Source organism: Gallinula chloropus, assembly GCF_964237585.1.
Source record: "Gallinula chloropus genome assembly, chromosome: 1".
Taxonomy (NCBI): Eukaryota; Metazoa; Chordata; class Aves; order Gruiformes; family Rallidae; genus Gallinula; species Gallinula chloropus.
The window spans coordinates 7,083,400-7,215,021 of NC_140085.1; the positions used below are offsets into that span (position 1 = coordinate 7,083,400).

Sequence of the window (131,622 nt, forward strand, 5' to 3'; positions counted from 1 at the left end):
TGGCGCTTCCTTGCTGGCCTCGGCGCGTGAGTTGCCGTGTCGCCGCGCGTGACGTCACCGCCGTGACGTATCGCTGGCCGTGTAGCGTCACGTCACGCTGGTCGTCATGTCAAGGGTGGCCTGTCAGAGGGTGGGCACCCGGCACCCGGCACGGCTTCGTCAGCCCGTGATAATGTCCGGGGAGTAACAGTGGGACAATAAGCTATTACATAACTGATGAGGTCATCCGTTGTCTTCCGCAGTCTGAATCCCGTCTCCACGCTTCATCCTCCCGTCCCGTCGCCATTCGTGCCTGGACATCCCAAAGCACTGTACAACGGTGTGTTGATTCCCAGGAAGCTCCCCGGTTCGCTTGAAGAGCTCCCGAGGTGCGTGCCTGGGCACGGCGTCAGTGCCTGGGCAGCTCTGATGTCGCCCCAGCTGGAAAAACCTGGCACAAACCAGAATTTCAGAGTGCCAGCCTGGTATTTATTACATGTTTAGCCTCCAGATTCTGACAGCGGCTTTTTCTTAGGGATGGGAAAGTGTTTACACCCTTCTAGACTTAGGATGAGCTCACAAACATTTGACCGTGGCAGCAGGCGCAGGCCTGGGTGCACATAATGAGACTATTCAGCTGTTAAAGCCGCCTTTTATTCAGAGGCAAGAGTCAGCCCAAATATAAGACCGTGTTTACTGATGCAGAGTTTGAGGTAACCTCTGCCAGCTGGTACAGGACTAGACAGGTTGGGTTTTTGTTTTTTTTTTCAGGGAAGAGCTCTCCTCCCTGTTAACTTCATGGCTCATTTCGCAGGCACATCTCAAAATCTCTTTCTGGAAAAGCTTGAAAGGACAAAGTCATGCTCGTTATTTACACAGATCACTCCAGTGTTTCTTCTGCACAAAGATTTTTGTTTGCTTGCTGAAATAAGATGCCTTAAGTCACCAGGTTGATTAAAGATGCACTAACCTGGAAAAGATCCATGTGCTAAACAGAGAACAACAGAAGGTCAAACAGGGAGGGTAACTGTGTGTTAGTGTTGGCGCTTTATTTTCCAAAGGCACCAATCCTGTTTCCTGTCAGTGGACGCCTCTGAATTATTCTTTTTTCAGTTTGAAAAGGTGGACTCAGCCTTGTATTAGGTTTAAGTGTTAGTTTCCGTGGCATTATGTCAGGAACTGTTGGCTTATTTTCTCCTGAAGCATATCACTACCTTTTCTAACATGAATAAAATGCACTACCACTACAATTTTGAAAGGAAACAAAAGCTCCTTTGATCTTTATACAGTGTTTCCACACAGCTATGACTATGCTGGAACTGGTTTTTTTGTAAAGACTCTGAAAGTAAATCTTGTTTCACCTTTGATAATTTGGAAAGCTTTTCCCTGTAAAGTTCCTGTTTAATTTGTGGCTCCTTACGTACCAATCAAGTTTTCCTACTAACTTAACAAAAAGAAAACCTGGTACATCTCCTTTCCTGAGTCTTAGCTATAAAATGTGTATATAAAGCATTTATTTTTTAATTCATGAAGCTCTCCTCCCAACTTTTTCAATATGTTTCCTCAATTACTGGCACCAAACACGCACACAGTATTCAGAGAGGAATCACAGTTGTGCCAAGTACTGGCCTAATGTAGAACCTGGAGGTGTACTCAGTGTTTCCTTGTAGCCACATACGGAAAATGGAGGGGGAGGGGACATGTTTGCCAAGTGAGATGATATTCACATAACGTTTTCAGACCCATCTGTTTTATTCCCATGATTTTTAGATAGTTACTGTTTCCTGGAAAGGAGATATGTTTTAGCTCATATACTTTTTCAAGGTGTACAAGCCTGTGTGTCTCATCATCCTGTTCAAATAAATCACATTTGCTTATGTCCAGTCCATCTTGACACTCAGATCCAAGATAACCTCTCTGCACATTTAGATGTGAACCAAAGTCAACACAACCTTTTATAGAAAAAGATATAATTACAGCAAGGCTTTTGCCACGTGTCATTATATCCTATGCAAGATGATTATGCTGGCAAAAGTCTGCAAAGTACTTTAAATCATTATTAGTTGAATTTTAAATCACAGAAAAAAGCCAACAAGTTGACTTGGCAAGATGTATATTCCATAAACCCATGCTTAGATTTATTAAACCAGTAAGTAAACCCATTCAGACAAATATTCTATTACTTCTCTGACATCCACATCATTTGACTGAACCATCTCATTTAGGCCTTTTTAACTTTGGAAAATATTTCACGTTCAAGCCTATTCTTATCAGTGCTAATCAGGAAATTCAACTAACCATCTGCTTTAAAGCGAAACTACATCGATATCTGCTGTTTGACTGATATTTGCTTAAGAACTGTGGAAAAGTATTTCATCATCATGCAAACTGTGTGCAACATTTGTCTTTTTCCCCAAGCACAGAAGTATTTGACTGTATCAACCTTTTCTGCCTTTTTACCGTCAACTCCACAAAGTCATGTCAAGTTGCAACATTATTTTCAAGGTTCCTTTGTTCTAATATACATTGAGAAAAACAAACAACACCACCCCCCGCCCCTTCATTCTAGAGCTGTATCCTTTTGCCTTCTTTGCAGCTTTTTTCTCCCAAATTGACTGTTACAAATCTGCTTAAAACCAACCAGGCAGGGCCTCAAGGAACACAAGTAACCCCTCTCCAAGAACTCTAAGTATCATAAAATCCCTGGCCAACTGTGAGGTCAGAATTGATTCAGTTGCATAATCTAGTTCCACTGGTTCCAAAAGCATGTCACCACAGTTTGATTTGAAGGGAAGAACACTCTTTGATTTCTGGGTTGTGAAGGCAGTCTAAAAAGTAGGTTCCTGGGCATAACCAAACCCGTGGAAAGGTAAGAAAGGTAACTTGTCAGTACTCCTCCTGCCTGCTAGGCCTCCATTCACACAAAGTTTACAGCATCATAGAAGGCTTGAGGTTGGAAGGTACCTCCAAAGGTCATATGGTCAAACCTCTCCCTGCTAAACCAGGTCTACCTAGTCAGTTGTCTAGATATCTTTTGAACATCTACAAGGAGAGAGATTCCATGGCTTGGTTTTGTTTGGGATAGAGTTAATTTTCTTCCTAGTAGCAGCTATAGTGCTGTGTTTTGGATTTAGGATGAGAATCATGTTGAGAACACACTGATGTTTTGGTTGTTGCTGGGCAACGTTTGCACTAAGTGGAGCACTTTTCAGCTTCTCATCCCATGTGCAAGTAGGCTGGAGGTGCACAAGAAGCTATGAGTGGACACAGCCAGGACAGTTGACCTAAACTGGCCAAGGGAATATTCCATACCACATGATGTCCACCAAGTATATAACTTGGGGGAAGCTGGCCACGAGTTTAGGCTGCATCTCAGGAACCAGCTGAGCATTGGTGGTCTGCCAATGCCGAGCAATTGTGCTGTGCATCACTTGTTTTTCTATATTATTATTATCTTCCTTTTCTGTCATATTAAACTTCCTTTATCTCAACCCACGAGTTTTACCTTTTTTCCCCCAATTCTCTTCCCCATCCTACAGAGGGGGACAGTGAACGAATGGCTGTGTGGTTGTTTTAGCTGCTGGCTGGGTTAAACACTCCATGATCTCCCCGGGTAACCTGACTGCTTGGTTACTCTCACAGTAAAAAGATGTTTCCTGATGTTCAGTTTTGGCTTCACTGCTGCTGAGTAGAGGGGACTCGATGGCAATACTTTAATACAGCCCTGGATAGCACCCTGCCTTTGTGGCTCCAAGGGTACAGTTGCTGTCTCATGTTCAACTTGGTGTCCATCAGCACCCCCAGGTCCTTTTCTGCTGAAGAGCTTTCCAGCTGTGTTGTCTCCAGCATGTACTGGTGCCTGGGGCTGTTCCTCCCCAGGTGCAGGACTTTGCACTTCTCCTTGCTGAACTCCATGGGGTTCTCATCAGCCTATTCTCCAGTCTTCTGGGTGGCAACATGACCCTCTGGGGTATCAGCCACCCTCCCAGCTCAGTGTCATCAGCAGACTTCCTGAGGCTGCACTCTGCCCCATCATCTAGATCGTTAATGAAGATGTTAAACAGGACTGGACCCAGTACAGATCCATGGGATACACTGCTAGTTACTGTCTGCTGACTAGACTTGTACCACGGATGCCACCACCCCTGGACCCAGCCATTCAGCTGGTTTTCAGGTCCCCCAACTCTCTGCTCATCCAGTCCGCACATCGCCAGCTTCTGAGGATCTTACAGGAGATGGCATCCAAGGCTCTACAAAGGTAGATAATATCCATGGCTCTCTCCTCATCTACCAGGCCTGTCACTTCGTTGTAGAAGCTGATGAAGTTGGTGGAGCATGGTGAGCCCATCTGGCTACTCCTGATGCCTTTCTCGTCCTTCCCGTGTTTGGAAATGGTTCGCAGGCACCTGAAGACTTCAGATGAAGCTTTTAGACTTTGTTATAACTTTGCTTCTCTGTTGGTTCTGGTAGGTTTTCCAGAGCTGATGAGGTTACTGTCTTTTCCCAGTCCAGCAATACCCTAAGCAAGAGATGAAGCTTTGATACGTTCCAGAGGAGACTGATGGGTGGGAAACTGAGGCAGCCTTGTACTGGAAACCACCACAGTCCTGGGCTATACCTGGGAAGCCGCGGGAAGGATCACAGAAGCAGCCCGGACGTTACGGTTTGAAGGCTGTACACCCGAGCAGGCCCCTTGCAGACCCCCCCGCAGCGATCGCCTCCCCCCCTCCAGGAGCGGGGCGGGAAGCGGCGCCCCACCCCGCTCGGGGGCGGTGGCGGTGGCGGGGTCGGGGGTTGGCTGGCGGTCGGCAACGCGGCGGCCATGGCGGCGGCGAGGGCCGTGCGCTGCGCTCTGTGGCGGGGTGGCCTGCGGCGCTGGTATCGGACAGAGCGGGGGGTCTATGGCTACAAGCCGCGGAAGGCGGCGAGCGAGCGATCGGCAGAGCTGCGCGGCGCCGGGGCGAGCGGCAAAGCAGGTCCGACACCACTCCACTCCCCCCTCCCTGCGCTCCCCGGGGCTTCGCTGGGCCGTGGGGAGGGCGGCGGCGGCTGCCCCGGAGGCGCGGGACTGCGCGTCCCGCCGCGGCGGCTCGGGCTGTGCTGGGCTGCTCTGCGCTCGCCTCAGGGAGCTGGCGGCCCCGCGAGCGCTGAGGGGCCCAAAGTCCGAGCGCGTTGAAGCGTCGATCCGAGGCGCTTCGTGTTTTGTTCTTGCCTCGCTGAGCGTCGTCGGGAGCTGCCGCGTCTCCTCGGGGCTCCAGGCGGGTTTTCCCTGAGGCCGAGCTTGCCCTCTCTAAGGGCTGAGAGCGGGGCAGAGCCCCTCAGGTGCAGCCTGCACACACCTTGCCCAGCCCGGCGGGCAGAAGCGACTGTGTGTGGCCGAAGTTACTTAGAGACTCACAGAACCCTAGAATCTCCGGAGTTGGAAGGGACCTGTAAGGATCATCGAGTCCAACTCCCGGCTCCACACGGGGTCTGCGCAGTCAGAGCATGGGACTGAGGGCATTGTCCAGATGCTTCTTGACCTCAGTCAAGCTCGGGGCTGTGATCACTTCCCTGGGGAGCCTGTGCCAGTGCCCGACCACCCTCTCAGTACAAAACCTTTTCCTGACAATCCAGCATAAACCTCCCCTGTTGCAGCTTCATGCCTTTCCCTCGGGTTCTGTCACTGGTCACCAAAGAGAGGAGATTGGCACCTGCCCCTTTGCTCCCCTCATCAGGAAGCCATAGAATGCTTTGGGTTTGAAGGGACCTCAAAGATCATCCAGCTCCAACCCTCCAACTCTCCACTAGCCCAGGTGCCCAAAGCCCCATCCAACCAGGCCTTGACCACTGCCAGGGATGCGGCTTCCACAACCTCTCTGGGCAACCTGTTTCACTTTACTTTGCCAAAGTGCTCTTGTGGTGTTTCACAGAGCACAAAAGCACCTGTGCCACATGCCTATGTTTTTTTTTTTTTTTTCTTTTTTGATATGCTTGAACTAGCTAAGTACAGATAACTGGTGTAGCAATAACTGTGATGCTTTTATTATAGCACAGAAAATTAATTTCAAACTGACAACTCTCTGGTGTAGGAGTGTCAGCTGTGCATGAACACCTCAGGAGACTCGTTAGGAATTTAAGTCCCTTGCTCAGAAGCAAGAGTGAAAATGTTTTGTTAGTGCCTGGACACCAAGTCCCACCATGAAGTAGCTTCCTTGTTAAGTGGGGAGAGGGGTTTTTTACAGTGCGTTCTAAAAAATGTTTTAAAATGTCTTTCTTGCTGAGGGTGTTGTGGGAGATGTGTGTTCTTCTGTTGTGGAACCACTTACAGAAAAGGACCTGTTTGATGTAATAGCTGGAGCAGAGTGCTGGCAATGGAAATACGAATGTCAGAGAAATAACCAGGATGAACACCCTCCCCCCCACCCCTCCATGTTATAAATGCACTATAAACTGGTTCATAGCATTAATTTGTAGCAGATTCTGCTTGTAATGCATTTAATTGGCTTATAATTTATTGACCTGGTCTGTGGCATGGTCTCAATGACAGTAATGTTCTGTGCATGATATTTCAGCTGGTCAAGTTTTGTCTGTATTGATCTTTTTTTGACCTCCATACAAAATGCCTACACCAGTGTGTTGCTGGTGTTGAGAAACATATTCACATATTTGAATTTTTAGCGTGTCTGGCTCAGCATTTGCACATGCTGCTGGCTAGCAGCTCCTGCAGACATGGACTTCTTTTTTTAAGTCACCAGGGCCTGAGTTATTGCAGAAGTGATAGGACTGAGACGGCTGAGGAAGTAAGACTTTGCACACTGGTAGTGTGCTGTTCTTGAGTTGGATGTACCTCTTGCAACGAGATTCAAAGCAAAATGAAGTAACTTTATGTTTACAGGAGCCAAACTATGAGTGGAGCAGTGGGGGAACTCTAGAATGTACTTGCTTGCAAACTGGATGCGTGAGCCGGTTTGGAAGTTTGATGACAGGAGTTGTTGTGGGGTGATGAGGTGAAAACTGCTTTCCAGCCAGGACCTTGGTAGTTATCAGTGGACAGAATACTCCAGTGTTGGTGTTCTGAATAGATTAAATGTGAGCACGTGTAATACTGTTCTGCTTTCTTTTTGGTTTTAGTTGACCATGCTCTTGCTCGTTTAATAACTGCCTATGCTGAACATGGCCACAAAGCAGCCAAAATAAACCCGCTGTTTGCTGGCCAAGCAGTTATGAACACAGTACCTGAAATCCAAGAGTTGGCTGAAGTTCTTCAAGGGCCTCTCATTACTACAGGTAAGTGCAACCTTATCACAGCAAATTCTCTTCACGAGTGATTTATTGAGAAGCTGTGGCCTCTGCAGTAGAGCCAAATATTGAGTGGTGGTTCAATCAGTAATGAACTGTTGGATGGAAAAAACTGTTAACTTCAGTCTACTTATAAGCTTGTTGCGTGTAATGACTGGCTACCTTCTAGCACCTTTGGAAACCATGAAAATTTTTACTTGTTCCTACAACTACTGTGGTTATACATTAATTTATTGTGTTGATGTAACGTTCTATGAGCTAGCATAATACTTAGACTGTAAGGAAGCTGCCAGAGCACTCGGACAGAAGTCAAGACTTCTTGTTTCTTGGATTTTGTAGACTAGCTGTGGCCTTGAGCAAAAGAGGATCTTTCTCTCTCTCCCTTTCTCTCTCTCTCTCTGCTTTATTTCCTCCATCAGCCAAACAGGTTCTTATTTACTTGTGATGCATCTGGGGTTGGAGCTCTGAGCCACGAGGTACTGAGTGCTGTAGAGTCACAAAACCAGTGACTTTGTGTCGTTCCTGGTAGACTCTTTCAGAAGGGCATTTTGAGCACCTTACAAATAATCCTGAGACCCTCATACTGGTAACACCGAAGTGTGCTTATAAAACATTCTTGGGCTCTGCCTTTAAATGTAGGAAAGGAAGACAAGACATTAATTTGTGTGCTCAAAATGTTAATGTAACAGGTTTTAGTGCTTCCCCTTCCTCCCCCAAAGTGGCTAATAACATTTATTTCCCACCAGGGCTTCTAAACATGGGAAAAGAAGAGGCTTCCCTAGATGATGTGTTGGCTTACCTTGACCATATATACTGTGGGCATATTTCCATAGAAACAAGCCAGCTTCCAACTTTGGAGGAGAGAGAATGGTTTGCTAAAAGGTTTGAAGAGCTAAAACAAGAAGCATTTACACCTGAAGAGAAAAAGCACTTGTGCAAACTGATGTTGGAATCCCAGGTACCTTGTTCATGGTATACTCACTAATAGTCATGGAATCTGTCTTGAACCTTGTACTGCTCAAGACATTATTCATGCAGAAAAAGAAGAATCACTATCCTGAAAAGCTTTGACAGTGTGGAAGAGGAGGAAGCACAAAGGTTTTCCTGAAAAAGTGCAGTACATAAGTGCAGGAATCTCAGTGAAGGTTGCAGCTGAATTTACTTAGCAGCCATTATTGAAACAAAGAGTGGTGGGGTTTGGATTGCATTGATTGCTTTGGAAATAATTTCTAGGAAAATATTTCAATCTGGTTGCAAACTCAAAAGGAGTTTTGAACTAATTAGAACGTATATTGGGTGTAATATATATTTGTCTGACATAATATTCTTTATTATCCAGAGACACAAATAATGATCCTACAGATCTATGAATAATCAGTCTTCAAAAGTGAGATCTTTATAGGCTGATGACAGCTTATATTAGATGTTACTTTAGGAAAGGCAAGGTTGGGCAGAAGCCTGTGACATTTTGTGTTCTGGTGTAGCTGTTCTGTGTTTTTATCTTCATACTGGTCTGTTTTACTAAATTTAAAGTATGTCTCTCAAGGTTTTGGGAGAACAAAACAGTTGAACCAAGGTGTTAGCCTTACAGCACTGGTGAAACTGCCTCTTCTCAGCAAAGAAACCTTTGTTGAATGTGTTCTATAAGGAGGTGAAAGATGTATGTACTTGCAAAACATATAGAGAAAGTTTATTCCAATACTTCTGTACTGTGAAAATTTTTCTTTTTTTCCCCTTTTCTTCCTGTGCAGTCTAGAAGGATGGAAAGGTAGAAGAGCAGGATCTTTGAAGTTGTCTCTGTTTCCAGTTTTCCAAGTGGAAGGAGTACTAAATGTAATATTTACCAATGACTAAACAGAAGTGTATGGCACATTTCATATTTTTCTTGCCTCTTTGGCAGTTAAAGGAATTTGACAGTGACACAGCAGGGTGAAATGAGGACCCTGATTATCCTCTCTTCACTTCAGGATGACCAGAACTGTACTTAGAATGTAGAATTTGACAGGAAAAAAAAGACTGTCCCTATGTGTGATTAATTTTGTATGCATTATTCCTTGGAATTAAATGTTCCTTAAGTAGAAGATGTTCAGCACTTGACTCAGATCTTTGGCTGTGGCTCAGACTTCCCTTTTCAGTTACAGAATTTGTTTATTTTCAGTCTTCTTGGTGCAAAACACTACAGACACTTCAGTGCTTCCAAAACTTTGTCACTTGTGAGAACTGTCTAGGAGTAGATGAATGAAGTGGGAGGTGTGAGAGGAAAATGAAGTAAATAGAGATTTGTTTATTTTCCTTCTCTCTAGCATTTTTCTGCCTACGGACTAAGGGTTGAGTCTAATAATAATCTAAATGAAACACTCTGCTTTTCTAGCACTTTGCATCTCAGGATAGTTAAGGTGTATACAGTAAAAGAATCCCATTGCTTAATTTCCACCTAAAGTAGGTAAATTATCAAGAAATTTGTTATTTGCTGTGGTGTTACATTTTCATACATCTCCTTCCATGTTAGACTGAGAGAGTTTGGTCCTCAATCCAACACTTCTCTGCTTAAGAGGAGATCAGAGCTGATTTCTTGTAGTCATCATAGCTTCTGGTCTTAGAGTGTGTAGGTGGGGAAACGAGCTGAGACTTCCAGGGTTGTGCTTAGGTTTGTCTGCCTGAAGGTCCACCTGTAAATTGTGTTTCAATTCTATAAACAGAAGACCGCTGCTTAATACTGAAGTTCTCCTGTTTTCAATAGGAGTTTGATCACTTCCTAGCCACAAAGTTTGCCACAGTGAAGCGGTATGGTGGTGAAGGAGCAGAGAGCATGATGGGTTTCTTCCATGAGCTCTTCAAAATGTGTGCGTACAGCGGAGTGACGGATATCATTCTCGGGATGCCTCATCGCGGGAGACTTAATCTTCTCACAGGTTTACTTCAGCTTCCACCTGAGGTAATAATCTCATTGGAAGTTGCTCTGTGTCTGATTTATTTGCAATAAAAATAAAACTCCAAAAGTCGGTCATGTTGCAAATACAGGAGCAGTAAAAGTTACCTATGAGAGAGTGTTTTCCCCTCCTGTCAGCGCTTCAGCCAAATGTCTGTGGGATATTGTTCAGATAACTCTAATGAAGGGGTTTATGTGCTGTTATCAGAAGCATCCTTATAATTTCAGGAGTAGGAGAGCATACTGCTCTGTAAATGTTCTTCTTCCTATGTGCTGGTGAATCAGAAAGGGAATTTAACCCAATTTGTTTCCCTGCAGCTCATGTTCCGTAAGATGCGTGGTTTGAGTGAGTTTCCAGAGAATTCAGCAGCCATTGGGGATGTTCTCTCCCACTTGACATCTTCTGTAGATCTTGACTTCGGTTCCCACAGGCCTGTGCATGTCACCTTGTTACCTAACCCCTCACACTTAGAAGCAATCAATCCAGTGGCCGTGGGCAAGACACGAGGAAGGCAACAGACTCTGGTCGATGGAGATTACTCCCCAGACAGCTCTGCACAGCCTGGAGACAAAGTTATTTGCCTGCAGGTATTTTTGCTCACAATTTGTAACTGACTTTTGTAAGACTTGCTGGACTAGTGTGTGAACAGAAGTGGTGTATCTAGAAATGTCAAACAAAACTGAATCAATGTAGAATATTAAGAACTGGGATCCTTTTTATAAAGAGGACAATCACAGAACATTAGGAGTTGGAAGGGACCTTGAAAGATCACCTAGTCCAACCCCCATGCAGAGCAGGATCACCCAGACTAAATCACACAGAAATGCATCCAGGCAGGATTTGAATGTCTCCAGAGAAGACACACCTCTCCACAGCCTCTCTGGGCAGCCTGTCCCAGTTCTCCATCTGAAGATTTCCAGGTGACATGTGTGATGATGCTGGCATTTAAACAATTCCCCTTTTAAGATTTCTGAAAAAAAAATGATTGTAATACCTTCCCTTATTTAAATAATACTCTGCATTGGAAGCTGTGTGTGCCTTTCCTCACAGACCACTTTTGCACCACCATTAGCATTGTTTAAAAATAAATGGGTTTGGAGAAAAGCTGCCAACAAGGTTGCAAAACATAACAGAAGGATTTAGGATTTAGAATTTTGTCATTTTATTATGGTACTGTCAAAGAGTCAGCTGGTTTTTACTTCTTGTCTTTTATAGCTGTGGAGGCAGTCCTAAATAGTTCCTTAATAAATTCTCTTTTCATGCACTGTATTCAGCTTGGAAATACAAGTGAGTCAATCTCTTAAGCATTTTTAAAACTGGGCATAAAAACGAGTTGGGGCAGAACTGTTCTCCTGTGAAGTATAATAAACATGGAGGAAGTTACAGATAGAAGTAAAAATAAATTACACTTAATAAATGTTTTACTTTCTTCTGGAAGGATGTGGACACTAAGAAAAAGCAGAAAGTAGAATAAGTGATACTGAGAAAACTGGAGGCAAGGTGGTGTTCTTATTGTTCTTATTTTTTATTAAAAAAAAAAGGCTGTGGAGCATGAAGTGCAGGAAGAAATGTTTGTTGCCTGTTGTGTCTTCTCATCTTTCAGTGCAGTTTTATGTCAGTTAGTTTGATGAGATATTACTGTTCCTTGGATTCTGTCCATCTCACAATGTTACATCTTTGTCATGTAGTGATGAAACTACTACAGCTCCTTAAATAAAGATCATTCAGGATAAATGGACCCTCCACATGTAGGAAAAAATGAACTTTGGGGGATTTTTGAAGGGATAAGTGGTAGGGAGGGTTGCACAGTAGCTAAGAACATTTACCTCTGAACTAGGCATCTTCATATTAGTAAACTGACTCTAAGTATTCCCAAAGGAAAGAAAATGTTTCTTGTAACATGAACAGCAGTGCTTCTGATTGTGTCTTTAAGAGGTCCAAGGGTTAGATTTTAAAAAAAGGCAAATTTTTGCTGTTGTGATCACTAACTGCTCTCATTCAGTTAGTCAAGAAGGAAGAGGTGAAATCAGACACCTCACCTTTCAGAATCTTGTTCTTCTTGGGCTTTTTGTTTTCTTAGTGTTTTCTCTACTGAAATGCAAGTGTGGAAACTTGGAAGAGAGGTTTACTCTGGCATTTGTTCTGTTGTTCCACTAGCCTGACTGTCAGAGCTTGAGGGTAAAAAGAGTAAAGATCAGCTAAGGTGCCAGTGTCAGTGGTGAGACTAGTTGTCCAAGATCTGAAGATCTTTTCTAAAACTTCAGTGTGCTTAGAATATATGAAGACTATACAATTCTTCCTTGGATAACTACTGTGAATGGTTCTCCAATATTTAATTGCATATCTCTGCTGAAGAGTGACTCGCTTTTCATCTTCTCACATACCTTAACTTCTCTTCCTGGACATCAGGCAACTACTGATGTTTATGATTTAAACTTAAATCTGAGAAAAAGGTCTCCATGAAGTAAGTTTCACATTTGACATTTCACTGTCAGGGTCACTGATGAATTCAACTTGATGTTGACCTTGCTTTTATGTTCTTTGCTAAATGCTGCCCAGAAAACATGTGCTAGATGAAACTGTTTCCACTTCCTGCTAGAATGAGTAAAATCCTGCCTGCCCCACAGGAATTCAGTCCTCTGGGGTTGAGATAGATATGAAGAGTCTTGTGCAGTTGGATAATCACACTGTAGGCTTTAATGCTTTTGGATGTACTAAAGGCTATGAAGTTCTTTCAGATGTTCTAGGGTCTTCACTCAAATAATGTCACACATCAAGATAAATAGCCAGAAGGGAAAAGTGAAACCCAAACACTTCAGGAACAAGTGTAGCATGGTAAGGGGTAGAGTGGGGATGCTGCACTATCTCTCTCTTGTGGTAGTTCAGTTTTCTGTGATACCTTCTAAAAAAATCTCTGTGTTCAAATTATCTAAAACCCAACGCTGCCATTTCATGGGTTGATTACACCTCTATTCCAGGTGTACTTGCACCTTCAAAAGTCTCTTAAGGCTTGAAACCCCGATCGTGTAACTAGAAAATAGAACTGTGATCGGGTTTTAATAAGAAACCACATCAGTCTGCATAGTGACTTTGATCTGCAAGGCATTGAATCTGCATTCTGAGGAAGCTGTGATCATACTCCTCAATGGAGAACTCTCTTTAGTTTCAAAACATTGTAATGCTAGATCTCCCAGTAGTCTTCATTCCCCTTCCAAGCCCTTTTCTTTATTTGCAGTTTTGAAATGTAACTAAGAACTTAGGTTTTCTTTCCTTCTGCAAGCTTCTATTTGTTTCAGTTCCTTTTCCTCTTTCTTTTCCCTGTTGTGTCTGTTCTTTTGCCTTGGCAAGGTGGGAGTAGGCATAAATCTCAGCTGACCAGCGTTTACCTTTCAGAAAACCACGTAGCAAATGCTATGGTGCCTGGCTTCCTTTTAGTCTGTGGTCAGTGACTTGCTACTGACTGCTATTGCTTTGCTGTAGCCATGCTTGCAGTCACCTATATGCTGTGGGTCAGTTTTAAGAGATAGGTCAGTTCAGGTTGTCATGTACACATACTGGCTGATGTCACCTTGTGTTAGTGATAAGACTATATAAACTCAGATCATGAAAACGGTAGTCTGAAAGGGGTTAGGAAATGGATCTGGCTGAAACTGTATCCATTCTGCCTACTCAGTTTAGAAGGTCTTGCATAATGAGTTACAGTGGTGATTTTGCTCTCCCTCCACTGTTTTCTAATGAGATTTTTCCATCTTCTTCCCTAATGTAGGTTCATGGCGATGCTGCTTTCTCTGGGCAAGGGATTGTTCCTGAAACACTGACCCTCTCTAATCTACCACATTTCAGAGTTGGTGGGAGCATCCATTTGATTGTTAATAACCAGCTGGGCTATACCACTCCTCCAGAGCGAGGAAGATCGTCTCTGTACTGTAGTGATGTTGGTACGTACAGTTGAATCAGAAGGAGAGGCTGAGGGAGCTGGGCTTGTTCAGCCTAGAGAAGAGAAGGCTGTGGGGGGATCTCATTGCAGCCTTCCAGTCCCTGAAGGGAGCAGAGAAAAAGGAGGGGAATCAACTTTTTAAAAGGGCAGACAATGGCAGGACAAGGGGGAATGGATTGAAGCTGAAGGAGGGAGGGGTTAGATGACATCTTAGGGGGAAGTTTTTTACAGAGAGAGTGGTGAGGTGCTGGAATAGGCTGCCCTATTGGTGGTGGATGCCCCATCCCTGGGGGTGCTCAAGGCCAGATTGGGTGGGGTCCTGGGCAGCCTTGTGTAGCTCCAGGCCTGGAGGTTGGTGTCCCTGCCTGTGTCAGGGGAGCTGGAACTCTGTGATCCTTGGGGTCCCTTCCAACCCAGACCCTTCTATGATTCTATGATAAGGAAGGTTGCCTGTTATACCATAAAAGATCCAGTGTGAATATACGCTGTGCTGTGGACTTTTTATAGCAAGTGCCTATCAACTCTAGGGAGTTACATCAATATATCTGTTTTCATGATAGAGTAGAAATTAAAATTATTGATTATTGCCTCCTACTAGCAAAAATTCAGATGCTAAAAATATACATTCCCCCATCTGCTTTATGGCAGAGACTAAATATCAAGGGAAAATCTTGACACATCTTTATGGGTTGTTATAAAATATTTGCAAGATTACTGTGAAGTCTTTATAACTCATCTTAATTCTGCCATGTCATTGACAGCTTTTAAAAATGAATTGTGATGGAATGTATAATAGATGTATTTTAAATATAGCTTGTTAAATTTAATCAAAACCATTTCAGCATGTTTCTGAGCAAGACTTTAAAGTCAGATACTCCCTTGTTTTTCTGTTTTGTTTGTAGCCAGGTGAGTTTGTTGAACTTCCAGTTAAAAGATGAGGCTCATGTCATTTCTAAGCTTAGACTAGAAGTCTTTTGGTTTGGATTGGTATTTCATAGTGATAGACAGATGTAGTATCATCAAGATCAGAACCATATTAGTTCCCTTGTGTATGTCTCCTACAATTAAAATATGAGATCTTAAGACTTAACATCAAGTATTTGTGTTTCCCTTATGGTTTCAACAAACTGAACAAGTAGATTCATTGAATTTAATAATGTAGATGTATGTTATTTTCTTTTTCTCTGGAGGGGGGTGTGGTGGTTTTGGGTTTTTTGGTTTTGGTTTTTTTTTTCCTCTTACATCCTTAGTTTTCCTTTTTTCTTACCTGATCACTGAGGAAAGGGGGGATTTACCTGTTTGAGATTTAGGATTTTGCTAGGGAGGAAAACCTCATGTGAGTCAGGAATGGCTGAAGTATCTTAATTTCCCAGAATTTGGGCACATAAAGTACAAGAGGAGCGCTCTGCTGCTGGGAGAATTTTCAGCCAAATTGTCATACAGGAGAGGCAGTAAAGACATTTGAATTTTGTAGTGTTGTCCTTAATGAACAGACCTTTCTGCCTGGAGGAGCAGTGGATAGAGTGACTACTAACAGGGGGGGTGATTGTTTCTGGCCTGTGTGAGCCCATAGTAGTGATAGCTTGGGATGAGAAGGAAACAATACTCCAATTTTATTTGAAAGAGAAGCGATCAAATAGTTCTTTCCCATTCCCCATAGACTTCCATCCAGATTAATAAGATGCAGGAACTCTGTACAGAAAGTCCTCTGGGACTTTGGTGCTGGTTAAGAAGTTGTGCTCAAACTGTGACAAATACAACATGTTGGGCTAATTGCACGTTCTCTGAGGGAAGACTCCTACTCCTTATCCCAGCTCCCATCACAAAGAGCATCTTTCGTAGGTTTGTTTTTGTTAAATACACTTCACACGAGTTGTCTAGTTTTCAGCAGAGTAGATGTGTGTCTTCTTTCTTTGGAAGGTGATGAGTGTGATTACTCTTATGTTTTGAATCCCTGTGCAGGTAAAATTGTTGGAAGTGCAGTTATACATGTGAATGGAGATGATCCTGAGGAAGTTGTCCGTGCCACGCGACTGGCTGTCGAGTACCAACGCCAGTTCCGCCGGGATGTAATAGTAGACCTGCTGTGCTACAGACAGTGGGGCCACAATGAACTTGATGAGCCCTTCTTCACCAACCCCAGCATGTACAAAATCATCAGGTAAGGGTAACACCACCTGATGGGGGCACCCAAAATGTTCTCCCGTCTATGCCAACCCAGTTTTGCCTGCCACTGTATTCAGGTTTCTGCATAATGAAGAGACCTTTGCCATGCCAAACACTGTCAGCAGCCCTTGACTAAGGTGTGAGTCTGATAATGTGTTAATAAAAGTAAACACTGGTGTTGTTTTTGGAATATACCCCTCTTGGAGAACACTCTTGAAGATCACCCTTGCATTTCAAATTCATGATGGAGTTCGGAAAGCAATGCTGTCTTCTGTGTGCCAGAGGGAAGCCAGAAGCAGATGATACATGAGAATGGGCAGGAAGCTAGTATGACATTTGTCTCATCTTTGCCTGGACCTGCTGGTTCCAATGGCAACTCATCTTTCAGAGCACTTAAAGGTATTTGGAGTCCATCCTTGTCCTCAGAGAAAAGTACACATAAAAAGTTATGGCTCAATGAATTCTGGTACTTTAGGTGAAGTAAGGCTTGAATCTCAGGTAATACTGAAATCCTACTGTCAGTTTGTCTGAAGGCAATCTGCATGATGGCATGGAGTCAGTCTAACTGGGAGAGACTTTTTGACACTTCTACTTGTAACTGCTAACTATAGGTGCTTCTTTATCTTTTTTTAAGAGCTGTAAAGCATATATCCAAGAGAATTGTTATCTCTCTGCAAATGCCTGGAAAGCAAATGAGTATAATGCATCAGGACATGATTTAGTTTAGTGTTCCTTGGTACCTGACAATAATAAGGTTGTATTTTTCTGCAGTGACACTGTTTTCAGGCTTAATTTCTAAGGGGTTTGATTCCCTCCCTGACAGGTCCCGTAAGAGTATCCCTGACACATATGCAGAACACCTCATAGCTGCTGGGCTCATGACTGAGGTTGAAGTATCTGAGATAAAGACATCGTACTATTCTAAGCTGAATGATCATCTTGCCAACATGACTTTGTATAGTCCGCCTCCCACCAACCTGCAGGCTCACTGGAAAGGCTTCGTTGAGCCTTCTGCTAAAATCACCACTTGGGACACAGGTATGCCTGTACCACTTCTGCAGTTCATTGGAGTCAAGTCTGTGGAGGTGCCTGAAGAGCTCCAGATGCACAGCCATCTTCTGAAGACCTATGCACAGGTCAGTAGAGCATAATGATGCTTCTAGTGCCATTGCTCAAAGATAGGATGTGTTAAAGTTAAGACAGATGCAGCAAGGCTGCCAGTCAAAGAATAGCACAGTATTCTCAAGGGAAAAGAGCTTGCAGTCTTTTGAGGCTGAGATTATACCATTCATCTTCCAGTTTTGAAGACAGACATATCCTCTCCCACAAATCTGATGATATACTTAATTTCATTATTTCAACTATATTTTGTTGCAGTGAAGGAAAAAGCTTGTAGAAAACATAGTTTAATATTCTTAGGAAAAACAGATACTATTATGATAAATTACTGTTGTTATAATGAATACTTTGTGAGAGGATGAATCAGGAACTTGGTAAGTACACAGCCAGTAGTGGGTGGTTATGTTTTATAGCTATAAACATAAGCATACACATGTGGCCAAATTTGACAGTAAGTTTTTGGTAGCTCCTAAGTTTGTGTGCAATAATTGGATTGGTTTGGGTTTGTGAACCTTTCCCTTTGATGAATGATGGCCATGTGCAGGTGCCTGGGTGGCAGCCATAGAGAGGCCATGAGTTGAATATTTCACACCACCAATACTCTTGTCTTCCCAGCCCAAGGCAAGAACACCACAGCTGGGAATGATCATTTGTCTGCAGTTCTGCAGGCCAGAACTGGGCAGAATTCCCAAGACTGAAGTACCTAACTCCTGGCATCTTTGATTGCTGCTAACCAGACAGAGCAAAAATCTGTCAAGAGTATGCTCTGTGCTGTGCTAAGATTGTTAATATTTTCACACTCAGATCTATGTTGTTGGTCCACAATTTGTTGAAAATGTGGGTCATCCATGGTTCTGTGGTCCTCAGGGCAACCCTCTTCTGAATGTGCTGGACTAAGACTGAATTCCAAGCCAACTGAAGCTGTCTGCAGTAATACATAATTTCTCTCTATGATGTTTTATCTTTTTCTTAGCTTCTAATATTGATCTACAGCAGGAAAAAGGCAAAATACTAACTTTCTCTTCTTGTTTGTTTAGTCAAGAGTACAAAAAATGGAGGAAGGAAAAAAGCTGGACTGGGCTACTGCTGAAACTTTAGCATTTGGTTCCCTCCTGAGCCAAGGTAAGAGGGTAAGAGGCAACTAGACAGCAGACAACAAAATATATTAGATTTAATGACAATAAATTATAGCATTATAGCATTAGACTTCTTAGGTGTTTCTAAGTCTAATGATTGATCTGATGTTTAAATTTGGCAATATATATAGTACTAAGAGAAGGTAAGTATGTGTCCTCTGTGTTACTACTATTTGTAGATTGAGTGCTTAAAACATCATTGCTCATTTCCACTCCACAAAAACACTCCTGCCTAGAGCTAAACATGTGAGCAACGCAGCTGGCATCTGTGGAGCCTCCCAAATACTCCTAGATTGTGTTTCATGCTGCTATTTCTTTTCCCTCCTCTCTAGCCTGAATTCATATTTACATATACTGCATATTCTTGCTGTGCATTGAACTATTTACCACAAAATAATTCTTGGCTGTAGAGAGGAGAAAAGAGAAATGTCTGAGCATCTCTGTGCTTGTGAGTCAGAGCTGCTGATAGTTAAAAATTCCATCTCAGATCTGATGTTGCTAATGAGAGGAGATCCAAGAAGAGACTGAACAAGAGAAGTAGTATTTCAGAAGTGGAGAGTTGTTGTCCTGCATGGTTTCTTTTTACGTGTCTTGCTCATCCAGTGTTTTGTTTCTTGCTTGGCAAGGATTTAATATCAGACTAAGTGGACAAGATGTTGGCAGAGGAACCTTTAGCCAACGACACGCAATGTTGGTTTGCCAAGAGACAGATGATACCTACATTCCTCTGAATCACATGTCTCCAGACCAGAAAGGTTTCCTAGAGGTGGGTTCTGTGGTCACAAGACAACCTTCTTCGAGTTGTGCTGAAACAGAGTGTGTATTTTAAAGCTGCTGAGACATACGTAGATAACCTGTATATTCTGACAAACCCCTGGATACAGAGACTCGGAAACTCAAAGACTTCAGGGCACTCCCATGCCTGCTGTTCCTCCTTTCCAAATTTAACAAGGGATTTTGGTTTTCTTTAAGAGATCAGCTGCTATTCTTTTCTCCTCAGTGTCTTCATTCAAAAACAAAAGGAGAAGTGGCCATCAGTTGCCTTTAGGAGTGCATGTCCTCAGCATGCCTAGCACTGATGTGCCTTGTTCCAAAGGTTCTTAACCCTGGGCTGTCTTCTTCCTCACCCACCCCTCCCAACAATTTCCTTTTGTTAGGTGAGTAACAGTCCCTTGTCTGAAGAAGCTGTGCTTGGTTTTGAATATGGAATGAGTATCGAGAGCCCTAAGTTACTGCCAATTTGGGAAGCTCAGTTTGGAGACTTCTTTAATGGAGCCCAGATAATATTTGACACTTTCATCTCTGGAGGTGAGTGTACCAGGAGCTAATGTATTTTAAAAGGGATGATTTGTACTAAGCACATCTTTAGAAAACCTTCATCTTTAAAGGGCAACATGTTGAGAAAAGAATTTTGTTTTCTCAAGAAGTCTTGTGAGCTTGCCTCTGTGGTCCTGACTTTTCTGCAACTTTTCTCTGAAGACAATCCATCTAGAATGGAAGACACTCCCGTCCACTGCAGCAATTCCAAAAGGACAGTTGATTATATTAATGGCCTTTGTTCCTCACCCCTCCTTATATATTTATGTCACTCTGTATATATATATTTGATAGGCTTTTTAGCCTGCCACATTTCCTTCTTGAGGTGTCTGAAAAACCCTGAAGCAGTACAGAAGGAAAATAGTGATTATTTAAAATAAAAAAACAAAATTCCTCCAACACCACCTTAAAACCAACCTCTCAGTTGGACTCCAGCATGACTTCTGAGTGCTCAGATTCTGCAGAAAGACCTCTCTGAGCTGAAACGTGCTGAGGAAACACTAAGGTGGATTTCTAAAGTGCAGTTCCTTGCATGTAAGTGTCCGGAGTTTTGGCATCTAGTTAGACATGTCCACTCCCTCTGTAATCATAGATGGAAATTCAGAGGCCCTCTTATCCCACCCATCCTCAACATCTATAAATTCAGAGCCCCTCTTATCCCACCCATCCTCAACATCTGTTTGAGGCAGTTAAACCTTCTGGGTGTAACTAATCCCTGAGATAGCGCAAGAGGTTTTAATGGAGCCCAGGGGAGCCAGCCTAAGGCCAGCATTGCTGTGTTAGGACTCACTCACAGGATGCTGCCTGAGTCCCACCTGCAGAGGACCAAATGACCAAGTTACACAGAAAATACACACTGAATGATATGCTTTGGGGTTTTCTTACTGAAGAGAGCTGCCTTTGACAACCAGTGTTAAGTCAGGAGAAGAATTCCTTTCAGAGGACTCTTGCATACTGTGGTGAAGTTCTAGACTTAGATGTTCATTGTGTCACATGCTTCAGGTTGGAGGTGTGATTCTTCTGGCAGCTCCAAGTTACACCTAATTTCAGAAACTTCATCTTGGTGTGCTCTTTCACTGTTAGGAATCTCACAGCAAAATGCCAGCAGCATGTTTCATGCATTTAAGCGATGTGGAGTCATTAACTGTTGTTTTTTTCCTAGTAGTTTGTGCAAAGTAATACATGTTTGCAGCTTGCTGTTCTGTGGAAATCAGTCTTTCCTCCTCATTGTGTGTTTGTAGGTGAGGCCAAATGGCTTCTGCAGAGTGGGATAGTAATTCTTCTTCCCCATGGCTATGATGGTGCAGGCCCTGAGCACTCGTCATGCCGGATGGAACGGTTCTTACAGGTACCCTGCCACATCTCTGATTCACAGTACCTCCATCACAGCACTGGCACTCAGCTCTGAGGGTCTTGCCACAAATATCCCATTCCTGGTGTACCTGCTAGTGACATCAGAAGCTGGGCAGTTACAAAAATCATGCCATCATGATATAGGAGGGTGGGCTGAGCTGAAAATGAAGGAATGAAAATGAAGGGCACTGTGATGAGAAAGTGCAGGTCTAGAAGTGGTGAGGAAGCAATTTTGGTTTAAATGCTGCCTAACAGCTCTGGTGCAGGATTCTGAACCTAGTATTAAATGCTTGCTGTTCCTGTTGCATCTCTGTCACCTGCTAGGGAGGGTGTATGATAGCCTGAAATTTCCTAAGGTGAGATTTGCCGTGCCTTCTGCAAACAGCCCTAGTGGGACAAGCTTCAGTACTGCCTTCCTGCTGTCTTGATTTGTTACTGCTGCTCTTCAGCTCTGTCACTGTACCACAGAATGAATCTAGCAGCAGGACAGAATTGCTGAACTGCAAATAGCAGCCCTCTGATGAGTACTTTTTACAGAAAAAATGTTGGAGGTTGGCACCAGCAACAGCCAGCCACCCTCTTGAGCAAACCACTCACAGCTCTGCCCACTAGGCACACATCATACAAACAGAATGCTGGGCACTATTAAATACCAGTTAGTAAATCTGTGGCATATTAAAAATCCACTGTTGTGCCCTTGTGACTGTAGTAAGCAAATGAAAACCTTTTTATCTGAGTAATGGCTCAAGGAGGGCTCTGCAGTATGTTTAGTGGGATGCTGCCACTCTGATGGGGGGGTCATGACCTCTCTGCTGTTGGAAAAACTGTCATGCCCTGTGCACAGTGTGCTAGAAGAAGGCAGTTCAGATACAATCCTACCAGCTAAATACTAAAGCCATTTATTTGATGCTGTTCTTCCTTGTAATCAATCATAGAATCATAGAATGACATGGGTTGGAAGGGACCCCAAGGATCATAGAGCTCCAACCCCCCTGCCACAGGCTGGGACACCAACCTCAGGCCTGTATCTGCACAAGGTTGCTCAGGGCCCCATCCAACCTGGCCTTGAACACTTCCAGGGAAGGGGCATCCACTACTTCTCTATCAATGTCTGAATTGGGATTAGCAGTCTTCTGTTCTTACAGTAGTCAATGTACTTTATGTGCCTGGATTCTCTCTTACATGTTTGGCTCATTATTTGGCTTCTTGATAAGTTATTGCTGTCTTCCTCTTATACAGATGTGTGACAGCTCAGAGGAGGGAGTCGATGGGGACCAGGTGAACATGTCAATTGTGCATCCCACCACCCCAGCACAGTATTTCCATTTACTCCGGCGGCAAATGGTCCGAAACTTCAGGAAGCCTCTCATTGTTGCTTCTCCTAAAGTGTTACTCAGGCTCCCTGTAAGATGAAAATCTTATTTTTCCTTTTCTCTTTTTTTTGATTCTCTTCTTCTCTGTCCTCTTCCCCCTTGGGTTTTTTTTTTTGTTTTGTTCTTCCTCTGTGTTCTCATCCCTCTTTTGGGGCCAAATCATTGGGGTTTTGTCTGTTTGGGGCTGGATAGGTTGAGGATTAAAGCTGTGTGGAGGTGAGATAGAAGTAGGGTTGATTTTAGGTCTGGTGGTCTTCTTGGGAATCTTACTATTCCACCTGTCATCAGTGAGAATGGGAATGGGAATAAAAGAGAGAGGGAAAACTGTATTTTTTGAACTTACCAAAGCCCTGTCTTGGTATCCTCTCCACAACTCTGGCCTGAAGTAAAAGGCAGCAAGATTTGGTAACTTCCACCTCTCCCCCATATAGGCTGCTGTATCAAGTTTTGAAGAAATGGCTCCAAGGACAACATTCAAGCCTGTCATTGGTGACTCCTCTGTAGATCCTAAAAGGTAGCTCTACTTTCTAAGAGGGAAATCATAGACTCACAGACTGGTTTGGGTTGGGAGGGACCTCAAAGCCCATCTGGCTCCAACCCCCTCCTGTGGGCAGGGATGCCATTTACTACCCCAGGTTGCCCAAAGCCCCATCCAACCTGGCCTTGAACTCTGCCAGGGATCCAGGGACAGACACAGCTTCTCTGGGCAACCTGTGCCAGGGCCTCACCACCCTCACAGGGAAGAATTTCTTCCTAATGTCTAATCTAAATGTCCCCTCCTTCAGTTTCAGGCCATTCCCCATTGTCCTGTCACTCCCTGCCATTGTTACCAGCCCCTCTCCAGATTTCTAGTAGCTCCCCCTTAGGTACTAAAAGGCTGGCCTGTTTTGTTGGGTTTTTTTCTGTTGGGTGGGTTTTGTTGGTTATTTTTTCTGTTGACTCAGAAAGGAAGCCCTGTCCCTGTCTTCTGCCTAACAGCTCAAGTCTGAGGTGATAGAACAGAGGTGACTTTGGGGGGAAAAATGTGGTTTTATGGTGGGTGACTTAGTTTTACTTGTCTATCTTACTTGTTGGTAGTTAATCATGCCTGTCTGCATAACTGCAAAGTGCTCAGGCATTCTCACCTTGCCCCCCTGTGGTTACTGATCTGATGGGTGCTATTCTGCATCATGCCCATTAGCAACCAGTCCCTGGGAGCAGCTCTTATTTGAAGAGATGCAGAATTTTTGTTCTGCTGAGCTGATGAAGTGCAGTTAGGGTGATAATAACTGTGTGTGTCTGTATCTCCCTCCCTTCAGATATGATTGTTGAGAATCCCTGTTCAGAATGGCTAATTCTGGACTTTTTTTTTTCCCCTCCTAAATTTCTCCTCTGGTCCTTGTCGCAGTAGTCCCCAAGTATGACAGCATCCCTGATGTTCACATCCTCACCCACAGCTGAAAGGCTGGATGTATCTTAGTGCCTTGATGTTTTTAGGTGGGTTGGTGAGGCAGAAGGGGTGAGGTTTCTCTCCTTACCTTTGTCCCATAAGGTTAGGCAGCCACGACCTCTGACTGCTGGAGGGTATTCTGTACTTCCAGCAGACAGTTCCTCCCTGGCATGGGAGAGGATTGTCCTTTGGTGTTACTTGTCTCCTTCTCTGGTTTATTCTCTATGGAGAGTCCATAGATGACTAGCTTTGACTAGGTCTTTGATTTATAGATAGTTAAAGCTAAGAGAGGTGAATCCCATTGTAAGGGAGCTTCCCCAGGATTGCTGAAGCAGCAGGACCTCGGGGCTCTGGCATTCTGTACACAAGGGTTAATTGGCCAATTGTTGGAGGGGAGTAGGAGGGAAGGGAAGGCAAAGAAGAGTAAAGATGGTCCAGGGTAGCAATTTAAGTTCATAAAGTTGTCTTTAAAGTTTGGCTGGTTGTTTTTTGCTGCAAGTGTGAAACTGTTCTGCGTAGAGTTTCTGTAAAACACTAAACTCGAAAACATTCCTGTTTTTCTTTAGTGTCACCCAAGTGGTGCTCTGTTCTGGTAAGCATTACTATGCTTTGCTGAAGCAAAGAGAGACACTAGGAGAGAAACAGCACAACACAGCTATTCTGAGACTTGAAGAACTGTGTCCTTTTCCCCTGGAAGCTCTACAGCAAGAGCTGAGCAAATACAGCCGCGCAAAAGGTCAGCCAGACTTTTACCTTTTTGTTTCTAGACTCTCTGGAGTACTGAAATAAATCTCTTGCCTGCCTTTTAGGTTGAAGACTTGTAGAGGTTTTTTCCTCTTTGCTCCTCTCCCCATACATCTGGTGTTTCTGGAGTGGGATAATACAAATGTTTACCACTTGTGTTAAAAGAACTTGTGTTTCTGCTGTTGTTAGCTTCTGTGAAGCACTTCTAAAAGTCAGAGTGAACCATTTGGGGCATTTTTTTCATTGCTCTTTGCAGTCCAGTCCTTAAATAGCCTTTAAAAACATTAGTAGAAAACCAGAATGTACTTGTAGTATACCCTAATGTTGGACATTCAGTTTGTCTTCAGTAAGCTGTGTGACCTGCAAAGGAATTCAATCTGACAAGCCTTCACTGCAAAGATAGTGCTAAGACAACAGTCAGAGCAGCTACAACAGTTAAAACTGGTTCTCATGAGCTGCTGAAAAGATAAGCATGTGCATTTTTAACAGACCCTTATCCTTCCTTTAGTCTTCATCTGGAGTCAGGAAGAACCACAAAACATGGGCCCATGGTCTTTTGTGTCACCACGGTTTGAAAAGCAGCTGGGTGTCAAGGTAAGATGTCCCCATGGTGTTTGAGTCTTTAAAATTTAAGTTTGAGGTTCTCCTTGAACACAAAATTCTGTGATGCTTACACAGAAAGCTAATTTGATGCCTCAACCAAATCTGTGTTCTAATTTAAGCTACTTAGCTGTTTATAGTGGGGAAGTGAAGGTCTGGAGCTTTCTTTCACCAGGTGCTTAGTCTAAATGGACAGGATGATTAAAGATCCCAGGTAGGAAATAACATGGTAGAAGCAAGCAGGAGGAGAATCCAAAGTTGCTATTTGCTGTGGCAGATCATGCACTGTAATGTTCTTGGAGCCATAGTCTTTGGGAGATAGAGGATAAATTCTGCATTACTTCCAGCTGGGACTGCCCAGTATCTGACAGCAGATACCACCATGGCATCAGAGGACCTCAAATGCGATCCTGTGCTTGTGCTTCATTAATCATTTCCTCCTGACTCAAATTTCAGCTCCGTCTTGTGAGTAGACCTCCTTTACCAGCCCCAGCAGTTGGCATTGGAACCCTACACCAGCAGCAGCAGGAAGACATTCTTGCCAACACATTTATCTAAGTTTTCAACAGATGGACTGCTGCTGCCATCAGTCTTGTGCGGTGCCTCCTCCTAGGAAGACGAACAAAAGCCAGACCCTTGGGACTCTGAGTTCTCCAAAGTGCAAAAAAAGAACAGAACAAGTTCTGTAACGATGAAGCCATTTTTTCATACAGGGGGATACTTAAAGATGAGGAGCAGTGCCTGTTACTCTACATACTTCTTCTCTTGTAGCATTTTCTACAAACCATCTTTTTAAAGTTGAAAAAAAAAAAAAACAACCCAGGGACCTGATCTGTGAGGTGATTATGGAAGGTATTTTATCATGTTGCTTGTCTGCACTTGACAGTTCCCTGGGATGGCATCTGTGTGGGAACAGTTTCTGTTTCCACAGAAATGTTAGAGCTGTTTGGTTGAATAAATATTTCCCTGTGCCTGGGAATGAGCCATTTCTATAGCAGAGTGTTGTGGATCATCTCATTTCTTTTTGTGTGGGCCAGGAGTGAAATTTGTTGCAGGTGGTGGTGCTCTTCTCAACACATGAGTTGTTAAAGCAGGATTCCTGGGGGACCTTGTAGGATGGGTGTTGAGGGCTTTAGGCACTGCTTTTTCTCTGGCCCAGCAAAATGGTGCTTTCACATCAAGCCTGCAGGGTGGAAGGCATACTGCAGGCATCATGCCAGAACTTAAGAACCATATTTTTAAAGGTCAAACCAGTTTCTAGAGGCTAGCCTGAACAATGACACTACTTGGGAAATTCTTCTCAGTGTTACTCTGGTTTGTTACTTGGTTTTGGGGTTTTATTAATTGGGGGGTTTTTTTGTACTGTTAAATGACTCCATTGATTTAGTCTTCTGTGTGTTACAAGGAACGTGTAACTTCTCACTAGCAAAGCCAAAGGGGAGTCCATCCCATCTAAGAAACTTTCTCTTTTCCAGCCCCAGGCTGCTGGGCTGTTTCACCAGTTTGTGAATGCAGACTGTTTTTGAGGGCTCACTTCTGCTCAGCTTCTTCCATCAGTGGTCCTTAGCTCCCACACAAAATCGTGCTCATGCTGGAAGAATGCTGAAGTTGTGACCAACTAAGAGCAAGAGAAAAGAGTCCAAAACTGTGGCAAGCTAAACAGAACAGCCCAGTAAGTCAGGCTGCAAAGGGTTTGCAGGATGACTTGCTGGAGGGTGTAAGAGTGAGGCCTCTTCCAAATACACCAGAAACTGGAGGGGCAAGAGGCAGGAGAATTAGGAGGTCAAAGGGACTTATAAAAAAGCCTGCCATAGCAAAAAACCCCTAACATTATGCCTTCTTTTTATTGTTTTGCTGGGGGAGGTCCTCAGCTGGAGGCCTGTTGGAAGGTTCCTGAACAAAACCTCTTCTTTGCAGTGTAGGTGTGAAAGACTTTGTCTGGGAAAGTGTGTCAATAAGCAGGTTATAGATGGAATTGGAGAAAGGAAGATGACAGAACAGGAGGGTGCTTAGCCAGGTCCTCTGACCCTGAACGTCACTAGGGATGGGGCCTCCACTACCTCTCTGGGCAACCTGTTCCAGTGATCTACCACCCTCATAGTAGAGAACTTTTTCCTAATATCCAACCCAAATCTCCCCTTTTTGAGTTTAAAACCATCACCCCTTGTCCTATTGCTCCACACCCTCGGGAACAGTTCTTCCCCAGCCTTCCTGTAGGCACCTTTCAGGGACTGGAAGGCCGCTATAAGGTCCCCCCGAAGCCTCCTCTTCTCCAGGCTGAACAAACCCAACTCTCTCAGCCTGTCTTCATGGGAGAGGTGCTCCAGCCCTCTGACCATCCTCCTGGCCCTCCTCTGGGTGTGCTCCAACAGGTCCATGTCCCTGTGCTGAGGGCTCCAAAGCTGGACAGTGCTCCAGGTGAGGTCTCACCGGATCAGAGCAGGGGGGCTGAATCCCATTTCTCCATCCGCTGGCCACACTGCCCGTGATGCAGCCCAGGCTACGGTTGGCCTTCTGGGCTGTAGATAGACGCACACTGGTGGCTCCTGTCCAGCCTCTCACCTACGAGCCCCCGCAGGCCCTTTCCCTCAGGCCGCTCCCCAGCACACCCCCCCTGACCTGTAGGGATAGCGGGGATTGTCCCGGCCCGGGGGCGGGACTCCGCGCTTGGCTTTGTTGAACCGCATGAGGTTCCCCCAGGGCCGCTCCCCCGGCCTGTCCCGGTGCCTCTGAGTAGGATCGACACCGCGAAAGGAGCCCCGCGAATGCCCGAGACCAGGGGCGAAGGAACCCGACCCACGGCGCCGAGACACCGCCCTGCACGGCATTCTGGGAGAGCGGCCGCCGGCGGGTCCTTCGCCGTCGTGGCTGCCCGCAGACAGCCTGATTCCCCCACCCGTCCGTAGCGGCGATTACCCCTCCCCGCTTCAGATCCCTTCGCCTCGGAGCGGGGAGCGGCGCTCAGCGAGCCGCCGGCGGGGGCAATCTGGCTTTTTCCCGCCGCGTCGCTAGCGCCGTCCCCTCAGGGCAGCGATAGTCGTCCGGAGCGATGCCTGAGCACAAGGGGGTGGGGCCCTGGGCCGGCGTCACGTGGCGGCGCCGGCCGGCGGCAGAGGGACGCGGCGGTGACAGCGGCTGAGGCCGGCGGCTCGTCCCGCCGCCGCCGCCGCCGCCGCCATGGGCAGTGAGTACGGGCGGCGCCGTTCCGCGGGCGGGGAGCATGGGTCGGGCCAGCGGGCCGCGGCCCTGGCGAGCGGGGGGCGCTGTCTGTCCGACCGAGAGGAGGACGCGGTCTCCCGCCAGGCGGGCTGAGGCGGCGGCGTGCCGGAGGCGCCCGCCCCGGGCAGGCCGGAGAGGCGGCAGCGGGGCACCCTTCTCCCGAGCGGGTTGTCTCGCCGCCGGGCAGAGGGTGAGACGAGCCGTGGCTTGGCGCCGCTTCCCGCCGGGTTGTTCTTTCCCCCCGCCTCAGGCCTTAACGTTTTGAGAGGGGAGGCGCGCTGCCCGCCGCCGTGCCTCTGCCTCTTGCGGGGGGCTCTGCGGGGCTCGGCACAAATAAGCTGTCAGCGTCTCCCGGCGAGGCGTGTGGCGTTCCCACCCGAGCGTTCCCCACCTTTACTGGTGTAAGAAACCCGTTGCCTTTGGAAAGGTGCTGAGAAGTGTTTTCTGCGGCTGTCCGGGCATGCCGGGGTGGGGGTAGCGTACCGGTTCCGGGGCGGGGGGAGTGGGGGGGGGCCGAGCCTCCCACCCAGCACAGGGGCTTTCATTTCATTTTCTCGGAACGGGAGCTCGAAGCGTTGAGCTTTTCTATGTCTTTAAAGGAGAAATTATGGAGGGGTGCATCAAAAGTTAAAGTAAAATCCCTTCCCCCCCCCCCAAGTTCTGATGGCAGTAAGCGTTGCAGTGATTTAAGTTAGGATTCTTAGCGTGGTTTAGAGGTTGTATTATTTTTCTCAGTAAAATGCTTCACTAAAACACAAGATAGTAATGGCCTTTTGATGTCAATATCCTTTGCTTCAGTGTTGAACTAGCACAGACTGGTATTAGGCCATTTATTTTTAGATCAAATACAATTTAGTTCAATTCTGGTGATGCGTATGGTGCTGCCCCTCCTCATCCGAAGTTATTCCAGCTGTGGAAAATGGAATGGGCCAAATCTGATCAGAACAATTCTCTTTCACTTTTTTTCCCCCCCTTGTTTTCAACTGCTTTAAGAGGGCATTGGTTTTCAGGCACTGATTTAGAGAGTTGATGAAATAATTCACCTATGTTGCTTACACTTTATCCCCCCCCCCATAAGTTATGTATATACATATTGTATGAAGTTGTATAAATTCATAAAGGTTCATTAATATATCTTTCTCTCTTCTTTTTGTGTGTGTTTGTTTTTCTGGAACAGTAAAATTTTTAGAAGTTATTAAGCCCTTCTGTGCAGTGTTACCTGAAATCCAGAAACCGGAGAGGAAAGTGAGTGCCACATTACGTTCTTACTTGTACTGGCTCAAAGATAAGAGAATATTGTGATATCCAAGTCTGTGCTCTAATATAAATACAGACAGTGGGCCCTAAAGTAGGACGTGTTCTCTGGAGGAGGGGGAATCTGTGTTAAGGTAAAAGATTACCATGATGACAAACTGTTCTGATAAGTTGTTTCACTTGGTAATTATGCTAACTAATATTTTTTACTAAGTCCCATCTCTAGATGGAGGCTATTTAGTTTCAGCTACATATGATTTGATCTATTTTAATATACTAGAACACAAGTTTCAAGCTTTATTTTCCACCCTGTGAGTACTACTGTTGGCTTTGAGTACTGGTCATACCTCTGGACCTTTGAGCTGGCTTATATGTATTACTTTGAAAAGGCTTGCACTGGAATTCAGGAACCATAAATTTAGTTCTTCCTTTCCTACAAAATATTTCCCACTGCTGTAGCTGTGATTCACCTTGATGAAATGGGAAAGAGATCTGTGATTTAGTTCAGGTAATTGCTCCCTGTTCACCTACTGAATGTGGCACTTTTCTCTGTTACGAAATCAATGACCTGAGGTTATTTACAGCTGGTCTCCCTATTCCCCTAGCCCTAGAAACACCTCCCATTTCTTGTCACAGTCTCTAGATTAAAATCAGTTAATTTCTACAGATGAGAGGCCTGTCTTTTCTAAAAGAAAACAACAACCACCTCAACAACAAGCATATATCGTCTAGGTAACAAAGGTTCTAGTTAGATTAACAAATGTACCTAATATTCATTGTCATGACGTGCATAGACATTTTTTAGGAGCTAAATGTTGGTTTTTATATTCTTTAAAGGCAATGCACAGCTGTGAACATGACACCATCCGAGAGACTCCTCTTTTCTTGATGAGAGATTCCCAAAGGTTAGGACTGGGTGCAGAGATGTTTCTGCCAGTAATCATAGCTGAGCCTGCTGGATTGAATGGAGAAGATACAGTAAAAATTGCTAATTATTCCCCTCTGATATTGATTTTAAAAAAGATTGGGGTTTATCCCCTGGCTCCCTATTCCATCTCTCTTTCCTTGTTGCTTCCCAGCATCTTTCCCTCTTGGGACAGGTTTCCAAACAAATCATCTAGGTCAGACAAAGGTATCTTCAGAGCAGGAATCTCCAGAGCCAGACCTGTGCTAAGATCTGGATGCACCAGATGTGGGTGGAAGGTACTCATCTTTGTTTTTGCAGCAGTGAATACTTACTGCAATCTTCTGGTGCTGATTTATGGCACATCTGTGATGAGTTTGTTACATCCATCCCATTTCTGTCTGGTGTGGAGTGGGTGGGAAGGGGAAGCTAAGACAAATCTACAGATACTGCTGTTTCTGTAAAACTCACGGACACCTGTGATTTTTCTCTTTCTTTTTTTTCCTTCCTCCCTTTCTCTTGCCAGAGGGGAAGAGGGGTTTCATCTGTCCATGTCCTCCATCAGCAGATGAAGGATGCCCAGAGAGATGCCAAGATTCCTGTCCTCCTTATTTGGGTCACTTTGTCTTTATTACTATCTAGGTCGCTGCCTAGGCAGTGGCTGCCAGTTGCCAACTTTGTACAAATTTGAAGTGAAAACATAATTGGGAACATGTTTCCTAGACCAGAGAGCCCTTTGACCGTTCTAAGTTACGTTCCTTGCTTGTTTATTGTTTATCAAGTGACTTAGGTTATTCTATATAACTGTAACTCTTTTGTTATTTATTGTTTTCTTGCAAGCTGTCACTGGCAGACAGCATTAGTTATGGTTTTAGTGGATTGGTGAAGACCAGGACAAGAAATGAAGATAACAAAATAGAAAGTCTATTTTCTCTGAACTCATATTGTCAAGTGAAGATGAAGCTGTGATTCAGCTGTGCTCTCATTGAATCATTTTGTCATTATTGTTGATGAGGAGAGTGGGCTTTTTCTATCCCTAGGGAGTGTTGCCCTTGTGTTTTGGCCAACTGGATTAACAGAAGCAATTGCTACTTTTTGTAGTTGTTAGTGTCAGCTCATTCTTCCTTCATGTGCACAGATTTCTCTAAGTAGAACATGCTGTTCAGAACACCAAGATGATGATGCTTAAGTCCCTTCATTTTCACAAGTTTTAAGAAAAATGTCAAAGGAGTGAAATGTCCAACTGAATCCGCTCAGATGATGAAATGTACTGTCCCTGTGCTTGTTATCATTTGTGGCTGGAATATTTTTGGTCTCTGTTTTGCTGCTCCTGGCATATGGAGTCGGATGCTTCCTTTCTCTTTTTTGTCTTTCTGACTCATTGGGACTTTTTTTTCCCTGTGAATAACTGTGATTTGGGTGACGCAGAATTTCTCTAATGCTCATATTCACCGCGGTTACAGAGAGAACTAGAACAATCTCAGAGCCTGACTGATACCTCAGAAGCTGAGGTTAGCTGTTGGGCGACAGAGATAATGTGGTTAAGCATTTTTCTTTTGAGAAGTCTGTACTTAAAATCTGAATCATAGGACTCAGACAGCACTTGGTAAAGTGGGTCAGCCCTGCATAAAGTCTTAACACGAGATGCTGTTTGGATTTATGTGCTGCTGTCACTATTTTTCTTTTTTTAACTTTGTACTGTAAGTATTTTTAGCATCTGTCTGCTTTTGAAAGAGTGAGGCAGTATCAGTAAATAAATATTACTGGGATTGTTTTGCTTCTGAGTGAGTTACAGACTACTTCTGGGTTTTCTTTTGCTTGAGAGGCCGTGCTGCTGCTTCTGTTTGTAGTTTGTCATTTGTGGGTGTTCAGTACCTATAAAACCAGGCACTAATCCTTTTTCTTGTTACTTCTCCACAGGCAGATTCAGTGATTGGAGACAGAGAGCTAGTATTTCTGCTGTATCTCTCTTACACGTTAGTTCATGTTGCGTTTTAGTAGCTGCTGTACTCTTGCCTACAGTGAACACACTTATCCTAATGTTTACGGTCCATGGAGGAGAGGTGGGAACTTGAACCTAACACTGCATCTTAGCTCTCTCTGGTCTCTTCAAGTGCATTCCTTCCTATCTCATGCTTTGAGTAATCCTCTGGTTCAAACCTAAATCTTGTGATTCTTCTCTTCTTGCACCTTCCGCTAGTTACAGTTACCTCAGATTTTGTGACCCTGAGATTCTCTCCAATCTATTAGTGACTAATGATCATTACTCTGACGTACTTTTAAAAGTAATATATAATTACATAGATAGAAATATTTTGGAGTGGAAAAAATAGTCTGTAAAACTTATTTTGTGGTAGGCATCCATGAACATAATGAATGTAAACTTCCTCTAACACCCTTTGAAGAACTTCTAGATATTTTGAATTGCTATCCAAACTCATGATTGTTCTGCTTTATATCACTTGTCTTCACAGCAGTTAAATCTTTTAAAAAAACTTTATAGTGCATTAGTTTAATGACTTCCAGCCTTACAAAATAGTGTCTCCAGTCTATTGATGCCTAGAGCACTACACTGAAGATAAGGGGGTTTCTTACATTAACCTTTCATGTTTGTTCCGGTACATCCATGGTTTTAGCCATGCTAATGTTCTTCTATAAATACCCACTGTATTATAATAGTATCTGTAAAATATATTCCACCAACTGAAGGTCAGTCATAGTCTGACAGATCCCATAGAAGTTTTCTTATGCTTGTGACGATTTCTCTATAAAAATCTGAGATCACATTAAAAAATCCTAACAAGAAATGATGCTTTCTGATTCCTTGCCCTCTGCATTTAATTCTGAACAATACAGCACTTAGTACTAACATGAGAGTACAGTGAACCTTCCACATACAGCGAGCGCATTGATCTCTACCGTCTGTTCTGCAGATCCAGTTCAGAGAGAAGGTACTATGGACAGCTATCACACTCTTCATCTTCTTAGTATGCTGCCAGGTGGGTATCCATGTTTTCTCTGGTTCAACAAGTATGTGTTCTGTACCTAGAAAATAGAATGCTGAGAGTGAGAGGAGCTCTTGTTTAGTGTTGACCCACCAGTTTCAGTTTGCATTTTTGTGGGTAAGTGTTTCAAGTTCAGATAAAGAAACCCAATTCTCTCAGATGGTCTTTATCATTGTTTGTGAGTGCCTTCAGATACTAATGCTTTCTATTTAGTCTAAAATACATAATGATTTTTTCATATTGTGTGAAAGGTCCTACCAAATGATGATACTGGCTGCAGGGTAAACAGCAGGGATAATTATTTATTGAGTGGTATAAACAAACAGAGCGATTTTTATCCATTCTTTACCCTCTTCATAGCTAATAGTCTTCACAGTGACAGGATTGAAAGTGGAAAAAAGTGGCTCTTTTTACCTCATGCCTCTTTAACAAGCTGTTGGATTGGAAAGGCTGGAGGAAAATGTTTTCTTGGGGTGTTTAAATTCACATTTAGAACTTGTTTTTTCTGAGTAAACTGACAAAGATCTTGGCAAAAAACCCTCGAAAATACAGGGTTTTGTAGACATTTTATGTGATCTTTATTACTCAGAGCATCAGGAGTTCCTAGAACTGATACTAGGGTTGTAAACACCATTGTTTTTTAACAGAAGGGTTTGATATTGCAGAAAATGAGACTCCATACTGATAGAAATTTTGTAGAACAGATATTGCAGAAAATGAGACTCCATAATGATGGATATTTTGTAGAACTTTTAGACCTTAAAACATCTAAAATGAAGCACACATCCTCAGAATCAGGCTTTTCAGGTTGTATTTATTAACTTGAACTTATCTATTACAGTCAGACTCTGGAGCAGCAGTTTCAGAATTTTTGTTTATAATAGTGAAGGACCCCAGCTCTTGTACCTATGGGTTTTTTGGGGAGGAGGTGGCAGGAATGATAGTGAAGCTAAAAGAACACATAGTTTATCTGTGTTTCCTAGCTGCTGGATACATGTGTAAATAAAATTTTGTAACTGTACAAAAGGTTGTAGTAGTTAAATAGAAAATCAGTTGGTGCAGAGCAGAGTTTTCAGGAATTAACCTAGAAGATTGCCTGAATTCCTAGTCTACTGCTGTTGTGATTAAGGAGAGTTTTACAGAGCTCAAAACCCCTCAGTACTGACATACAGAATTGTCAATAATGACAATAACCTGGTTTACGTGCACTTTTCTTTTGGGGGTTTCTGCTTCTTCCTGTAGAAGGGTCTCAGTATAGTCCTCTGACTCATACCCCAGTTGGAGGATTAGAATAACGGTGTCAGTGTCTTTGGTTTAATTAAAAATAGCCCAACAAACTTGGAATAAATGCTATTGAACAGTGTATTAAGATACTTAGATGAATGCATGCTTGCTTTCTATATCTGATTAATACTGCTGTGTGCTTTGACAGATACCTTTGTTTGGAATCATGTCATCAGATTCTGCAGATCCATTCTATTGGATGAGAGTTATTCTTGCATCAAACAGAGGTTAGTAGATTATTTCCTTTCTCTGTTTTGGTATAAACAGACCAGGAGGAAAGCAGTTGGCTGTTAAATTTCATATCACCCAGATGTCATGTTGAAACTCTTTATACAGAAAGTTTTTCACACAGATGTAATTAAAATTCACTGATACTTGAGGAGTTCTTAATTTTAGGAACAGGGTTTCCTTTGGTGTGCAGGTGAGATTAACCTTGATTCTTAAGTTTTGGTATGATTCTGTTTTGAATTGTAGAGCAGTTTCTTTCTGACTGATACATGGGGCAGGACATCTTCTGCCCCACCACTTACAGACATCACTAATGTGCAGTATGAGAGTGTTGACTAGAAAATACATTTTATGTGCAGGTCATAATATTTTGGCAACGTTAGGGGTGGGAAAGCTGAGGGCAGAGATGGTGAGAGGATTATAGTTTAGTAAAGCTAAAAACTTCCTTTAGAACAGACAAGTGGATCCCAAACAAATATGTAAGAAGACTTTAATGCTGGAAGTCTAAAACTGAGGATGGGTGATGTGGCACGTGTGGCTCTACGTGAGGGTACTGACCTCATCTGTATCTTGGAAAAGGGGATAGGTGTAAGAAAATCAGTGGAATCCTCAAATGGGAAGGTGCAAATTATTTAGGCGTGGCAAATTTTGTCACACTAATGAAGATAAATAAGTTACCTGTTTGAAACTCCCCTGTAGAATTAGCATATAAAATTCAGTGTCTCGCCAGCAGTATAGAACACTAAATATGCTATCCAGTACCCAGACAGAATGGTAACACTGGCCAAGACAAGACAGACAGAGTGTGAAGGCAACAAAAAGCAGGGAAGGTTAATTTTCACCCACTTCAACTGGCTAGATGTCATTGGAAGATGTGAGGTAAAGGCTGAAGTTTATGATATCCTAATTTCCTTGCTGTTGGAGAAGTAGATTTCCATGAATTATGACATGACGTGATACTGAATAGCATGTGGACTCTAGCATGCAAGTATGAAAGAACCACATTGTAATACTGTTAATGCTTTCCCATTTTACATTTTGGTAGCAGGGAAAAACATTAAAAAGAAAAAAAAGAAGGAAAAAATAATTATGTAATAATGCTTAAAATTTTTAAACCTTAGGACTGAAACAAGGACTCTGGTAGTTAGGCAGAAATGAAGAGTACAGACAATAGGGGGGGCTCAAAAACCTTTCTTAATTTCATATACTTATCAAAGGCTCTTTAGGGAATTAAGCTGTTGTGGGATAAGTGTGAAGACCTAATGGCTTAAGAACTGGTTGAAAAGATGAGAAGAAATGTTTGTACAAATGTGTAAGGTGCCATAAATCAAATGTTGCATGCAGTTCTAATCTACTGTGCCATGAGAAATACAGTGGAACCAAAAAAATCACTCAGGAGAAGGCACCAGGGAAAAAGCAAGGCAAATACATAACAACCTTCCAGTACTTGAAAGGTGCCTATAAGAAAGCTGGGGCAGGACTGTTCCTGAGGGCATGGAGCAGTAGGACGAGGGGTGATAGTTTTAAATTAGAAAAGGGGAGATTTAGGTTGGATATTAGGAAAGAGTTCTTCAATATGAGGATGGTAGATCACTGGAACAGGTTGCCTGGAGAGATAGTGGAGGCCCCATCCCTGGAGATATTCAGGATCAGGCTTGATGGGGCTCTGAGTGACCTGATCTAGTGAAGATGTCCCTGCTTGCTGCAGGGGGTTGGACTAGATGGCCTTTAAAGGTCCCTTCCAACCTAATGCATTCTGTGATATTAATTTGCAGAAAGAGAACATCAAAAAAATAAGAATTCTTTACCATGAAATGTGCATATCCCAGATGTCTTTTAAGTCTTCATCTCTGGAAAAAAAGTGGCATGGATAGTCACTTTGCCTTGCCCTGTAAGAGGGAAGGGACAGCCAGTGGTATTGTGAAACAGCACATGTAGTTCAGCATTTCTGAGTAAGTCCCTGGCAGAAGTTGCTGGGAGCACTGTCTGCATAAATGATACATGGGGAAAGAGGGACACAGAGTAGTTCTTCACTCAAAGACGGATCCCCTTTCAGAGATGGGGTGTGAGGATAATAACCTTCTAGGCTGATCAGCTGTGCCTACATCTTTTTGTCTTCCATATGACTTTGCAGCCCATACTCACCTTGTCACTGGTTCTTACTGGGGCTTTACAAGTCTGCAGTGGCTACATATTTTTTAAATTAATATTTTTATTGGTAATTGTATGATGTAAGAGCACAGAACTACATGTGAAAGTTAAGTTCCACATAAATGGACAGCATCGAAAAAAATGTAAGCTGCTTCCCTTTGGAATCTGCCTGGTGGATATTGTGACTTAATGTCAGAAAAAATGTCCATGATTTATGGCCCTTGAGTGACCATGTAAAAGATAGTGACAAAGTAATTTAATCAGGCCTAATTGAATATTAAACTTGTAAAACGTGTTCTTACCCCAACTTTTTTTGAATTTTGAGTTTGGAAAATGTGGAAAGTTTGATCACTTGGTAGTTGATCACTAGTTTCTTAATTTTCATTCAGGTTTTCAATGTTTTGGATTTTTAAGCTTTCAAAATCTTCAGATACGAGAAAAATTGATGATATTACCTGAAGGACAAATTACATTTTAAAAAATTTGAAATTACATTTCAAATGCTGTGGCTCAAAAAAGATGACATGGAGGAATATTTCTGTATTGAGATGGGAGAATATACTGTACAGGCAGTCTGAAGTGACTGGGAGGGAGAACCAGGCAGGTTTTTCTGGAACATACCCCTGTGTGCTACAGCAGTAGTGTTCTATGAAGTTATGTCACCCTGTTTGAGATGTATATGGTTGGAATTTGATACCTTGGTGATGCTGTGCCTGTAGGTGAGTTGGTAGATTAGAGCATCTTAATGATTTGTGTTTCTTTTCTTGGGGCAGATCATAAACTTTTGTGCTCTTAATGAGAGTCAGTGGTTCCAAGAGTGGTGTTACCAGCTGCTGTGGATCTGCAGTACCTTTCCTGTGGTCTTCAGAATTAAACTCTTGGAAAATGTGACTGTGGAAGCACTGACAGAGTAACCAACCAGGGGCGAGGTGCTTTCTAGTGACAGATTGCTTGATAGGATATGCCAAAAAGCTGAGCTTCAGTGTGCATTGACCTTTAGCATGCTTTCACAGAAATATCTGAAGTGAAAAGCTACATAGGTTTCTCATGCTGCCTTCAAAACTGGAGATTTTAACACAGCAGCCTCCTTTTCTGAGGACATAGCAGCCTTTGTTTTGATCATACCTGTACTAGTATATACATATTTGAAGCACTGTGAAAAACATTCCTCATAGGTCAGAAACCTTTCAGCAGACCTGCTGTCCTCAGAGTATAATTACATTTCTCTTTAGGAGAGATGGTTGAATGGCAATTGTATTAATTTTACTTCCTGTTTAGGTACTTTGATGGAATTGGGTATCTCACCCATTGTGACATCTGGTTTGATCATGCAGCTGCTAGCTGGAGCGAAGATCATTGAAGTTGGTGATACTCCAAAAGACAGAGCCTTGTTCAATGGAGCTCAGAAATGTGAGTGCTATTCCAATTAAAATTAATAAGCATATTTTTATGCTTGGGAAAGTGGCCTGCCTAAGTGATCCTAGATGTGAGATATCTTTGGTAGGAGATCTCAGCAGATTTTTTTTTTGTTTTAAAAAGGATTTGCTTTCTCTCTTGTTTTAGTATTTGGGATGATTATTACCATTGGGCAAGCCATTGTGTATGTTATGACTGGAATGTATGGAGATCCTGCTGAAATGGGTGCTGGAATTTGTCTTCTTATTATAATTCAGGTTTGTAATGAGCTATTTTGTGTGTAACTGAGACCGGTTAAATACAGTGTAAGTGAAAAGAAAAGTCTTTCTGTGTCAGGCTGCCATTCATTTAGTTAGCTTTAATGCACTGAAACATCATGCTTTGTATTTTTCAGTCTGTGTTTTGAGAAATTCTAAATATTCTGTAACAGAAGAGAAAGTTGGGATAGTTAATATCAAAAAAGCTTCAGGTAGGACCAGCTGTTTGTTTAGAAATACAGGAATTGGTAGGCATTGAAAGCAGTAGCTGCTGTTCAGTGCTGTGGAGGGCTTCTCACTAAAGGGCATAGGTGCAGCTTTGGCACATTATCCTGTACAGCAAAGCAGTAAAGGCACAAACTTAAACCAGTTCTTTGAGAAAAGTGCTTACTGAGTAATCTGCTTGCTAGTGTCAGTGTTGAAAAGTCAGCAGAGCTCCTTGCCAGGTGAGATTCACCGGTGTTTGTACCTCAGAGGGCAGAAATACTGCATGAATGATATTCAGATTGAAAAACTTACTGATCACTCTCCAGCATGAACCAGGGAATTAAGATATAATTCCTGACTTGATTTATTCTTGTTTCTGCTCAGTTTTGTTTCTTTCCCCACAGCTCTTCGTTGCCGGTTTGATTGTGCTGCTGTTGGATGAGTTGCTACAGAAAGGTTATGGCTTGGGGTCTGGCATTTCCCTCTTTATTGCTACCAATATCTGTGAAACCATTGTCTGGAAGGCTTTTAGTCCCACTACCATCAACACTGGCAGAGGTATGTGTGTGATTAGAGTTAGTTCTAACATGTTCCATGGATGTATGCTATACAGAAACTATCAGCTGCTTATCAGATTGATATTAAGAGTTTCATGTTTCACTTTTAAAATTTCCAATAGAAATATAGAACCTTTTAATTTTTTCTTTTAATTTTCAGAGTAAAATGTGTTTTCTACTTTCTTTCTTCATGCAGGAACAGAGTTTGAGGGTGCTGTGATTGCATTATTTCATCTGCTGGCTACACGAACTGACAAAGTCCGGGCTTTGCGGGAGGCTTTTTACCGACAGAATCTGCCCAACCTCATGAACCTGATTGCCACAGTGTTTGTGTTTGCTGTAGTCATCTATTTTCAGGTAAGAGGACAAATGCCTCAGTGTAGCTGTGCAGTTGTATAGGTAGAAGCACAGGGAGCCCAGTCACTGGGAACACACATGAAAGTTAAACCAGAGTAGCTGAAGCAGCTTGGCTTTGAGTAAGAACTCTCTTCATTTCAGTGATGTTATTTCAGTAACATACCTCTGTGACACTCCAGCTGTTGTTTTATAGCCAGGAGTACTTGTGTTGGAGCAGCGATGCAGTCTCACATTCTTATAAATGCTGTACATGCCATGAGGTTATTCTTACTAGAAACGGAGTCTGGAACTGCACTGGTAGTATCACACAAGTTATATACCTCATATGCATAATTGCCTTCCAAGAATGCCTTTGAGTCAAGAGTGCTGGCCAAAAAAATGGCTTCTCTGGTTTGCAAATCCCTGTGGCTTTTCTTGGGTCTAGGCAGACAGGAGCCTGCCCCAGAAAACAGAAGGCTGGGCTGGCTACACGTGACTCTGCTCTTAACTGGCTGGTGATGCTCAAAGCCCTTAAAGGTCTTTATCAAACCCTAGTCTATGGAGTGTATTTTAGAGGTAAATAAAGTGCAATTTAGCAGATGGGAGAGAATGTTTGTGTAAAAAGAATGTAGTACAACCAAGCAGGAGCACTTTTAAATCCTTAACATCTGCAATCTAGAGTGCAGCAGAAAACCTTCAGGTTTTACCGCCTCAGACCTTGCACTCCTTGTTTACCTACCCAAGAACTATAGTCAGGAGTTGTTTTTAGGCATCCTAGGAAGAAATACCTCCTATCTTGGAAAGAAACTCTGTGCACTTGTGTTCTCTCTGCAGGGATTCCGTGTTGATTTACCAATCAAGTCTGCACGATACCGTGGGCAGTACAGTAGCTATCCTATCAAGCTCTTTTATACCTCCAACATTCCCATCATTCTGCAGTCTGCCTTAGTTTCCAACCTCTACGTTATTTCCCAGATGTTGTCCGTTCGTTTCAGTGGCAACTTCCTGGTGAACTTGCTAGGACAGTGGGCAGTAAGTATTTTACCAGTTTTTAAACTGCATAAAATTATTTTACTTCGTTGTGAAACTTTGGTGTTTAACCAGTGGAAAACTGGATTGCTTAGTTTTTACTGTTTGTATATAAAAGCCATTTTAAACATTGAAGAGGAATTCCTCTATAAATATGGGACAGGGATGTGGGAGATCCCTGAGAAATGGCTAATTGGCTTTTTCTTCCCCTCTTCCAGGATGTCAGTGGTGGTGGCCCTGCTCGCTCTTACCCCGTTGGTGGCCTGTGCTACTACTTGTCTCCTCCAGAATCCATGGGTGCAATATTTGAGGATCCTGTCCATGTCATAGTTTATATAATATTTATGTTGGGATCCTGTGCGTTCTTCTCAAAGACTTGGATCGAGGTGTCTGGGTCATCAGCAAAAGATGTAGGTGTTCTGATTAATGTGCCTAAATCTTTTCAGGCACTGCCTCTAATTCAGAACTGACTAGCTACTAACTGGTTGGTTATTACTCTGACTAATTATCAAGTGATTATGAAACACCATAGGAGTTTTTTCAAAAAATGGTGTTTTTTGCAGGTTGCCAAGCAACTCAAAGAACAGCAGATGGTGATGAGAGGCCACCGCGACACTTCAATGGTTCACGAGCTGAACAGGTAAGGAAATGCTGACTTCACACCGTGCTGCTGTATTGGGTGTTGGGGAGGTGTCAGCCAGAGCAGGTGTTCCTGGGAAAATCTGATATCTCTTCCCAGTGCAAATGTCAAGATTCTTCCTGTTCATTCAGCTGTTGCCTTTCCTAGTAATGCCGAAGATGTTTATAGCAGCAGGTAGTAGTAGTAGCTTGTAGTGTCTCTTGTTTAAGGGGTGTAATGAGGGAATTTGGGTTGAATCTCTTCAGTGGTTGTAAAAGGACAATACCTTGATATTTACAGGTGTTTCATTTATGATTACTGAGCTAAGGGGACTCTACAAAAGCAGTATTTTATGCAAAGCCTCCAGAACTACACTGAAAGGGAGATTTATCCCTTTGACCCTAAGTCAAAGCAGTTACTCTTAGTCCTGTGGAGGTTATGTAGCATGCACACGTATAAAACTGTTATACTTTCAATCAAAAAGCTTTGCTAGCATTCAGTTACTCACACAGCTTTCCTGTCCATGAGTGCTTATTGCAGTTTCTACGTGGTGCAGATGGAGAAGATGGTAAAACCTAATGCATCTGCAAGGCTGAATTTATTGCTTGATATTCTAAGTGGTTGGTTGAGTAGCAGATGTGTTGTTAGAATCCTTGGATGGAAAGTCATGCTTACAAATGCTTTTTTCTCCTCTCTGTGTGTTGTTGGTGCAGGTATATCCCTACAGCAGCTGCCTTTGGTGGTTTGTGCATTGGGGCCCTTTCAGTCTTGGCTGACTTCCTGGGAGCCATTGGGTCAGGCACCGGCATTCTGCTCGCCGTCACCATTATTTATCAGTATTTTGAAATATTTGTAAAAGAACAGGCTGAAGTGGGAGGAGTAGGAGCATTATTTTTCTAGATGTCCAAATATTTCATGGTTTGTGTGAAAGGGAAAGTATTTTGACAACATGCATCATTTAGTCCAATAACGCTGTTTTCTTTTTGGTTTCAAGTGCTACATGTCCCATTACTGGAATGGGCGTTGAGCAATGCCTGTGTGCAGCATTAGTACCAGCTGCCTTAAGAATAAAGTTTACATTATCTTGTTTAAGTATTATCTAGTGTTGCCTGTAATGCTGGAAACCAATTCATCTACCTTGCTGTTCAAACACTACAGTGAGATGGTAAAATGTATCAGTTTGATATCGGTAAACGTTCTTGCACACAGCATTCAAGTGTTAAATTTATTTCCCTGTCCTTAATAGGAGAAAAAAACAAAAAAGACTTCAGATCTGAGTTCAGATTGCCACGTTGCCAGTATTCTCAACAAAATTTCTTTGTAGCCTGTATTTTACATTCATTTTTTTATACTTTTTTAACTTGCATTTCCCCGTCATTGAACCCAGTGCTCCTTATTCCTCTGTGGTGCCTCCACCCGGGCACCTTTCTCTTAGCTCTAAGGCTGGACAAGCAAACACTTTACCGGAGACTGATACTCATCTCACCTGTGAACTGGTTCTGTGGTGGATTTGCTGCGTCGTCGCCGGGCCTGGAGCGTTTGGGTTTCTTGCCTTGGGGCTCCTGTGGGACAGCGTTGGTAGCTGCTGTCGTGCTAGCAAGTCAGCCCAGTAGTTCTGTTTAAACATGTACTTGTGAAAACTGTGCCACTGAAACTTCATGTCCACTTTGCTTTCGTGAGTCTAGAGGACAAAGCCCGGTTCCTGAAGCAGTGTTCATGGGAGGGGAAAGGGGGGAACGAGGAGTTCCTGCTGAAAACTTATTTATGTTGCTGCTCTTTACAGCGGCAATGTAACAACTGTCAACATTAGACAATAAACTTATTTAATTAAGCTCTCTCCTGCGCCTTGTCTGTGCAAGACACGATTCGTCCGCGGGTTTTGATCATTTCTGACACGCTTTGTTAGCAAGGCAGATCCAGAAGGCTGCCTTTATCCTTTCTAGAATATGATTCTGCTCAGTTTGTAGCAACCTTAATTAAAAAACAGATCTTAGTATTCCTCCCCTTAAAATCACTGAGCTTTTCTGCCCCACTGTAATCAAGGCCTTCTTCCCTTTGATGGCACATTCGGAGCTCTTCTGTTTGCTCACACAGGACTTGAAAGTAACTGTGTTGTCTAAAGTTTTCAGCTTCGTTTCTGAGCAGGGAAAGTCTTCCTAATTATGCATGCTCATCCAAATTTCTTTGAGACAAGACTTTGATACTGACATATGTTTATTGCAACTCTTAGATCATAGAATCACAGAATCTCCTGCATTAGAAGGACCCATAAGGATCATCAAGTGCAACTCCTGGCTAAACACAGGGCCAGCCCAGTCAGAGCATGGGACTGAGTGCATTGTCCAGGCACTTCTTGATCTCAGTCAAGCTCAGGGCTATGACCTGGGGAGCCTGTTCCAGTGCCCGAACCCCCTCTCAGTACAGAACCTCTTCCTAACACCCAACCTAAACCTCCCCGGCACAGCTTCAGGATGTTCCCTTGGGTTCTATCCCTGGTCACCAAAGAGAGGAGATCGGCGCCTCCCCCTTCATTCCCCCTCGTCAGGAAGCCACAGACCACGATGAGATCTCCCCTCAGCCTCCTCTTCAGGCTGAACAAACCCAGGGACTTCAGCCTCTCCTCATAAGACATCCCCTCCAGACCCTTCCCCATCCTCATTGCCCTCCTCTGCACACTCTCCAGGAGTTTTGTGTCTCTCTTGGTCTGTGGCACCCAAAACTGCACCTGGTACTTGAGGTGAGGCTGTACCAGCGCAGTGCAGAGTGGGACAATCCCCTCCCTGGACCAAACTGTTAAGCAGTGATGGTTGTTGTAAGTAGAAGCAGTTGCCTGTTCACAGACATGCTGCAGGTTGGTTGGGCAAAAGCTTTGCCTGAATGAAGGTGCAGCCAGGGTACAGGAACATGCCCTAGGAGAGGGAGACCTGTGAGGATGCGCTATAGAATCATTCAGGTTGGAAAAGACCTCCAAGATCTAGTCCAACCATCCCCCTGCCACCTATATTATGCAGAAAACCATGTCCCTGAGTGCTTCATCCAACCTTTCCTTTAACACCCCAATGGGTGGTGACTCTACCACCTGCCTGTGCAACCCATTCCAATGCCCAACCACTCTTTCTGGGACCAAATTTCTCCTAATTTCTAACCTGAACCTCCCCTGGTGCAACTTGCAGCCATTCCCTCTTGTCCTATCGCTAGTTATCTGTGAGAACAGGGCTGACCCCCTGCTCACCACAGCCTCCTTTGTAGTTGTAGAGAGCAAGAAGGTCTCCCCTGAGCCTTCTCCAGACTGAATGGTCACAGTTCCCTCAGCTGCTCCTCATCAGACTCTTGTGCTCCAGCCCTTTCACCAGCTTTGTCGTCCTTCTCTGGACACGCTCCAGAGCCTCGCTGTCTTTCTGGCAGTGAGGGGCCCAAAACTGAACACAGTGTTTGAGGTGCAGGCTCATCAGAGCTGAGTACAAGGGATGATCACATCCCTGGTCCTGCTGGTCACACCATTCCTGATACAGGCCAGGATGCCATTGGTGTTCTTGGCCACCCAGGCACACTGCTGGCTCATGTTCAGGTGAGTGTCAACCAACACCCCCAGGTCCTTTTCCTCTGTGCAGCACTCCAGCCACCCTGCCCCAAGCCTGTCACCTTGCCTGGGGTTGTTATGACCAAAGTGCAGGACCCAGCACTTCACCATGTTGAACTTCATCCCCTTGGCCTCTGCCCATTGATCCAACCTGTCCAGAGCCTTCCTACCCTCTGGCAGATCGCCACTTCCTCCCAGCTTGGTGCTGTGTGCAAACTTACTGAGGGAGCACTCAATTCCCTCCTCCAAATCATCAATAAAGATACTGAAGAGGATGGGCCCCAGTACCAGCCCTGGTAGCTCTTGGGTATGGAAGCATGGCCCACACACTTCAACCAGTCCCCTGGCTGGGTCCTGCACCGTTCTGGTTTGCACCACTGGCTGCTGTTCTGCTGCAGCTGGGGCACACACACCATGTGCTGTGCAGCTGGCGCTGCGCCTACTCCAGAGAATGGCCTGAAGTGGTGTAAACGCTGTTGCTTGTGGGCCAGAGAGAAGAAGTGCCCTCTTCCTGCCCAGCTGGTGTTACACCACCAGCTACAATGACTGAAACATCCTCCTGACACTGACACGTAAGTGTGACGATGAACTGAGGGAGAGAGGAGCCGGTCTGAAAATTAAACAGCATTTTTATTGTGATTATTCTGTCAAGGCTTGATCTACAGAGCAGTTAGAAGGAATGCTCTTTGTCAGCTACATAATTCCAGATGAAAAAGGTCAGAATCATCCCTACAAACACTTTATTTTGCTCTACAAGTAAAGAAAAGGACCTTTACTACAAGAAGAGTTGCACTCCCAAGGCACGGGAACCGGGTAGTTCTCAGTTACGTTTCTCAGCAGCTCGTTTCAGAACTTCATGAAAGGAACCTGGAGCGGTTTTTCTGCTGCCCGCTTCAGGGCCAGCGCGTACGTGTAAACCCTGGCATCCACAGCAATGCGTTCTTCTGCCACTAGTTCTGGAAAGAGTAATAAAATAGAATGTTTAGATGATGTTAGAATTTCTCCTGCACAGAAATCCAAGTCCTTTTACTGTGCAGCATTCCAGGCAGAAATTCTCAGGGCTATTATAGAATCATAGAACGGTCTGGGTTGGGAGGGATCCCAAGGATCACAGAGCTCCAACCCCCTGCCACAGGCAGGGACACCCAACCTCCAGGCCTGGAGCTACACAAGGTTGCCCAGGGCCCCATCCAACCTGGCCTTGAACACACCCAGGGAGGGGGCATCCACCACCTCTCTGGGCAGCCTGTTCCAGCACCTCACCACTCTCTCTGTAAAGAACTTCCCCCTGATATCTATTCTAACCCTTCCCTCCTTCAGCTTCGATCCATTCCCCCTTGTCCTGCCATTGTCTGCCCTTTTAAAAAGTTGATTCCCCTCCTGTTCCTCTGCTCCCTTCAGGGACTGGAAGGCTGCAATGAGGTCCCCCTGCAGCCTTCTCTTCTCCAGGCTGAACAAGCCCAGCTCCCCCAGCCTCTCTTCGTAGGGGAGATGCTCCAGCCCTCTGAGCATCCTCATGGCCTCCTCTGAACCCTCTCCAACAGTTCCACATCTTTCTTGTGTTGGGGGGCCCTGATCTGGACACAGGACTCCAGCTGGGGCCCCACAAGGGCAGAGTAGAGAGGGAATTAGGCTATCCCCTAATGCTATCACTAGCTCTGTTACCTGGCCAAGTGTCTCAGGCTCTGTAAGGAACAGTATTCTAGGATGAGAAATGCCACAAGGAGCTGTGAGAAGAGAATCTAAGGGGTTATTGGAGCACTGGATGTGTCAGAAAGCTCTTACCATCAATTCTTTGCAGTAAGTCATTCTTTGGAAGGGAAATAACTTCCACATATTCTAGGAGAGAAGAAAACAATTTTATACAGCTTTGACTTAGTGAACAGTAGAGGAACCCGTTTCTTACAGCTTGGAAGAAGGGGGGGACACTGGCTTAATGCTCATCACCATTCAAAAGCTGTGAGCCTTCACATATCACAGAAGTGATGATTAAAAGGGGAAGGCAGTCACTGGGGTCATTAAAAACCAGGTTTGGAAGAAAGAAACAGGGAAGAGCTGGGAAAAAGTGTAGCTGACAGCTACGGAGGACAAGAATCCTAACAGGAGACCTTTTCCCTTCTGAGAGTGGAAAACACTGTTGAAGTGGACTCTCATCTGGCTTATACTGGTACCGTAACAGACTGTAGATGCAACTGAAGACCTAAATAGTACAAAAGCTTTGATCCTGAGGGATTTCGGTTGCCTTAGACCAATAGAGGTGTGTCTGAATTAATTGGTTTTGGCTCTTGATCTACAGCCCTTGTGTGTTCAGTACTTTGGATTTCCTCAGATTCTGGTGCTGTAGGTGCAATATGTGAAGATAACCAACGTGCTAATGGCCCACAGGAATTTTCATGTCTAGGCCAAAGCCAATCTCAACCAAGTCCAAATAAAACCCAGTTTTAACTGACGTTTTTTAAGTAAAACTTCCTGTAAGAAGATCACACATGACCTTACTGTCACAGCTACGTAACGTACCTCCATCATCTGCAAGAAAAAAGAAAGGAGCCAGTTGGAGACTTTGAAACACGCTCGAGTTTACAACTAAAAGGTGTTCTGACAGCTGACTGACACCGTAGTTCCTTCCAAGGTCAAGCCACAACTATGAAGAACATCTAGGTTCACAAATGCTAACGGCCCTCACTGAACCTGAATGTCTATTCCAGGGGTGCCGACACTCAACATCTAAGTGTTCCCAGTGACTTTACTAAAGAGGAACACGACTGCCTATCTAGACTGCAGGATATGGTTTAAAGGACGTACAGCACCTAAATCAGCTGGGACAGAAGAGATGCAGTGGTAGGGACAGCTCTTTTAAAGCCACTGTTTTGAGAATTTATGAAGAAATGGTACAAAACTCACCAAGTTTCTGCTTAGGTCTTGTATTCGCAGCTTCATCGCCATTAATGGTGACGCTCACGATGTGTGTCGTGCTGTTTGACAAACCCGGGTCCAAGCAGAGAGCTGCCAACAAGCACACACTGAGGTTACTTTTGCAAAAGCAGGAGTCAGGCAGCTTGACACTTAACAGAAGCTTTCACAGAAAATGATCCCATCAGTATCAGCAGGAGAGCTTCTATCTGGCATATGTTCGTGACGAAAGAGTTGTGAAAAGTTTGTTTTCTCATGTTCTTTGAAGTAACGTTTCTGTAACTCTCAGCTCCTTTACAGATTCCTTGTAAAACCTGCCCTCAGCAGCTAGGTTTACTTCTCATGCCACAGACCAAAGATTAAACTGTAAACTATAAATCCCTTAAGACATCTCCTCAACCTAATAAATTCTAATTTTGCCATCACCTGTCTCCATCTCTCAGTCCCCAGCACACAGTTGTACCTGATAATCAACAGCCAAGTCTTAATTGTAATGACATTTAACTGAAATTACATGTAAGTTGCCTCACCTCTCTACCTGCCTTCTCAGGTTTTATTTATAACCGTCCACTTTGTTTTATGTAAGAAGCATTGGATTGGCAATGATCACATTCCAGAGGATCTTTGGATTTACTCCAGTTATTTTTCCTTCTTTCCAGTTGGAGAACCTGAGTACTGTAACCTCTCCTCAGCTGACTTCCACTCAGGCTGCATCATGCAGCTACTTTTTCTACCTAATTTCATGGAAGTTGTTCACATTAAGTCCAGCAGTTTAGACTTCTACACTAAAATGCCAAATTGCAGCTTGAATAATTGGGCTTTGCATAAAGGATATTAATTAACAGCAAACTTTTCCCCTATAGACATCAAACTGTTACTTTAGTCCTGTATGTTTAACAGAAATTCAGTGACCAGGGACCAAAGTCTCCTTGGTACAAGCCATGGCTACTCTTCCTGCATAGATTTTTCCTTTGGTTTAGAGCATTTTGTATCCATAAGACACAGAACTAGTTTTGGGTGGGAAAGAAGGAGAAAACAAAATAGCAGCAAAGACCTGGAGTACATTCAACGACTTCCCCCTTGTAGCCAGTTTCTTCTTCCAGCTCTCTCAAAGCAGCGCTTTCTGCAGTCTCATTTTCCTCAATGAGGCCTGTGAGACAAACACCACATGTCAAAATTTGGCACTTAACCACAACACCCATCCTGAGAGCTGGTTTTATGGAAGAGGTGAAATGTCCTCACTGCCCTATTTTTACAGAGGGATAAACCGAGGCGTTGGGAAGGGTTGACAGAGCCCTGGAACAGGCTGTCCAGGGGGGTGTGGAGTCTCTTTCTCTGGAGACATTCAAGACCAGTCTGGATGCCTCCCTGTGCAATATGAGCTGGGGAGCTGCTTTGGCAGGGGGTTTGGACCCGATGATCTCTTGAGGTCCCTTCCAACCCCTATGGTTCTATGAAGGGTTCCCATTCCAGGTGTCACCATGCTGCTGCCCATGTCTTCAACCAATTACGTGCAGCAGCGTGCTACCTGCCCAGAAGGCAGCATGAATATTCACACGAGGGAAAGAAGCCAAATGCTTTGGCTCTTACAGAATGGAAGAATGGAGAGAAACACAGTATTCAACTACCAGGCTACTGTGCAAAATGCCTCCAGTCTGCTAAAAGGAACTGTGTTTGTCTTCTTGCTTATCATGCCACGTTTGAGTAAGACACTGAGCTGCAGAGACCTCCAGAGTTTTGTGATTGGAGCAACTTCATTCAGACTGACACACCAAGCACAGGTAAAAATGCTGAGCTGTCAGCTTTTTTATGTGAGTCAACATTTCAGTTACTTACCTGCAGGGAATTCCAAGCAATAGCTGTTAATTGGAGGCCGGAACTGTTTCACTAGGACAATGCAGTCGTAGTGGAGAGTTCTCTGTAGTACCGCTATCACTGCTACACCTACGAACAACAGGAGGCACAAGGACACAGTGTCTGAGTGTGGCAGAACGTACTTGGTGCTAGATATGGAAAGGACCCCAAGTACTGTTACTCTGAGCACTGAACATGGAGATGCCTCTTCCAGAGCGCTGAACCAATTTAAGCTCCTTATACCACGTGTGGTGAGAGATAAAAGCTCAAAATGGGATCTTTGAAGTACCCCAGCAAACAGGAGGCATGTGTACCAGGCAAGACAGAGCCTCAACCCAACAGTATCTAGAGAAGGGCTGTCCTGCCTGCAGAGGCATTGTATGGAAACCCTCCCCCACTCCCTTTATGGCTAAATCACATCCTACTTCTGCCTAAAGAGAACTCTATCCCTGCCCTGACAGCAGACCCAATTCACCAGTCTGTGAGCTACTCTGTATTAGGGCATCCATCCATCTGTCTTTGAAACTGCTTCATTGTTCTAAAGTCAGTACAGTGACCTTGGGAAAACCCTCTTACAGCCAGGTTCTGATCCTTCAGCACCAAAGTTAGCACCTCATTAGCACAGGCTTGCTCAGGGATACAGCAAGCTCTGCTTAGCAACTTGTTCACATCCTCACTCATTCCAAAAGAGATTGGCTCTAAATCTGCACTGTGAGTTTATCAGAAGAACTTCACATGAAAAAATGCAAACAAACTAAAGTCACTTACCATCAGCTGTAACACCCTTTCTGTTCCCAGTACGCTTTACAGTTTCCCAAGTCCTGTTCAACACAGAGAAAAGAACAAATTAATACATTAAAAGGAACAATATAAATTTTATCCCCAAGTGCAAAATAGAGCAATCCATATATAAAACATGTCCAGTTTCAGCAGACAGTTTTATAACCAGACCCTGTGCCTTCTCTTTTCTCTTGCTTTTGCATAAGGTTTACAGTGTAAGCTACTGGGAACTCTCAGCTCAGTAACTGGAGCACACGAGAGGCACATGAGTGAGGAAGACCAAAGCTTCTCTCTCAAAATAAGCAATGGGATGAGTAAAAACCAAAAATCTACCAGCAGTAAAAATCCTTTCACAACAGCTCCCATCACTGCTATTTTTAAAGGACATGTTGCTGATGAAGAGGGAGGCACTAAAGAAAGCAATCAGTACAGAATCTAATAGATTATGAGGAGGGAAGTAAAGCCATGTTGTCACATCTAGATAAACACGGCAACACTAGAGCATAGACAAGAACTGGATAGGCATGGTAACATCCAAGAGGCCAGTAACTTGTTAATAGTATGCAAGATCCATAATAACAATAATACCAACAACAATAATAATGTAATGACAAGGAAAATAACAGAAAAAGAAAAAAATCCAAGAAAAACAAGTGATGCAAATGAGAAAAAATTGCTCATCACCCACTGACTGATGCTCAGCCAGTCCCCGAGCAGCCATCACTGTCCCCCTGGCCAATGCCCCACGGTGTATATGCTGTGCTTGACATCATATGGTACAGAACATTCTTTTGGCCAGTTTGGGTCACCTGTCCTGGCTGTTCCCCTTCCAGTTTCTTGTGTACCCTCAGCATTTTCACTGGGAAGTCCATGACTTAGTCTAAGCACTGCTTGGCAACAACTAAACATCAGTGTGTTACCAATGTTACTCCCATCCTAGATCCCAGACACAGCACCATACCCACTACTAGGAAGCACATTATCATAGTCAAAAACAGGGCAAGCAGGGAAAAAGGAGCCCTTAATGAAGGACCAGAAAAGCCACAGGACAGACTCTGATCATCAAAGTCTAGCTGCATAGCTAGACCTTGTTTCTGCATGGCATCCTTAGAAGGAACAGAAATTGCAAGTTAAGGCAGGATCCAACATGCCCAAAAGGACGTTAGGTGCCAAATCTGATCTCACATGCTAGCACATCTGCTAGAGTAAGGTGGGTTTTCTTCTCTGAATGATTCAAACTATAAAGAAATTGCACAATGAATAGATCTCCTCTTGTGTTGTGTAACAGGCCTGTAATACTCATGTTCTCTAGCACAGGGCTAGTCCGTACAATTGGGAACATCACAGGAATCTGAAATGCCAGAGGCAATTACCTGGTTTTCCCAAAGGGATCAGTGTAAGTTGTTTCTTCAAGCTTCAACCATTTTCTTTCTACAATTACCTAAAATAAATAATTCTTTGTTAAGCACATGATAAAATTAATCCCAAAGATATCTGGAGGCGAAGGGGAGAAACAACACGACTGTTTTTGAATTCTTTTGCAAACGAAATCTCAGCACCAGAACACATGCAGGAACTTGCAACAACATTCCTGTAGCTATTACAGGAAAAAAAACAGCCAACCACCAACACATTTACTCTAAGTTCTTGAACAGGATTAGAAAATAAGCCCAGCAACTTTCCTTAACGTGACTTTTATAACCAAGTTTCAACTAAATCAGTGGCATTTTCTGTTCTGGAAAGTCCTCATCTTTTTAGAAGGATTTTGCAAAGGTCACATTTCAGGTGAGAAAGAGAAAAGGGTCACTGGTCTGCACAGACTTCAGCTGTGCTGGCGATCACGACTGTGCTTACCAGAGGGCACAGGCTAACAGCTGAGCGTGCAAGACTGAAAACTAAATGGTGTTGAAACTTCCCTCACTGTGATCTCAGACAGTGGCCTTGTGTGACTGCTGCAAACAGTGACACATACCTGCCCTTTTAGGGTTTCTGAGAGCTGCTCATTGAGTGCTTGGCATTAACAGTGTTACAAAATGTCTTTTCTGAGCTAAATGAGCTTATTTGCCCTGTGATATTTCCTCCTATTTTATGTAATGCCTTTAAAGGAGAAAAAGCCCCAAGTATTAGCCCAGCAGTTTGCTACTTTGACTGTAACTTGTATTTCAAGCTTTGCTAAAGGCATATACAGACAAGAAGCTTGTCTCCAGAATTCTGTAAAATAAAAAACCCTAAAACATCAGAAGTAATCAGTAAGATGAACAAATCACTTCCTATTTTCTAATGGAACACACTGCTGACAGCAAGCACAAGCAAGGGGAAGGGGATCTGGGAAAAAAACCCCACAATGTGAAACTGTGGCAAAGGATGAAGTCTGAGAGGTTGCTGGCACACCATACCCCTCCAGTGCAGGACAAAGAGCAAATAGGGCCTGTGTGGCCATGTAGATCTTGAACTTAAAAGTGAGAGATTTACCAAGTAAAAAAAAGAATATAGAAAAATGAATTGTAGTAGGTGATGCAGCTGTAACTAGAGTAACAGAAGCACAATACAGTGTCTGCCAGAGGCAAGGCAAATCAGGAGTGATTCAGGCATCCAGTACATTTTAACTGAGTTGGATGAACTCCCCTAAGTCTTAGAATGTGTTCTTCAGAACAATTATTTTGAAAAAACAATAGTGCTCCTATGGTTGTAAACGCAGCTACATGTATTTTACATGCAGGAGTTCTGGCACCTATTTTGGAAAGTATAATACTGCCACGTAACAGGAATTGGGAAAGGAGAGCAATGTGTTCTCAAAAGGGCTTTCTAATGGCTTTGTGGTCACAACAACAGCAGGAAAGGAGAAGATGAAGTATATTGTGCTCATTACAGGTACAAGTAATTCCATCTGGAAGCATTCAGGTATATTTTAAATAGCTTTGTATTCACTCCTAAATCACTGCAGACCTACAGTACAGGAAGATCCAAAAGAGAGAAAGATGAAAATAGGAAAAAGTTCTTCAATATGAGGGTGTTGAATCACTGGAACAGGTTGTCCAGAGAGGTGGAGGAGGCTCCATCCCTGGAGATATTCAAGATATGGGGCTCTGAGCAACCTGATCTAGTGAAGATGTCCCTGCTTGCTGCAGGGGCTTGGACCAGATGGAATTTAAAGGTCCCTTCCAAACTAACCCATTCAGTAATTCTATGATTCCATGCAAATCGTGTTCCACTGGATGTCCAAGGAGAGGAATATGTATATTAAGTAAACACAGTTGAATATTTTGTACTATTAAGTCTTTTTAACACTACTGAGAACACAAAGGACTAGATTATTGGTCGTGGTCCCATATCACTGCAGCATTCAACAGCTCCAGCAGATCACTACCCCGTCACCAAGTTATTGCTTGCTAAGTGGAAGGGGGAAATGGCTGAAATTGGAACCACATCACTGTCCCCAGCAATCCTGGAGGAAAAACAAATCCCCAGTCCGTAAGGAATCAGACCTATCCAAGCTCCAAAAAGAAGGAAGAGAAAAAGGAAAAAAAAAAGAAGTAGGTTTTATGTGGACAAAACAATGTCAAACCTGGTTTTAATCAAGTTTTCTTAAGTACAGCTTTTGGCTGTAGCAACAGAGCAATGATTACAAAGTACTATAGGATATGTAGCATAAATATTTCCAGTGGAAGTGTTCCACAGTCCTCTGAAGTTAGGTGAAACCCTTGCTCTAACAGCCTACAGGGTGGGAAAACTGGAAGCTGCCAGGCTTCCCTTGAAGGCAAAGAGAATTTTATTGTCATCTGCCTCACTGGGCATACAATTGAGACCCTAACTTGAGCCTAACTTCTGCTTTGCTAAATCCCCAACCTCGGGCCTAAGGACACTTAGCAGGATGTGTTGCACTTAACATACTCAGTTTAAGAATGATTTATTTTTATTCCTTTATCTATTACTTTGATGAGCAAACAACATCTGCATTGGCTTACAACAGCCTAACTGTGGGTTCCCAGAAACAGGAAGAAGGAAATAAGCCCTGCTGCTACTTTTGTAAAGGGAGATATTTCGACCTCAGACCACAAAGTTACTGAAGAGTTAACAGAACTGCTTCCAACCAGAAGGGCTGCTGGCAGAGGCACAGCAACACTCTCCTGTGTTAATCCCAGAACATGACTGAAAAAGTTAAATGGCTTAAAATGTGTAAAGATCATGAGTACAATGTTCCAAGGGAAAAGAAGAGGCCTCATTATAAAAAAAGATAAAATGAAAATGTTACCTGCAAAAACACAGGTCTTAACAGAAAACCCAAAAAGCTTACAAAAAATAAACCCTTTATGCTTTGAGAAATAATTCATATTTAAAAACCACACAAGGGGAAAAGCCTTAAATATACCATGGGACTTCTTTGCTGAAAGTTTTGTACCTTGAAACCTGAAGAAATTTCACCACCACATTAATTCCAAGGAAGGATCGCTGGATAAAAGAAACTACATTCCTGTGGTAATGACAGCATGTCGCTGTGGCAAACCTGCCTTTAACACCAAAGATTAACTTTATGAGTTCACTTAAGAGAACAGAAACAAATATAGGCAGTTTAAATTAGGGTGAGAGTGCTAATAAGCACCCAGAAGTACCTCCAAACTCCTTCCTCGGGCCCTGGTATCTTCTGATTTTGTGAAGAAGTGGGCACAAAGTTTTTGAAATAAAAATTTTAAAATCTTACTACTTCCTTACTCATGTCTTTACTACAGCAATTATCTACATAAAAGCCCTTTCAGAAAGCATCATCCCAAATGTTAAGGCACCTCTCAATGGTTCATCCTAAAGGCACAGAAAACAAGGCTGAGTTTCACGACCCACCGATCTGCAGTCTCACAGAGGTATCCGGTATTCTGAACACTCAAAACAGCCTGAACAGACAATACAAGGAAAAGCTGCAAAATCCAAAGGAAAAAAAATATCTGGAAAAAAATGAAGGCAACACTTAAAATAATGCAACACTGTAGATTTCTCTCTTCCCACTGATAATTTGTATGATTATTTCAAAAAGAAATACCAAGTGGTTTTGGCCATTGAATAGATTCTGCAAACAGAGAGCATCCATAGCACTGCTTACTATTACACTTACACTTTTGCACTCACAAACATTCCCATCAGTCCCAAACAATTATTACTTAACAACAAAACATGTGTTGAACCCAAGCACTTCATACCTCTTCTTTAAGGACGAATTGTCTAGCAGTTTTTGGAACTTCTGTGGATGTCTCAGCTGCCATTTTCAAGAATGTCAGGCTTTTCCCCTCCTGTGCAAAGTCCAGATTACTATGAAACAAAGTCAATATTTGCTTTCAGAGTAAAGTTAAAAGGTTCATTTCTGCATTCTAAATTAACAAATAAATCTTGCTGGAGAAAGTTAGGGACATGCAATGGCAAGTGCAATTCACATTTTCATCTCCACCTGATGGTTTCAGAGGCAAATAATTCAAAGAAGTGGAAGTTTAGGTCAAATCCCTGACCTGCATAGCTGTAACACTCCTATCAACCACTGAGTAGCTATGCTGGCTGATGATACCCTCCTTAACTAACTATTCAAAGGTCATAGACACATAGAGAAAAAATTGATCCACTTTAGTAAAACTCTTTCATTCTGATGTAGGTGAAGTGTTCTGTCAACACAGCATTACCACCACAGGAATACACACTCTGCTGTGAAAGTGAACAAAAATCTTATACCAAGAGGACTTCAGGGGTAAAAAGTGTCTGTAAGTGAGAAATAGAAATTCAGAACTAGAACCCACCTCCACCTTACACACATCACAAATAAATGCAAATAAATCCTTCCCCCAAAAACAAGGTCAAAAAGCCACCCATCTGTTGCAAGTCTAGGTGGCACGTGGAGTTAGCGTGACGAAAGCACGTCAGCCTCTCTTACTGGCAATGATGTGGCTAATGCTGTGCATATGGCACCTGAATATACTCCCAAAGCAAGGCTCTGCACCAGCAGGTCAATGCCTCAGCCCATATCCTAACGCTCCCTAGGAGGGTAAGATTGCCCTCTCACTCTCTCAATCCATTTCTAGCTGAAAGGCACACCAGGCAGCAGGAAAATATGATGTGTTAGAAACTCACTGTTCCCTGTCTCACTGTGGAGCTATGGGTCATTTTCAGCAAAGAATCTAATTCCAAGGAAGCTCATCTCTGATATTATGTTGTAATACCAAAGTCCTGGAAATCAGCATGAATCCTAAGTATAAAGACAGTGCAAAGGAGGAAACCAGCTTAAATGCCAAGAGCGATGAGGCAATCCTTAAGACCTCTATCATCTTTACATTAACCCTAAACTTTCCACAGTTGACTTCAACAAGGTTTTCACAAGGCTCTGTGGTGTTTCTAGCAAAGGGAGTGATCACTGCCTGTGTCATACCCAGGTTTAGCACTTGTCCTGGTTTTGGTCAGGATAGAGTTAAATTCTGGTTTTTAGTTAATCTTTATCCATGAAAGGGTAACATCTACTGCACCTCTGTGAAATGTTTAGGAGCGTGCAGCAACATCAGCTTCCTTACATGCAAGATTTGCATTTAATTCCATACAGTAATTAAGAGGAATAGGTAGCACAAAATATTTCTGCTTATCAGCAGGATTAAAACTAACACACATAAATCTGTCTCCTCAGTAGGTACACAGGACAGGCTCTTTCTCAAGTCTTGTTGGATGAAAAGGTCATAGTGGTCAATCGTTCAAACTGGTTTTATATAACATAAATCCTGAAAAAGAACCTGACTTATTAAATCCAATCCTGTTCTTTCCCAAATGTGTTCTATAATCCTTTCTTAAGGCAATGAGGGTTCATAAGTTTCCTATCTACCTTATTACTATTGGATGAAAAACTGTTCTAGGACCTCATTTACTTATCTTCCAATTTTTATCCCATGTTAGCTGTTACCCATTTGCTCTTGAGACAGCAATGTGTCAAACTCTCTTCACCTAGGATTTAAGAGCTGTGCCTGGACAGTGGCCACAGTATCATGCTGCAACTCTAAAATACAAGGTCAAGCTTTCCACCAAACTTATGCACAAGAAGAGTAGCTTGGCATAGCAGTTACAACAGGTTCCCAGTCATCCAGAGGAAAAAGAGTCAAAGGATGCTCTGTGTGATACCCAAAGTATCCAGCTCTGAAAATACAAAATAGCTACAACGAATCCACCTCCTACATTTGGAAAAAATTACAGCCTTTTTGATTGACAGTATAAACATATCAAGAGAGTAGATAATGAACCATGAAACACTTTATTGATTAGGCCGAGTAAGCATCTTTTAGATTTCCCTCACAGGAAATCCCATTCCATTGATCATACTAATCCTACATAAACCTGGAACTATCAGTGTACCTCTCTCAAATGCAGATTACCACAATTGTACCTGAAATCCCACAAGTAGCTCTAGTAACAGTGTGTAGTGTCAGTACTTACCTACACCAGTTACAAATGCAAACTAGAACCTCATCTCGTGGCAGAAACTCTTCTCAGCACAGCTTGCTCTCTCCTGAAGCAGAGGGATTCAAGGATGGCTAGTGACTTGAAAAAACAAAAAATTACACAGCCTCAGTGGTTTGAATTATCACTAAAACAAGCGACAACAAGAGACTCATCTATCTCAGCTTCTGTAATTTTGGTCTCCTCCACAAGTGGGTGCAGTAACTCTATGTATAAGGGACATTTTGACTAGCTCTACCAAAAAGTAATTTTTCCCAATACTGAGCTGACTGCATAGAAGTGAGAATTTCTGCTGTTAAAAAACTGAAATACTATTTGGTTAAATGAAGGCTGCAATTCTGGTAGCTCACAGTATACTCTCAAGGGTGGCAACACCTTTTGTTCATCAACAAAATTAGCTGTGACTGAGAATTAAAATGTAACCACTACAAAGTTAGGTGTCTGAAGCCCTGTTTTAGGTTTCAGAAGACCCAGTCTAGCAGCCCTCAGCCAGGAGGGCTCTTCCATCTCGTGCCATGACCACTGCATCATTTTGAGTTCAAAATGTGATGCAGCTCACAGAGCAGCCTGTGAACCTGACATACAATTACATGAACTCTACAAATACACATTTTTAATAGTTATCAGCGCAATTTGAAGAATGTATCAAAGTCTCCACATTTATCAGCCTTCTTAGGGCAAACCAACAGCACTTAAAACTGTAAGTTATGGGGAAAAAAATGTTTGGGCTGCTTCTCCCTTCTCTGATGAACTTCATGGCTAGTGTTACAGGCTACTGCTGGCAAACCATGCCACTTGTTCCCTTTATTTCATGTGGGGGTCAAACTCCAACCTGAAACGGCATACCATTTATAAAAGGTGTAACTTTATCCCCACCGCTTATTCCCTGCTCGAGTGGCTTCATTTCAAGGCAACATCCAACCATTTCCAAATTATCTTTCCCAGGAATTACAACCTTAAACCATTTGAGGCCTGTGAATCAGCTTAGAGAGTAGCCAAGCTACCAGAGCTTTACATTTAACCTATCCAAGTCAATTAGCTTTGCTAAATTACTTTTCAGGAGGTATTCTGTGATCCAAACTACACTTCCCAGGTGACAGCAAACAGATGAGACAGCTTAGCAACCATGTCCTAAGGGAAGCACAATATAAAACAAAAAACAGGGTTTCTTATAAGGAATGTGCAAAAGGGACACTGGCTGGCTTTATGCACAACTTAACAGCACACTGAGATACTTGTGCTAAAGATAAACATCCCTAAAAGCTCCTAAGTCACTTAACACTTGTTGCCATCAGTCAGTGCACTTGCATTTTAGCAATATGATTCTAGTGACAAAATCAGTTAATTAGCAGAAGTTGATGGGAGAGGGGAAAAAGTGGGGAAAACATTTCATTTTTCTCATGGTATTTAGCAGCATGGATGACACAATCAGCATCAAATAAAATATGCAAAAAGAACTGGTCCTTGCTCTGCAGAATGGCCAACAAAGACTATCTTGGGTAAGCAGAAGAGGGTTAGTAGCATCTCCATATTGTTATCAACCTTCTGGACAACTATGTGTGACAGGGATTAGGGGACAGCCTTGGATGGCAGACACAAGCACGTAAGAGAAGTCTCAGATGGAAATGACTTGGCCCTGCACGGAGGGGACACACAGGCACAGAGATGACAGCAGATCCATGGGACTTAAAAAGCGCTCATTGTTCAGGTATGTTACTTGGCTCTCTGCAAAATAAAACAAACTACAGCCCTGCTTGAGGAGAGGGAGGCAGCTCTGTCATTATAAAGATCCATTATAGACCTCTGCAGAAATTAACTTAACTTCACAGAATTTTTCACAGAATTGTAGGGGTTGGAAGGCACCTCAAGAGATCATCAAGTCCAACCCCCCTGCCAAAGCAGGTTCCTTAGGACAGGTCACACAGGTTGGCATCCAGACAGGTCTTGAATCTCTCCAGAGAAGGAGACTCCACACCCCCCTGGGCAGCCTGTCCCAGGGCTCTGTCACCCTCACTGTGAAGAAGTTCTTCCCCATATTGGTGCAGAACTTCCTGTGCTCCAACTTGAGGCCATCACCCCTTGTCCTGTCCCCACAGACCACTGAGAAGAGGCTGCCCATTTCCCTCTGTCTCCCACACTTCAGATATTTATAAACATTGATCAGATCCCCTCTCAGCCTTCTTTTCTCAAGGCTGAGCAGCCCCAGCTCACTCAGCCTTCCAAAATCCGACACTAGCACATGCAAAGCAAAAAAGCAAAGTCTGCGAAGTGGGAAAAACACCCAAGACCACCCGTGTTCTCAAGCTAACCGCCTGGAACCCCTCCCAGCTCGGGGCCACACACGTACGAGGCCGAGAGAGCGGCCCGGCAGCTGCGGGGAGCCGCTACGGCGGGCGGGCGGGTGCGGTGAGGTCGGGGGTGGCCGGGCAGGACCGGCAGCGAGCAGCGCTGTAGCGATGGTAGCGGAGGTGAGGTGAGGCGAGGTGAGGCGGGAACTCTGCGCACCTCCGAGGCGGGACCGCCTAGCGCCGTGTGCGCCGCCGATGGCGGCCCGGGCAGCACCGAGAGCTGCGGGGGAGGTTCCGGGCGAAGGGGGAGCTTCCGGGAGAAGCGGAGCGAAGCGAGCCGAGCCGAGCCGGGCTGCAGCGGGCCGGGTGGAGGAGAATGAAGAAGGAGCAGGTGGTGCACTGCCAGTTCTCCGTGTGGTACCCGCTCTTCAAGGCCGTCACTATCCGCAGGTGAGGGGAGCGAGGGGTGGTGAGGGGCTGGGGGTGGCCGGGCCCCGGCGGTGTGGGGCTGGGCTGGCTATGGGCCTAGGCCGGCCGGGGGAGAGCGGGCTGGGGAGGGGGTAGGGGCTGGAGTGGGGCTGGAGGGGGGCTCGTGTTGGGGCAGGCGTGGGTGAGGTGTAGGGGACCTGTGTGGGGCAGAGCTGGGATGGGGGTGGAGGACCCTCGTTCAGTCTGGAGTCCCAGGGTCTGGGGTCTCGTCCCTACACCCAGAGGGGTGTTTGGAGCAGCCCCGGGGGCAGGCCAGACATCCCAGCTCCACCGGCGGGACGCCGCGCTGAGCGCCAGAGGATTCCCGCATCGCTGCTGAGCCCGCTCGGCTGCTCAGAAAAACTCGAGGCTGAAGACAGCCAAACCAAGCGGCTGACTTGGTGTTTCTGTGTATTTCGGGAAGCTGTAGCAAAGCCTGCGGTTTCTGAGGTGCTGCTGCCGGTCGCAGGACAGTTTGGAGAACTACCAGTAACTCAGGAAAGTCAAGCTCAAGACAGTGGCCCTGCCGGATCAAAAAGAGCTGATACCAGGCTTTTAGTAGCCTTTTATGGTTTTTAGTCTATAGCACGCGTATAGTTTTGCAAAGTTTTGTGATAGTTCTGCATTGTTTTAATATTTGGGTGGTATAGGCATATTTTAGTTTGGACCTCAGAAGGATATCTTTAGTTTGAGCAACACATTGTCTCCTTCCTGCTGGCCACCTGCACTCTTTCTTTAATTTCTTAGAGCTTTGAAGGAGTGCTCTGCATCTGAAATTTCCCCAGAGGGGAAATGGGTGCCCCTTTTTGGGAAGGGATGAGGCGGAGGAAAGATAATTTTTTTATCCCCCGTAGTATTAGAGAATAAAATATACTGTATGTTCTATTAAGAAACAAATTACTTTTATTAAACTCCTGTTACTATTTCAACAAGTAATATGAAAATCTCATGTTTATTCCAGTGTTATACTCCCCCTGCCAGAGAATGTGAAAGAATATTTGCTGGATGATGGAACGCTTGTGGTTTCCGGAAGGTAAAGGGTGTTTCCCCCCCCTTCCCTGCTTCAAGGATTAATGCTATTTTATATTCACAGTGCTATTTTATATTCACAGTGCTATTTTGCATGCGTATATTGTTTATAGTGAGTTTTAAATTTGACCAGCCTAGTTACAGAAAACCTCATTCTGTATGAGCATGTGAATGGGCTGACTGTTGCTGTTAGTAAAACTTGCCTTGATGGTGCTTGTTGCAGATCCTAAAATCCTGTTAATACATGTGATTCTAGACCAAGCAGGGGCTGTTCTGTCATTTTCTGTTTCTCTCCTTTCCTTGTGGAGCCTCCCAGTCTGGGTGTCAGTGCACAGCCCTCTCTGATGCAGTTGGCTCCAGTTCAAAGGCTTGATGAGCAGCCTTATCCAAGTGACATTACCTAAGTTTGATTCTCAATAAGTTAAGCTATATATAACATCTGAGTAAATTATTGAATTTATATAATCATTTGCATACATCAAATCCATATGTATGACAAGGCTGAATGTCCTGTATATATACCTGCACTAAGATTTTGGATAGAGAAGCGAAGTGAATAGATATGATACAGTTGGTAAGAACCAGGCCTTGTTTTCTGCTTAGAGGCTCACTGTATGGCTTCCTTGTAAAATTATTATTGCATGCATGCATCTTCTTAATGATCAGACTCAGAAATCAGTCCATGCTCCATCCTTTCCTAGCTGGTAACTTGCCTCTTGCAGAGCAACCAATTAGGCTGTGAGTATAAGGGAGTTATGTATAATTTCTCAGGAATCAATTTATATAAAACTGAAGGTACTTAAACACCATTTAAAGATGAGAAGTCTTTCTTTTGTGGTAGTGTTTTTTTTTTAACAAGGTATCCATAAAATAAAAGTTGCTTTTTAAACCTTTTTGTGTAAAGAGCAATATCGTCACCTGCTTCTGGCAGAATTGTGCAGTTCATTTAGCAGCAGGTGTTTATTTTTTAATCCACCTTAAGAAAAGCTGAAACTGAGTATTTGACTTTACAGCTATGTTACACAAACAGTTTCTGTTGTGTTGAGTGAAATAATGTATAATTGACTTAAATTTACATTTTAAAAAAAGTTTCCAATTTAAAATCCCTTTTAGAAACCACTGCACTAGTATCTGACTTCTAGATCTCAAAAACTGAGTTGGTAGTTTAATCCCTTTGGAAACTCTTTAAAGGACTGCAGAGACTTTGCTTGTTGAGGAGTTGACTTTTCTCTGTGTGGAGTGTGAAGACTCTTCTCAGAACCAGAAATTCACAGGTTAACATCTGAAACTCTCAAGTTTCATACGTTTTTACTTGGAAAAGGAGTATGAAGGCAAAGCATATTCAACTTGTTTAATTTGTGCTTCTGTCAGTACAGTAAAGTTGGAGAAGAATGATTAGTAGGTTATTAAAAAGCTTCACTTACGGTGTTTTCGGAACAGAAAGTGATCTGCTCATTTGAAAGAAGCAAAGTGCTCTGGGTAGGCCCAAGTCTAATTCCAGGGTGTTTAGTCTTCAGTTTTCTGTACTGGCTTGCTCTGACTTTTCTCTGCCAGGGATTTTTGAGGCTTAATCTTCTTACAAACACATTTTGAGATTGACAGCTGGTAGATGCTGTGGAAGTGTAATGTATATGGTCAAGTCAAATTCTAGTGCTTAATATTTCCCCTACTGATTTTTTTGTTTTAGAGAAGATCCCCCAAGTCATGCTCAGGAGGGGAGTGATGATGCAGAGGAAATACAGGTCAGTATAAAATACAACTTAAGTTCAAGTTTCTTACGAAAAGTATGAATGTGTAACCTTTTCTGCATAATATGTAGGTGAGGGGAGTACTGCACAAAAATAATAATCACTTAAAAACATCAGTATTTATATAATGACATCAGGAAAGGTTTCAAATATTTCTATGCTCTTTCACAGAACACTTTTTTATTTATTGATAATTGCATTTGTAATAATGAGTAGGAAATGTTGGAGGATGTTGGAATGAATTTAATGCTGTTTCACAGCTGGAAAAATTAGGAGGAATTAGTTATTTCAAGAAACAATGGAAGTTTCTGAGGCTGTAATAGTTCAGAAGGGTATTCTAGAAGAAAAATATTGAAAAATGTTGTAGGCACAAGGTGAAAACACATACAAAAAGGAGAGTAGAAAAAAAAAAGTGAAATTAAGGAGGTGGTTAAGCCAAAGACAAGCTTTAGACAGGGTAGACTGTTCAATTCTGAAATGTCTGATTTTGTGATATAAATCACAATTAAAATATGTCTTTTTATCCATGCGATAGAATATGCCTATTCTGTCTTCTTCTGAGTGTACAGTATTTTTCTTAATTTATAGCTGCAATAATTAGATGATGGTGATGTTGTGGTACAAGAAGTCCAGGGCAGTGATTTGATCACAATGTTGTAGGGAGCTGTATGGTTTCTGATGATCTCATAAATTATAAAGGATGTTTCAGGAAACCAGTGACCTTTGATTTGTTCTTATTTTTAACAGTGGTCAGATGATGAGAATACAACAACACTTAAGGTAAGGCCCTGTAAAAGCCTAACATGGGTTTGTCAGCTGTATTCTTTCTGCAACCTTGTCATATAAATTTGTTGCCAATTAGAGGTCTCTGTTGCTTTTTAACATTTTTTATAGGATCGTTTAGGTTAGAAAAGACCTTTAAGATCATCAAGTCCAATTGCAAACCTAACACTACCAAGCCCACCACTAAACCATGTCCCTAAGCACCACACCAACACATCTTTCAAACACCTCCAGGGATGGCAATCCCACCACTTCCCAGAGGAGCCTGTTCCAATGCTTGACAACCCTTTTGGTGAAGAAATTTTTCCCAAGATCCAATCTAAACCTCCCCTGGCACAACTTGAGGCAATTTCCTTTCTTCCTATCACTTCTAACTTGGAAAAAAGAGCAACCCCCACTTCACTACAACCTCCTTTCAGGCAATGGCATCTCCTCTCAGCCTCCTCTTCTCCAAGCTAAACAACCCCAGTGCCTTCAGCTGCTCCTCATAGCACTTGCGCTCCAAACTCTTCACCAGCTTCGTTGCCCTTCTCTAGACATACTCCAGCATCTCAGTGTTCTTGCAGTGAGGGGCCCAAACCTGAACACAGAACTTGAGGTGTGGCCTCACCAGTGTTGAGTACAGGGGCACAATCACTGCCTTGATCCCTCTGGCCACACAAGCCAGGATGCTGTTGGCCTTCTTGACCAACTGGGCACACTGTTGTCTCATGTCCAGCTGGCTGTCAAGCAACACCCCCAGGTCCTTTTCTGCTGGGCAGCTTTCCCAAAACCAGTGGTGCACGGGGTGGTTGTGACCCAAGCACAGGACCTGGCACTGAGACTGATTGAACCTCATAGAATGAAGACCATTTAGATGAGTGGCAGTGTAGGTTTCTGTAACTTTAACTTTAAAAAAGTTTTGCTGGCTTAACTTTATTTAACTAAAAATAAAACCCTTTACTTCATCCTCAACAATCACACACTTGTTAGACTATAGGAAATGAACTGAAGTATGGCTCTAAATATAGCACTTGCATTTTCACCACTTTGAATATCTCCCAATTACTTAATCAGACTGGATGCAGAAGAAATGAAGCCCCTGCAGCTCGATTTTCGCAGCTCTTCTCTTACACCTTTGCCATTATTTCCTCCTTAGTAAATTTCTATCATCATGGTTTTCCCCTTTTCCTGTCTGTGCTCTCCTTGCACTGTACCTGGCTTACAATCAGGATCATGATGGATGTGAACCAGGGTTCCTTGGTTTTGGGGTTTGGTTTTTGGGGGTCTTTTTACATCTTTTTTTGAAACTTGCTGTTGCCCTGTCATTGTCAAAGTAAATATACTCTGGCTACTTGTCTGTCAGTGCTGATACTACTATCAGATGCCTAATGCTCAACATAGTGTGGGACTGCTCACATTGGATTAGGTGCAGTATAAACAGCCACTGCTCTGTGTTGCTACCACAGAATTTATAGCATGGATTTTAAAACTAATACATGCCAAATTTGCACACTCTTAATAGCTTCAGTTCGAATATCTAAGCTTTGATAAAGAGATGCCTCGGATGGTAAATTATTCAGAACGAGGATTTTGATACCCATCTTTTGCAAAGTTCATTTAATATTGCTGAAGAAATAATATCACACTTTTGAATCAAGTTTTGGTACAGTGTACAACACAGCAAGGAAACACATAGTCAAGGGGTATGATACTCATCCGGAGGGTATAGGCTGAGTGATTTCAGCTCAGCTGGGCAAGAAGTGTGTACTCTATAAAGTGTGTACTCTATACAGACTGCATCGTTACAGCTAATGCCTTTCTGGGGCTGGTTGGGATGGAGTTAACTTTCGGCTGTTGCTGAGCAGTGCTTGCATAGCCTCAAGGCTCTCTATTTCCCCTCTGCCCCTGCCCCTCCAGCAACAAAGCTAGGGGTAGGCAAGAGAAGGAGTGGGGACAGGGCCAGGATGGCTTACCCAAAATGTCTTAAGGGCTATTTCATACCATGTAACATCATGCTTAGCAATAAAAGCAGGGGTAGAGGAAGAAGAGGGATGTTTTGGCCTCCAAGGTAGTCCTTGTTCAGATAGGCTTTGTCTTTTGCCACTCCTGGCACTTTGAAAATAGTTAATAATGTACATGGGTTTGTGCCCATGGCTAGTTCCTACAAAAACACACCTATGTTTGGTCAAAGAGAGAAACTCAGAGTAGAATTTCACAGCATGCTCTTTATCACCTTGTAAATTTGGTAGGTGATTGCTCTGAAGACTCCACCCAAGGCCAGTATGTTTTCTCCACCTGAAAACTAGGGGCTGCTCTGAGGCTAGCAAGTGAATGGTAACAGTCTTCTGTTGCCTACTATCAATAAGACAGTGATGAAAAGAGTGAAGGAACAGCCTGTATAGAATGCAGAAGGGCAGGGAGCTGCACCTGGAGTTACAGCAAGAGATGAGAGCAGCAGTGTGAAAGCTTGACAGACACTGGAGAACATAATGTGTAAAGAGTAGTGGGACAGGCTGGAGACTGCTGTTCTACAGTTGCTGTCAGCCTGGGGTGTTTGTATTTTACTAATGATAAATCCCAGGTTATAATTCTCCATTGGTTTCTTGGCTCCAGGGAGCAGTGAGGTGGGCTGCAGTTGTGATTATTTGGATTTGATGTCCCACCTGAGTTGTCAGGTGGAACTTGTTTCCATTGCCCCTTCTATATTCAGAAGAACAATTAGAATATAGGATTATAGAAAGCTGTTTTAAAAAATACATTAGTATTGATGGTTGCAAAGCATTCAGACTTTAGGAAATGTTGGGATTTAGCTTGTTTAGGCAGCCTTAGAGCTGTCCTCCTGTGTTACTTCTTCATGTGTCTTATCAAATGACTTGCTGGTAACAGTTTCCCAGGGAGGCTTAGTGCGTGCTGGTATTACACCTATCGCAGGACTCTGGACTTCTGTTAGCAAGAGGAGGTTGGATCAGAGTGCAGTGAATGAAGAGTTTTACTTCTTGCAGGAACAATTTCTGGAATTGACTGAAGATCTAAAAAGTAAAGCAAGAGGAGTGTTTTTTTCAGTTTTTCAAGTGTAGTTTCCCATGGAGATTATGTTATGTACTAAGGAAAGACTTGGGGTGTTTGAAGTTCAGTCTAGGTCACTGTGCTAAAATGTGAGGGGTTTAAGTGTTTGCATTTGAGGGGAGCTGCAGGAAGGAGATGCCAAAGTGTATGAACTGGTTTTGATCACTTTTGTTGCTGTGAGAACTTTGTTGTTTTAGAGACATCAATTAGATTTAGCCTAGAAGATACCTTTGAGTTGAGTTTAAAATAACTCAGGCAGAAATAATGTACTTATGTGCTTTTTGCTACAAATCCTATCACATGAAAAATCTTTGACATATGCCTGAAAGGCTTTCATATTATTTTAAGGTCATCAATATGGCTTTTTTCTTCTATTGCATCAAATTCAGAGTGGATCTTATAGCATGCATATATATAAATATAGAAAAATATATGTGTGTGTGTACATATGTATATGTAATATTACCCCTATCTTATGTTTACAGCATTGACAGTGTTCTTTGCAAGGGAAAGTTTTCTAGTCCAGCCCATACCTTTGTAGAGTGTCCTCTATTTTAATACAATACATTATTAAGGAGCTAATTTGAGTCCTACTTTTGAGCTGATTAAAGGATTGCTATAACAATACTTTGTAAAACTAAAGCTTAAATGAAGAGCTGTCACTCTATACATTGTTTTGTTTACTTTGCTCTTATTGTATTCCTAAATGCAGCTAGAGAGCTATTGCAAATCAGAACTGATCTCTTTCTGTCTTATAATACTTTGACAGAAACCTTCAACATTTGTGTGTGAGGTGTTTTTAAGGAGAGGCTTAATTCTAAACAAACTAATTTTGAAAGTTTATTTTTAAATCTTCATGTATCTTATTTGTATACAATAATTTGCCATCAGGTATAAAGCAGCAGGTATTTGTTTAAGGTCTGTTTCTTTGACTTGCACCTTTGTGGGCTGCTGAGTTTTTCATGATGAATGTTAGTAAGTTTCAGGTTTTCTCCTGAAATTCATGGAGTCTTGTTGGCAATGAGAGTGAGAACTGGAAACATATTTTCAATTTTCTCTGTTTGAAAGAATGTTGGAGTTGATTCTTAAGTGATCTATTTCTACAAGTATGTTATTTTTGTGGTGTTCCTGGTTCCTGATTTCAGGACATGTTTATTTCTTCTACAGTATGTGTTTCTAATGGTGTTTAGAAGGTGGCTATGCTTCACTATTAAATGTATTGAAATTGATTTTTTTGTTGTTGCTCTTTGTTCAGGCACCAGAATTTCCAGAGTTTACAGCCAAAGTTCAAGAAGCAATAAGCTCCTTGGGTGGTAGTGTTTTTCCTAAACTTAACTGGAGTGCTCCAAGGGTAAGAATGCTGGGTCTCAAAGCCTGTAACAGGATTTCTGTTTGTTTTATCTTAATGCATTGGAAAGAAGAAGAGACTAGTAGTTCTGGTAAGGGAAGGAGATTTAGTCAAGATATTAGTAAAGTCTGATACTGCAAATTGCTCTGGTGGATTACAGCTAGATGGTGCACTGTTTGGTGAGAGTGATGCAACACGGCATTGTCATGCTTACATAAAACTCTGTATCCCTGTCATAGGTAACAGTATGATGGTCACATGCTCCTCTGTTTTTAGTTGAAAAATTTGCCTGGGATAAAGATTAAAAGCCTCACATTAAAAACAAAACCAAACAAAATCCCAACAAACTTTTGTTTAGTAGTTTTTAGGTACTCCATGTGTACGCTAAGGATGGGTGCATCCAAATGTTTTTATATCATATTATTATGGGAAACTTGTATTCAAGCTTTTCAGGAAAGTGCCTGGAAGCAGTAAGGCAAAAATTTAGTTTTTAAATGGATCTGCTCTGCTTTCAGCCAACTATTGTTAAGGAAAGCAGTAAGTATTGTGTCTCATGTAACAGCTGATGAAGCTTTCCTCAAAATCCAAAAATACCTTTCTGCATGTATTTCAAATGCTGCATCATATTTAGTGCTGATAGATCTGTAGCTAGAAAAGGTTCATTTTTGGATAATCTCCTTTTTTTGTTTAGGATGCCTATTGGATAGCAATGAACAGTTCTCTGAAATGCAAAAATCTCAGTGACATCTTCCTCCTCTTCAAGAGTTCAGATTTCATTACTCGTGACCTCACTCAGCCGTAAGTACCTTTCTAGGAGACCATCTTATCTATATCCAGTCAAAAAAGCCCCTAACCCTCTGAGGATAACTTTTTGGGATCTTTTGAAAGATCCTACTCTTTAAAGTAGTGATAACTATCTGGTATAAAAACACATATTCATGCTAAAAAGTTATTTAGGTATAGTAACGGAAGTTTTAGGTACAGTAATAAGTTGTTTGATGCTTTCCCCCCACCATGCCTTTCCTCCTTCTTTGTCTCCCTACACTGTGCAAAAAGTAAATGCTGGGTCCAATTTAGTGCAGAGAATTGTGAGACAAATTATCTTCATTGATACTTACCCTGAGTGAGTCTTTTGTAGGAAAACAGATTGTTTACCTAGTGTCAGTCAACAAGAGAGGAGCAGCCTCCATTTTATTCTTATACTTAATTCTTTTCATTTTGTGAAAATGAATGAAGAGTAAACCAAGAATACACATTTAAGTAGTGCATGCAAAACTTTTTACTGAGTTTACATCACAAAGTGATGTTTTAATCTTGCCTTTTTTTTGCCTTCTCGACCCTCTTGGCTTGCTGCCTACCGTATTGTTGCCAATTCTTGTGGTATCCCAGCATGACTTCACCATGTGCATTTCAAATCTTAAAGCTGTTGAAATTTGTGTGGCTGCATGGAAGATGCCTGAGACTTCTGCTAACTTACTCCTAGAGCTGCTTGTGACTCCATGTTCTTGTAGCTCGTGAACAGATGCACCCCAGGAACTGTGACTAGGGATAATAGTTATGGATAAAACTACAGATGTGATGTGCTTGGGGTTTTGTCTGCTCCTGCTCACATGAAGAGAGTACTTGATAGGAATAGTTTCCTCCTGTGATACCTGTATCTGATTCCTGTTATGCATTTCTAAAATCAGATGCAGGTACTGCAGCCTTTTTTCAAAAGAAAATAAAATTATTGCAATCAAGTGTTACTGTTACTATTATTAATATTTTTTTTTTCCAAAAGAGAGGAATTTCAAAGAAAAGGGCAAGCCATGGCTTGGTGTCTGAGAGATCATTTTCCAGTCATTATTCAATACATACTTACATTACTGCAATATTTAGGAGATTAAATCAAGGCACAGCCCGTGTTCTCGGTGTTTTAGAGAGGGTTAACAAGCATAATAGTTCTGTTAAGTAGCTTATGACCCATTAAGGATTGTCTGGTCTAAAATGTGAAATTGGTTGCATTTATGCTGTGTAACTGCCTTCTCTTTTTATTCCTGCAACTCTAATAATGCTCTTTTCCCCTAATTTGTTGGTACCTGAAAAAAATTACAGGCAGCAACAACCTCATCCTTATCTCTGCATTTATGGAGTGCTAGCAGTGCTGTCAGTCCAATTCTGATGCTAGGTTTTACATTATGCCTACCTTACAGTATTTTGAGGTGGAGGGGAGAAGGTGTTTAAGTGAGAAGACAGTTTGAAAGGTATGTTGGACTTAGGAAACAATTGTGAGCACTGAGAATTTATGATTCTGGAATCAGAGAGAATGAAAGCTTGGAGGTTGGTGTCCCTGCCTGTGGCAGGGGGTTTGGAACTCTGTGATCCTTGGGGTCCCTTCCAACCCAGACCATTCTATGAATCTATGAAAGGAATAAGGGAAATGAGAAACTTACAGTTTACATTTCAGAGTTGAGTGAAGAGTAATTCTCAAGAGACTTTAGTGCCTTACCAAGGAGTGTTTTTTCATCATTTCCCCTAATGGGGGGCTAGGTAACTTTGCCAGGTGTCTTGAGAATGATTTGCTTGAAGGGTTGAGCATCAAAATTTGTGTCCTTTATTGTAACTGCTTTCAGGACTTGTGGGTCTGAAAAGATACAAAGTGTATCTACAGTTCAAGCCCTTTGTGAATATTAAATAATAGGATTTTTCTAACTATCCTCATACATGATGACATTCAGCAAAAAGTACTCTGAGCTCCTTGTTTGGTTAACCAATTTCTAAAGAGCTTGGGACACAATCAAGTGTTTAGCAAGCACCATTTGGTGTAAAAGGTGTGGCAACTCTGTGTGTGCTTGTGCTCTTAGTTTATGCCATTTGTATGGTAGAATGAGTTAGTGTGACAACCTTTGCAGAGACAGAAAAAGCATTTTCTGTCAGGTTCTATCTCGTAGCAGGTAAAGTTAGTGCCTCAGCTATTCACCTTGCCCTTGGCAGACAGCACTGATTTAGTTGTAGAGGCAGTGAATGCATTCTAGCTCTTGTGTTGTGAGATTTCACAGTGTGGGTGTTAACTTGAACCATCAGTCATTTCACCTTAAGTTCACACCAGACTAAGTACAGTAGTGGCTGAGCAGCCTGTAGCAGGCACGCTCTCTTCTATTGATGCTGCTGTGGGAGAATAACCCTTAGCAGAAAGGCAGCACCTGAAATTGCAGTAGTTTGGTCCATTTAGACTCCTTTTCCAGTGTGATAAGACCACACACACCACTAGATAGTGCAGATCAGCTGCTAGGGGTAAGTAAGCCATCCTTGTGACAGGATTGTGGGATTGTGACCTAATCAGAAGGTTAAGGTGACGCTTCATTTGAGAAGTGTTCTTTTTCTTTCCCTTCCCTAATCCAATATTAGTATAATTTCAGGTTCTGGAGGGGTTTTTTTTTGCCAGAACAGGCTTTATAGCTCTGGTAGAGTTAACATGGGCAGTGCAGCCTTGCAGTTTCCATGAATTTGAATGGAAGTTGTACTTAAGACTAGGGGAACATGTGTAATATGTAAAATCACTTTGGTCTCTATTTATATTTTATGAATATTTTAGAGTTGATTAAAACATGTCTTCTTGTCCAGTCTGTGTATGGTATTTCTGAATTGCAAAAGTTAATTGTACAAAATGTCCCCAGCCAAATGGTGAAATCATTATTGCTGAATCAGAATGGTGGTCTTCCTTAATTATACTATTGATTAGCTGCCAGTTCCCTAGTCCTTAGCAAGCAGAAATTAAAAACGTAGCTGGCATAAGAACTTGAAGTGCTGAACAAATGAAAATTGGATACATAATACATTCAAATCCCCTGGAAGGGCTAGTCAGAAGAGGGAGAAGGGATAGATATTTCTGCTTTTTTCAGACCATACTCAGTATGGTCTAAACGTTTATTGCCCTGTGTAAGTAACAGCTGGAATGTTGTGTACCCTTTCAGTTTTGTTTGGGTTTTTTTTTTTTCCTGTTCAACTGTATTAACTTAAAAATCCACAGGTCATAATATGGAAAAGACTTTTCAGTTTGTGTATTTATTTCTTAATCCAGCTTTGTCAGTAATTTGGGACTTAAGGCAAACCACTCTCTTTGTCTCTTTGTCTTCCATTTCCTATCTGATATCGATCCATGTGTTGTCCAGGTCAGGGAACTGCCCTTGCTGTAATTCTCAGCTGTCACAAGTTCAGAGAAAACTTCAACTATGTCATACTTCAAAACAGACCATGAAAAATACAGCATTAATGCAGATACACTGAGCACAACTAGATAAGCTTTGACTGTGTGAAATGTTTGGATTCTTTCATGATGTTGACGCTTTCTTTGGTTGAAAAGCTCAGAATAATGAGTTAACTTTCCTCCTTGTTAACTTTGTATAAATTAACGAAGACCTTCAGAGCAATGCAGTCATTAATGTAGTCAATGTTGTTTCTGCTTCAAAGCAAGCATTGCATTTTACTTAGCTGAGTTCACAAAAGACTTGTGCATCATGACATCCTTAACTTTTCAGGTTTTAATGTAGGCTTTCAAAAGCTTAGTGTGGTGGATAAGTGATAAAAAAACCCACCTTTCTAATTAGGATTTATGTTTAGTGATTAAAAATCCTTTTAAAGCCCTGTTGAGGGTATTGGTTTAGAACAGTTTTCTTCCTTATTGTTAGAGCGTATGGACTATGTTTTGTTAAGACAAATAATCATGGTGTCTTTAAGGCTGGAAAATCCTCTAAGATCATTAAGTCCAACCATCTGTCCAATGCCACCATGTCAACTGAACTATGTCCTGGAGTGCCACATCTACATGTTTTTTGAACACCTCCAGGGACAGTGACTCCACCACCTCTCTGGGCAGCCTGTTCCAGTGCCTGACCACTCTTCCAGTAAAGAATTTTTTCCCGAGATCCAACCTAAACTTCCTGTCATGCAACTTGAGACCATTTCCTCTCGTCATTTTGCTAATTACTTGGGAGAAGAGACCAATATCCTTTTAGGTAGTTGTGGAGCAATGAGGTCCCCCTTCAGCCTCTTCTCCAGGCTAAACAACCCCAGTTCCCTCAGCTGCTCCTCACAGTGCTCGTGCTCCAAACTCTTCACCAGCTTCATTGCCCTTCTCTGGACAGGCTCCAACATCTCAGTGTCCTTCTTGCAGTGAGGAGCCCAAACCTGAAACCAACACCTGAGATGCAGCCACACCAGTGCTGAGTACAAGGGCACAATCACTGCCCTGGTCCTGCTGGCTGTACTGTTCTTGATACAAGCCAGGATGCTGCGGGCTGCCTTGGCCACACTGCTGGCTCATATTCAGCTAGCTGTTGACCAACACCCCCAGGTCCTTTTCTGCCAGGCAGCTTTCCAGCCACTCTTCCTCATGCCTTGATTGATCACCTTGAGACTGGTATAAATATTAGCAGTAGTTCTATTGATAATGATAATGCTCTTTCAGTTATAAGCTGCTTGTTCTATGTCATGCTCATAAGTAAACATTGGAAAGTTTGTCAGTTTTGGAGATTGTTCCTGTTCTACAGGGGAATACTGGATGTTTTAAATGTGCAAATGCTATAATTGGGATTATGAATTCCAAAATGTTCTTATTTTTCCAGATATTTAATAATCACAACCCTAGAGATGAAATCAGAAGTCCTGTAGGTTCAACATTGTTCAAAAGCAACAACAGAGGTGCAGCGTGAGTCCCCTGTGAGAATAGCTGTTTTCTGTTGTGCACTTAAACACTGTAAACTGACTCAGTATATTACTGGATCAGCTGGTGCTATGGTCCTGTTACTTCCAGAAGTTCATTTCTGAAAACTCTTTGTGAAGCTGTCTAGACAGGTCAAGTAAAGAGTCTAAAAGTAGCCATTCAGCCCTTCCTAAACCCAGGAAACAGGGAAGGGGCCACCTGTGCCGGGTGTCTTAAGTAAGGAATATCTGCTTGATTAACAGAGCAGGTGAAGCACCTCCCACTGGGCCAAGAAAAAGTTTCCAAATGTATTAATGTGCTGGATACAAAAGAACACAAGGGGAGTTGAATTTATAAAAAAAAATAATTAAAACTTAAGTGTTTATAAGAGGGCTTAGTTAAAATTTAAGTGCCCGTTTCTGAGAGCAATTAAGAAAGTCTGTTCTGGAGTGAGGTTTAGTCTGTCAGGCTCTGAAGCACATTGTTTGACTTCAAAACCTAGCAGATATTTCTATCCTTTTTGGTTTTAAGCTAGATTGGGGTTATATTTTTGTTGTTAGACTTAATTTTTATAAATATTGAATTGCAAATTATATAGAAATTACATCTTTCTGAGGTGTGGAGGAGTGTTTGTTCTCCTAACAGATCATAGGAGGCAGTGTTGCCTTATGAAGATGTGACTTTGGCACAGTAGCTGTTAGGTTTTGATTTAGTATAGTCTGTTTTGAGGTAGATACTTCCACAGGAGAGGATGTGGAAAATGAAGCCTTTGATTATTTTTTTTTCTACAGGTTTTACTCATATCCCCTTTTTCCTAGCAATTTACACTGTAGTACAAGATCCCTTTTTGAATGGTGCATTAATTTCCTATTTCTCTTAGTCCTCAATGTTCCAGCAAGGTTCAATATTCAGGAAATAAAGATGCAATTCAAAGGCTGTTAGAAGTTTCTCTCTTTTTTTAATTATAGAGGTTTTAAAATAAACTCTGAGATGATAGCAGGAGAGCTGACAGGTACGGAATAACTTTTACAATCTCATTATATTCATAATAGTTCATTATCTACAGAATAATCTCAGTGACTTGCAAATGAGTTCACAGCTCTCTTAGCAGGATAGTTACTGGAGGTCTTACATACTTTCTTAAATTGCTTTTCTCAGTTTTGAAAACTGAACCACATAATGGCTTCATGTCCTGTGTCCTGTTGTCCAGCATATGCATCTGGAGATTAACGTGCAGCTGCTACATATAAGGAGACCTTGCTCTTTCTGTTCTTCACATCTAAGCATAAATATCTAAACAAGTTGTTGACCACAGCACCAGTTTATAAGCTGTAGAGTTTAATTCCTTCACCCTTAGTAGTATTCAAAATGACAGTTTTCGAAGGCTTCAGAAGAGGAAGCCTGGATAGCTCCCAAATTTGGTTTCCTGAAGTCTCCTCTGATTGCTCTTTCAAATACCTCCAAACCTGAGTAGGATGAGGGTTAAAGAAACCCCACTCAGCCTTCTGCCTCTTAGGATCAAAAGGCCTTGTGTAATAGAGTAGTTCAGCTGGGTCTGAACAACTAATGCTGCATTAAGTTGGTGAAAACTACAGAATTGCCCAAAATTTACCCATTAAAAAGGGGTGGTGATAATGTCCTTTTGACAAAAAAATCATGATAGTATTTAGAAGGAAAAAGACTACAAAAACCTGAGTGTTGGCCTTTCATGGCATTCTTCTTTTTTTTCACCGTTTGTACTCAGTCCTGTGTCACTGAGGTTCTATTTTGATAAATAACATTACCATGTCTTGCAGTGGTTTTGTCTATATTCAGAATTTTGTCTGTTTGCTTGATTTGGCAGCAATACCTGAGCAGTCTGTGAGCCTTGGGATGGCACCCAAGGATTTCCTTTTCTGACTTGCAAGGAAAGTGTCTTTCCCCACACAGATTTCACCCAAAATATTTGAGGGTTGACCAGGGGGTAATTTTGATTTCCAGCAGTCAAGAAAATCCAGCTTTAGGATTAAAGACAGCATGTTACTGGGATGAAGCAGAATCTGGGTACCCCGATCTCAGCTATGGAAATCCATGAGGGGCAATACAAGTCCTAGTGTGCAGGGCTGTAAAACTACACATGCTGGACTTCAGCTGGCTTTTTTTTATGTATAGTTGTGATTGGTTTTGGTTGGGGGCTGGTTCCTGAGTGTGGTAGGCATGTGTGCTAGTAAGGGAGGAATTTTGAGTCTAGCAAAACCGCAAGCTGTCACGAATTTGTTTCTATTGCCTTGACAGATCTTAAATTGCAGGGAATATAAACTGTAGTTGAAGGATGTTATCTGTTTACATAGGCTTACAGATGTATGTGATCTGTTTGACTACAGTACTTTTGAAAAGCATGCCTGCTATCGCCCTTCTTTGCTGTGTGTAGTGGATGTTAGTCTAAACTAAAGTGTGTGAAATTTATTTCTGCTGGCTGCATGCTGAATGAACTCTTACAATAGCTTTTCGCTCCAAACTGAAGGCTGGGCAGCCATATCTTATAAACAATGCTTATATTAGAGATGTTAGATTTCTGGATTGCTTTCCTAAGTTCAGAGCCAAAGGGAGATGGTATAAACGTTGCCATTTAAGACTATTGCTCAGCAGTGACCTTTAACACAGTTCTGTGCATTGCAGTAGTTTGTTGCCAATAAGGTCAGGGAGTACACTTGGAAGGAAAATGTATTTTCTTTTCCCAATTCCTTTTGAAACTTACAGAATTTATTGCAGGCTTTGCGGTAAAAGCACAAAAAGGTGCATAGAAGTTGGCTCCAGTGTAACTACCTCTGTTCTTGATTGTTCCTGAAAGGTGGTACAGAGAGTCAGCTACTCACAAGGGACAAAACCTTGACGTCTGCTTGCAGTTATGGAAATAGTTTTGTTTATTCCCACTCTCAAGAGATCTGTAAGAGTATTTCTTAAGGCTTTTGCTTTAGAAAAACGCTATGCTGTGGAAACATCACCACTCTGATTTGCATCCCTTATTCATGGAAATGAACTGCTCTAAGGCATGATGATGTGTCTCTGTTGTGTGGTTTAGGAAGTTAAACATTAAAAGTACTAGAGGAAACATGCTGCAATGAAACTAGATTGGGTTATTCAGGTTCATCTGGTTCTTTGAGAATCTAGTTATGCCAACGTAATAAAGAGGAAAGGAGCAGCACTGCTGATTCAAACAAAAAACCCTAAGTGGTGAACCCCAGGCTGGTTTGGGTTCAGAGGGACCTCGAAGCCCATCTGGCTCCAACCCTCTGCCATGGGCAGGGATGCCCTCTGCTAGCCCAGGGTGCCCAAAGCCCCATCCAGGCTGGCCTTGAACCCTGCCAGGGATCCAGGGGCAGCCACAGCTTCTCTGGGCACCCTGTGGCAGGGCCTCACCACCCTCACAGGGAAGAATTTCTTCCTCATATCTAACCAAAATCTCCCCTCTTAGCTTCCCCTGTGTCCTGGTCCCTCCCTGCCCTTGTAACCAGTTCCTTGGAGACAAGGATGTTGGGCAGAAGTGTCAAGTAAGAACACATTTCAGCCACATTCCTGTCCAAATTGAAGTGCTTCCAAATTGTACTAGGTGAAAAGAGAATTCCCCCCTGCCCCCAGGTGTGAAAAGGAGCTTTGTTACTGATCTGTTGAATGTGTTTGGTATATCAGAAATAATATAACAGTATCTTTTGGGGTTCACAAGTTGGGGTTATTTTTCTCATTATGGCCAAAATCACAGAATCACTAGGTTGGAAAAGACCTTTGAGATTGAGTCCAACTGTAAGATCGTCGAGTCCAACTGTGAATCTTAAATGTAAAAGCAGATCTTGATTCCTGTGCCTTGCTTTTCCAGATTTATTCACTGTACTGATGATTCCCCTGATCCATCCCTGGGCTATGAGGTAAGACTTAGCATGATTTCTAGGTAATCTAAATGAATCGCTCACAGGCGAGGGCTGCCGTTTGTGCTTGGGTATGTGCCCATTAAATTTGTTCTCTTTAATTGTATTGCTTGGGCAGTGTGGGGAAGCCTGGTTAAGTGCTCCAGGGCATAAGGAAACTTAATTACAGATCAGAGATGAGCTCAAGTTCAGACTTTCGAAGCTTCCTTGCCGTTTTCTCTCATGTCTGTCAGGTGTAGCCAGGAAGGACAAGTACAATAGCTGAAGATCATGATAGTGTCTGTGCCTCTTGGGACTATCCCAGCTGTGGTTACTAAGAGAGAAGCTAGCTGTAGATCCTGAACTGATCTTTTTGCATATGCTCATTACCAGATTAAAATGGTAACATGCCAATGTAGATATTAACAATGCTTTAAACTCTTCCTGTGGTGCTGTTGCTTTATGATAGTATCATGTCTCTTAATAATTTTTATGTAAATATAGCATTTGTCATCATCCTGTGGGCTTAAGGGGCTTTAGAAAAGTCAATGAACCCTGTGGTTTTTTCAAGTGCTTTAAAAATACATCTGAAAGTTGAAACAGAGTTCTATGTCCACACTACAGTTAGGAATGTCATCGTTGAGCACTGAGGGTTTTTTTTTGCTGCAGTTGATAGGTTTTTGGAGTTTCCAGTACCCATGAGCAGTAATTGAGGGCCCCAAAATAAAGGCTCCATCTGAATCCTCCAGCTTAGGAAATGCAGAAGCTTGAGAAAGTGACGGAGATTTGCTTTAATTACCAGGCAGTCTGTCCAATTGACTGTAGTAGTTTGGTTACTATTTCTATCTCATGTCCTTATTTTAACTGGTTTGCGCCTTCAAAGGCGTCACAGAACTCTGCTTGGGTGTATACCAGAATAGAGGTTGATTTGGTTAAATTTAATTTTGCTCATCAGCTCTTTTCACTAGGGAGCAACTTTCTGCCAATTCCATGACAGATTTGTTGTGTTGTACAGCATGGGCTGCTTTTTTTGCCTTTTTCCCCCCCCCATGCTTTATCATTAATGTAGCTTTGAAGTTGTTTCACAGTTACAAATGCTGTACAGAGTGGCAGAACAGAAGATAATTAAGGTGAGGAGGGGTCTTGGGAGGTCTTTAGTCTGTTCACATGCTCAGAACTGAGTAAGCAATGAGATAAATTGGGTTGCTTGGGATTTTAGCATATCTAGGCTGAAAACCTCAGTGGATGGAGGCTGCACCTCTGTGAGGAAGCTGTTTCAATGCTTGACAGTCCTCACAGTGAAAGTTTCTTCTTACATCCGGTCATAGAATAAGAGAATAGTTTGGGTTGGAAGGAACCTGAGAGATCACCTAGTTCCAACCCCCAACCTGGCCTTGAACACTTCCAGTCTGAACCTTTCTAGTTTGGGCTAGACCTTTAAAATGGTGCCTTGCAGCCAAAAAAGTCCTCAGTTGCTATGAATTTGATATTGTCTAATTGCTTTCAATTTGCTAAGATGATTAACTAGACTGCTGGTCAAGATTGTTTTGTTCTCTTGTATCAGAAATAACGTAAGACGTCATCTTGCATTAGAGCAAAGTAGAGAGTATACCTGTTGACAAAAACTTATGTTTCTGAAATAATCCTTTTCATTTGTTTTTCCTGTATAGCTTGTTCTTCGCAAATGGTGTGAACTCATCCCTGGTGCAGAATTCAGATGCTTTGTCAAGGAAAACAAGCTTATAGGTAAGGATTTTCTTGAAGATCAGATTATTAGGTGAAGTTCTTAGGAGTTTCTCTGATTCTTTATCAGCTGAATCTGAAGGCAGGTCTTTCTTATCACACCTCATTTCTGGAATTAATATTTTCTTCTTTATGTAATTTAAAATGTGGCATGCCACATTTCTCTTCCTGCTGGATTTGAAAGCCTGATGACACAGCATGCTTAATATTACAATGGGAATATTTTTAATTCTAATTGCTAATTCAAAAACTTCACTTAAAGACTGTTTTGTAAGTAACTCTCTTATCTTCAGGAGTAGATTGCGTCAAGCTTGCTGATTGAATGCAAGGGCAGTTGAGTATATTATGTCGATGACATGTGACTACAGGTGGATGTTATATGCCTCCGGGAGGTCAGAACATGTCCATAGGTGTACAAGGTGTCTGAGCTCATATTGTGTTCAGTGTAGTTTAGTAAACCTATAGGTCTGTTACTCTGGTTCAAAAATCTAAATATAAAGCATTTCAAGTGAAGCACAGAGCAGCTGGGGTATCTGCAGCATGCAAAGAGCTGGTGGGTGCATGGGGAGACCTGTGACAGCTAGAGGACAGGCAGATTGTGCTACAGCAAGTATTTTAGGCAGCTCTAGGGTAAATTTAGCTGAATAACACTCCTGGATGAATTGACTATTCTCTTCTGGCTGTAACAGTAGCTTCGACATCTAGTGCACGTAGGGGTGCTTGAATCGAGGGGATTAATTTCAGGCTAAATACTATTCTGTAGTTTTGGTTCATTTTTGGTGTAGTCTGCCACAGAATCGTTACAGATGAACAGGAATTTAAATAGCACAGGACTGATGCACACTTGTCCTTAACAAGACTGAATCATTCTGCATAAATTCTTCTAACAAGGAAATGTTACACCAGTGGTATAGCAAAGCTCTGATCCAGAATTTACAGGAAGGAAGGTGATTTGTTTTGCTCTGAAATAAACCCAAGTTTGCTTGTGTTGCCTGTCTCATACCTACACAATCACAAGCACCAAGATGCACATATACAAGTGGTCTGTCCAGGATGCCTTGTGGTGATACAGAAGTGAAGGGATATTAGCTATTTAGACCTCATTGCTTCTCCTGACTTCTTTTCAGCATGGTGACTCTATGCTTGTTTCGGATGTGCCTTTTTGTACCTGTTTAGAAGCTGTCAGCAATCTCTCTCTCCATCCTGTCCAACCTCTGTGAATCATTAGGAACGTTCTCCCTGTTCTTTGATTCCTGATCTGGGTGTCCTGTGGAGCGGGTGTTTTGGGATGTACAGGTCTAGGTGCAGTCAACACATACCATTCTCATAGCCCTTTTATTTGGCCATTCCTTCTGGTGCTTCTATGCTCATCTTCCAGTTCTGTCTCCATGCCAATTGCAGGTTTATTACAGTTCTCTGTAACAAAGTTTATCTTGCTGGTAGCAGAGATGCTTACTGACACGGCTTTTTGCAGGGGGAAGAGCCGAATCCCGTCCTGTTGGTGCTGCTGCAGCACCACAATTGCCAGAGATAGGCGTTGCTGTAATAACCTCTAAAACATTTGAATGGAGTTTTATTGTAGAATATAGGTAGTGATACTTATTTTCAAAGAATTTGTATGTTGGCTGATTACATTCTCTGCATATTTAATGACTAGGTTTTGAAACCTAGTAGGTGTACCAGTATGGGTTGGGGTTTTTTTTTTTTGGTTAGCACTCCAGCTGCATTTCTGAAGGCAGTTCCAACATTTTTCACAGTATGTTCCCATGCTCTCAAAATTATAAGCCTGTCAGTCAAACGAGGGAGTGACACTTTCATTGTGTAGTGACTGATTTTCCAGTTACACATCTGCACCCCCTGAGATGCCACCATCTTTTGGTTTTGTTTTTAGATCTGAGTTAAGCTGTGCAGTTGTATTAATAATTCAGAGTTCCACTGGTGTGATAAACTTTGTATGACCTTTTTAAAGGGTGCATCTTTGGAGACAGTCGGCATTTTCCTGCTGTAAAACTTAATCTCTGTATTTTGTATGTGGTTAAAATAGCAAACTGCCATGATTAATACATTTCCCTTTGGGGATTCTGGCTTTTTCTTCCCCTAAATAGCATCAGTTACTCATTCTGCATTGATGGGGCAGGTCTTCATTTGACGTTTGTCCCGCAGTGTATTGCAGTGTCTTATGTTGACATATCCTGCATGAGAACTCCTGCCAATTAAGATGCATGCAAGTATATAATCCCATTGATGTCAGTTTAAACAGTCTTGTAAATAAACAAAAGTCTGAAATTAAGATCTTGTGATGTAGCTGGGATAGTTTAGCTAACATCAGATATGGAAGAAGACCCTTGAGGGGCATAAATGAGAGAAATAAGGTACTAGGCTGCATTCCATCTCATTGATTTGGGGATTGAAGGTTTTACCTGTGGCACCTTATCAAACAGGTATGCTTTATTCCACATTTAATGAATCAGTTAAATGAGAACCTTTATGGTACGCTAGGATCTATCATCTTTGTTAATGAGTAAGCCTGACCTCTACCTCTCTCATTTTATGGTTCCTAATTCTGGTCCCTGTAGCTAATGTGCAGAACAGAAAAGGTTTTTGACCAGAGTAACCAGGGGGGATAAAATTGAAAGGAAAAGACAAGAACTGGGAACCTGAACTCAGGCAAAGTTTGCTCCTGAAATTCACACACAAATAGTGTGTGTACATATAAAATGAGGTTTGTGAAATGTTGACAGACTGTTCAAGGGGAAAATTACCAATAGAAGTGCTTTAGCTATTGGAGAATAAAGCCAAACAGTAAGTAATTCTTAATGATGGAAACTTGAGAGATACTCATCTTCTGAAATATAAATGATAACATGCCTATGTCTGATAACTGCGTTTTGTCTGGTTGGCTTTTTTGCATGCCTAAAGCTCTTTATAATGAGTTAAAATCATTGACAGGTATCTCACAGAGGGACTACACTCAATACTACGATCACATCTCTAAGCAACATGAGGAGATCTGTAGATCAATACAGGAGTTTTTCAAGAAACACATACAGTATAAATTCTTGGATGAAGACTGTAAGTATTGAAAGGCTTCAATTAATAAGGGGAGCATGGAGGAGGGAAGGAGGATGTTTATGAGGGTTTTTGAGTAGTTTTTGAACTACTTTAAATTAAGAACAAAAAAATAAATAACCCAAACCCCAAAGGAATAGGCTGGAGCTTTTCAGGACAGCACAGTGAAGGAGTGAAAGGCCCCTTCAGAAGGCATAATGATTTTTTTTTTGTAAGGCTTTTTCGCTTTAGACTTGTTTTAGTTAAGAATAATTCAAATCTGAGAAGTGAGGTAAGAAGTGCTTAACAAAAGGCATTTAGTAGTAAGAAGAGTACTTGCTTATAAATACATTATCAGATGTTTGCTGCTAAATTATTGATGTCTTCCTTGGAGAAAAGACTTGTAAACTTTTCAAGAAGTTACAATAATTTCTCCTAGAATATTGATGCAGAGCACTTTAGCTGCTGAAAGTTTTGAATAAAGGCAATGATATTTGATACACCTAAAGCAGTGTGTGTTCTTTCAATGTGTAGTCCTTTGCAAACCTTACTGGAAATAATTTCCTGACATGGTTTAGTGATAATTAAATAGTGTTCTGTTGTAATGGGTGATCAGGAGTGGTGAAAAGTGTGATGAGGAAATCTAAATTGGGTCTGGCACAGCCCAAACCTCAGTTAGTGAAATACATAAAAACAAGAATTGTGTATCAGTGCTGGCTGGTGTCTCTTGTAAAGTTTTGAAAACTCAATTAACCATGCTCAAAACTTACCTAAACGTTATTTTGCTGAGCCACTAGAGCAGTCATAGAATCATAGAATCATAGAATGGCATGGGTTGGAAGGGACTCCAAGGATCAGAGCTCCAACCCCCCTGACACAGGCAGGGACACCAACCTCCAGGCCTGGAGCTACACAAGGTTGCCCAGGGCCCCATCCAACCTGGCCTTGAACACCCCCAGGGATGGGGCATCCACCACCTCTTTGGGCAGCCTGTTCCAGCACCTCACCACTCTCTCTGTAAAAAACTTCCCCCGAGATCTAACCTAAACCTTCCATCCTTTAGTTTTAATCCATTTCCTCTTGTCCTTCCATTGTCTACCATTGTAAAAAGTTGATTCCCCTCCTGTTTCTCTGCTCCCTTCAGGGACTGGAATGCTGCAATGAGGTCCCCCCGCAGCCTTCTCTTCTCCAGGCTGAACAAGCCCAGCTCCCCCAGCCTCTCTTCATAGGGGAGGTGCTCCAGCCCTCTAATCATCTTTGTGGCCTCCTCTGAACCCTCTCCAACAGTTCCACATCTTTCTTGTATTGTGGGCCCCAGCTCTGGACACAGGACTCCAGATGGGGCCTCATGAGGGCAGAGAGGGACAATCACCTCCCTGTCCCTGCTGGCCACCTCTCTTCTGATGGAGCCCAGAATACCATTGGCCTTGCGAGCTGCAAGAGCACACTGCTGGCTCATGTTAAGTTTCTCATCTACCAAAATCCCCAAGTCCTTCTCAGCAGGGCTACTCTCAATAAGCTCTTCTCCCAGTCTGTATCTATGTCTATGATTCTTCCGGGCCCAGTCCAAGACCTTACACTTAGCAGTCAAATTGATCTGTCCGGTTTGACTTGCTGAAAAAGATACCTTTGGATGCCAATCTATCTTTTATATTAAAATTCTTAATAATTTGACTCTGCAAAGTTCCTTTATTTCAATCTAGAAAAGTCCTCAAGGGCCACTCCTTGAAGAAGACTAGTAGCCTGGAAATCAGTATACTAATTTAATAGGTCTGTTGCCCTAATGTTTTGAAGTAAGATCAGAGATGTGACATTCTGATTATTGTCTTTTAATTTTCTTCTGTGTTCCAAAGTAATTTTAGCTGGTATGGTAATTTTAGCTGATAGATAAGAATTCAGAGCACTATTTTGGGAAATTGATGCCTAGATTTAGATTCTGAAACTGCTGTCTGGTGAACTGAAAGGTCTGATGTGTCATCTTATGTAAAGGGTGTTATTGGAGTTACCTTCTGGGAAAAGGAAGTTTCAGGGTGACCTTCAAGGGTGAAGGTCTGTTAACCTTTTGTTTCTAAACACTAAGTGCTAGTGATGACTTCTGCAGAGAAATGCCATGCAGAAAATGGTTTATGCTTTTTTACCACCCTTTATTCATCCCCCAGTTTAGCCCTTGATCCACTGTCTGGTAGCATATGTGTTGTTAACAATAAAAATCTGGGTTTGCTTGCTTGTTTGCTTTTAAAAGAAAAGGTATTATCGCTTTTTCCTGACTTGTTTTGTTGGGGATTTGATGCTGTTTGCTCTGCTTTTTCCAGTTGGTCTGGTAGCATCTCCAGATGGAAGAGTTGAGTCAGAGCAGCTGAAGCATTGCGGAGTCGGAGCAATAGGATAACAGATGGGCGAATGCTTTATAAATACTTCTAACTGATGTTAGAACCTTCTAAATACCTTTTCACAAGAGGCCAGTAAGAACAGTGGTCTGGAGGTACTGATATTTGCTGTAGAGTTGAACCTTGGCTTGCCCTCCATTTGAGTAATTGCTGATGAAGTTTTACTAGAGTCTTGCTGGCACATGACATTCCTACTCCGAGGTGGTCCCTAAGAAGAGGGAACAGTTTAGGTGGTCTCTGTTCAGTGTTTGTGAGTGTCCTGAACTAGACCCCAGTTGTTTTCTTAATGGGGGATGTAAGACCCTGCTCTTAATGGGGATGTAAATTCCACTACATGCCGTTAAGCCTCGATGAGTGCCATAGGCTTGCTAGCTTACAGGTGTCATTCTAAAAGCTCAGATGCAAGTTTTCCATTAATGAAATTTGACTAATGAGGGTACAGGGTACAGGCAATAAGTTCAGCCTGAGAAGAAACTTAGGATTGCTGTGCTTTTCTTCACATTGATGATTTAGCCGCTGAGGGTTGTCTTCTTAACAAAATCATACCACTTAATTCCAGAGTGACATTTTGAATTGATGTAACTGAGCTTGTGAAAAATACTGTGTGGATTTTTAGCCTGTATAGTCAAAGCCAGTTACGTGACTGGCTTTTGTGCTGTTGAGTTGTGGTTTGCCCTTAGCCCAGCCAACTTTGTGTGAAATGTTAGATTAAGCTGCTGAGTAGCTTTACATGCATCGACGTGATCAATCAACATCCCAGTTACTGACAGGCAGCTTCCTGAGTAGTCGCTGAGGCTCAAGTGTTCTTCAGTCATATCCTGAGTTTAGTTTATTCCACATGTATTGGGAAATCTCTTAGCTGAAATATTCCCTTCCCTAGTGAAGGAAGTGACAACACAGCATTTGTCTGAGGTTTTTCTAAATGTGGCTTTTCTTCTTTCTTTCTGCTAAACTGATACAATGTCTACATGGAGTCATACCTGAATGTCCATTTCCCCAGCTGAGTAGAAAGACAAAGATGTGTTTAACCATGCAGAACAGAACCTCACTGAAAGATGCATGTACAAAGATTCACGCTAAATTAAAGCAAGAGGGGGGGACAGCAGTGGATCTCCTCAAGGCAGCTTCGCATCAGTCACTGAGTTGAAAAGGGTCTGTTGGAAAGAGTTGCTGGTAATCAGTAGGTGTGTTGTATCTGCTCTGGGTGAGGTGAAACCCTTTCACTGCCACCTCCTCCTCAGCACGCCCACTGACCCCTTTGTTCCTACAACCTGTTTGTCTTCTTATGTGATGAAGTCCTAATCCCCCTCAAGCAGGAACTTTCTCTTATTAGCTGCTTGTGCAATGTCTAGCACAGTGGAGTCATGATCCTTCCTGGAAATTCCTCCAGCTTCCTGTAAACCAAACAACAGTAATGTTGAGTTAAGGTTCTCTCTGAGCTAAGAGTTTATCAAATGTTCTTTCGGGGTGGAAGGGGGGCAGAGGGCCTTCAGAAGAAACCAATGTTAAATGGAAAATACCAGCAGCTGATCTCTCACTGTATTAAGAGTAGTTCTTGAAATGTTTTGGCTCCCTCTTGGAAATGAACCTAATTTTGGCTTGTTCTTTAGACATACTGACTTTGCAGATTGTGCGGTGTACGCAAGTGTCTATTCACATTTAGACACTGTCTGTGAAGTTACATATCTTTTAAGATTAACATATTTTTTTTCTCTTTCAGTTGTTTTTGACGTGTACAGAGACAGCAGGGTAAGTGAACAATAGGTTGGATATAATTGCTTATTCTGTGGAAATGCTACAGAGTTCTCCTGCAATGCTACTGAGATGAAGCAAATAATAGCTTCATCTTCCTATGAGTAGCCTTGGAAAAACAAAACAAACCCACCAAAAAACCTCCTTGATGTTATCATTCTGTTCCCCAGTGTTAGACACTGACCACAGTGAGAGAATAAAAGGATTAAGGGTGAAAATACATCTGTGCCAGTGATGTAATTATTTAGTAAATATCTTCCAGACAAGTAGTCTGTCTTAGAGCACATAACTTTGGCTTCAGATGCAATTCTGTCAGTTCTGTGAATCCACTGGAGGCAATTTAGTTTTCATTATGACATGGAGAGACTTTGCTGAAATAATTTAGAATAGAATAGACAATTTCAGTTGGAAGTGACCTAAAGCAATCATCTCATCCAACTGCCTGCCCAGTTCAGGGCAGACCAAAAATTAAAGCATGTTATTAAGGGCATTTTCCAAATGCCTCTTCAGCACTGACAGGCTTATGGCATTTTACATTAAGTTAGGTGCTTAATCAGTATCATGCAATATCACTGAATTGCTTTAGTGAAGCACTCACTACCTGTTGCTAAGGTTTCCCCTGCATACTGCTTACTCTGGGTGCTTTTGACACAAATGTGTCTGAATATTCAGCCAGAATGGCTGTGATATTTCAAAAAATAAGGTGGGGGTGGTATTTTGCTTACTAAAAAGAAAAAAAAAGAGGGTGAATCTTACAAAAAAAAAAAAAGCCTTTTTTTATTTCCTCCATGATGTTTTCCCCTATAACATCTGAGCTCATCAAAACTAACATTAATATTTCTATAGGTAATCCATGGGAGGTTGGAAAATGGTAACTTGTTTTTCATATATGGAAGTACAAAGGGATAGTTGTCAAAAGGGTACATGAATGTGGCATGCCCAGTCAGTGAACGGTGGAAGCTGATTATTTTCTTTACAAACTGCTGCAGCTGTGGTTCTGAGTGCTCAGCACACCAGGACCCTGAACCACCCAGGTAGTGACGGTGTGGAAAGAAATGTTCCATCCAAACCTCAGGTGCCAGTATCAGAGTTAGTCACCTCGGCCTCCCCAAGCGTAAATGGAGAGGCATAGGGCAGATGAATTTAAAGGCATATGTGTGTTGTTTTTAAAGCAACTGCAACCAGAAATGCATTGTGCAGTCTTAAGTCTCACAACCTGATTTTTGTGAATTACATTAGTACCTGAGAAGGAAGCCTTTCTACTAGCTTAACTCTTTCCCAAATCCTAAATGAGAAATGTAAAGAAGATGGCTGTGTACTTTTGCTCTCTACACTCATGATTCTCACTGTTTGGCTCAGTTATGGTTATGGGATTGGGGAAGGTCTTTGAGTTGGGTTAGGGGTAATTGTAGTAAGTCCTGATTCTGACTTTGAATGTTGCTAAAGTTTTTTTGTCATTGTGTAATCGTAAATCATACTGTAGTTAGCAAAAGAGAAACTAAACAGGAACGTGTTTCACGTGGAGAACAACTATTTTACTGTTACTCAGCACAGCTCTTAATGTAGGTATCTAAATAAAACGAAGGTACAGGTTAAAAACAGCCATGCTGGATGGTAATAAAAGTCACCTGCCCAGGCTCCGATCACCAGACTTGAGGATGCAGTCAGGCAAAATGAGGAACAATGCTTCAGCACTGGGCCAGGTTCTGCTGTTGGGAGCTCTGCTGCACAGCTGAGGCATGAAGGCAGTATTTAAGTAAAGGCTTTCAGCCTCTCTGATCTCAAATGAGCAGTGTTTCTTCATCTGTCAAGATAAAAGGTATCTGTTTCTAGATAACTCTTGGTGCCTCCTACCCTCAGGTCTTGTAAACTGCCAGATAGCCCTTTGTGTGTCAGATCCTCCTCTGTTCACACATGCTTTTGTGGTTTACAACTGTATTATTTGTCGCTCCCTTTGTTTGTGAGTTATAGGCACCAGAAGAATATTGAGTGTTGCTGGGTGTGATTAATTTCCAGAGCCTGTGCTCCTCATCAGGCTGGTTGCACGGCAACCTCACCTACAGAATAGAGAAATGTCCAGTGTCTGCTTATTTTAAGTTCTTTCAATATTAAATGCTCAACTTGGTGAAGCTTATTCCTTGCTATGGTTGTGAACAAGAGTCACCCTCTCCCTGTGCTTGGTGTGGTTACTTGAGAGCCTGTATGGAGTAGGCTGCCGTGGGTCCTGCTCCTGGAGTTGGAGGGTTGCATAGAAGCAGCAGTGACCTGGTTGAGAACAAGCTTTTAGGTGTCTGCCTTTCCTGTTATGCTGTCTTCAGACAAGTCTTACTCTAAGGAAGAAATGCTGACAGACAGTCTTGCAGAGACCTGGCCCTGAAGAGGTTGTTGCAGGACTGGTAGCCTCTCTTTATTTGGATCCACTTGTTTCTTTACTTCTTCCCCCCCCCTCACCACTGCTGGCAGCCCACGATTGTGGAACAGCTGACAAGCCTGAGAATCGGCTCTACTGTTGCTCTTGGTGAACGCCCAGGTGCTGTTGCTCTTTGTGAATACCCAGGTGTTAACAGCTTGTAACCATGTTTCAGGCAAGTCACTGTGGTAAGACGTGCAGTGAGTGGCTCCAGACCACTGCTCCCTCACAGCTGCTTTTATTAACATGCAAACTAGTGCTGGTGTCTCTGCCCTGTGAGCGTTGTCACTGTGCACCATGCAGCTGGAGTTAGGGCAATGGAACAGTTCAGTTTGCATTTTATCTGTCTTTTTAACTTCCTTCAAGCCGTCTTTGTCGTAGGCACTTCCTTTCTGCAGCGTGTTGCTTAGTGCTTTAGTAAAGCAAAGCATGAAGCCAACATGGGATGGTAAATCTATTGGTTCCTGTTTTAGGATGAGAAAAAAAATAATTATGTAATACAGGTTGGATTTCCTCCCCCCGCCCCCCATTCCAGATATGCACAACTTTGCTTTCCTGCCTCGTTTGTTTCTCTGCTCTCATATGACAAAGATTACTAATACCAGGAGATTGCAGATAAATAGTTTTACTACAGCTCTTTGGATACACTGTGCAAGTCATCTTAAACAACACTTAAATCATGACACTGCATGTAAGACTTCAATTAATCTTAAGTCAAGACAGTTTGATTACTGACCCAAAGTTATATACACACCCTTTAATGAGCCCTGAGAAGGGATATCTAGTTTGTTTTGTCGCTTCACATCAATTTACAGCTGCCAAAGCTCAGTGCAGATTTAAGACCATCTCAAGGAATCAGTTGATTTCCTTGGTGTGCTGCTGGCTGCAGGGAGGGAGAAATACTGCTGGGTGCTCACAAAAACAGGTGCCACTTTCCACAGTCTCAAACACAATTTTCAGGTTTTTGAGGGTATGTCTCATCCCTGGAGAAACACTTCTGAGTTCCTATGAAAAAGCTGAGTTTCCTGTGCTCAGGGTGAGAAGAAGTTGCTGTAAAATCTTCTCACAGAGAAGTCCTTTATTTGATGTAAACATTTTGATGCAGAGAAATACTCTCTGAACTGCTGAATGAACTTTGCCAGCCATTGCTTCCGTCTGAGATTAAATTGGTTCATTAGCTTGTTTTTCTAATGTGATAGAATGAATCTAAAATTACAGATTCCTCCTCCTGCTGCCTTGAAGCTAACAAGATGTCCCCATTAACAAAAGTAAAACATCACTTTTAATGAGAATTTGTGACTGCTTTCTGAAGAGGAACAGAGATGGAAAATGATAGCAGAGCTTGGCCCCGTCCGCTCTCTGCACCGATGGTGTCAATATTAGTGCAGAGGTGTTGCAACTTAGCCACACAGATTTGTGCTTCTTCACCTTTTCCAAAATAAGTAAGAAACCACTCAGGTCTGTGTCCCTGCAATTCACAGGGTTAGTTTATCTTTTTTATTTCTTAGCTGTTTGATTTCAGTACTGTCTTTGAGATTCATTGTCTTCTTAAAATTTGCTCTGTGAGAACCTGTACTGCCCTGAGAGAGAGACCTGTGAAAGGCTGTGTGCAACCGCACGCTTGCTGGTTGGGGTGCCGGCTCAGTTCCAGATTACAAGCAGTGTCATATCATTGGTTTATCTATGCTTGGGATTCCCCTCAGCCTGTCTGAGTAACTGGCTGTGGATGATGACAGGCCGGGCAGAAGGTTTCTGTTCTCTGATGTATGGGTTTCCATGCCTTGCCTATTGTGTTGGGGTATTAGTGCCCGCGGGGGTGGCTTAGGTGCTGTGGGTGGGGGAGGAAGTCTCCATGTTACTGTATGACTGAAGGGTTTGTAAGTTAGAAACCACCTGGCAGTAGCATGAATCGTTGATCAAGATAGAAAAGATCAAGAAAGAAAGGTGATCTTTCAGGAATGAGGGAAAGAAAGAGAAAGCAAAATAAGTTTTTTAGTAGCTACGTAGTCGTCAGGTTTGGCTTCCAACTGCAGCTGATCTTTAATAAACACTGTAAAAGCCTTCAGGCTTGCTTATGTTACAGCACCCATTTGCTTTCCATATTTGATAGATCTGATTTCTTCCAGATGTAATATTTGTTTTGCAAATTTTTATTAGCAGTTGCAGTCGTATATCATTATAATTTATTAGGATGCTTTGTTTTATTAGAATAGTTGACACTTTCTTGAGTAACAATAGATGGACCCTGTACTGGGATTTGTATCTTGACAAGACCCAAGAAAAACTAACTATTTCTTGCTCCTTTGAAGTCATCTCTGTTACCTCTAATAAGTCAAGTTACTCTCGTTTTACACTTGTAAAACAGGCGTGCTGTTGTGCCCGCTGCCAGAACTGCTTGGAACACAAATATATTAAAGATGATGCAGGAGAAACCAGCCTGGATGACTAGTAATGGCTATATTAAAAATGCCTTTAAGCTATTCTTTATTTGCCTGTATGTGTGCAGCACCTTTTGGCTTTCATGAGCTCCACTAGCCTTTCACAGGTCTTGCTCTGTAATTTAAAAGTCTCTTGCAAGACCAAGAACAGTGGTCTTTGTAGGTTGCTGAATGTACAGCTGTGCTGAGGTGGCTTTTGATGAAAGCAAAATCCTTCAGTGGTTGTGTTCAGTTGGAGTTGTCCGATCTTCTGTTTAAAACCAAAATAAATTAGTAAGTCATAGTTCACTGTTTAAATGTCTAATGAAAGGATATTAGAATAAGTGCTTAAAACCACATGATTTCAATTTTGACATCTTTTTATCTGAAGATCAAGCATAATACACTAATATTTGCGTATTCTGAATATATTGTTTTTTAAAATTCTGTGACTTGTTTTAATTCTTTCATTGTTCCATTGCAGGGTAAAATTTGGTTAATAGATTTTAACCCTTTTGGGGAAGTAACAGACTCGCTGCTGTTTACGTGGGAAGAACTGACCTCTGGGAAAAACTTAAAAGGAGACCAGGGTGAAGGGGAAGCAACGGAACAGGTACAGCCCTGCCACAAGGGAAGATGGCTAACAAATCCAACAGGCATTAGGGCTCTTCTTTTTTCTTTAATAATAAAATTGTGATACAAATCCCATTGAAGTAAATGGGTGTCCTTAACTCATGAAATATAAACTCTCTGTAAGTGGAATCTGCCTTGTTAGACAGTGCTTAATCTCAACAAGTATTGCAAGCCTGCAAGGGAATTTTTAGTTCAGACAGTACAAGCCTATTATTACAGCTTTGACCACATTGTGAAGCAGATGCCCTGAAACTTGCTTTTATGCAGTTTTGATGCGCTCTTTTCAATTTCCCTTAAAATCTGTTACTTTTCCATCTAATCACTTAAAGTACTGCTTTGTTCCTGATATCTGTCATACAGTTTCCCAGAGCTCCAGATTTATGTTTGGGGGAAGGCAAAAAGCAGCTTAGCTTCAGTTTTATCCTCATATCAAGTAACCTCGGGGAAGCCTTGTCCTCTGGTTGAACTCCCTGGACTTGCAGAGCAGGGCTTTTCTATCCCTCTTCCAAGCAGCCTTGCCTCCATAAAAACAAATAACTTCCCCTTAATACAGAGAGGAAGGAGTAGTGTTCATTTATTTGTACTCCAGCATTTTTCTCACTGCATGCTTGAGACTGAGTCCTCGTCTCTTAACGAGTCCTTGGACAGCTGGGTAGAAGATAAAGAGTAGCATGTTACTTCATCTTGGGAAATGCTTGGTAGTTGTCTGAGGAGAGATAGCAGGTTGAATAACAGCTAGAAAGTAAATAAAAAATGCTGAACTGCATTAGAGGAAACTAAAGTGATGTGCTTTACTGAGCCAACTCGAACATGTGAGCTTTGCTGTAATTCTGTCGCCATTTTCATAACACATTGAGGGAGAAACATGCCACTCAGCAGGCTGTCATTCATGCCACTTTCTCTTAGTCTCCCCAGGTGGCTATTGCTGTATGAAAACCCATTCAGTGAACCTTCCTGCTAAAAGCTGTGTCTCCTTTGTTAAAACACACTCCCAGTTTTTGAACTGCTTGTGGCGTGCCTGAATCTTGTTTTGAGGATCTCTTCTTTTTTTCTCAGTGCCAGACACTTTACACAGTTTTCTCTGGTGTAAGAGTGGGTGAAAAGTAGAACAACTTGTCTTCATGCTTCAGCTTACATCTGATCACAGAATCTGGAATGAAGTTACTGAACTTCTGTTTTTAAAATAAAGCTGCTTATTGCCATACAGTGGGCAATTATGTGTCATGTCAGTGTCTTGAAATGAAAATTATATCATGTTACCCAAAAAGCCTTGCTACAATTGAGCATTTAGAGATATTTTTGGATGTTTTATAGAGGTATTTTTTCTTTCAGTAAATAAGTTGGTTGAAAAGCTTAGATCGGGCTGGATCAATGGGCTTAGATCAACAGGATGAGGTTCAACAAGGCCAAGTGCAGAGTCCTGCACCTGGGACATAACCACCCCCTGCAGAGCTACAGGATTGGAGAAAAGTGGCTGGAGAGTTGCCTGGCAGAGAAGGACCTGGGGGTGTTGGGTGATTGCTGACTGCAGTGTGCCCAGGTGGCCAGGAGGGCCAATGTCATCTTGGCTTGTGTCAGAAACACCGTGGCCAGCAGGTCTCCTAGGGCAGTGATTGTGCCCCTGTACTTGTCATTGGTGAGGCCACACCTTGAGTACTGTGTCCAGTTCTGGGCCCCTCACTACAAGAAGGACATTGAGGCCCTCGAGTGTGTCCAGAGAAGGGCAACCAGGCTGGTGAAGGGGCTGGAGGGCAAACCTTACGAGGAGCGGCTGAGGGAACTGGGGGTGTTTAGTCTGAAGAAGAGGAAGCTGAAGGGAGATCTTAGCACTGCCTACAGTTACCTGAAACGAGGTTGTAGAGAGGTGGGTGATGGTCTCTTCAGCCAAATGGCAGATGATAGGGTGAGGGGGAATGGACTCAAACTGCACCAGATCAGGTTCAGATTGGACATTAAGAAAAAACTGTTCACCAAAAGGGTTATCAGGCACTGGAACAGGCTGCCCAGGGAGGTGGTTGAGTCACCAACCCTGGGTGTATTTAAAAGACGGGTGGATGAGGTACTTGGAGAGATGGTTTGGCATAGGACAGGAACGGTTGGACTCGATGATCTCAAAGGTCTTTTCCAACCTCGTGAATTTGTGGTGATAATTTCATTAAGGTTCTATTTGCAAACATGGGTTTAAACGCTGAACCAGTGAAGGCAAGTTCAGGGCTTCTGTTGTAAAGGTTTTCTGTGTCCACATATTTAGCAGTTTTTGAAAGTTCCTTACAGCTCTGTTATTGCAGTGTATGTATATTAAATGCATTAATAATTAATGCATTGTAGAAGCCTTAAAGTGAGAGAATGAATGCCTTTCTTTGACCATTGGTAACATTTATCCACTATCTTTTCCAAAGGACTATCCAGTTTTCCGCTGTACGAACAGTAAAGTTACTGTCCAGCCCAGTCCATACCTGAGTTACAGACTCCCGAAGGACTTTGTGGACCTTTCTACAGGAGAGGATGTTCACAAATTAATTGACTTTCTTAAACTGGTAAGAAGTAGTGAAAAAAAAATCTGACCTCCCATCTTCATGAAATGACAACATCAAAGTGCCAGAATTGTGCTTTTTTAAATTAACATGTTACATAGTTACAGAAAAAGGAGTGTATTAAGTCATTATACTGTGTATTGTTGGGTTGATTTTTTTTTTCTTTTTTTTTTTGTGACAAAGAACAACCTTTCATACTGATCTCACTTCAGTTAGTTAATTTTGTCTTTATAAGAGAAGGCTGTGGGGGGACCTCATTGCAGCCTTCCAGTACCTGAAGGGAATGTACAAACAGGAGGGGAATCAACTTTTAAAAAGTGTAGATAATGGCAGGACAAAGGGGAATGGATTAAAACTAAAGGAAAGAAGGTTTAGATTAGATCTTAGGGGGAAGATTTTACAGAGAGAGTGGTGAGGTGCTGGAACAGGCTGCCCAGAGAGGTGGTGGATGCCCCATCCCTGGAGGTGTTCAAGGCCAGGTTGGATGGGGCCCTGGGCAACCTTGTGTAGCTCCAGGCCTGGAGGTTGGTGTCCCTGCCTGTGGCAGGGGGGTTGGAACTCTGTGATCCTTGGGGTCCCTTCCAACCCAGACCATCCTATGATTCTATGTTTTATGGGAAGCAATGAATGTAGTTTGAGAAACTGAAGGACCTAGCTGTTTTCTTTCTTTTTAAAATGTAAATACAAATGTAGTATAACTGTAAATACTTTTTTTTTAATGGCTGAAGCTAATGCTTTTAAGAACTTATTTAAAAGTTAAAAGATCAGTATATTAGGAAAAAACCTTCCTTTTTCAATACAATTTCTTTGTTCCTTTGAGCAGTGAGATGAAAACATGACATCATTGTAAGCTAGGGAAGGGAGGGTAGGTTGACTTCATCTTGGCCACTGACTTCTGGCACCACCATCATGTTTTCTGATTCTTGTATATTCGGTTGGTTAAGGAAGAGGGCAAATCTTGTTCTTTACTGCACACAAAATGCTATAGTTTGAGATGGGGGGAAAGGATTGATTCTGTTCTGTTCAATTTTCTGGAAACATTATGTCTTAACATTCAAAAAATTATTAGAAATGCAGTTGCTGTCTAAGATCCATTGTGCCTGGAAACACTTGTCATGATTTATTAGTGCTCTTTCTTCAGATAACTGTGTCCTAACATTATGAACTCTCCTGTTCTGTTGACAGAAAAGAAATCAGCAAGATGATGACTGAGGCATCAAGAAGCATTACATTGAAATGGGAGCAAGAAATTTGGCAAAAGCTGTATTTAGCATAACTATTAAGCTATCAGTTTAAAGAAAATACGCTTTTTATAGACAGCGAAAGAACTGAAAAGCTGTTCATCCTGTGTGTCTGTTGGTTTACATAAAGGTGTAGAAAAGCTCTTTCAGAGAAAAAGAGAAAGGTCAGGGTGAATTCTCACTGGATGCTGGGTTGAATGCAATTATACTGTGGTACAAGCAAGCAGCAATCTGAGTGCAACTGAACGACTGCTCTCGCATCTCTTAACGTGGAGATCGATGCCATTGAAGTGTGCTGTCGGACTCTGCAGTGATGAATATGACAACATGTAATGCTTGTGCAGTTAAAACATCAAACATTCTCTGAATTTAGACACAGTCTAGCTTAAAGTACAGTATAGTCACAAGGAAAGAAAGGAATGTACCTCTTTTTTTTTTTTCTGTCATAACCCTTTAAAATTGTAAATTGACTGTTTTGGGAGCACTTCTCATCCTTCCTTTATGTAAAAAAAAAATCCCAAACTAAAAATAATGTGGAGAATGGATTTTGTTTTCCTGGTTAGGAAAGCTGATCCATTTCAGAGAACAGCTGTCACAGACTACTTCAGGTTTGGAAGTTTTGCATTTCAAGGAAAGTAATACTTTCATGGTAGCTAAAGCTATGACATTTGTTGAACTTCACCACATTTGATCTCATTTTGTTAGTAAAACTTTATTGAAACCTATTTTTTTAATATGATTGATTGCATACTAGGTATCATCTGTGGCTTTAGTACTGTTATGAAACTGCAGGTTGATGTTATTTTTATGTGGACTCAACCTTGTTTCTTTAGTATCACATCTCTGAGTTTCTTAAGAAAATGATTATTCTTTCAGCTCTTAAAACTCTCTTCATTTGGTGGTACTTCATGTTTTTTGTATAAAAGGAAGCTTGGCTAAATTTGTGGAAACGGAAGCTCTTGTTGCTGATTGCTGTTATTTGGGAGGTGGGGAGGGGACTTCTCAGATGAAGAACCAACTTCTGGATGCAGGTGTTCTCATGGCATCAGTAGTGTGTTAGCAGTGTGCACAGTTGCTGTTGAAACAAAAGGACATTTGGAGGTGCTCGTAGCCCCTGGAAATTGCTTCCTATTTCAGACCAGTTATACGATACTTTGTGTATATAAAGCTGTTTGTTTCTTTTGCCTTGCTTTTGCTGTCAAATTGATCCTGGGTTTGGGTACAATATGGTTTTGGATGTCAAATCTTAGTTTAGATTTTAAATTATTACTTATTTAGCTTCAGTTTTGAAAGAATACATGCTCTTGTTACAATTATGCAGATTAAGAATCCAGTTCTACCAATTACGTATCACAGCTTAAAAGCTCCTGGAGAATCCAAGATTCACCCTACCCTTGAAGTGATGGAATCTCCTCCTCAATAGCTTTTTGTACTCAAACTAGATGATCATTAACTCAGGGCTGGGCTGTACCTAAATCCTGCTGTACTGCAGGACTTCTCGCCCTTATCAGAGAGACTTTTTGAGAATAAATGTCTCTAAATCAGGTAGAAACTTTAAATGAAAAATTATTTTTCTTTTAAAGTTTCTAGCCTTAACTTAAACTATTTTGATGATCTATCTACACTTACTTTGCAAGGGTAATGCTTTGGAATTTCCAGCAGATTCATAAATGCTTCTGAATCACAGATTATTGTCTTAAAAAAATTACCAAGTCTTGATTTAAAGCTGTAAGAAAGTTTCCTGCATCTTTTTTTCTTGTGGGCTCCGCTAATTAATTTACTATTCTTGCAGTTTTCTGTGCAGGATATTTGCCAGAACATACACAGAACTGGGACCAGTTTGATGTGACCCTGCGTGTTCCAGAGTGTCCCTTTAGGTGTGTAGGCCAGAGCAGTAGCCTTTTAATGCTTCTGGTTTGCTGAGGGATGACCAATAGGAATTAATGGGCTGCTCAGCCATGCTGGCAGACCCTGATAACTAGCTTTATTTCAGAGTTGCAGGGACTTAGGCTGCTTTCACTGGGCTTAGTCTTAATGAAGACTGTAAAAGGTAGCAGAGCAAAAAATACCAGTCCCATGTTCAGGTCCTGATACAGAGAGTCCCCACTATAAATACCCGTTCTACATAATCAGATTCTTCAATATATCATACCTTTACAATTTAAATATTATCTTTATATTTGTTTTGCTTCTTTCTCTGACTTGAGGTAACAAGATGTAGATTTGGGGTTTTTTTTGTCTGCTAGATTAAAGATTCTTCTTCTGAAAGAATTTTCATCCCATACAGCCTTTTGATCTGGAAGGATAATTAAAAAACATTCCTCTTGAGGAGATGAGGAAGCTAATGTTGCTACATTAAAAAATCCTTCAGATCACTTTTAAACTGAATAGTATATGACACTCTTAATTCTATTTTGGGTCATCATAAAATCAGTTTCTGCCTCTAGCCATCATACACAAACCTGAAACCACCAAATTCCACTTGCTCAGGCACTTGGTTGTGTGATTGATACGATCACCATTTGCTAAGGAGTAATGATGCACCTCACTTCCTAACTTACACACTTAAAACATTACTTACAGGTACTAGTAGTCTCACTTGGATATCAAACATAAGGAGCTGGCAGGAGGTGGCGTGTGGCTGTTACATAGGAAAAGGAAAGCATTGATTACTTGACAGCTGATTTAATCTCCTGGATAGATGGTGGGGAATCAGGATTCCAGTAACCCCATACATAGTAGTTATTAACATGTTCAGGATTTGGAATAGTGCTCCTGCCCTTCTGGGCTGCAGGCTGTCTGCTCTGTTTGTACTTCTTTGATTCTTCTCCTGTCAGTGTTGTCCTCATCTTTCCTGACCCACCGATCTAATGTTTAGGGTGAGTGTCAAGATTAAAATAAGCAGCAGCATGGATAATATTGATCTGACTTTTAAAACTTTTCTCTGTTCGTTTTACCCTCCTCTTAGAAGTTTGTTTGGAGTTGTTTTTTGTTTGTTTGGGTTTTTTTTGAGTGGTGCTCTTTAATAACATAACTCTCAAAGTAGGGGGAGAGTAGCCAGCTCTGAGTCTGGGGAGAGTAGCCAGCTCTGAGTCTTGGTAAAGTGAATAACACTTGTTGGATTCTGTGTGGCTACTAAAAATCCTGGTAACTGCAGCTGACATCCTTAGAAATTTCATGTATCTCATTCTGATGCCCTCTCCTGTTACTGATGTCCAGAATGCAGTGCTGGCTGGAAAAACGGCCACAGTGAGATGGAGTTCAGATGCTTGTTAATCAACAGACCATTAGACTGAACCATCAAGGCTTTTGAGAAGGCGTTGCAAGAGGGAAGGGTTCCACAACAGATCAGAAGTAGCATGGGGATGGGTAGTAGTGTGGCACAAACCTGTGTAAAAATAGTTCTGATACCTTTGTGCATGACTAGGTGAGTTCTATCTTTCATAAACTTTCAAGTGTCTGGAGAAGACCTCGGGGTACCCATCAGTGAGTGTAAATAGGCAAATCAGCTTAGCAATTGGTAAATAATTTCAGCCTTGGGGGCTGAGTGTGTACAGTTCAGGTTGTGTTTGGATAGCAGGTCTATTGCTTCAAGAAATAACACTAAACTGACACATGTATCTTTGGCTAAGAGAGGGTGGGCCTGAGTTTGTGATACAGAAACAGGCCAGAGTGCTTTTGATTCACAATGGATACTTGGTAATGCTGGTATTTGGAGACTTAATAAATCCATCTTAAAGTTTGCCTGGATGTTGGATTAACAGTGTCTTTATTTCTGTTTGAATTTGACTTCTGTGAAAGTCTCCAACTTGTGCTCATCCTGAAATTATATAAAGTAGGACTTGTTGCTGTAACTGGGGTATTTTGTGGAGACCTCAAATTTTCCCCAGGGAATCGATGGAGTCCTTAAATTTAAGTCCTTAAACAGATTTAATTATTTTTTTTAATAAGAATAAGTGCATCAGCACAGCAGTAAGAGTGAGGGTTTGGGAGGACAGGGTGGACTGGTAATATTCCTCTGTGTGAACTATTGCAGCAATGCACTTCCTGGGAACAGAGAGTGTGTTGACTTCGGTACTGTCAGCTTAGTAGCTGACCAGGCTTCTTCCAAGGATGTGTTTTGGCAGGTTGTAGCAAAAGGTGGGTTCTGACTTCTCAGAACCTTCATGGAGGTGTGCTAGTTAGAAATAAGCTTTTAGGAGAGATCTGTGACTGCTAAGCAGCCCTTCTATCCAAGAGAAAGAAAACAATCAGTTATTGTTATTTCTAGTCTTCAGGGCTCACATCCAGATGATGGATGGGGCATGAAATTTTGGGTTCTGTCTTAACTGCTGACATGAAGCTGTATGTCCTGTCAGGCTGCTGCACTTCATTCATGTAAATAACTTACTTATTGGAGCTGGGACTGGAGGAGGCAGGAGAGAGAATGAAGCAACATGTTAAGCTGAAACATCTGCAGGTTGCTATGAGGAGTGCGTGGAGGAGCTCAGCATCAGTATATGTCAAAAAAGGTTGATGGGTGTTGCAGAGACTTTGAGAGAGAAAATGTAGCCCTGGAAGAGTGGTTCAGGAAGGGCTGGAGGTGTGATGCTGAACGTCAGCAGTGTCTGTGTTTCCAAAGCTTGAGAATCAGAATGATGGAAGGTTCTGGATTGGGAAAGCCCTCTTAAAGATCATCTAGTCCAATTCTGGGTAGTGACATTTTGCTAGCTGTGGTTCCCCCAAAGTCCCATCCAGCCTGGCCTTGAACACTTCCAATGATGGGACATCCACAGCTTCTTGGGGCTGTGCCAGCGTCTCACCAACTTTGTTAAAAAATTCTTCCTTAATGTAAATTTAAATTTTACACTCTCAGTTTAAAACTGCTGCCCCTTGTCCTGTCCTTCCCTGCCCTTGTTAACCAACCCCTCTCCAGCTCTTCTGTAGCCCCTTTAGGTTCTGGAAGGGGCTCTAAGGTCTCCCTGGAGCCTTCTCTTCTCCAGGCTAAACAAGCCCAGCTCTCTCAGCCTGTCTTCATAGCAGAGGTGCTCCAGCCCTCTAGTCATCCCCATGGCCTCCTCTGGACTCACTCCAACAGCACCATGTCTTGTCCTTGGGGCCCCAGAGCTGGATGCAGCACTGCAGGTGGGGTCTCACCAGAGCAGAATCCCCTCCCTTGACCTGCTGGTCACACTGTGATGCAGCCCAGGACATGGTTGGCTTTCTGGGCTGGAAGTGCACATTGCTGGCTGATCTCCAATTTTTCATACACAAGTATCCCCGAAGTCTGCTGGAAATGAGAGGTATTTGCTACTTGAGTATCTCTCAGGATGGTGATATGGGAAGCCTTGAAAAAAGAGCTAATGGGTTTATTTTTTTTTCCCCAATGGACAGACTTTGTGTTTCAGAAGATACAACCAGGCTATTAGAGGATCTTAAAGTCAGAGGTAACTCAGGACAGAGTGGCTGTGGAGTTGGTATTTGGTGCTCTTCAGAAAGCAAGGAGATGAGAGGGGCAGAGTAAGGACCTCAAAAGGCAGTTTCAGTAAGTGTGGTTGTGGTGCCTGGGTCTGTTTGGGAGATGATGGGTGGGATAACTGAAGAGAGGTGCTTCTTTTAATGGCCCAGCAGCAGTCTCTCAATGTGAAGGAAAAACGGCATAGCGAGGGCTTGCAAGGATCAAAATGACATGGCAGGAATTGGAAGGAAAGGTGTATGAGTAAGTGTGAAAAGATGAGGGGATGGAGGAAAAATGATGCGTGATTCAGAGAAAACTGATGCACTGAATGTTTCTTTGCCTCCCTGTATCCTTTTTACAAGCAGGAGGAGGAAAGGAACCGAATTATCACAGCGTAGCTGAGGAATTGTGCTCGGAACAGCTATGGGTATGTAGCCAGAGAGGGTATCAAGAGAGACCACTCTACCTGTCATTGCAGGGCCTGTATTTTTCCATAGCTTCATCAGCGGCTGGAGCGGTGAAATAAATAGACCATATAAAAACCTGCGGCTGTCACCGGCTGGAGGATACACGCTGGCACTTCCCAGGGCTGTGTCAGAGCTGGAAATGGCTGCAATAAGCAGGGAAAAGGGCTTGTGATAGCGGGGAGAGATTTGATAAAGGGCAGCGCCAAGCGCTGCGGTTAGGAGGAGAAATGTTCAAGTGCAAAGTGGGGAAAGAGCTGGCAGCGTGGTGGGGGTGGGGGTGTTACAGGAGAGACCATTAAATGCAAGGTGATGATGAGCTGTTTGGGGGAGGAAAAAGGCAGGTGTCGTTCTGGGCTAGCAGGAGAGAGGGGTGGGAGAAATGAGGTTATTTAGTTTGATGTGGGGATGGTGCATTGTGGTGTGTCGTTTTTAGGCACAATATTGCAAGAAATAGGTTGGTCATTGGAGAGCGGCCAAAGATCAAATCACAGAATCAGAGTATCTCAAGTTGGAAGGGACCCATAGGGATCATCAAGTCCAACTCCCTGGTCCTCACAGTACTACCTAAAACTAAATCATATGACCCAGAACATTGTCCAGATACTCTTTGAACTCTGACAAGCTTGATGTCCTGACCACTCCCCTGGGGAGCCTGTGTCAGTGGCCAGCTGCCTTCTCCTGATGTCCAAACTGAACTTCCCCTGATGCAGCTTCCTTCCAGTTCATTGTGATCCATCACTGGTCACCAGAGAGAGGAGGTCAGCACCTACTCTTCCTCTGCCACCCTTAAAGACTGTGATGCCACAGCCTTCTCTTCTCCAAGCTGAACAAATGAATTGACCTCAGCCACTCCTGTCTTGCCCTTGAGGCCTTTCACCGCTTGGTCATCCTACTCTGGACACACTTTAATAGACTAGTGACCTTCTTGTAATTGAGATGCCCAAGGCTGCACACAGTGCTCGAGGTAGGACCACACCAATGCAGTACAGAGTGAGACAGTCACCTCCCTACAGCTCTCCTGGCTCCACACGGGGCCAGCCAAGTCAGAGCACGGGGCTGAGGGCAACCTCAAACGTCCAGATGCGTCTTGAACTCAGTCCAGCTTAGGGCTCCCCTGTCACAGCTTCATGCCATTCCCTTGGGTTCTATCACTGGTAAAAGAGGAAGGGGAATTCATCTCTAGCACTGGGGTTGGATTAGGGTTTTCTCCCCTTTCCAGGAGGCAATGATCTGTACCAAGTAGCAAAGTCAGCCAGAGTCTGGGAATAGCAGTTAGTCTCTCATAGAAACCATTTGATTGGCATCATGGAGCTGCAAAAAGACCTGGTGGGCTTGATAATAGATTTTGAGTGCCTGGGGGTAGGTTTTGCTCTCTAATCACACAGTAAGAGGAAGAAAACTTGTCTGGTGTCTTTTGTACTCACATACATTTGGAAAAGGGATAGCAGATGCTTTGAAGAGGAGGTATGGAATGGAGGCAGCATTGTAAAAGGGAAGTATAGTGTTGGAAGGCCTTTGTCTCAAAGGGTTTACCTTGTAGGATTTGATGTTTTGAATAAGTATACCCCTAGTAAGGAACAACAACAACAAGAAGAAAGCATTAATATTATAAACTGGTGATATTTAATGATAGAAAATCATGTGTGATGGTGCTCTCTGTACATGTATGTTTAACATTCACGCCCTCTCTTTTTTTAACCTAACTTGATCAAAAGCTTTCTTAAAAACATTAAATATAACAAATCTAGGCAGATAGATGGAGCAAAGGGCAAGAATAAGATGCTCTGCATTCCCCTCCCGAAGGAAAGGTTGCAGTAGGGATTTCCCTAACCATCAGTAGTGAGTCCATGAGAAAAATCTATCACAAACATCCCGAGGGCAGGAAAACCTTCAGCATGAGTTTGTTTTATCAGTCAGTGAAGAATCAACCCCCAAAAGCCAAGTTTGCCCAAAGCTTGCCTATGTTTTGCTACCTGGCAGACAGACGTTGACTGAGCTTAAGCCACAACTGTTGAAGAACTTGGGTTAATTTGGGGCCTATAGGAAAGCTGGGGAGGGACTTTTCAGAAGGATGTGTAGTGATAGGACGAGGGGAATGGTTTAAAATTGGAAGGGGGTAGATTTAGACTGGATTTTAGGAAAAAAATCTTCACTATGAGGGTGGTGAGGCCCTGGAACAGGTTGTCCAGGCTGGTGGTGGCTGCCCCCTCCCTGGAGATGTTCAAGGCTGGTTTGGATGGGGCCTTGAGCAGCCTGGTTTGGTGAGAGGTGTCCCTGCCAATGGCAGGGGATTGGAACTTAATGATCTTCAAGGTCACTTCCAAACCAAACCATTCTATGATTCTAAGTTGGATGCTTCCAACTTGCTTTTGATGACCCTTTTTTGTAAAAAAAGACTTGAAAATAAGTGCTAATGAGTGCTAATTGCTGCTTTATCACCACTCAGGCTTGCATGGCTCTGAGCTGTGATTGTTGATGTCTTCCATCTCAGTGTGTGAGGTTTATTTATTGCATTACCCAGTAGAGCAGTGGTGTGGATTTCTAAATAAAACACCTTGGCAATCAGTAAAAGGACCACCTTTTGCTTCTCACTGCCCACATCATGCTTGGCATGCTTCCCTCTGCTTTAGGGAGAAGGACCTTTTCCATAAACCCATGAACACCTGAGACCCTCGTTGCACGCAGCTTCCATTGTGTGTGCTTGAGGGAGAAAGCAGAGCACTGCCCAAGGATGGGGGCTGCTCCAGGCTGGGCTCTGAGGGTGGAAGCACAGACACTGGTATCTAATATTTGGGCATCTGGTTCTCATTTTTCTTATTCAGCCCGAGCCTCTTCTACGTATGGAAACAGTCACTCCACTTGATGTTAATTTCCTAAGCAAAAAATTATCTGCTTCTCTTTAATATGGACATATAATTTCTTAACTTCAATTATGTTGTTTTAATACACATAGCAAAGATAATTCTCCTTAATTATTACCTTGAGCACATGGCTGCAGATGCTGTTTACAGATAGGGTTGGGTTTTTTTTTCAGCAGGAAATCTGCATTAGTCCTAAATATTGAAGTGTTTTTCAATATCAAGGGTGCTAATAAGTTATTCAGCCTACAGCTTTCATGTGATGGGAGATAAGGGCTGTAGTGACTTCAGGGTTGCAAAGCCCCCCTTTAAAATTAATGTAGGGGAAAAATAGGACCCAACCCTGAAATAAATTAACTGGAGTCATTCCAGACACCTGCAACTGCCACGTGTAACCATCAGTCTTGTGGCTGACACTTACAGCTAGAGAAACAGGTTTCTGTTTGGAATGGTGTTAACCAGCTACTGGGAACCTCTGAAGCCTGAGAACAGCGTTGTGTGCTGCTGCTGACTGTGAGTTTTCTCCTGGGGTTTCTTCAGCATGGACTTCTGACTGTAGGGTCCACCTGAGGTTCTCCCTCATGTTCTGTGGGAGGTCCCTCAGCAATAGGAGCCTTCCCAAGGGGTCTTCTCCCATCCCCCTCAAGGTTGGAAGGGGAGCAGGGAAAGAAAGGAGGCGTGTTGGCAGGATGAGTGTGTTATGCAGAGATTCAGGTCTCCAAGCCTGAGGAGGCTGCTATAAAACAAGGGACAACAGTGGCTTTCAGCCTGTCTTGGTTCGCAGAAGCTTCTCCAGTGGAAGTTTGGATTGGAAATTGGTCCTGCTTGCCTTCATCACCTCTCACAGGTGTATAAGTGTGGGCTGAAAACCACAGCTACAGGAAAGGAGGAGGAGGTCTTCCCAAGGGATGTTCATTCATAGCTGGCCCCTCCCTTCTGCAGTAACCTGTTACCAGAGTAAGGGCTTCCAGCACCTGCCTTGCACCCACAGCACCCCGAGCTGTGTGGGGAGATGATCTTTGTGGGGAAGAACTTCAAGGCTGAGTGTCCCCTGAGGAAAAAGGACCAGGAGGAGCCAAGGCAGGAGCTAAACCAAATCAATGCAATAAATCATTCCACCAACAGTAGAGCTAAGTCCTGTTTCCGAAGGCTTCCCAGTCGCTGTGCCCACACAGGCTCCCTTGCACTAAGCTTGCATCCCTCCCACCTGCCCTGTTTGCCTTCAAACCTCTCTCTTGGTTTCCTCAGACATGGACAAGGTGAGACACGACTTCCCTGGACTAATTCTGAGCAGTGCCTGGGCTCACAGCTCGCAGGCTCTCTGGTCAGCCAGAAGGACAAACAGAACAGATAAATGTTGCCCTCACACTGCAGCTTGTTAAGGAAGGCACTACCTTTTCCCACTACCCAACCATTGTTTTACATACAGTTTGTGTCCCTGCCTGTGGCAGGGGGTTGGAGCTCTATGATCTTTGGGGTCCCTTCCAACCCATGCCATTCTATGAAGCTATTTCGTATCTTTGATGTTTTAACCTGTCCAAGTTGGTAGAAATTGGCTGTTGGACTACTTGTGGATACAGATGGAGACACAGAGCAGTCAGAAAAGCCCTGCACCTCAAGGAAACCAGGCTAAACCATGGAGTGGGTTTTCCATCTCAACATCTGTATGCATCCTTCTTCCATCCATGACTCCTGCCAGACTCGTGTCCAACACGCTGCCCGCAGTGCTGTGTGCATGGGGGCTGGGCTTGGCCCATAATATTTCACGTTTTCCATGAGCCTCCAACAGCTTGTTAAACAAGATAATCCTGGCTGCATACTTCCTACAAATGTTTCCATTCATAGATCCAGCACTTGCTTCTCCTAATTAAAGGCAACGCTCCCAGTCTGGGATATGTTTTGTCATCCATAAAGTGAAGGGCATCTTTAAATTGGAAAAGTCCTGCTAAAATACTATTAACATGAGACAGTAGAAAATAGGTTTCCCTCTCTAATAAAGTACAATTTATACTGTTTAGCTCATAGCCTATACATTTTTCCTCCCCATTTGATGATTTATCTTACAATACCATTCAGGTCTATTTTAATTTATGTTTTGGTAAATATTTATCTATGAGCATCTTTCAGCAAAAGTAAATATAATGATTTGGGGGGAAAATTGGACAATGATTTATGTTACTCGATGACTTTAAGGCTCAATTTTATCTGATGTCAGATTTTAGTTTCAAATTCACAGAATCACAGGCTGGTAAGGGTTGGAAGGGACCTCTGGAAAGCATCTAGTCCAACACCCTCCTAAAGCAGGACCAGCTGGACCTGACTGCACAGGATTGTATCCAGGCAGGTTTTGAAACTCTCAAGAGGAGACTGTCACCCTGTGCTGTGTCACCCTCACTGTGAAAAAGTTCTTTTTCATATTGAGATGGAACTTCCTTGTGTTCCATTTTGTGCCCCTTGTCCTGTCACTGGGCACCACTGAGAAGATCCCAGCCCCTCCCTCCCCACTTTTAGATATTTATAACACCCACAGATATCTATAACCCATACATACTTATAAGCATCGGTCAGATGCCCTCTCATTCTTCTTCAGGCTAAACAGCTCCCTTAGCCTTTCCTCATCTGAGAGTGTCCTGGTTCTGACCAGGCCACAGTCAACCTCCCCAAGCAACCAGCACAGGTGAGCCGAGTTAGCCCAGGTTGTTTCCACCCCACCTGATATCACTCCCCCATAAAAGGGGCTGGTTGGGGAGGGGTGCTTCTGGTGCCTCTAGAGCAGTCCAAGCGTGGCTGGGGCATCACATCAGTCCTCCTGCTGTGCAGCACTCTGTAATCCTCAGGTTAGTAAGGTACTCTGTGTTATCACCAGGTGTGAGCGTAATTGGCTGCTATCACTCTTCTCTCACTGTGCTTTTGTCAGTAAACTGTCCTTATCCCAACCCACAGAGGGTCTGTTTCTTTCTTCTCTGGGAGGGAGTGAGCAGTGCGTGGTCCTCAGCCACTGTTTGGGGCTGAACCACCACAGAGAGATGCTCCAGTCCCCTCACCATCTCTGCAACTCTCTGCTAGACTCTCTCCAGTAGTTCCCTGTCTGTCTTGAACTAGGGAGCCCAGAACTGGGCACAGTGCTCCAGATGTGGCCTCACCAGGACAGAGTAGAGGGGGAAGAGAACCTGCTTTGACTTGCTGGCCATTCTCTTCTTAGTGTACCCCAGGACACCATTGCCCTTCTTGGTCGTGAGGGCACATTGCTGGCTTGTGGAGATCTTGCTGTCCACAAGGGCTCCCAGGTCCTCCTCCACAGTACTGCTTCCCAGCAGGTCAGCCCCTAACCTCTACTGGTGCCTGGGGTCATTCCTTTCTACGGCCAGATCCCTATACTTGGCTTTGTTGAACTTCATTTGGTTCTTCCCCATTCTAGTCTGTCCTGGTCTCACTGAACAGCAGTGCAGCCTTCTGGTGTGCTGGCCACTCCTCCTGGTTCTGGATTTTTTAAAATATGTTTATATTGTTTGAAATTCAGGTGTTATTTGTTAGGTTTAGGGGGGACTATACAGCAGAACGTTACTAGGATGGAATATAGGGGTAGAAAGGGAGAGCAGAACAGGCTAGAGATGGTTACCTTCATCCAACCTATATTTGCACATAGGTTAACCTTGGTCAGGATTTCCCTTTCCTGTGGTAGACAATGACACTGTTCTCTTTGCAGGGATCAATCTGTAGATTTTGAGCTGAGCCTTGCCAACAGTGAGACTCCTTGCAAGTTGAACACAAACTTAAGTATTTCAGGTCTGGTACTTTGGCATAAAAAAAAATTTAAAAGGAAGCATAAAATATGCCTTACTACCTATATACTCAAAGTTATGTATCTCTAGGGTGGTGTAAAGTGACTCTTTGTTCCAGCTTGAGTGTTTTAGCTGTTCTTTGGGTATGTGGGTGGAGATGCTTTATGCATGTGTGTTTAGCTTCCTGCTAACATGAAGTTATGCAAGAGCATGATTCTTAAGCAGAAAAACTGCATGAAGCACAGAGAGATGGCAGCCCCCCCCCCCCCCCCCCAAAGACTCTGGGACCTCAGGTTGAGGGAAAACATGCTACAAAAGTGTTTCCTGATGCAGCAAAGCAAAACCCAAAATGGTGGAGTCCCTCAACAGACTGGTCCTTGAAACTTGTTTTTAAGAGTGTTGGTTACTTTATTGCACATATAAGCCAAGAAACCTCAAACCCAAACAACCCTACCCCCCAAAAAAATCAAGGAAAGTGAGCAAGCAAAGTATATTTTCAGTCTAAATTGATAGGATGAGACCAAGGGATCAATTTGGCTCTCAGAACATCATCTGTGCTTGATCAGGTGCAGAGACTACTTCTGCTCTTGCCAGTGATGAGAGAGGAAGCAGAAGAAAACCCAAAGCTCAGGTTACAGTAATGAAGGCCAACCAAGCAATTAGCTACATGCCATCTGTCCATCCTGTGCTGGAAGAGGCTGCCAAAGAAAATATACTGAGGGGGTGTGTTTTGGACCTCTTTCAGCAGCTTTCAAGAGTAGGTGTCAGAGCTCCTGTCTTGGACTGGCCCAGGACTTGTGTGTAGGGTGGTTTTTTGGGAGGACATGTGTTGTGATTTTACATGGCAAGGTTCTGGTGTATAAGGGGGGCTGCAGGGGTGGCTTCTGCAGGCAGCAGCCAGAAGCTCTCTGCAGGCCCCACAGAGCAAACACCAGCCAGCTCAAGGCCGGAGTTGTTGCTGACCAAGGCCGAGCCCATCAGCGACAGTCACAGCACCTCTGGGAATCACAGTTAAGAGGAAAAAAACACAAGCAGCTGCTTTTTGTCCCCAGAGAAGGGAGTGAGGGGCTGTAAGGAGCTGTGCAGGCACCAAGGCCAGGGAAGGGGTAGAAGAGGAACCTCAGGTGCCATAGAGAAAGATGCCCCTGCAGCCTGTGGAGAAACCCGTGGTAGAGTGGGTGTCCCCCCGCAGCCCATGGAAAAGGCCCAGACCCCGTGCTGGAGCGTGTGGAGACATACAGGAGATCCTGTCACCCACACTGGAGCGAGCCTCTGCCAGCGCTTGCAGCCCATGGAGAGAGACCCACACCAGAGCTGGTTTGCTGGGGATCTTGTAACTCCATGAAGGACCAGGCTGGAGCAGCCTGGGCCTGAGAGACTGAGAGACATTCTATGGTTTATGACTGCATCCTATAGAAGTGACCCACGCTGGGGCAGCTGGGGAAGAGCTGAAGCCCTGTGGGAAAGGACTCATGGAGAAGTTCATGGAGGACTGTCTCCTGTAGGGGGAGGTACTTTAAGATACAATCACACTTCTCATTACCTGATTCTGGTGTCACTGGGTGTGCAGTGCAGTGTAATATATTAGAGAGTTTTCTTTCCTTAATTCTGCGTTGAGTCTGTTTTGCCCATGATGCTGATTGTGGAATGATCTCTCCCTGTCCTTATCGTGATTCCTAAGCCTTTCAATATGTATTTTCTCCCCTGTGCAGCCAGAAAGGGGAGTGTTAGAGTGGTTTTGATGGATGTCTGGCCTTCAGACAGGGTCAAACCACCACAACATGGGAGCATGGGTCCAAGCTGGCTCTGCAGTGGGATGACTCCAGCAGTTTGCAGGAATCACAGAAGCACAGGATTGTAGGGGTTGGAAGGGACCTCAAGAGATCATCGGGTCCAACCCCCAATGGTGAACCTATGTGAGATCTCCAGAGTCAGGTGTGGGCTGAGCCCTTTGATCTGGGTGTTGCAGCACTGCTGCTCACATCAGTGCAAGACAAACCACATCATTCTTGGCACAGTCTACTTCTCTGTGGCTTCCTCTTCAGCTTCAAGCCAGTTTGGGAATGTCTCAGGTGTATCAGACCAGCTTTTCACCTCTACCATTCCTATCCCAGCTCCTGGAGCATATTTGGGAACCAGTGACCTAGTACAGAGATGAGTGATTCATAAAAACAAACTGGAGGAAGCAGGTATTCCCTTCTGGCTGTTTTTAAGGTGTGTTTGATATCTCTGCAAGTCCTTAAAATTTCATCTTTGACTTTTTCATGCTCTGAACCTGCACACTTTTCTACCTTCCTTCCTCCTCCCCCCACCTTCTCACCTTTATTAATTTCCTTCCACAGAACCATTTCCGTCCTCCAAATGTGAGCTTTATTAAATTGCATTTATAGCTCATTAGGCTCTGCCAATTCATCTAAGGGAGCACAAAAGCCAATATTCCTAGTGAAAAGCCATTACAGCCAGAATGCTGCAGGAATAAAGGCACCCACCAGCCTGCTCACAGGCTTTGTGAGGGGCTGCAGCACAGAAGTCATGCTGAAACTGAAAGACTCCTTCATTTAGCAAGGTTTTGCACCAGCAAGCTGTACTGAATGTTTAGGGTCAGGACCAGTTGGGTCCTGAGCACCATTTGTGCAGTACTCCTCAAAGCACCTTTTCAAAGCCATATCCTCACTTGCCTGTGATCTGCCAGAGATCTGCCTGTCCAAGAGAGCCAGGGGGATGATAAGGGAGTGTCTTGCTAACAAACCAGGTTTGGGACAGCGGAAGGTGCCAAGGACCTGGATCAGCTCTGCTTGGAGTACAAAAGCTTACAGAGTCTTACTGAGTTTTTCCCACAAACTTAAATCTTGGTATCAAAAGATGAGTTTGCTCTGATGCAGAAGTGGCTGGGGATAGATAGCTCCAACCCTGCCAGCCTCTGCCTGCTCCTGCCCAAGCCCTGCAAGTGAGCAGCAGCCTCAGCCATCCTGCTAGGGCAATTCTGCCTCTGTCTCCCTCTTTTCCCCTTAGTCTAGGGTTTAGCCTGGAGAAGAGAAGGCTGAGGGGAGACCTTATCACCACCTGCAGTTACCTGACAGGAGGGTGTAGAGAGGTGAGTGATGGTCTCTTCAGCCAAGTGACAGGTGATAGGACAAGGGGAAATGGCACCAAGCTGTGCCAGGGCAGGTTCAGATTAGATATTAGGAAAAAATTCTTCACTGAAAGAGTTGTCAGGCCGCCCAGGGAGGGGGTTGAGTCACTGGCCTTGGGTGTGTTTAACAGATGGGTAGATGAAGTACTTAGGGATATGGTTTAGTAGAGGACAGGTACAGTTGGGCTTGATGGTCTTTTCCAACCTAGTGATTCTGTGGGTCTCCAGCTTGGACATTGTATAGGGACAGCCTATACTCTGGACTCTGAGTGGCTGGTGCTCACAGTCCCGTGTGTGGTGAGGGGAACTCGGTTCATGCACCCCTTGTCTGGCAGCGCATCCTGGCCACGGGGAGAAATCACAGCACGGCACTCACAGCAGAAAGGTCCCGTCAGCCAGTTGTGAAAATAGAGATGTCAGTCATAGTTCACAAACTTGCTCTTGGCTTTCAGAGCAGTATGAAAGCTTTTCAGCTGGGTGTTTTATCTGTCTTTGTGATATAAATTAATATAAATTTAATGATGTTGTACCTTTGCACCTGCTTCACTCTTTTTCCTCTCTGAGGAAGGACTAAATCACTAAAACAGTCATGAGTTTTAGATACTCAGAATCCAATAACTTCCTTAATGAAGGCTCTTGGATAAGTAGCTTCTAATGTAACAGCTATTCCTGCATCAATCCTGCTGGAGTCTGCCTCAATCACAGCCCCTAAGCTACTAAAACATCATTGTTCCTCAGTTTTGAAAACATCTGGAGCTAGAAAGAAATACTGTGCCTTGTTAGGCAAAAGCTCCATTCCCTAGTGCTGCAGGCACCTTAGTTCCAGAGCTCTGGAACAGCAGAAAGACTTTTCTCCTACAACACATCTTCATGAGTGCATGGGGAACCCTGGCAGCCCTGCTGTCACTGGGGAACAGGTCATAGGGTATTGTCGTTCTATTGGCCCAAAAGTGAGAGCTGGGCAGCCAGGATAAAGGGGTGAAAAACAGCTTTTTGACTTTTCAGTGGAGAATGTAGGAAATGCATCATTAATCCACATTTTCAGTTCTGCTGAGAAAGTAGGAAAAAGCCAATGTTTTCTTGTGGTTAGAGGAGTAAATTGTTATTTTATACGTTGGGAGAGAGCTGCCAGCAGGCCTTTATGCTTTCTCCCCAAGCAGGCATAGTTGTCCTTTCATTTCAGATGTGAAAGTGGAAAAAATGTGCTTCTTAACACAGATCTTCTCTCATTAAAAAATCACCCAAAACCCACCCAACCCAAATAACCCAATAAAAACCAAACCCTAAGAACTGTGTTCTCTGCTGGTGGTAATCAGCACAGCTCCAGATTTATGCACTCTGAGATGCTGACCACAGCTTTATAAGCAGAAGTGATTTGAGGAGGAGTGCTGCAGGTCCTTTAATGCCAGCTGGAGGCAGGTGGGGAGTGGGTAAGATGCAGGGAGCAGTGGTTTGGGGAGACAATTCGCCTTTCTCTCTGTGCTGCTGGGGGCAGCGCTCAGTGCAAACCAGGGCTTTGGTGTAGAAACGTTCCAAGGTGCCTGTAGGAAATCTGGGGAAGAACTGTTCACAAGGGCACATAGCCATAGGACGAGGGTGATGGATTTCAACTCAAAAAGGGGTGATTTAGGTCAGAAATTAGGAAAAGTTCTTCACTCGGAGGGTGGTAGATCACCAGTTGCCTGCAGAGGTGGTGGATTCCCCATCCCTGGAGATACCCAAGGTCAGGTTTGATGGGGCTCTGGACAACTTGATCTAGGGAAGATGTCCCTGCTTACTGCAGGGGGGCTCAACTAGATGGCCTTTAAAGGTCCCTTCCAACCTAACATATTCCATGATCCTAGGAATCACTGTACCTTAGGGTTGTTTGATCCTGTCACTGAGCTACTAAGCGATCTGAAGCAATGCAAAGCAAACTCTGCTGCTTTGAAGCAACCTGCTTAGGATCTATTCTTCCCCATACCTGTGATGGAGCTCTGCCCCAAGTGCCCAGTTGACCCTAGCATCCCCTCCACTGATACTGATGTGATTCGGTGCCAGGCTGTGGTCAGGGTGATGCTGGGACCATAAATGTTTGCTCATGCTTCCAATTTATTTGTAAAGTTGAAAAAAAAGGATTTCTCTTTATTAATTATGTGCAATGCTACCTGCCTTGTAGAAAAAAGCACTTAGTCCCTGACTTTCCTCCTCCTTTTAGGTGCTGGTCAAAAAGGTGATGCTTTATTTTTTTCCCCTTGAGGCATTTCTAGGCTGAGACAAGGGACAAGGAGCAGGCAGCTGGTCCAGTGAAGGGTGTATGAAGCAATCCTGGTCAGAGAGGATGATGTTTCTTGTGGCAGTTTCAGCAGAGGAGGCCTGGAGGCAGGATTTGGAGGTGGCTGCTGAATAGGGAATGTTTTTTCATTGGATCATAGAATCCCAGATTGGTTTGGGTTGGAAGGGACCCCAAAGATCATCTACCTCCAAACCCCTGCCATAGGTAGGGACACCCAGCACTAGCCCAGGTTGCCCAAAGCCACATGCACCTTAGCTGTTTGGAAGCATTCCTCCCGCAGGAAGGGCAGGGTGAGGTAAAGCAAGTGCTTGATTTCTCAGTTCAGTATAGTCACACCAGATGCTCAAACAGGTTTCTGAGAGCCCTTTGCTGTGAGCTCCTGTGGTTAACATTGATGTAGCATCAGTAAGTAGTAGGGTGGGAGAACACCCCCAACGAGGCCACGCTGCCAAGCCATTAAGCAGCAAAGATGCTTCTTTGGCTCCAGATTCATTTTGTCAAGACTGGAAACATCCTGACCAGAGAAACTCATAACAGCAAAAAGTGCATGGCTAAAGAAGTGGCTAATGTTCTGCCTGTTAAAGCCCCTTGCTGCAGCATCGCTTCTGCTCCTGAAGTGCTGAATGGGGGGACTGTGAGGGTGAAATCCCTCTGTGTGTCCACACAGATGTTCTTCACTGTGCTGCATAACCAGTGACAGAAGAAATTCTGTCCTAAGAATAGTATTTTCTTACTAAATTTTAATTACCATGCACAGAATGTCCCTTGTTACTGTAGGATGCCGGTAGGTAAAAAGCAGTGCCAGATCTATATCTCCATTATTTCCCTTTATTTAAGTCCTTGAACTTCTACTAATTCCCCCTTGCCAAACCAGGAATAGCTGCACTTGAAAATAGTTGAATTCTCCACTGGAATTTTACCAGGATCACCCTGTGTTGGCTTCAAACCAGTGCTGGAGAAGGGGTGTTGATGGTGATGTGCCACCTTCAGACTCGCTGGTCACCCCTTGGCACTCTGAATGCTAAAGTCAGGAACCATTAAGCACAGCTGGATGAGATCAGGAGTTTTTGATGTGGAGTTGCTCAGTATTAAACTGGCATGAAATGTGCCTCAGCCGCCAGCATATCTGCTCTGGTTGCGGCTGTGGCTTTGGGAAAGCAAATGTCCTGGGTTTGCCATGAATAAACTTTGTGGATCCACTTGAAGAGAAGTTGGCAGTACAGCAATAACAACAAAAAACCCCATCAGGAGTAAATGTATGTCCATGTATATTTCATTCACAAGCTCTTTTCCTACCCAGTAACCCAATATCCGTTATAATTAGCATATATGTTATACACTAAAAGGGGAAGTGGTCTCAAACAATATCTGCCCCTGTATCAGCAGCTTGTACACTCGTTCCTCCCTGACCACAGCCACCCTATGGGTGTTTTTAATAAAAACTACTCCCTAAAAGGAAAACATTCCCACTGTTCATACACCTGCATGTCCACATGCCTATCAGCTTGACTTTTCCAAAGGAATCCTGGCTGCCCTTAAGGGAGAAGGCAAGGAGACCTTGCTGCTATTTTCCTGATGGGAATGAGGAGGGAGGAATAATAACAGTAAGGAAAAAAAGGGCAAAGAAGAGGAAACAGCCTTTTCCTCTCTGAAGACAGCCATCCTCCAGCAAACTGGAGCTTTCAGTCTGGCTGGGAGGTGATTTTTAAGGAGAGCAAGGCATCATGTGTTAGTGCAGAGGCTGCTCTTGGAGAAAGAAGCAGCGTGGAGCTGGGGGACGGAAAGCAGCGGCAGAGCGGATGGGGTTGTTGTGCTGAGAGGAATGGGAAAAATAAATGAGCCTGTGCGGGGTTGAAAACATCACAGACGTGGCTATTACAGGCTTGGTGGCGTGGTGGTTCCTGGAAGAGAGCTGTTTGTCTGAACAGCCGTCCTGCGTGCTCTCGCTCGTGACAAACACAGAGTAACCCAGGGTACAACGAGACCCGTGTCACGGCGTTATAATAAGATGTGGCATCCAGAACAGTATTATTCCTTCCAGGAGAATGGCAGGCGTTTCTAGAACAGCCCTTTTCACTACCTAAAGCAGCTCATGTTGAAAAAAACCCACCCTGTTGAAATCTTCATCTTTCTATTTGGTGAGTAAGTTGTAGATCAAACAGGCTGGGTGGAACAGAGTCTTCTCAGCCACCTCCTGATGTGAGCAACCAAGGCTCTCTGCAAAAGGCAGTGCTGTTCAGGTCTGCTTTAGACCCCAAGCACAGGGTCTGCTGTAGCTCTGATCTCATCTGTGCTGTGGTTTTCAGTTCGTTGCCTTTGGTAGGTCTGCTTTGCTTTAACAGCCCGAAACTGCCTGAGCAGTAGTGCTGTCTGAAACCATCCGACCATCGAACCTGCCCTGATGATGTGGGCAAGGGGAAAGAATCTAGCTGGTCTTTTAGGCGTACAGTAAGATGGGAACCAAGGGAGGCTTTTGGATGGGTCACCTCTGATGCCAGCGAGAGGTGAGGTGCCAAGCCAGCAGCCCAGCCTCGCTCCTCAGTGAATGCTGAGGAATGGACACCTCCATCCTTGGTAGGTGTCCGAGGTGGGCTGGATGGACCTAAGCAAGACATCAGTCTCAGACACGGTGTGTGCACTTGAAGGCAGAAGGGAGTTGAGATGAGTTCAGGTCTTTGTCATGGGCTACTAGGGAGAATTGCAGATGGATTGCATTTTTTCCAGGCCTTCACCCACAGCATGACTCTCCAGTTGAACCACATCGGTCTTGTCTGCACAACGGATGCACCCAAAAACCTAAGGTTGAATGTGGATAGTGCACACACAGTCTCCAAGAAGTCTGGATCTTTCCAGACAGTTCTTACAGTGCTTAGTGATGTTTGTTTTCCCAAGTTAGCAGAAAGGTGGAAGCAGCTGCACAATGGCAGGATGAGGTCACCCTAATTGCAAGGCTTTGCTCACACTGGTGAAGTCATCTGGCCATAGACTGGTGATGACCTGTGTGAAGGCACCTCTGCCAGATAAATAAACCTTTCTGTCACCTCCTTACAATTTGACCCTGTCCCAGGGTTCTTCATTAAGTCTAATTAAGACTGTAAAAAACAGTTGTATAAGGTGGCTGTGGTGCACATAAACCAGCTCAATAAGGGTCTGCACACTGCAGTCTGATGTATCATTACTCTTGAAATAATGAGGATTTGATTATGGCAGTTTATATGGGAGTTACACTGGTGGGCACCATCTCTTTATGTTTTTTAAACATATAAAACCATTGCAAACCACCTGGCTTTGGGTTTGCACAAGTGACTCTGGCGAGTTCACCCTCAGCCATAGCTAATGAATGGATGGTTAACAGCCAAACCTCAGCCTGCTCATTCATTTCTGAGCATGGGAACGAATGGAGTGAAACCACCACTACAAATGCAACCAAAGATGATGGGCTCTGGTAGCTGGGTGAGGTTCATGCTTTGGTTTTGCTAAAGAACATCTGCCAAAGTCCATTTCAGAAGAGACACTATCACTCAGGTACTTGAAGTCCTACCATGGAGATGGGACCGGGACAGGACTTGCTCTGCAGCAGCCAAGCTCTGAAGTGTGGTAACACAGGGATAAAGCAGAAAACTCTCTTGCTGAGGGGATTGAATTTATGTCGAAACGCTCAGTGAGGAAGATGGTGGAGCACAATGTAAAACCTCACACAAGCTGGCGTTTTCCTGCCTGCAGAGCCTTGATTAGATCTTATCTGACTACAGCCAGCACAGTCAGCGGGGACTGGAAACACACAGACGTGGCAAAACATGGAGCAGTCCCACTCAGAAAGTGACCGTGGGAACACAGAGCGGCTGAATTCCTCTCCAGTGGGAGAGTGACCAACAGCTGTGGCTGGAGATGCAGTGTGCAGAGACAAGCCAAAAGCCACAGCATGGTTGGGAGAGGAAGGAGTGAGGGTGCAGCTAGAAAGTGTCACTCGTGGGTGTCGCGAGGTCTTGGAACGCAGATGGAATGCTCTGTCACACAGATACTTCTGGGGCAGTGGCAGCTCAGGGGCTGTGGGGAGCTGGAGGGAGGCTGTTCCTGCCCATTCATACCTGGATCTGGATCACAAATTTCCTTTGTGCTCATTTTCCATGAGCCTGTCCTGTGCAGAGCCAGGTGCCAGCCCTGTCTGCAGGACATGGCGGAAATCGCAGGTAGACCTGGGGCACCACTATATAATTAGTCTCTTTGGTCCAAGCAATTAGTCAAAACTGAGTGAGGCTGGTGGAGCAGTTGGTAAGGAGTGCACAGCCAAGTTCCAGAACTGTTTCTCACACCAAGCTTCTGTTTTAGTTTGAGGCATGGACTAATATCCGGGGGCTGAAGTTCAGGTGTCTGCAAAGGGTTCTGTTAAGGGGCAAGTGTCAGCAAGACTCAACCCAATTAAAACATGCCAGTGACATGGTTGATCAGGCCAATGGCTTCTCCATGCCTCAGTTTCCTTCTCTATAATGATGATGATGCTTATCAAACAGCATGCAGTGAGGATAAATCAAGACAAGAGCCTTGATGGCAAATAGGACCGAGATCATCATATTCCAGCAGAAATTACTGCAGAGTTGAGGTGAGGAGCTGCTTTTTTTGTCAGCTGCTGGGGGTGGGGTGGGGTGATGTGGCCATAGAGCAGAGTGTCCACAGCAAGTGTGGGAGATGGGGGAAGGTAAGCTGATAAGAGCCTGTGAAGGTAGGATTCAGCCATGTAGTCAGCCTGAGAGAGGACTGGGCAGTTTGATGGCAGAGGGAAAATGAGTATTGCTAAATGAAAGGAGCAGAGTTCCATAGAGCACCCTGGCTTTCCGTGCCTTTGATGCCTATGCAAATTTAATTAAAGGAGAGCTCCTAAAATATGCCATTCAATTAAATAGTTCTCAAAGAGCACAAAGTGAACCTCTGTTTCATCAGAGAAAGCCACCTGCATTGTGGCACAAGGCTTAGAGACACCCGTTTGATTAACCACTGTGTAACAACCTTTGTGGGGCTGTAGCTTTCATATCAATGAGATGAAGGCACATTTTTCCAGCTGAGTTATAGAGCTCTGAAAAATGAGATTCAACCTTCTACTAAAATCCTTTCCCTTGCCACCAAACCCTGCATAACTCATCTTTTGGAGGTCTTTTCACAGTCTGCTCACACCCCAGCAGACGCAGATTTGGACAGCTGGAAGAAATACACTGGCTGACACTGGCCCTGGTGTCCTGAAAGTCCGGAATTCCAGTAAAACTTTCCAAAAAAAGTCTGCTTTTGCTAAACACTGGCAACTTCTGATTTCAGCTCTGGCAGTGAATGAGACTTTTGGGCCACAATTGCAAAATTGGACCCTTTCTTTGCTTGGCAACTTGTCTGGTAATGATGCTGTGTCAATGTAGTGTGGTTTGCAAAGTGAAGGGCACTGATTTAGACCTCAGGCAACTTCATCTAGGCTCCATCACTTGTTTGCTGATGGGGACTGTGCAGTGTGAGACATTGTTTAAGCTGAGATCTGAAATATTATCCCAGCTCCACACCAGGTTTGTGGTGCTCCATGAGTAATGCCCGGCCCTGTGACCATGATTATCACCTGCATTTGTTGCCCTCTGTCAACCCAAATGTTAGCTACAAGTTCAAGTATTTACCTTCCATGCAGGAAGAGCTGAGCTTGGGGCCCAGCCCTGGGCAGTCCTGATGTCCCTGTTCTTGAGGAATGAAGTTCTTGTGCTTTTTCTAAAGTCAGAGAGCACTAGGACATGGCCTAAACATGCTGCAAAAGCACATTTTATGTAAATAATAAAAATACTGATTTAAGCAAGCTCATGCTTGTGTGAAAGTCTACATTTCCTTTCCAAGCCAGTGGGACCCATTCTCTTGTAAGGCCTCTTCACCCATTAGGTTTTTTTCCATCTCATGAATGAGCTTTTAATGGGTCCCACTCTGGATTTGAGGGTCTCCAGCTTCCCATGGCCTGCTAAGGTCCACCCAGCTGTTGCAGGGTGGAAAAGGCTGGAATATTCTTTCTCCTTTCCACCACTGTCCCTGCAACACAACCCTGTTGCCAAGGAGCTGGTGCTAATGGCCTGAGCTTGCCTCAGACAGACCTTCGGGGCATGAATAACATGATGGAGAGGGAAATGGGGTGGATAAATGTGAGATCAAGCTGTGTCAGCTGCTTCCCAGCTTGCTCTCCTACTAAAATCCTCTCCCTCACCACCAAATTCTGCACATCTCACCTTCTGGAGATCTTTTTCTCAGCAGACACAGACTAGCCTAACTAGACAGGGATTCTGGTCCTCACCTGGGGCTTTTGTAGGGGGAACAGGATGAACATATTCCCCAGCAGATCTCCTTGTTGTCAATCAGGTTTCCTTCTACATGTCGAGATCTCCTTGTAGAGGATGTAAGTGCTGTCAGCTTGACTTTCTTTACTGCCTTCTCAAAGGCATTCACTTAATTTCTGGTAGCCAACACCCAGAGCAAAGGGTCAGGGGGACAAACTCAGCTTTAGTTTCATAGGGGCAGCAACTTTCTGGAGAAAACCAGAACGGAAAGGCTGCTCCAAGTATGTACTTCTGTGTCATATCTTCTTTGAAAATATAGATCATTATCTTAACCTAGAATCCTGTGGTGCTTAAAAGTAAATAGTGGGAAACCACTGGAAACAGTCCTAAGTAATGGCTTGGTGTGGGGAAATCTGCCCGTTGATGAAGACTAATCCACCTCATCTGTCTTCTGGGTCAGTTTGGGCAACCACGCTCAGCTCTGGCTGTTATCTCATGTCTCGTCACCTGCCAATGGCACTGTGCTGCTTCTTGCATGTGAGTGCAGTGTCAGCCTGGACTTTCTGCAGTGGCAAAGCTCCTTCTCTCTTTGTTATTCAGCAACGTTAACAACTGTGTAAGGAAAGAACAAAATGAGCCAAGTTCATTTAATTTCTGTGAGAAACACAGAAAACCAGCAATGTTTGCCAAATGGGAAAATTAGGAGATTAAAAAAAATATAATTTCCAGCTTCTAAGAGGACTTACCATTAATAATATAAAGACATCTGAGTGTTCTGCTTAAATGACAGAAGCGATTATTTCACAGACAAGTGAATGGCTTTCCATATCTTCTTCTTTTCCCTGTGTAATATTTTTTTCCTCCACTCTTCTTCCATTATTTGACTTCATTAGTATGGTGAGATGATGCTGGAGGGTGTTGATAATTCTCCTGGGTGCAAGCAGAGAAGACATGAAGAATAAGCCACCTCCTTTGGAGGGAATGGCTCTGGCTTATCAACTCTGGTAGTGACTAGTGTCAGTGCAACATTCCCATGGCTCAGATGAGCATGTCAAGCTCAGGAAGATGTAAACTCTTAGTAGATGTAAAGTTTATTTTGATGTTCACAAGCCCAGTTCCCTGATGGATATATCCATCAGATGAAAGGGCAGTGTGGTGGTCAGCTACACCAGTGGAGCCCAGCCTCCTAATGACTCGTGTCTCCAGCTGCACTGGCATTCTTTGCGATCACCCTGGTGTCCAGCAAAGCAACCTGTCTCTCCAAGGAGGGAAAATTGGTTCTCCTCTTTCCAGGTTGTCTCCTCATTCACAGAAAACTTTTTTGGGGGGGCTTCCCTGTGGTGGTGTTAGATGTGGTTGGAATAGGGTACAAGAGTCAAATGTTACTGGGGGTGGAGGACGCCAACAGACACATGCACAGAGGTGGTGCAGAGAGAGGGTGTAATCAGGTAAACCTCCCTTCCTTGAGGTATGGGCTATAAACACCATGTGCAGAAGACAGCAAGGTGGTAAAGTCGAGCTCTCAGGAGATAAGAAACACCAGAATTAGAGAGCCCACACAGCCACCTTTCGGGCCTTTGTGCACATGATGCATGCTTTGATTATCCAATCACCTATCATTTGGGGTTACTTTAATCCAGTGAATTTCTCTGGCCACATTAACACAGGCTGTTCAAACCACACACTGGATTCAACATTCATTTCCTTGGGAGCGCCTCTCTAATGCTCCAGCATCTGATCAATGTTAATGCAGTTATCGCTCCTGCGATAGCACCAGCTGCTGAACCCAGGCACAAAGAGATTAAGGCCAAAATGATCAAATGTGCTTGCTAATTTTGGGGGCTCAATTTGCAACACTGGAGATCTGATCTTCCTGAGCACTTGGCATTTCACTGTGTTTTGTGTGCCTGAAGCACAACTCCTGTTGACTTGTTCTTGTCTCCCAGTGCAAGGCCAGCCTAAGTCTCCTACAGAGTGCACCAGGAATAGGAAGGAGACCCTCATGGTGCAGCTGAATTCCCTGTGCTGAACTGTTCACAGCAAGCGAGGAATACTAGGGAAAGCAAAAAAAACCACCAACCAGGTACACCTGTATTGGCTGGCTGTGAGCCAGCAGTGTGCCCAGGTGGCAAAGAAGGCCAACAGCATCCTGGCTTGTATCAAGAGGAGTGTGGCCAGCAGGACCAGGGCAGTGATTGAGCCCCTGTACTTGACATTGGTGAGGCCGCACCTTGAGTGCTGTGTTCAGGTTTGGGCCCCTCACTACAGGAAGGACACTGAGCTGCTGGAGCCTGTCCAGAGAAGGGCAATGAAGCTGGTGAAGAATTTGGAGCACAAGTGCTATGAGGAGCGGCTGAGGGAACTGGGATTGTGTAGCCTGGATAAAAGGAGGCTGAGGGGAGACCTTATTGCTCTCTATAGCTACCTGAAAGGACGTTGGTCTTCTCCCAAGTAACCAGTGACAGGACAAAAGGAAATGTCCTGTCGGTAGATAGGGCCTGGCGGTCGGAAGATTTCGGGCTGTACGGAAAGGTAGGACCCCCCCCTCTCTTTAGGTAACCAATAGTAGGTAGCCGGTGAGGTAAGCGGACGGAAGTGACATCCGATCCCTGGGGTATAAAGCCCCGTGCCCCTCTCTAATAAACGCCATTTGCCGTCCACCACATTGGTGTTTGCGAGCTGAATGGACCGTGCGGCCAGAGTGTGGCGCCGTTGCCGTTCCTGAACCAGGTCGCCATGCCTTACCAAAAGGCAACAAATGGTGCCGGAAACCCGGGAGACTCGCCTGCGTCAGGTGAACGGCGGCCGGGCGGCGGGACCAGCCCGGCGGAGGGGACGCCCTCGGACCCGCAAGGAGGATGGAAGCCCTTGTGAAGGTCGTATTGGTATTGAGTGTGCAGTGGGATATTGAGTGTAAGGTTAAAGATTTTATTCTCGCCGTTGCGAGACTTTTGAAAAATCGGGGTCATTGACCAGCCGGTTGGTATTCTCCATCCTAAGGTGTGGGTTAAATGTACTAAAGTTTTAGCCGAGGAAACTATGTCCTCCGGCAGTGGGAAAAATCTGAAATCGCGGGGGAGAGTCGTGCAGGCACTCCGAAAAGCGATACAACAGCAGGACACTTGGAGGGAGGTGAAAGAATGTTTGTCGGTCATCCCAAAATTGGGAATCGGGGCGGCCACACAAACTTTGCAGCCCCCAGACGGTGATAAGCCTGCCGAGCCCAAAGATCGAGAGGGCTATATGCCGCCTCCATACCCGAACCCTGATCCGCTCACGGAGAGTCAGGAACAAGCTAAAACTTTTACGGGTGGGCAGGAGCGAGCTAAAATTTTCGCGGAGAGGCAGGAGCGAGATAAATCTTTCGCGGAGAGGCAGGAGCGAGATAAATCTTTCGCGGAGAGGCAGGAGCGAGATAAATCTTTCGCGGAGAGGCAGGAGCGAGATAAAACTTTTGCGGAGGAGCAGGAGCGAACAAAAATCTTTACAGAGGGGCAGGAGCGGGCAAAATCTTTCTGGGGCGGGCTAACTGAGGAGGCTAGGGCAGCCGCTAAGATATCAGAATCTCAGGAATGGCCGCCGCCATGTGCTCCCAAAGATGGCGCCGGCGAAGAAGGGTGGGGACCGCGCGCGAAAACGGAGAAAATTCTAGAGCTTCTTGGATCACAGGAAAAGGAAGGGGGGGAGAAGAGCGGTAGAGATAGAGAAGGAAGGGACAAGAACAAGAGCGACAGGCGGAGAGCCAATCGGAACCCGCTCAAGAAAAGGGGCGGGTCGAGGGGGAGGGAACGAGGATCCACCCACAAAGGCGGTGGGCGGGGTCGGAGCCCTACAAAAAGAAGGGTAACACCGGAAATGGCCGGTCAGTCGAGCTCCGGCTCTGACTCGGACTCTAGTCAGGACGAGCAGCTCACAACCGATTCCGACTCAGAGGAGGAAATGACAATAGACAAAATCATACGCCAAAATATTCGCATCCAAAATACAAAAGAATCATTAGAGGAAGATATTCCTCTTACTGATTGGAAAAAAATACAAATTGCGTGTGCCGATTGGGCACCATCAGCCGCGTTAGCGTTCCCGGTCCGGGTGATGCCCAGGGGGCGGAGGGCTCACTCGCCAATAAACCCTAAGGATATACAAGCCATCGTTAAAGCAATTGCGGATAAAGGGCTTAATTCGGCCATGGTCTCCACTCTCATAGATGGGGTTTTTGGAGGAGATGACTTACTTCCCTTTGATATAAAACAAACTTGTAGATTAATTTTTGACGGGGCAGGAATGATCGTTTTTAAACAAGAATGGGAGGATAACTGTGTGAGGCTACTGGCTCAAGCAGCTGGGAACGGTCACCCTCTGAGTGGCTCTAGCCTGCAGCGGCTAATGGGTACAGATCCAGCAATGCTTACCCCTCAGGCACAAGCACAGGGCTTACGAGCCTCTGAGGTCGCGGCAACTACTCGTGCAGCCAGAGAAGCTATTAATGCAGTCTCTAGAACTATTGCTAAGCCATCACCATGGGCCACAATAAAACAGAGTGAAAGCGAAAGCTTCACACAATTTGTGGACCGCCTCCAATCAGCAGTAGATTCGTCAGCGCTGCCTCCGGAAGCTAAAGGCCCGGTCGTAGCAGAATGCTTACGTCAGCAGTGTAACTCGGCAACTAAAGAAATTCTCCGATCACTGCCAGCAGGGTCAAATATTGCAGACATGATCAAGCATGTTGCGAGGGAAGAACATTTAGCTTTAATCCAGGCAGACCTCAGTGATACTCCCCTAGTCAGTACCATTGTCCTCTTTGGGGATGCGAGACCATAGCCTCTGACTGGACACCAGATGCAGGACCAGACAGGTACCTCCAAATGCAACTCGGACCTCACAATTGCGTTAGGTACAAGAAACCGGTAGTGGGGAGATCTTGGAGGGCTCCGGGTGTGAGAAGACCCAAGGAGGGAGAGTTATGTAAATACTTTATACTCAATGTAACAAATGAGAATGACTGGGGATGGACTAATGGCAAAACTTGGGGCTTTAGGTACTGGGAAGGTGGCGTTAATAGGGGAGGACTATTCTTCATTAAAAGAAAGGAGCTGAGAACTACCCCAGCGATCGTTCCCAATGTCAAGATCGAAAGCAGTAACCAACAGAGAAAAGAAAACTTGACAGTTCCTACTTCAGCCCCAACCAGTCCCCTACCAGCCGAACAAAAGGTTCCCTTAGACAATTCGATCCCAGACTTTCACCCTTCGGTTGGCAAATCGTTCTTAGATGTGTTAGATGCTACTTTCCTATCACTGAATCGATCCAACCCCAATCTTACTAAGGCATGTTGGCTGTGTTATGATGCTTATCCCCCTTACTATGAGGGTATTGCCCTCAACACTCCTTTTAGCTACTCATCAAAAGATAACCCGACTCAGTGCAAGTGGGATACACCTCGGAGAGGAATCACTTTGGACCAGGTTAAAGGCCAAGGCATATGTTTTGGTAATGCTACCTTAGCGAGCTGGAACAGCGCGGTCTGTGCAAAAACGGTTGCGATCGATAGAACCCATAAATGGGCAGTTCCATCCGCATCAGGGATGTGGATCTGTCATCAGACAGGTCTAACCCCCTGTGTGTCCACTAAGCGTTTTAACTCATCAACTGACTTTTGTGTACAAGTTTTGATTATTCCCAGGGTCCTATATCATACGGATGAAGAAATGAGCTATTACTGGGGAGAAACAGACAACAGGATCCAAAAGAGAGAAATACTGACAGCACTGACAATAGCAACACTGCTCGGCCTGGGAGTAGCTGGTACAGCCACAGGAGCGACCGCTATGCTGAACCATCACCAAGACCTGGCTCGACTACAAACTGCCATCGACGAGGATCTGCAAAGACTCGAGGAATCTATGACCCATCTAGAAAAATCTGTCTCTTCACTCTCAGAGGTTGTCTTGCAGAACAGACGAGGACTAGACCTCCTGTTCATGCAACAAGGAGGCCTTTGTGCCGCCTTGAAAGAGGAATGCTGCTTTTATGCTGACCACACAGGATTAGTCAGGGATTCGATGGCTCAACTGAGAGAAAGGTTAGCTCAGAGAAAAAAGGAAAGAGAGGCCCAACAAGGATGGTTGGGATCATGGTTTAGTTACTCGCCATGGCTAACCACCTTAATATCTACCTTGTTGGGACCAGTTGTAATGATCATAATAGCACTGATTTTCGGACCCTGCGTACTGAACAAGCTCACAGCATTCGTCAAGAGTCGTCTAGAGAGGGTTAACATTCTCTTTGTAGAAAACAGACAGATGCTTTGAGAAAGCAACCACTGAGCATTACCCCTACTGTTCTGTAGTTGTCCCTAGTATACCCTACTGTCTAAGCTACCCCTGACTATCATTCACTTAATGTGCCTTATGCTACTAACATTATAAGCTATCACTATTATTAGCTATCAATATTATAACTTGCCACTATTATATATTATTACTAACATATTATCACTATTATTATCACTATTATGTATTATCACTATTATATATTGTCACTACTGTAGTCCAACACTGTTATAAGCTATCACCTTTTATATATCAGTATTGTATGTCACTTTTGCACTTTGCACTATAAGTAGTTTTAGTGAGCACAGGGAGGGGGGAAATGTCGGTAGATAGGGCCTGGCGGTCGGAAGATTTCGGGCTGTACGGAAAGGTAGGACCCCCCCCTCTCTTTAGGTAACCAATAGTAGGTAGCCGGTGAGGTAAGCGGACGGAAGTGACATCCGATCCCTGGGGTATAAAGCCCCGTGCCCCTCTCTAATAAACGCCATTTGCCGTCCACCACATTGGTGTTTGCGAGCTGAATGGACCGTGCGGCCAGAGTGTGGCGCCGTTGCCGTTCCTGAACCAGGTCGCCATGCCTTACCAAAAGGCAACAAATGTCCTCAGGTTGTGCCAGGGGAGGTTTAGATTGGTATTAGGAAAAATTTCTTTACCAAAAGGGTTGTCAAGCACTGAAACACGCTGCCCAGGAAAGTGGTGGAGTCACCATCCCTGGAGGTGTTTAAACAATGTGTAGATGTCGTACTTAGAGAGAAGGTTTAGTGGTGGACTTGGCAGTGTTAGGTCTGTGGTCATACTTGATGATCAGTGACTTTTCTTAGCCATGTCCAACGGTAGGGCAAGGGGCAATGGGTGCAAGCTGGAGCATAGGAGGTTCCATGTCAACATAAAGAAAAAAATTTTCACTGTGAGGGTGACAGAGCCCTGGAACAGGCTGCTCAGAGAGGTTGTGGAGTCTCCTCCTTTGGAGACATTCAAAACCCACCTGGATACTGTTGTGCGTGACCTGCTCTAGGAGATCCTGCTTTGGCAGGTAGGTTGGACTAGGTGATCTTTCCAGGTCCCTTCCAACTCCTAACATTCAGTCATTCTGTGATTGTAAAGGTCTTTTCTAACCTAGTGATTCTATGGTGTTGAATTGGATGTCTATGGGCAACTTTTTGTGATATTTTTCAGCTTTTGAGTCCTTACTTCATCTCCTAATGTTCTTTCAATACAAACTTTGCAGATGTCCTGACTCAGTGCTCCTGTCAAAAGCCAAATCAGCCAAACCAATAGAGAAAGATCCAAGTCTCATTTTGACCAAAACTTGGTTCATTGGATCATCCCATTAGATCCCAAGCCCAGACCTCCACTTCTGCATCTCGGGGAGTGAGAGAGGAAAGGTATGAGTTGGGTTGCTGTTAGCTGTGCAGCTCTGAAGTCATGAGACATGTTTTGGTGTTGATTTCACACTTGGTGCTTGGCAGCAAGGAAATACTGAGATTTGGGGCTTCAGAGCTCAAGACCAGGAGCTGAACTGGATGCATGGCTTTGCTTTCTGTAACTTTTGCCCTGGGAGCATCTCCTGTCCTTCATCCCTTTGTCCTGCTCATCCTTCATCTATTCCTTGCTCTCCTGTCTAACTCCCACCACTCACATCAATCTTTATCACCACGTTACTCTTCTCTCTTCTGCTTTGGCAATGATAGATTCCCCCTGCTCCCCCCTACACTTTTATATGACCATGATTTATGATCCCAAGTTTAAAGATTTATTGCAGTGCACACACGGCACGGCAGACTCTAAGTGATGTGTTCAGCCTGGTTACTATTCTCTAAAACCCCAATTTTTCCATAGTGAAACAAGTGGCCTCTGCATCACGTTGTGAAGACTTTTGTCCTCTAACTTCCTAGGTTTATTCAGATGAGAATAAAGCCAGGGAAGAAAAGTCACAACTTAAAGAATCTGGCTGGCATCCATGAACCTCAAAGTTAATATAAGGACCTGAGGGGGGGTTAATCAATTCATGACAGTATTAGTACTTGCTTATTCTGCTCTACAGGCATGGTTAAAAGCCCTACAGCAATTTAAACTCCCTCCTCCCCATGAGAAAAGCAGCACAGGCAGCGGCTATTTATCATCTCCTCTCTCTTCTGCATGGTTTTGGACGGCATTTTAACTCTCCTAGATCAGCAAGGGCCTTAGGTCATCTTAAAGAGCTTAAACTGATCTAAGGCTTTAGTGTGCTTAGGGGTGGTGTAAGGACATTAATGATAATTAACCCTAAAAAGAATATGAAACATTGTGTTTCTAAGACCTTCAGAAGTCTCTCATTCAATAGGGATTCTTTTTTATTTCCTTCATGTGCATCCTTTTGATGTACAGACCAAGGAAATCCCCTAAAGTCACTGAAAAGCTTTCAGTTAGCTCAAAGGAGCATTGCTGTTGGCATCACCCGCAGCGACTCGGCCTGCTGTTGTGCACATGCTCACGGCTGAGTGTGTCATTTTCTGTACTGAGCGTGTGCTGTCGAAACTAACCTGGAAAACATTAAAACCCAATATAAAACCCAACCATAAACATTCAAAACATTTAACATTGAAACCCAACCTGTGGTGAAAGTTCAAATTCTGTGGTCATAGAATCACAGAATACGTTAGGTTGGCTGGGATCTTTAAAGGCCATCTAGTCCAACCCCCCTGCAGCAAGCAGGGACATCTTCACTAGACCAGGTTGCTCAGAGCCCCATCAAGCCTGACCTTGAATATCTCCAGGGATGGAGCCTCCACTACTTCTCTGGGAAAATTATTCCAGAAATCTACCACCCTCATATCGAAGAACTTTTTCCTAATATCCAACCTAAATCTCCACTTTTCAAGTTTAAAACCATCACCCCTTGTCCTACTGCTCCATGCCCTCAGGAACAGTTCTTCCCAGCTTTCCTATAGGCAGCTTTCAGGGACTGGAAGGCTGCTATAAGGTCTGCCCTGATTCTTCTGTTCTCCAAGCTGAACAAGCCCAACTCTCTCAGCCTGTCTTCACAGGAGGGGTGCTCCAGCCCTTTGATCATTTTTGTGGCTCTCCCCTGGATGCACTCCAACAGGTCCGTGTCCTTCTTGTATTGAGGGCTCCAAAGTTGGTCCCCTACAAAAGTACAGCTTTCAAGTTGTTCTTTTAAATTACTATCCTAATGAAAGAAATAGCATAGAACTTTATTTTTGTTAAATAAGCAATTTTCCTATTTAAATATTTCAGGCTCGAGTTTAAAATAAGTTTTTTTTTCTCTCTCTTTTGAAAGGAAGCATTTCTTGTCATAGCTTATTTTCTCATGACTCAACATAATTCCCAAGAGGATTTCCTCCACCTTGGGTCAGAGACTGGAGCTACAACATTCCCATCCTTGACAATGCCAAGAAATGCTGTGAATGCATTAAAAAAAGTGATTTTGGAGTGAGTGTTTATCACACTAGTCACTTGGTATCCAAAAGAAATAGGATGGTAACCCGTGCTGCCCAATTTGAAGATGCCTTGCTCCAGGATTTTATTTCACCTAGAGGGTCTGAAGCATCCATGATGTCATTTTGCCTTGCATTGATATCAGCATCCATGCTAGCAGACCAGCATCAAACAGCCCTTCTCCTCCTGTACCATGGTTTGCCTATGCAAGTGAAAACAATAACCCATCTTTTCAGTATGGTTGACCCACATTTTTTCCTTCACAAGCAGAAGAGCCACTATCTGAGGGTGCTTCATGGTAGCAAATGTTGTTTGCTTTACACTGAAGCTGCTCCAGCTCAGATGCTGGAGGTTACTGCCTTGCAAACTACAGCTTGAACATGGGGTTTAACCCGAAACACGGTGTGGTGGAGAATGGGGGGTGGGGGTTTCAGTCAGCTCCTCACGAGTTATTTTCCTTCTTAGCTGGGGGTGTTGGGATGGATTCCTCATACCCTCCCCCTGCTGCACTCTGGGGTCCTACCCATGGGAGATAGTCCTCCGTGAACTTCTCCAATGTGAGTCCTTTCCCACAGGGTTTCAGCTCTTCACCAGCTGCTCCAGTGTGGCTCCCTTCCATGGGGTGCCAACCTTCAGGCCCAGACTGCTCCAGCCTGGTCCCCCCCAGAGTTACAAGTCCCCCAGCAAACCTGCTCTGGTGTGGGTTGGTCTCTCCATGGGCTGCAGGTTTCACTGCCAGGAGCTTGCTCCAACG

General features: G+C 43.6%; 4 protein-coding genes across 5 annotated transcripts; 3 read left to right on the top strand and 1 right to left on the bottom strand.

Annotated features, from left to right (window-relative positions):
* Positions 1-4,801: 4,801 nt before the first annotated feature.
* Positions 4,802-26,361, top strand: DHTKD1 (dehydrogenase E1 and transketolase domain containing 1; the record flags this gene model as incomplete). The annotated part of the gene is made up of 17 exons (XM_084264883.1): positions 4,802-4,955; positions 7,093-7,248; positions 8,007-8,218; positions 10,001-10,195; positions 10,508-10,777; positions 13,957-14,128; positions 16,090-16,288; positions 17,117-17,429; positions 18,450-18,534; positions 19,175-19,314; positions 19,706-19,856; positions 21,107-21,213; positions 22,458-22,622; positions 23,023-23,105; positions 24,587-24,756; positions 25,273-25,358; positions 25,821-26,361. 17 exons carry the CDS (start codon positions 4,802-4,804, stop codon positions 25,920-25,922), a joined length of 2,760 nt encoding a protein of 919 aa, XP_084121009.1. The 3' UTR covers positions 25,923-26,361.
* Positions 26,362-28,472: 2,111 nt separating this feature from the next.
* Positions 28,473-43,658, top strand: SEC61A2 (SEC61 translocon subunit alpha 2). 2 transcript variants are annotated; one of them, XM_084275225.1, is made up of 12 exons: positions 28,473-28,548; positions 29,761-29,828; positions 33,675-33,740; positions 35,179-35,257; positions 38,688-38,819; positions 38,973-39,082; positions 39,694-39,847; positions 40,043-40,203; positions 41,017-41,214; positions 41,430-41,621; positions 41,775-41,851; positions 42,544-43,658. In XM_084275225.1, exons 1-12 carry the CDS (start codon positions 28,542-28,544, stop codon positions 42,728-42,730), a joined length of 1,431 nt encoding a protein of 476 aa, XP_084131351.1. In that variant the 5' UTR covers positions 28,473-28,541; the 3' UTR covers positions 42,731-43,658. The 2 variants fall into 2 exon arrangements, with proteins under 2 accessions (XP_084131351.1, XP_084131352.1); XM_084275226.1 differs by lacking the exons at positions 29,761-29,828; positions 33,675-33,740 and having other exon boundaries at positions 28,479-28,548.
* Positions 43,659-46,021: 2,363 nt separating this feature from the next.
* Positions 46,022-60,880, bottom strand: NUDT5 (nudix hydrolase 5). The gene is made up of 10 exons (XM_084279333.1): positions 60,772-60,880; positions 58,401-58,505; positions 56,144-56,252; positions 52,328-52,395; positions 50,943-50,995; positions 50,157-50,264; positions 49,375-49,470; positions 48,312-48,413; positions 47,196-47,249; positions 46,022-46,366 (listed from the first exon to the last, which is right to left on the bottom strand). The coding sequence occupies exons 3-10, from the start codon at positions 56,204-56,206 to the stop codon at positions 46,257-46,259; spliced, it is 654 nt and encodes a 217-aa protein (XP_084135459.1). The 5' UTR covers positions 56,207-56,252; positions 58,401-58,505; positions 60,772-60,880; the 3' UTR covers positions 46,022-46,256.
* Positions 60,881-61,088: 208 nt separating this feature from the next.
* Positions 61,089-96,856, top strand: CDC123 (cell division cycle 123; the record flags this gene model as incomplete). Its single annotated transcript, XM_084267619.1, has 13 exons — positions 61,089-61,162; positions 62,142-62,213; positions 63,897-63,951; positions 64,705-64,737; positions 69,044-69,139; positions 69,828-69,934; positions 78,670-78,718; positions 80,368-80,443; positions 83,390-83,512; positions 87,596-87,624; positions 92,939-93,067; positions 95,487-95,624; positions 96,807-96,856. The coding sequence occupies 13 exons, from the start codon at positions 61,089-61,091 to the stop codon at positions 96,831-96,833; spliced, it is 1,008 nt and encodes a 335-aa protein (XP_084123745.1). The 3' UTR covers positions 96,834-96,856.
* Positions 96,857-131,622: the final 34,766 nt, after the last annotated feature.

Bases quoted from the DNA above. Each gene is read 5' to 3' on its own strand.
- NUDT5 (XM_084279333.1), bottom strand. From the start codon at position 56,206: ATGGCAGCTGAGACATCCACAGAAGTTCCAAAAACTGCTAGACAATTC. The intron at 50,265-50,942 runs GTAAGTGACTTT...TGTTGTTCGTAG, and splicing joins AAAGGGTGTTACAGCTGATG to GTGTAGCAGTGATAGCGGTA. The intron at 48,414-49,374 runs GTCTTTGCTGCT...GCTTGTTGGCAG, and splicing joins AGTCGTTGAATGTACTCCAG to CTCTCTGCTTGGACCCGGGT.
- SEC61A2 (XM_084275225.1), top strand. The intron at 29,829-33,674 runs GTGAGTGCCACA...TCTGTTCTGCAG, and splicing joins TCCAGAAACCGGAGAGGAAA to ATCCAGTTCAGAGAGAAGGT. The intron at 38,820-38,972 runs GTGAGTGCTATT...CTCTTGTTTTAG, and splicing joins GTTCAATGGAGCTCAGAAAT to TATTTGGGATGATTATTACC.